Below are 144,179 nucleotides of genomic sequence, written 5' to 3'. Positions count from 1 at the left end.
TTCTCCTCATGGAATTGCCGTCTTTTAACAAAGGATTCATAATTTCTGTTCATCTGTCAAACTTTAGTTTTATATTCCTCTTTGATCATTCTGTTGCCCTATGTAATAATTAAAAAAATAAACAGGCAATTATTCCCACTCCTATGATTTACCTACCAAACGGAAGGCTACAACATAGCAGCATCTTGGATGGCACAATGATTTGACATTGGGGTCCAACTAGTTCACCCCTAGCATTCCTATCGCCAGGGCCTTTCTCTTCTGCTTTACTTAGACTTACCACCACCACCTACAGTGCATTCTCTATATGCCCCAGGACCCTGGGAGGTTTTAACCCACTGAGCCACCCAGGCACCCCTCTATATGCCTCTTCTTATGTGGCTATTCCTTTGCTACAATTAAAGCAAATACAGTAATAGGCCAAAGATTGGGTTCTGACTTCTTCAAATATAACTAAAATATTGTTTGTGCCCTAGAAGCATGCTTATGATATAAATATGATAAAACTGTTTACAGGGTGTTTTAAGATATATCTTAGGTTGCAGATACACCTTAAAGTATACCTTTTAAAGATATAACGGAGAGTCGTCATATACCTCACATCCAGTTTCCTCTATTATAGTTATCTTAGAAAAATATGGGCATTTGCTATGATTAATGAGCTATATTAAAATATACTTTCTTCAGATTTCTTTCATTTTTACCTATTGTCTTTTCCTATTCCAGGATCTCAATCAAGATACCACATTACATTTAGTCATCATATCTCCTTGGGCTCCTTTTCACTATGACAGCTTTTCACACTTGTTTTGATATCATGGATGGTTTTGAAGAATATTTGTTAAGTATTTTTAGGGTTCTGTGTAACAGAATTTTGTTTCATGTTTTCCCTTTATTAGATAGGAATTATATATTTTGAGAGGAAAATAATAGAGGTAAAGTGCTGTCTTCATCATAAAATATCAAGAGTACATAATATCGACATGACATGCTACTGTTGATACTGATGTTTATCACTTAGCCGAGGTAGTTTGTCAGGTTTTTCGACTGTGTAGTTACTCTTTTTCCCTCCTCCATACTGTACTCTGGAAAGAGGTCACTATGCAAGAGAGGCAGGCACAGAGACAGAGGGGGTAGCAGGCTCCCTGCTGAGCAGAAAGCCGGATGTGGGGCTCAATCCCAGGACCCTGGGATCATCACCTGAGCCAAAGGCAGAGGCTTTAACCCACTGAGCCACCCAGGTGCCCCAGATGGGCACTTTCTTGTTCCTACATACATACGGCATTTCCTTGGTGTGTGCACTGAGTGAGAAACATCTCACTTTCTTCCTCGTATTATAAAACCATCAATTCAATTAGGGTTCTACTTGTGTTATTTCATTAACCTAATTACCTCCTAAAGGGTCTGTCCTCACCCATGGATAAGGCTTTAATATATGAGTTGGGGAGGGGCAAGTCAATCCATAGTATTGCTTATTTATTCAATACATTATGCTTATATGGACATGGATATTTATTTTATACTTCACCTTATAATCCAATAATACTTCACTTAGTTGTTCAGATTTGACCAGTGGGGGCTTATTTGCTTGGCTCATGTGTAACTAATATTATCTAATGTTAACATTTATTTTAATTACTCCTAACTGAAGAATTGGTAAAAAAAAGTTTATCTCTATGAAAATAATACAACAATATCTTATTTTTTTAAAGATTTTATTTATTTATTTGACAGAGAGAGATCACAAGTAGGCATAGAGGCAGGCAGAGAGAGAGAGAGAGGAGGAAGCAGGCTCCCTGCCGAGCAGAGAGCCCGATGCGGGACTCGATCCCAGGACCTTGAGATCATGACCTGAGCCGAAGGTAGCGGCTTAACCCACTGAGCAACCCAGGTGCCCAACAATATCTTATTTAATATGGTAGATTTTCTAGGTAATGTTAATTCTGTCTATATTTTGTCCCATGATTTCCTTATTTCAGTCATTACAGTACAGTTTCCCTCTTTATATGTGGTTATTTCTTATTGTGATATTGTTACTGTTCTTATTTTTTGTTATTATTATATTATTCCCCTCCTCATCCTCTTCTTCCTTATTCTGCTTTCTCATCTTCTTTCCACATTTTTCTAGGTTTTCTGTCTTTACTGTTACCAGACAGATGAGATTACTGGTTTCTTTTAATTCTTATCTCCCTGTCCAATATAGGAATATAACTGGATTTTGGCAGTTGCTTAAGGTTATCCATGTGTATATAAAATATATCTAATTTCATGACTACTTACTTAATAAACATTCTACCAAACAGCTCTTATATTATCAACCCTTTCCTAAGACAATAAAGTTTTGAAATTTCATGCTCTTTTATATAATGTTTTACCATCATATCAAACTAAAAAAAGAAACATGTTTGTTATAGGGATGCCTGGGTGACTCAGTCACTTACGTGTCTGCCTTCAACTCAGGTCATGATCCCAGGGTCCTGGGATCAAGTTCCACATCAGGCTTCCTGCTCAGTGGGGAAACTGCTTCTCCCTCTGTCTGCCACTTCCCCTGCTTGTTCATGTTCTCCCTCTCTCGCTGACAAATAAATAAAATCTTAAAAAAAAAGAAGAAACGTGTTATAAAAATGATGTTTAAGCATCATGTTTTCTATCCAAGCCATTTTCAACATATATAGGTGAACACAGAATGTTTGACTTGTGAAAGAACTTAAAGAAGGATGAAGAGTTGGCACCTTTATTTTTAAACAATTTAATATGTTGGTCATATAAGCTTACTATATGTATGAATTTTGAGCTTGTAGTGAAGCTTGTATTGAAGTTATATTTTGCCTTAAAATAGTTTTCTGTGTTTGAAGTTGTGTGCAATTTTAATGGGAGATAATTACAAGAAGAAGGTATGAAAAATTAACAAATCTGGTACAGAAAAAAAGAAAAAATAATGATTATTATTTTCTGTTACATTATAATATGTAAAAATTTAAATCACACACGTACCAATTACCATTTACCTCTTAGATGCAATTATTTCAGTATTTTTAAATGTATACTTTTTTAACGTAAATTTTTATCTTTGAAAATTATTTTTGTATCTTGGGTAGGAATGAAATCAATCATAATTTTTTTCAAAATTATTAATAGGACCAAAGGAGCTTTGATAAACAATGACAATAATGACCACTTTAATCTGAAAATTTCTATACATCTTTCAAAAGCAATACACTTATTTATAATAAGATTTTATTTATATATTTGACAGACAGATATCACAAATAGGCAAAGAGGCAGGCAGAGAGAGAGAGAGGGGAGGAAGAAGCAGGCTCCCCACTGAGCAGAGAGCCCAATGTGGGGCTCGATCCCAGGACCCGGAGATCACGACCTGAGCCAAAGGCAGAGGCTTTAACCCACTGAGCCACCCAGGTGTCCCAGCAATACACTTGAATAGAAAATAAGATGCATGTGTACATACAGACATGTAGGCACACATATAGACACCTTCACACACAGACCTGCTCTCCATAAAGCCAGATGATAGAGATGACAGAGCATTTCAAATACTTATATTTAAACATCTCACAAACCGTAGTACAGCATAGTACTGGAAAAAATAGCTAAAAGAGAGAAAACAGAATTAGCAAGGAGTCTAACTGTGACTTAAAATCACTTACGGAGAGAAAATGCTGATACTAAGTTTAGAAATACTTGAAAAGAATTTTGGTGTATCAGTGGAGTGACCATAGGGAAGTAAGTTTAAAACGCGCATGATTTTGATATCATCTTTTCAAAGCTATTGCTCTGGGAAAAAAGAATGTGAAAAGGAAGGACTGGTACTCCTTGATAGAACAAAGTAAAAGCAAGTGGGGCAAATTTATGTTGTGCAAAACAGAAAGAACAACAGTAAGAGAAACTAAAGCCACATAATCCTCCCCCAGAGATTAAAGGCATCCATTAAAGAAATTATTCTTTACTACACTAGAAATAAAGTCGCTTTTGAACTAGGAATCTGCTCTAAATTTGTATAGTGTATATACATGAAACAAATAGAAAATAAAGGCCTAAATGTTTATAAAAACTCTATTTAAAAAAACAGAAAAATGGGAATAAAAACACAAGCTGATAAAATGCCCCTTATGAACAAACAAAAATAGCACAATGAAGAAAACAAACAAAAATCCCTGATTGAATTAAATATTTTCCATAAAACATCTGGATATAGGTAAAATCATGTTGAATGATAAATATGAAAACTGAATGCAGAAATTATTAAAATAAAATAGAATGAAAAGATCATTAAGTTCAGAAAGGTAATGGAAAAATAAAAGCCATAATAGAATTGAACACTAAATTATAATTATCTTAAGGGAAGCAAGAATCAAATAGAAATTTAACAATGGCTATTGAAGGAAGGTAGTAAAAACAATACAATATAAATTCAAAACGCAATATAAATACAAAATAAAGTAAATATAATATAAAGTAAATAATAAAAAAAAGAAATAGGGGCGCCTCTGTGGCTCAGTTGGTTAAGCGACTGCCTTCGGCTCAGGTCATGATCCTGGAGTCCAGGTATCGAGTCCCACATCGGACTCCCTGCTCAGCAGGGAGTCTGCTTCTCCCGCTGATTTCTCTCCTCTCATGCTCTCTCTCTCTCTCTCTCTCTCAATAAATAAAATCATTTAATAAATAAATAAATAAATAAATAAAAGAGGTGCCAGAGAAGTGGTCGAAGTGACAGTAAGGCAAAAGGACTCTAGTATATATAACTGGAAACTCTGAAGAGAAAACGAAACAAAACAAAAAACTGAACAAAGCTAATATTTAAAATCAAAAATGTAAAAATCTAGATATAAAATAACCTAAATCTCAATATTGGATGACTTTGAACATATCTAAGAAAGCTGGTTTAAAAAGCAACTTTAAGACATATCTTTATAAACAATAACATTAATAAATAAAGAAAAAATCCACAGGTTCTCCATGTGAATAAAATCCAAATTACCTGCAAATACCTGAGAATTAGACTTGCATCAAACGTCTCATGAGCCATGTACATAGAAAGGCAAAAATGCAGAAGCAGTTTCAAGAAAATTAAGGGACTAAACTACGAACAAAAAATTATATACCTCTCTAAGCTGTTTTTACATGCAAGAAAGCAGCTAATATTATATTTCTTGAGGATTAAAGAAGTGGGTGGACTTTATTAAAGCAAGAAAAAATATTGGCAAAATGAAGAATAAATAATATTTAAAATACTTATTTGTAGATATAAGTTCTAGTGAAGCTGAGAGTGAGGATATAATAATGGTCCTTTACAAGTGATATTTACTGACAAAGTAAAAATGATAACTAAAATATGAGAAGACACGAGGTAATAGAAGAAAGAACCCTAAGTGTATTGATTATGATAGAGACAGTAGAATAAGGCAAAGTATATCAATAAAAACTGAGAAAGATTAATAAAAATATTAATAAAACAGATGATGCCAGGCATTAAAATGGTATACATTCACATTCACAATCAACTAATATACTGAAATTACTAGCATTTATAGGTTTAAAGGACATTTTAGCAGAAGGAAAAATTGTATCATGTTAAGAAGAAAACAGTGAATACAGTATTAGAAGCAAAATATTGCATCAAGAAGTGATTTGGCAGATGTGAAATATATAAGCCTTGTGAATAAACATGAAGATTAAACCACGTGTTTAAAAAATTCAGATTGTCTCACAAAGAGGGAACCAACTAACTGCTACTTCTAAGAGATTTACTTAAAACAAGGTATTTTTAAAGTGAATAAATAAAGACAAGAGAAGTAAAAACAGGAAGAAAATAGGCATTGCTATTTAAATATCAGCAAATAGATTACAATAAAACAGGATTAAATATACAAAGAGGTATGCTTTTTAATGTTAAAAGCCACAGTCCACAATGTAAGCAACACATATATGATACATATGCACCAAGTAATACTGCAGTGGACATAATAAAGCAGAAAGAGGAAACAAAAAGAGAGAGCAACACAAAAATATCAGAAAGGTGTAACACTCTACTCTTGGTGAAGTAGACAAAGTAGACAAATAAGAATATAGAAGAAACTTAAAATGTAATTGATAATTAGACCTATGGAGACATGTAAAACTTTGCCACCTGATAGTAGAGAATATACTTTGTTAAAAGACCAAATGACATATTAACAAAAATTATCAAATTAGATCACAAAAAAAATCACATTAGTTCATTAAAGTAGAAACTCTTCCAACAACCTTCTCTGATCGTAATTATTACATCTATAAAGTAATGCAAAAAATATTTTTATAAAGCTCCATTTTATTAATTTTTTAATTAAGCAACTCAAGGATGAAAAGTGAAAAACACAATTTCTAAAAAAAATAGACTACATTAAATTTTATCTTATAAGATATATTTATAGTGATAATTAGGGGGAAATTAATAATCTTGGATCTATAAAATTGTAAGAAGGAAGTAAAATTAATTACTTCCAATTAATTGAAATAATTTTCAATGATCTAAAAATGAAAACAAAAAAAAACATACTAATCAACATTTTACAAGCCTAAATGCCAAACCTTTAATAATCATAGAGCCCCTTAATTGTTTTAGAACACTAAAAAAGGAAGGAACTTCCAAAGTTTTCCTATAAAATAGGTATGACAATAGCTTTACTGATAGCATTATCAATAGCACATGGATAAGAAAATTACAAATCAGTATTTCTAATGAATGTTTTTGGAAAATTCCTTAATATAATATAAACAATGATATATAGTAGAAAATGATACATGATAAAGGGTAAAAATTATTTTAGGGATATAAGTTTCAATTTTCAGAAAATTATTACTATAATTTACTGTATTAATTGGCTAATTGTGAAAAATTTATCTGTGCGAAAATGAAATTCTATTGAAAACTTCATATCAGTTCATGATTCGAAAAAAAGAAAATGTTGGTTGATGGATACTTTTGTATTACAATCACAGCCTATATTTTTAGTATGAAAACTTGTGTCCTCCAGTGGAATTATGGATCTAAATATTACACACACACACACACACACACACACACACAAAGAAAAAAATGAGTAAATTCGTTATGCTAATCTGAATGGATGGAGACATTTTTAATAGTATAAAATCTAGAAGACATAAAATAAAATATTAATAACTTCAAATTAGATTTTAAAATTTGGAGCATGGAAAAAATGCAGCAAGAAGTCAAAAGGCAAATGATAGTGAATACACAATATAAATATACAATGTTAGTCATAAACAGTGTGCTTGGGTAAATGGGAAGACAAAAAATTTACCAAAAAATGGGAAGATATAAACAGTAATTAACCAAAAAAGGTATGAAAATCACCTGTGAATCTTTCCTATGGAAGATTTTCAATTTTGCACATTACTAGTGAAATAAAAATTAGAAGAATCCTGAGCAACTCTTTCTCATCAATCATAATGACCAAAAATAAAAGCTTGATAATATGTTAAGATGGGAACCAGACACTCTCTCGTACTGTGCTTTGGAAATTCAAAATGTTTTAACCTAATGAATATGAATTTAACCACACTTAATAAAATTGTATGTGCTTTACCTTTCAATCCAGTCATTTCCAACAATAGGAAAATATATCTGCACAAGGTTATTCAATATTATTTGTAAAATAGCACAAAAAAGAGCATAGAGAATGTGCTCTATTTTACATTGAAAGATGGAGGAAATAAGAAAACATTCATTTGTCCACATACTTCGGCAAAAATAAATACAGAAAAGATAAACCAGAAACCAGGGGTAATTGGGGACAAGGTTGAAAAAATCAAGGGTGAGGTACACCCCTAAAAATAGTTCTTTTACTACATAATTTAAAATTATATATGAATGTCTTAATAATAAAAATAGTATAAAGTAAAATACAAAACAAATAAAACTCTAACATGGACAGATGTGATATTTAAAAATGGTGTTGCTCTAGTATGCAAACTCCAAGTAAAATTCATCTCTATAGGATGCTGGCTTTCATTTCAAGGTTTGTTATTTCATGTTGTATAATTCTTCATGTTTTACACTGCCTAAATCTTGAGGTACTGGCTATATTTATAATATGTAATGTCTGTGATGGCTCAATTGAAGAGAATTCTGGAATTATTTGACCCACTAGTACCCTAGTGTTCCCATCATGGCTGACTAAAAGTAACACTTGGCACATTTCATTGAAACTCTCCTTTCAAGTGTATAAATACAAGCACAGTACATATAACAATAGATTTCACAGCTCTATTAAAACTGCTCTGTACAATAAGTTGCTTACCACAATGACTCTGTAAAACCTTAAAGTCTGAGTTCAGATTCTAAAAATATGCACAAACTTTTATTATTATGCCTATCTGCATAAATGTGTACTGTTCTCATTTTTCCACTATGAGGATAGAGGGTGCATAAATTCAGTTATATTTGCAAACCTCAAGTCAACATTAAAAATGATAAACAATATTTCTGTATTTGAAAATGGCCTTGTTGAGGCTGAGAAAGAACCAGAGGCAATTAAATGCTTTTTATTTTTGTCACTTCTTAATATAAGGCTTTATTTTTCATCTCTGTGTATAATATGGGAATAAAAATAAAGCGAGATGAACTGATATTAATGAAGCCAGTAAGTAAGTAGTTAAAGGTGAAAAGTTCAACAATCAATAGAAAGCTCGATATCAAGGGAAAGGGAATATATGGCAGTGAATGGTTATCTACATATTAACTCAGAGGAGTAGAATACATTAATAATACCAAGAGCTGGTTCAGTTTTCACATGAGTTTTCCTTTAGATAATACCAAGAAGCTCCATTTTATCATCTTGGATCTTTCCAATATGTATGTTTTGTTTTGTTTTGTTTTTAAGTCAGGCAGGCAATTGTGTGAGAGCAAATTAACATTTATTTGAATGTTAAATTAATGTTCAAATTAACATTTATTTGAACCTATCAAACTCAACCTTCTGTTCTCAATGTCTAGATACAGCAGGGCAATGGTAAAATACCTTTTTCATTTCACAGAACTTAGAAGGTAGCGTAAGTAAAAACACCAAGGTGCCAGAGCTGAGGAGCACACTTTAGCCCTGTACTTTAGAAAATGCTTAGCGGATGTCAGTTTTCAGCTTTGCTAAAATCTGGAAGCAATTGTTTCTGCCAAGAAAAGATTTTGATTGCATACACCTATCCTTTACTTAACGGCTTTAATTTGTGTAAACTGTCTCTGAAAAACCTGCAACTCAGGAAAAAAAAATTAAATTAAGTACAAGTTTTCATATTTCCATATTTCCATAGTTACAGACAAGATGCACAACAGAACAAAAATATGTTTATCCTTTATTCATATTAACATTTTGCTCATTTGCTTATCTATAGCTCCCTCCCCAACACACATTTTTTTTCTGAATCACATAATAGAAATGTAGATCCATAATCTAGAAATACTTTAGTATATTTTATGCTAATGTTTAATGCAATCATAGGGCTAACCAGAATCAATTTGAGAACGTAGCATGCAACAGTGTAAATACTGAGAGATATGTTTCATGGTAGCTAAAGTAACAGTCAACCACATTAATGTAATACTTCTCACATAAATCTGGTCACTTTGAAAGGTGACAGTTACACATAGTAACATTTCTTTTTTTTTCAAGATATTTTTGGTTTGTAGTGAAATTTGAATGTTCTGTAAACTTAAACAGGCCTAAGAACCTTACAAGATTGTAGATAACTCCCAATTCTGTCCCCATTATTAACATTATTAAAACTGAAATCCTCCTGTGGAATTCTTACCTCTGGTGCACTCATTTTTTTCTTTGTGATTTTCTGACCCAGTATTGTTTTCAGATCTGATGAAGCCGCAAACTCAACCTGTATAATTTTTGTACTCCAGTTACTCACAGTCAGCCTTATTTTCAAACAGAGTTCTCTTACCTACATCCCAGTGGACTCATGGATTCCGATTGAATTTAATGAGTTAGAATCCAGTCCCATTATTATTTTGATGCTCAGAATGTTCCATATTTAGTCCATGGCAAAGTTTTAGACTGACTTTTCTGACTTTTGTTATGGTCCAATCACTCTCTGAGTTCTTATTTTCTAGTACAAAATATATCCCAGTCTCCCCTTATATTTCCCAACTTACCACTGCAACCTAAAATTTCTTCAAAGAATTCTGGTTTCTGGAAAACAATTTTTGGAAACTAAGATCTAGACCTTCATGTGCTCATTGTTATTTTAATGTTGCCTTACCCACATGCTTAGGTGGATGAAATGAGATTCTTGCAAGAATGCACGCATGCGTGCGCGCGCACACACACACACACACACACACACACAACTATCTATTTAGCAACATCTGTCAAAATCAGTGAGCATACTGGGGCACCTGGGTGGCTCATTTAGGCATCCAACTCTTGATTTTGGCTCAGGTCATGTTCTCAGGGTTATAAGATTGAGCCCCATATCTGGCTCTTCATGGGGAATGGAGTCTGCCTCTCTCCCTCTCCCTCAGTCCCCCTTACCTCCTGGCACACTGTCGCTCTCACTCTCTCTCTGCCTCAAATTAAAAAAATAATAATAGGGGCGCCTGGGTGGCTCAGTGGGTTAAAGCCTCTGCCTTCGGCTCCCAGGGTCCTGGGATCGAGCCCCGCATCAGGCTGTCCGCTCCGCGGAGAGCCTGCTTCCTCCTCTCTCTCTCTCTCTCTCTGCCTGCCTTTCTGCCTACTTGTGATCTCTGTCTGTCAAATAAATAAATAAAATCTAAAATAATAATAATAATAATAATAATTTTAATACAAGTGAGCACACTAATTTCTCTAATTCCATATTTGTAACTGCCTCCCTTTTTCAGGCAAGGAAAATATCAGTCTCTCCTTTTTCTCAATATGTTTACTTGTTTGATCTGTTTTGCAATATGTAACCGAGCACTGGCACAGTGTATAGACACTATACTGGACTCTGACAGCCCCCCAGTGAGTCACCACTTCCATCATGCAAAAGTCTCTCCCCATCAATTCCAGATTGGAAAAAATGCATGGATGCCTTCCTCCTCAAACTTAGTGAACACCAACACCCCACTCCTGAGCTTGTACGCCTAACCTCCATGTGGAATCACCAGCTCAGTACTAGACTCCATGCCAGTTTGTGCCCCTGAACACTGCCACCTATCCCTGTATGGATGCCCTACTATTCACAAGAGTCCAATACCCGTAATGCTTAATAATTATTAAACCACATACTTTAGTTTCAGAAATCATATTTCCTTTGAAATTTAAATTGATTGATGACTCTAACACTCTTTACAATTAAATTATAATACTTCAGATTTACTTAAACATTTTTAGAATTTTTAAACACTTAAAAGAAAAACAATAAAACTACTATTAAAAACTGATTAGTACTTGGGTTGCTTCCATAATTTGGCTGAAATAAATAATGTTGCAATAAACATAGGGGTACAAATACCTTTTCAAATCAGTGTTTTCATATTCTTTGGGTTAAAAACCCAGGAGTCGAATTACTGGATCATATGGTAATTCTATTTTAAATTTTTTGAAGAACTGCCATACTGTTTTCCACAGTGGAAGCACCAGTTTGCATTCTTACCAACAGCACAGAAGGGTTTCTTTTTCTCCACAACCCAAGTGTCCAGTGATAGATGAATGGATGAAGAAGATGTGATAATTGTGTGTGTGTACACAACACACACTCGCAATGGAATATTACTTAGCCATAAAAATGAAATCTTGACATTTGAAAAACATGGATGGATCTAGAGGGTATAACGTTAAGGGAAATAAGTGAGTTAGAGAAAGACAGATACCATATTAATTCACTTATAAAGAAACAAAACGATTAAATAAACAAAAGAAGAGACAACAACAAAATCTCTTAAGTATAGAGAACAAACTGATGGTTACCAGAGGAGAGCCAGGTCAGGAGATGGGTGAAATAGGTGAAGGAGATTAAGAGTATGCTTACTGTGATGAGCACTGAGTAATGCATTACTGATTATTGATTAATACTGATTATTGATTATCCCTGATTACTGAAACACTATAATGTAAACCTGAAACGAATATAACACTATATATTAATTATATTGGAATTAAAATTGAAAAAAAAAAAAAAACCTGAACATTTATGGGAAAAAAGACCAACAACCCAATTGAAAAAAAAAAAAAAGGAAGGAAGAAAACCTATTAGCACTTTGAGATTAGTTACAAATGTTCTAATACAAATGGATATACTTTTTTTTTAAATAAGTCCTGGTTACATAGAATTATCACAATCTTCTGTTCACTTTATAATCTTGTTTAAATACTTAAAAATCATCTTGTATTTATTTATTTACATTAGTTATCTTGTTTTCATGATTTAATAAGTACCAGTGAACTTGCTGGGAAATTTGACCTATCTGATCCATTGCATTTCTCCTGGGAAAACATTCTGATTATCATAATCATTGTTTTATAGTTTTCATGTATTCATATGTTATTAAAAAGGACAAAAGCACACACATACCAGCACACACACATAATTTCTTTTTCTTAGAAAGTGGGTGTCATGTTCTGCACATTCCTGGCACTTAATTTTTTTTCTGTTACTACTACATTTTAAGGTTTGTCTGTATTATTGTATTTGTCCTAATTCAGTCATTTTACAGCCTTATAATATTTCTGTTTTGCTCATACACCCAATTCTCTGCCATGAAATCAAGTTTTAGTCTGAAATTTGTTACTATGGGAGGTACTGCTATGAACATTCTTGGCAAAGTATCCAAGAATACATATGGTCAAGTCTTCCCTTGGTATATACCGGAAAATAGAATTTCTAGGTTGTAGGGTATATAATGTTAGCCTTCAGAAATAGAACCCACTTAACAATCCCAACAGTAATATATCATCTGTGGTTGCATCCCAACACTCAGGTCTATCAGGTTGATTTTTATATAAATGGATGTAAATATCCAAAGGATGTAATATCCAAAGAGGAGTTAAAAAAATATCCTTGTGGGGATGGTAGTTCAGAGTAGGGAATCAATATACAAGTGGAGGTAATAAGAAAATCTACCACTGAATTTTAAAGCCCTAAAGAAGTATGAGACTGAGATGTGAGTGGCAAGTGGGTAGAAATGGAGAAAACTAGAATAAGCCCTGTGCTGTTGGATTCAAATTAGAGATATCATTGTAAACTCAGAACTTTCAATGTACCTAAATAAATGTGACAATAAATGCAAATTTGTGTTATGCATATGTATATATGTACGTTCCTGGCTCTGCCGGCTGCAGTGTTCCTTTGAGCAGAGACACACCAATAGCAATGAGCACCCCTAGCAGCAAAATCCTCCTTTCTAAACTTTGTTTTCCATTAAAACAATCCAAGAACCTTTAGAGAAGGAATTCGCTCCAGGAGTGGAAGAAAGAAAGTACAAAAATGTGACCTGAGGTATTTTTCTAGGCCAGAAAACAAAGAAGATTCGAAGAGTGATGAGTACATGCCAAAGAATACAGAAGTCATTGTAAAAAGATCCTCACTGTGAAAATTTGAATACCAAGAGGATGTCATTAATAGATTATGCCCCATTAAATAAAAAGAGTTCATGAGTTTATTCTAATATAAATTAGTGAACAGCTTGATGAAGTTTCAGAATAGTTCTATCCCAAGTACTTACATATACCAAAAAAAAAAAAAAAAAAAAAGGAGGCAAAAGTAACTTTAGCATGGGTGATACTAACATGTGTCATCTTAATCAGGTGTTCAAAATCAAACTCCATAAACAAGTAATGAGACAAATTGAAATGGTGTGCCCTTATAGGCTTGGACGGGAAGGACACAGCATCACTCGTTTGTTATACCTGCCAAAGATGCTTAATCTGAATCTAATTATGATGAAATATCTGAGAATCCCAAATTGAAGGGCATTATACAAAACAACTGGCTTTTAATATCCCATGTGTCAAGATCATGAAAGTCAAGGATAAACTGGGAACTATTCCAGATTGAATGAAACTACAATGGCACAACACATTAATGTAATTCTAGAGTATCTCCCTTTCTTATAATTGATATTACTAAAATAATTGACGAAATTTCAATGGTCTCAGGGTAGTTGGTTGTATTATGTTAATATCAGTCCTTGATGTTTATGTTTACATTATGGTTTTCTAGAAAGTGATAGTAAGAAATATACATAAAAATGTTTGTGAGTGATTGAACATCATCTCAGCAATTTACTCTAAGGGGATTCAGAAAAGAAAGAGCTCTTTTTAATGACTTGCCCCTTTTACTAACTCTGAGTTTGTTTCAAGTTTTTTTCTAAATGTAAAAATATTATTGAGTCACATATACACACAAATTGCTGGCTATGTTTTACAAATGCTGTACATAATGGTATTTATTTTGCTACTGCAAGATAGAAATTGTCTCTCTAGATTCAATTTACAAGAAGGATAGAAAAACATTTTCCCCAAAACACATGTGTTTAGTTCAGTTAATATTTGGTTTATAATTACTTGGTGTTTGATTATAGAATAAATAATTCATAGAGGCACACTCCAATTTGATAAATTTTTTCCATCTTTCAGTGTTCCCCAAAATTAAAAAACCTTATACTGTTATGAGAGATTTTAGAAAATATGTTGATTCAGGATTTAATCATAACCATTAAATAGCATAAAATATGTAATAGTTAAAATAAAATCAGATAAAGAAAAGCATTTTGTAATTTAATGCCTTTGAAAATTAGGCTTTTAGCATTTTATATTTTCTTATAGAGGAAACCTTTGATATAACTCTAAGAGAAAAAACTGTAAGTTCGTAACTTATTTTCCATGAACAGAAGGGCATCATTCATTAAAATAATCTATCAGTAGTTGGTACAGATTACTGGCAATATTAATTTCAACATCATTATATTCCTAATTTCCCACTACTCATTAGTACTAGAAGTAGAATTAATGATAACAATAATAGTTTTACTTAGTGATGCTATTTCATGGTATATAGTGGTTTCTCATTTATTTACTCAAAGAATCACAACCCCTGTATATGATGGATTGTTATCCCCATTTCATATGCAAAGATACTAATTTTCAGAATGTGTTCAGAGGTTGCCCAGGGTCATGCAACAAAGTGGAGGATCTTGAATTTGATAGCTCACTGGACTAGCCTTAAAAAGCCTTGAAACATTTCAACTATTGCATTGTTTCATTACTTTCCTCTAGTGTAGTATATTTTCCTGTGTAGTATTGTGAACGGATATTTTTTGTGTTGAAGTGCTGTCAAGGGCAGTTTCTAGTAGTCACTTAACTGATTATCTGTGATCCTCTCCCTCTCTTTTGAATTTCTGTTGAATTGTGGGAATTGGTCATACATTTTTAGGAATCAACCTCCATTGATCTGGTACCTCTATATCTTCTCCCATCCGAATATTGAAAATACAACTTAAAAAGATCTTGGGTTATTAAAAAAAAAAAAAAAACAAGTCACAACCTGTTATTTTGTAAACATTTAATATAACTACATATCAAAATAGTGGGTATAAATAGATTATTACCCCCTGAGAAATAGTTTCTTTGCCCCTTCAATGGTTAGAATTATTTACAGATTCTCAGATCAGTTTCAGTAAATTTAAATGTTTGATGAAGGTCAAAGTTAACTGTCATGACCAATGCCTCCTAGTATTCTAACTTATTATTTTGATTTCATGTACTATTTAGACTGCAGCAAAAAACCTCAGCACAGTCCTGTATTTTCCTTTTCTTACTGCACTATGTTTAGCAGGACATAGTAGATTTGGATATTTTTATTAGTTCTTAAACAACCCCATACTTTATTAATAAACATGCAATACCCAGGAATAGTTCATTTTAAAGCATTCAATCCTTTGGAGAATTTACTTCAAGTAATTTTTGAATTAGACATTATATTGTATTTGTCATGTAACAAATGTCCTTCTAAATTCAGGAAGACTACACAGTCGTCTTATGTTGCCACTGGGAGAAGGGAAAATATATGTATCCTTACATTGTGTATCCTTAAAATTTCTTTATAAATGTAATTTCATATATGGATTATTGTTCTTGCTTACATGGGATACAGGTTGAAAAGGTCAGTTTTTTTTAAAATAATATAAAATCTGTAAATAGAAGTCACTAATCATAATAATTACTCATTTAAATTAGTTAATAAAAAATATAAATTAAATGCCTAACAAGTACTAGATATCTGTTCACATATTTCAACAGATATACATGCTTTATTCCATAAAGCAGCTAATGTCACAGTAGAGGAGAAACATGTATTATAACTTATTGGGAATTTTGTGAATTATTAAATGCACATTAGATTATCTCTAAATGTATTTACATCCCCTTCCAATAATTTGTCTTTTGTAAGGGAAACAAAATGTGCCTTTTGTTCATTTTCTTTTTATTTTATTTTATTTTAATGATTCATTTATTTATTTGAGAGAGAGAAAATGAGTGAGAGACACAGAGGAAGAGGGAGAGAGAATCCTAAACAGACGCCAGAGTGACTGCAGAGCCCAGTGTGGGGGGCTCAATCTCAGGACCCTAAGATTACAACCTGAGCCTAAGCCAAGAGTCAGATGCTTAACCCACTGTGCCATCCAGGCACCTCTCATTTTACTTTTTTATCTTTAAATACCCAAACTAATTCTGTCATTTTTGCTACAAATTTGTGGTATAACAAATTATGTGGCAGAACAAATTTTTAAAAATTATAGAAAAGATACTACTCTAAAATATATCCTCTGCTAGGACAAATTTTTCAAGTCCATTACAGTGTGTCTTAAGCATACATTATAGTATGACAACAGTTTGAAGGAATTTTAGTTTGTGCTCCATTCAGTAGTTTGATCAAGATACATCTCCATTTTCATCTCAGCATGTAGGCGGAAATAAAACCATAGCTATATTACATGTTTGTCATTTCTGAGTTTAGCTCAAATCCTTGAAGTTGTTTTTACATTTTGATTCTCTTTTACAAAAATGCTTTCCTTTCCATGTTTTTACAAAGTCAAAATATCTTTCTCCAGTGTTTTCAAGATGAAATTGTTGAATGTTTTAATAGGAAAGTTAATGTAAATAAAAGGAATGGTGACACTGAGTTTTTCACATATGGCAAAAATGAGGAATGTAAATTAATTCTCAAGAATTATCTTTTAGGCTTATGTCATTAATGTTCTACCAAAGAACATAGTAAAGCTATATTTTAGTCAATAGCATTGTTTAAGATATGTATGTACAGTATATAATAGTTACCATCAGTAGTTATTCTCTTTCACTCCAAGAAGATATTGCCTTTTCTTTCTAGGTAACCAATAAAAATAATAATAATAAAACTTATTTATGAGCCATGATTGACACTATATAAAATTATTAACCATTACCCAGAGTGAAAGTTCAAAAACCTCAGAAACTTTTGCTTGTTGAAAACTTACAGGCACTGTGTAGCAAATATGCAGGAATTGACAAAAGATTATAATTTATTTTAATCAAATGTAGCATAGAGTTATGCTTTTCATTCTCCTGAGCATATATAAATATGAACAATTTACCTTCAAGTCAAGAAAGGATGTAACATAAAAAATTATACAAGATGTACTCAGAGCAGCAGCAGGCATCTGAGCCATAAATAATTCTATGAGTAATATTTAAATAGAAAGTTTTAATGTCATTGTCTATTAATTAAAAATACACACACACACAGTGTGTGTGTAGAAAGAGACAGGGGATTGTAATGTTGATTCAGACAACTCATTTAAAATTTATGATCTTTGGAAAATTGAATATATAGAACTTGAAAAGAAACATATATATGTGTATATATATATATGTGTGCATATACATATACAATTTCTTAAATATATGACTTAGAAAATTAGATCAATATAACCAAAATGAAGCAAAATATTGGTATTAAATTATTTAAACAAGAAAGTAATAAAAATTCAGAATAATTTTTTAAATATTCAAATAGATAATCTATGTGTTAGATTTTGCATTCAGCTGTCCAAGATGCCAAAAGGAAAGAAGACCAAGGGAGGGGCACCTGGGTGGCTCAGTCGTTAAGCATCGGCCTTCAGCTTAGGTCATGATCCAGGGTCCTGGGACCAAGTCCTGTATCCAGCTCCCTGTTAGGCAGGAAGCCTGCTTCTCCCTCTCCCACTCTCCCTGCTTGTGCTTCCTCTCTTACTGTGTCTCTCTCTCTGTCAAATAAATAGATAAAGTCTTAAAAAACAAACAAACAAACAAACAGAAGACCAAGGGGAAGAAGGTGGCACTCGTACCTGCTGTTAGGAAGAAACTGGAGGCCAAGATAGTAAATCTGCTGTTTGAGAAAAGACCCAAGAATTTTGTCCTCAGACAGGACATCCAGCCCTAAAGCGCCTCATTGGTTTGCCAATGGTTCCCCTCCATCCAGTTGCGGCAGCAAAGGCCGATCTTCTGGAACAGCTCAAAGGGCTTCCCAAGATCAGTCAGTTCACCCAGGCCTTGGAACACCAAACAACTACTCAACTGCTTAAGCTGACCCATAAGTACAGACCCAAGATAAAGCAAGAGAAAAAGCAGACAGAGGTGGGACATTTTGAATATTTTCATTATTTCCTAAACAACTTAGTATTTTTTTAACAAACATGCAATATCCATAAATAATTTATTTTGGAGCATTCCGTCCTTCAGAGTTTTTACTTCATAATATCTAGAATTAGCCATCATGCAGTATTTATCATTGTAACAAATGTCCTCCTAAATTCAGAAAGTCTACGTAATTGTTTGATAGTTCCCCTGAGAGAAGGGAAGATATATATATCTCCTTAACAGGCTTATAGACACATTGTGCCTATAGATTAAAGTTGTATTTTACCTATAGTTAACAGAAGAGTATTGTATACTTAAAAATTGTTAAAAAGTGTAGATTCTATGTTAAGCGTTTTTAATTACAAAAAAAAATTGAGATACATAAAAGAAAACCTCCACATTGCATAATCACATGAAATTTTGAGATTGACATATAATCAATATATATATATATATATTTTTAATTAAAATAGGGATGCCTGGGTGGCTTAGTCAGTTAGGCATCTGCCTTTGGCTCAGGTCATGATCCCAGGGTCCAGGAATCGAGTCCTGCATCTGGCTCCTTGCTCAGCGGGGAGCCTACCTCTCCCTCTGCCTGCTGCTCTCCTGCTTGTACTCTCTCTCTCTCTCTCTCTCTGACAAATTAATAAGTAAAGTCTTTTAAAAATTTTTAAATAATTTGGTTTCATTTTACCTGTGTATTGTGTATTCTGCTGTACTTCCTGATAAAGCCAGGCGGCTTAATATTGAAGTCAAAAGATAAAAAACCATATAATATGGGTTTATTTTTGGGTTCTCTATTCTGTTCCATTGATCTGTATGTCTGGGTTTGACTACTACAGCTTTGGTAGTATATCTTGCAATCTGGAACTGTAGTGCCTCTTTCTCAAGATCACTTTGGTTATTTGGAGTCTCTCATGGTTCCATACAAATTTCAGGATTATGTGTTCGAGGTGTGTGAAAAATACTGTTGATATTTTGATAGAAATTGTGTTGAATTTGTGCATTGCTGTGAGTACTTTGGAGATTTTCAACAATGTTAATTCTTCCAACCCATAAACATTGGTTATCTTTCCAATGTTTGTGTCATCTTCAATTTCTTTCATCGGCATTCTATAGTTTTTGAAATGTAAGTCTTTTACCTCCTTGGCTAAGTTTATTTCTAAGTATTTTATTATTTTTGGTAAAATTGTAAATGAGGTTGTTTTCTTAATTTCTCTTTCTGATACTTCATTATTAGTATATAGAAAAGTTACCAATTTCCAGGTATTAATTTTATATCCTGCAAACTTTACTGAATTTGTTTATTACTTCCAATAGTTTTTGATGTAGTCTTTAGGGTTTTCTATATATAGTATCATGTCTTCTGCAAATAGTGATGTTTAACTTCATCCTTACCAATATGGATGTCTCTTATTTCTTTTTCTTGTCCCATTGCTACAGCTAGGACTTCCATTATAATGTTGAATAAAAGTGGCAAGAGTGGATATCCTTTCCTTTTCCTGATCTTAGAGGAAATACTCAGTTTCTCACCATAAAGTGTGATGTTAGTTTCGAGTTTTTTATATATGGCCTTTATTATGTTATGTTCCTTTTAAACCCACTTTATTGAGAGTTTTATTATGAACAGATGTTGAATAATCACTTCTTGAATCTTGAGACCTTTGATTTACCTTGAGTCTTAATTCTTATTTTCTTAATTATTGTTGGAAGTCAGCCAGAGGAATAATAATTTTCTAAATTATTTTACCTTTAATTAGAACCATAGGATTTTCATATATATTGAAATTAGACTGAACTAAGGCTATGGTCTAGAGAAAGTTGAAAGCCTTGGAAACTGTAGCATTACAAAAGGAACCAAAGGGGAAGCTGATAGTAATCTCAATAAGCTCACATAGAGGATGCTCTTCTCTGGAGTCCAGGACTACTTATGCCTCCTAAGAAAGGAGTCTTCAGGTTAGTAACCACACTTTTTTCCTTGGCAAGACTAAGTTTCCCAATTGCTGCAGGAGATTTAGGCATTTTCTCCTAAAACATGATAAATTTTAGCGCATATTTAAGAGTGTCCCATGTCATCTCAACTGGTTTTGATAGTGATGGAGTGTGAACAGGAAAGGCACTGTCTCTGAGCCATGCAGTACAGGAAAAAAACCAAAATCCCTAAAATGTAGTTATTTTACAGAGCTTCAAATTAGGTACTTCAGACTATCTATTTACTAATATATCGGGAAGTAGAAGTCTGTTATAAGCAATTTTAGCAAAATTTAGTTTGTGGTTTAATTTGTGGGATTATTTGAAAGATAACTCTTTCATAGGAAAACTTCTGAGATTTGAATCCCTAAAAGCTGTCAGGTATGATTCAAATTAACATGTCCTGATGCTTACATTCATATCGTAAAAGTGAATGAAGGGGATTAACTACAGCTATAGCCCTTATTAAAAATCCTGATTCCATTTTGCTGCATCCTCAGGCAAATTATTTGTTAATTTCTCATTTTATATAAAGACATATTCATGCTTCCCAAGAATTATTTCAAATTAAAAATAAGTGTACTTTGGAATCCTGAAAATTGGAAGAAAAAACTTCCTTTTTTTTTCTTAATAATTTATGTCAAAAATTCTGAAAGTTTGGTGATCTTGTCCAGTAGGAAATATAAACTTTATATAGTGTTTCTTCTTTGACATATTACATTTTTCCCAGTCATGGACATACTAAATGAAAATATGCAACAGATCTTCCAATTTATCAGATAAAATTTAAAAATGTACAAAATGTAAAGAAAAAAACATGTTATAAATAAATGGGGCATTTCATGTTAATTAATGTCTCTGATATCCATTACTCTATTTGTATTTAAATAGATTGATAATCATTAGTGTTTTTTTTTAAAGATTTTATTTATTTATTTGATAGACAGAGATCACAAGTAGGCAGAGAGTGGGGGGGAAGCAGGCAACCTGCTGAGCAGAGAGCCCAATGCAGGGCTCAATCCCAGGACCTTGGGATCATGACCTGAGCCGAAGGCAGAGGCTTTAACCCACTGAGCCACCCGGGTACCCCATCATTGGTGTTTAAATTCCTAAGTTACATTCATTCATTTTTCAGACTCTGTTTCATCTTTGAAGAAACATCCAGCTTAGAGTTTTAGAATTTTCTAAATCTTCAGTTTAATTTTAAAAAAATCATGTTTCTAAATATTTAAGTATATTTATAAGACATTCACTGAAGTCCTTCCCTCCACTGCCAAGTTTCTAAGATTAAAAGCTTTATTATATAGTATAGCTATGTGTTATTTTTATATTGTGGATACTACAATAGGAGTCAGATAGAGAAGATTTAATGGTATCAGCATGGATTTACAAAAACATTTCAGATATATGTAGAATAATAAACCATTAATTTGGAAAGACAGGGGAGAGATAATTTTTAAAATAATTATATAAGCTCTTTAATACTATGCATGATATAAAATATTAATACATTCTGATAACATATTCACTTAACTCGTTCTCTTCACTGCAAGTTGAGCCCTGCTATAGTTATATGGAACATGGAATAAAAGAAAGGAGAAATGAAAGGAATGAAAACATTACATAAATGTATATATACATAGACGCATACTTAAAATCAATAACATGTAGAACTTGAAAAATAGTTACCACATCATATTCAGAAGTTTCTAAGAAATAACAGAGTATATTTAATCTATTAAATATTACCTGAAATAGTTTCCAAACATTTTATAGCAGCAGAATTTGTTTCAGTAGTTGTACATGGAAATTCAATATTTGCAAAAAAAATTAAAAGAGAATATCCCTTGGAGGAGGTTAATTAAATTAATTAACTACGGATACATAACACTATATTTTTTTTCTTTTTTTTTTCCAATTGTAAATTTAACACAGGTTTCCTACGAATAAAATAGGAAATGACAGACAATATCGTTGTCTTGCACTATAATCCCAAAGTGATAACTATCTCTATTACTTGAGCATCCATTTTACCTGATATTTCCCATATAAATGCAAATGTGCAGATAATAATGGTAATGGTAATTATCACGATACTTTAGTACAGAAAGGAAAACATGTTGGTTATCTTTCCATATCAGTCATATGTTTGATCTTGGTCATTTCTATGGAGATGTACAGATATGTAGGTTTTTTTAGGAAAACTATAACTTCAAAAATAGGTGAACCAATTCAACGTTAATATAATTTACAGACTTGGGATACTTTAGTATAATTGTTCATCTACTTCATGGAGAATATTTTAAGTCAAATTAGTTTCATTGTTAAGACAAAATAATGAATTATTGTACATAAAAATTGATGTGGTTGAAGCATGTTTCTTCAGATAATATATATTTTAAAAGTTACATTATGCAAATTGAAAATGCCTAATTTGTGTCTTTATTAGACAAATACGTTGTATAATTTAAATTTATTTCACCAACTTGTGTCTGGAATGAGCTATGCAATAATGGTAAAATAATGCTCTAGATGCATTAAGAAAGTAGCTTTATCCAATATGGCATAGCTTTACTTTTTTTATGTTTTTGGTCATACATTATTTCTAGGCTGAAGTTTCAGCTTTAAGTTAAAATTTTTAATGTTTTCTCAATGTTTTAAATTAAAACATTGAGAAAACATGAAAAAATATTGTCATTTTACTAGACAATTGAGTATCTTGAAAAATTTATTCTTATGACTGGCTCAAAGATAAGATTTTGATCTTAAATGTGAAATATTGTCTGGCAGTAGCACTAAGTTTAAGAAGGAGGGGAAATTATATATTTTGAGGCAAAAATATAGACTTCCAGTTTTTAGGAAAATCTGTATGAATAACCTAATAAATATTAAGGATTCTTTTTTTTATGTGTTTTAATAATTTTTGGTAGCATAATATTGAATTTTAATTTACTATGATATAGTTTAGTAATAACAGAGAGAAGATGTTAGACCTAGTACTTTTACACATTCTACTGAAGTTTCTGAGAGGAAGAATGTTTGTACAAGGCTTCTCTGTTACATTTATAAGACAAAAATATAACTACACAAAAAGGTAGATATAAACTGTGAAAAATGTGGATTAAGGCAGGCAGGGAATGTTAAAGACAGAGATAATATGTTGAATGCACATTGCACACTTGGAATATTTCCTTAACTTCTCCAAAACTTGTGTGTCACTGTGGTTAAATCTAGTTTTATTGTACTGGGTCATAACATTCCTGACAATAAAATATAGTGTAATGAACTAGTTTGGAAATGAGGGATTGTGTGGGTAGTATTAGGCAGAAGTATTTCATGTCTTCTGGGTTTTTAAGTTCTGTTTTCTTTTATTGATTTATAGCATCAATTCTCTGCATGATCTGATCATTTTGAATTCTGAAGGGTTTGGAAACAGCAAGCAACCTTGTAAGAGTGATTTAAAAACCTTCAAAAGTTCCTAGTTTTATTTCTCATAAATGTCAAAACTCCACAAGCTACATACAGTCTTCACAAAGAGAATAATGCTACATCTTTATTTTGCTCTGATGGCAAACAATTCTCATTTCTCTCCGATTTGAGTGAAAAACTGTATCAGAAAACTATGTCTGTTGGTCATGGGCATGTTTATCACTTGATGTATGAATCACATGGTCAGTAGCAAAATTGAAGACCACCAGTGACAATTCACTTTTATGTCCCTGTATGGTAATAGCCTCAGCATCACAATAAAAGCCTACAGTAGGTACAGAGGATAGGAGACAATTATGTCTCTTGTGTTTAATTTGAATATTGCCATGGATATGAATGAAAATTAAATGAGCATCCAAATTAAAAAACTACTGGGCTTTTGTTTCTATAAACACTCCTAAGTTAAGGCTATACCCCAGTAATATTTTTGAATCAAATATAATTTACCTTCTGATGTATTTTGTACTTCTATAGTAAATCAGACATTAGGCAGGAAAGACAATGAGTGTGACAGGAACAAGAAATATATACTTTAATGACTTATGAGCTAATAGAAAGCAAAAACATAACTGAGGTGAATTTTAGTATTCATGAGTTTCTTGAAACCTCTCATTTAGTGATATAGGAAGATGGATAAGAATATTTGTTATTTCTCTTTTTAGTCCTTAAAAACTTGCTTTATAGAAAAAATAATGATGGGTAAAAACCATTACTTTAAGCACTTTTTCCCTCATAGCATCAGAAATATTTGAAGCAAATTTTAATTTTTCTATAATTTTACTTGGTAAGCTCAAAACTGAGCAATATTTAACTGAGGAATTATTTTACCCATAAAATATATATTTATGCAGTTCATCTCAGAATACAGGCAGAAAATGAATGTGTACAAACTGATTTTTTATAATTTAGCCTTAAACTTTAAGGCATCAAATTTTATAAATCAATATTGGAAAGTACAAGACATGATCAACCTGCTAATAATTCTGCCATGATACTAATACTTTAGTAATGCCACTAGCAGTGGAAATTGCCATAATTCTGTCATTCATCTAGTCAGCATCTAAGTTTTAAAACTTATTTGTTTGATTAAAGCATTTTATAATTTTTAAAAATGTAAAAAAAAATTAAAGATGTTGATATCTGGAAAATTGTGTTTTTCTCTTACAAATTTGGGTGTGTGAACCAGAAAGACAATTTTCAGTAAAGTTTTATTTATTTTTTTTACTTTGTTTATGTTATTTGTGGAAAATATAATTTCATTTAAAACAACAAGAAGAAATTAGCCTATTGCTGACTAAGCTAAAGAAAGTGAAAGAATGTTAATATATCCTGATTTGTAAACTAATGTGGCAGAAGAAGAAGCAAGAGTTCTTGATAAAGAAAAAGATATGCATCAAATTCACCTGGAAAGCTTATTAAAACATGATTGGTGACACAATTCAGAATTTCTGATTCTGTAGGTCTAGAGTAATGCAGTGCTAACCAGTTTCTAACTAATGGTGATATTGCTGGTCTGGCACCACACTTTGAGAACCACTTCATCAGGGCTATATGCTATTCCATTATTGCTTTGATGTCTATACTAGGCAGTTTTTTTTTTTTTTTCTAGAAATTTGTTCTAAAAAGTGCAACTTCCATTTTTAATGAAAAATGAAATATATACTGTTGATCCATAAATAATGCAGGAGTTAGAGATACTGATCTCCTCCCCCTGCACACACACGGAGTTGAAAATCTGAGTGTAACTTTTGACTTCTCTAAAACTTAACAACTAATTACTGTTGTTGACCAGAAGCCTTACCAATAACAAAAAACAGTTGATTAACATATATTTTGTATGTTATATGTATTTTGCTGTGTTCTTATAATAAAGTAAGCTAGAAAAAAATTAAGAAAATCATAAGGAAGAGAAAATACAGTCATAACACTGTACTGTATTTATCAAAAAATTCCATGTGCAAGTGGACCAACACAGTTCAAACCCTGTGTTGTTCAAAGGTCAAATATATCTGAATATTATATATTGACATTCAGTCCCAATGAAATGTAATATATTATCAATGGAGAAATTTTAGCTTAAAAAGTAATTTAAGAGAAACAGATCAATATTGGGAGGAGAACTTTGATTCTACCATCTTAAATTTGAATGATTGGGCACCTGGGAGTTAACTCTGACAAAAGACCAAATTACAGAAGAAAAGACAAAGTATTTTCATATGTAAAAGAAGACAAACAAAAGATAGAGTTATGGGTTTAGGTACCCACTTTGTAAGAGAAATGAGCTTAAAAGAAAACACATGGAAGGTGGGAATTTGTGGTGATATTTGTTTATGAAATTCTCATTGGATCTCTGTCCTTTTGGGGTGTGGAAGTTCCCCAGAAAGAGGATTTCATCCCCTATATGATTTCACTCATGTGTGGAACTTAAGAAACAAAACAAAAGAACATAGGGGGACCAAAAAATAAGAAAACGAAGAAATACACTCAGGGAACACATTGATGGTTAACAGAAGGGAGGTGGGTGGGAGGAATGGATAGGTTAGGTAGGTGATGGCTATGGGGCAGGGCACTTGTAATGAGCACTGGATGTTGTATCTAAGAGATGAATCACTAAATTCTACTCTTGAAACGAATATTACATTGTATGCTAACTACATGGAATTTAAATAAAAATTGGGGGGACTCCTGGGTGCCTAGGTTAAGTGTCCAACTCTTGATTTCAGCTCAGGTCATGATCTCATGGTCCTGAGATGGAGCCCCATGTTGGGCTCTGTGCTCATTGTGGAATTTGCTTGAGATTCTCTCTTTTCCTCGCCTTCTTCCCCTCCCCCCTGCACTCATGTGTGTGCTTTCTCTCTCTTTCTAAAATAAACAAATCTTAAAAAATAAATAAATAAAAACCTGGAAGAAAAATAAAATCACCAGTCATGTACATTATGTTCTTTGCATACTTCTCTTCAATTAATAAAGTATTTTACTAGGTTCATATTCGTTACATTTATGTACTATACCAGAAGTTGACTTTCAATTTTGAGCAACTGAAAAATCCTAACTTTTACTCCTGGTGTGGCACAAATTTATAAGTTAAGGTTTGCTATGTGAGAATCCACTAAATGGAAATTTGGTCAGTGGAAACAATAGTTAAATCCATTAAAAAAATTCAGTTACCTACTTGCTGCTCTTACATCATGACTATTCAAACAATGGAACAATGACAGACAAAGAACATGTTTGAAACATGTATAATTTTTCTTATTACCTTGGGCAAAGCAAAAGTCAAAAAAAAGGAAAAAATAAAGGAAAGAAAAGAGAGCTTGTCAGAGAGTAGATGGACATGATAGTGATGGAGAAAGAAATCAGTCTTCCTAACTTCCTGGTGTCAGGGTAAATTTTCAGGAGAAAAGTTAGCAGTTTTCTTCAACTAATGGAGATTTAGTTCTTTAATAAAGAGAATGACTATTTTATGAAGTTACAAGTACTTTAAGGTCAGATATCATATTTCATTCTTCTATGGCTCTGCATCATTTATAAAATTTCATAGGATCATGTACACTTATTATAAATGAAAGTTGTTTAAACCATTTTAGATCAACAAACACATGGTCTCTCTCTCTCCCTCTCTCTCTCTCCACACACACACACTATTCATCACAGAGCCCTACATTCCACTTACAGAGAAAAGCAGAACAGAGTCTATCTCTGAGCTAATTCTTCTAGCGGAAATAGCACTAAGCAAACTATTGGGCTTATGGAAGGTATCATGCTGAACCATCAGCATTGGATTTTCCCTTACTGGCAATATATGACTTGAATATCAATTATCCAAGAATGTATGTATAAACCTACTATAAAAAAAATGGAACTTCCACTGCAATGAATTGAGGTATGATCAGCAGCTTCTCCCTGTTCTGAAACAGAAATGATGTTTGGAAATTGAAAACTGAAAATTATGAAAAAGCTGGAAAACCACAATGGAGATGAGCTATAACAACAAAAATAAATGTGTGTGTGTTTGGGGGGGGGGTGTTGTCCCAGGCACTGGTTGTCCCAGGCACTGAGTTCCTAAAACGAGTATCTTCTACTTATTAAGAGTGTCTTTTGTATGCTAATGAGATGACTATTGCCTCTGGGCCCCTTTGATAGCCTCCAGTTGGATGCTGGTCACTGGAAAGACTAAGCCATAATTAAAGGATTGAAACTTTAAGTAGCTCCCCGCCCCCACCCCACACACCCCACCATACACACACACACACACACACACACATACACACAAACACACACACACCCCTCCTGGGAGAGGAGAGAGGTTGGAGATAGAGTTTAATAATCAACGGCTAATAATTTAATGAAGTATACATATGTAATGAAACTTCCTTAAAATCATAAAACAATGAAGTTGAAGAGCTTCTGGGTTCCTGAACATATGGAAGTTCTGGGAGAGTGTCCCAAGAGAACATGGAAGCTCTGTGCCTCTCTCCCTCCATACCTTGTCCTATGCAACTCTTCTACTTGGCTGTCCCTAGGTTGCATCCTTTATAATAAACCAGTAATAGTAAAGTATGTTCCCCGTTTCTATGAATCTTTCTAGTCAATTATCAAACCTAGGAAGGTGTTGTGGGAATCCCTGAATTTATACCTAAGTGTGACAAAAGTGCAGGCATCCTGGACACCTAATTGCAGCTGGTGTCTGAAGTGGAGACAGACTTGTGGGCTTGAGACCTCATCTGCTAGAGACAACACTAACTCTAGTTGTCAGTCTCAGAATTGAATTCAATTGAATTTCCTGACCCAGCTGGTGTCAGAGAATTGGAGAAATTGATGTTGGAAATTACAACCATGTATTTAGTGTTAGGAAAAAAATCATGGAGTAAATGGCTATCCCTGCTCATAAGAATGTAATCAGGAATTCCAATGAAGGAGAATTCTAATTTAACTAAAATGCTGTTAATAGTAATAAGTAAAAATCTAAAATTACAAATTTTTATTTCTATTTCAGTTAAATTCATAAGGTATGTTTTTGCAAAATTAATTAGATTGTCATATCAAAGACATTCTATGGACATCTCTTATAGGTTCATATAGGTTATGTATATATATAACCTCAAAAAACCCAGTGTTACTGCATCTAAATATTACATTGGATATTTTAAATTAATAAACCTCTACAGATTTCAAAATACACATTATGTGAACTTTTTTATGCAGACTTTTAAAATGATAAATTATTGCAATAACAAAATGTCACATGCATTATAAAAAACTATGAATAATTCATGAGAAGAGAAACAATAGGGAAATTAAACTGGGAGGCAGGATATGCCAAAAATTTTCATTTAATTGCATGCATTTCTCTGTAATAGCCAATGAATCCAACAATTGTAACTAATTATCTAATACCAAGTTATTGTCTTGCCTTGTTTTAAGATAATTGATTAAATCATTTTTCAGTGCCCCTTTTTTGCTCCATGTGCTTTATTTATAATACCGGCATTTTTTTTTTTTTTTTTTTGAGATAGTATTTGGATGAAGTCATTTCTGGCACCAACTCTCTTTAAAATGAGAAATCAGAGGCGCCTTCACTCAGTAGGTGAAGTGTCTGCCTTTGGATCAGGTCAGGATCCCAGGGTCCTGGGATTGAGCCCCTTGTAAGGGCTCCCTGCTCTGCAGAGGAGTCTGCTTCTCCCTCTCCCTCTGCCTCTTCCCTTCCCTCCTCCTGCCTGTGCTACTGCCCCTTCTCCCTCTCTTCAAATAAATAAAATCTTCCAAAAAAATAAAAATAAAATGAGAAACAATGTGATATAAGCAGTGTGACCATTCCTGAACAGAGTACTTCTGCATGTTCTAGTTTGGATCTGCAACACCGGACATGAGCAAGTCACTTTTAGTAATGAGTTACACATCATGAAATCCTTAGTTTCTTGTAGATTTAGAGTGCTGTGAACCAAATGCTAAAATTCTCTTAAATAAACTAGTTTTAATGGTGTATCATGCATTAAAAATTATGTCTATAGCCATACTAACAAAAAATTTAAAAAATTAAAAAAGGATATAAAACTAGATATGCCTAGCCACTTCTTACTGAAATGAAAAGGGGAAAATGAGTTAGTTTTCTATTGTTCCTGTAACAAATTACCTCAAATTTAGTGGTTTTAAACAACACAAATATGAGGTCAGAAGGTTTCACATGGTTATCACCTGGCAAAAATCAAGGTGTTGCGAGGTCTGTGTTCCTTTCTGGAGTGTAAGGAGGAACTTCTAGAGACTACACACATTCCCTGCCTCTTGGCTCTTCTACTCATTTTTCAAAATCATCAATATTGCATCATTCTGACCCTTCTTTCTCATCTTTGTGATCTCAGGAAAGTGCCTCGGATTTAGTGTCTAATGTGATTTGATTTGTTTTACTTGGATAAAGGAAAGCAATCTCCCTATCTCAAGATCCTTAATCATATCTGCAAGGTACTTTCTGTTTTGTGTTTGTAAACGTAGTCAGTGGCCCATAGCCATTAGAACATGGACATCTTGTGTTGGGGGGTTACTATGTCTGAGAGAAAGAAAGAGGGAGGGAAGGTGGGAGAGAAGGAGAGGGAGAAAGAGAGACATGAAAGAGGGGAGAAAAGGAGGAGGAGGGAGAAGAGGAGGAGGGGGAGGAAGAGAAAAAATATTTATTATGGGGTTAAACTAAATATTTTGAAGAAGAGTTCCTAGAAGCACATACATACAAAAATCTAATTCATACATTCATATATAAATTCCTTAATAATGAAAATAATATATAGTATTCTAGATTTAAACAAAAGACTTTAATCTCTGTTGGCAGAAATAAGTACTACCTGTTCACACAGAGTTTAATAGAGAATAATGATAAAATATTGGTTTAAAGATTTTTCTAATCCACCTTTATTTTTGGTATTTATATATTAATAATGTGAGGCTAATGAAGAAATCCAATTCAAATTAAAATAATAGTTTCTATAATAAAAGTCAGAAAAAAAGGTCAGAAAACATGATTGGGTGTGGAGTTCCTGGATGCAGTTTCATGTATTTTCTAAGTAAGTGAAAGTACTTGAAATTTTTGGTCAAACCTCATTTGCATTTTATGCTACATGTTTCCATAAAAAATAAGGGACCTTAAAGTCAGTATTTCAAATGATAAAATTCACATTAAAGTATTTAATATGCTACCTCTTAATTAGCTTTTCTTGAGATCCGGTTCAGTGGCCAATGCCATCTGCAAGGGACCCAAAATAGTTAAGACTTTATTTGTTAAATACATGAAATACTTTTGTGCCATCATTATAATAATAATTTCTTGAGACACACACATACAATTGATAGTTTTTGAAATACCTTTTCTAGATAGTTAATGCACATAGTCATTCAATTAAAATGACTTGTTTTATTTTGAGTTTCTTACAACACTTAAAAAGGTGAAAATTTAGTTAATTTATAAACTGAAATCAAAGCATGATAAAAATATTTTTCAATTAACTCCTTAGGTAAAAAGTGCTATAAATGACTTATTACCAACAATGAACAGTTACCTAAGACAGAACTTGATACAGAGCAGCTAATTAGTAAGTAATTTTGAATAAATGTAAAAGGATACAAGTAGACTACTTCTTCAACTTACTTACCTGCCAGAATCTATCCTGGATTTTCTAACGTATATTTATTTTCCCTTAACCAAAGTATTTCTGCTATAATACATGATCACTAAAGATCCATATTTCTCTGCATGTTTTTAAATCAAGGTTTACAGAAATAATTACAAACATTGGTGATTTATTTTTTATCAATTTATAATTCTTAGATCTAAACTGTTTCTGAAATATTAAAATTAAAATTCTTAAATATATTCTTCTTTCTTCACTACCACTATTATATAGATGTAACTGCATTATTTATTAAGAATATTTGGCCAGTGGCAGTCTAATATTATTATCTGCTACTGCCTAAATTTCCTATCATCATCACCATTTTTAGGCTGAACAGACATTTCTTCATTGTTTGAATGATAACTCTTTTGCAAAATACTCTTTTATTTCTTGACAGACAGTGCCTCATCTTAATCTAATGCAACACGAAGAACTTATTTCTGTCAAAGTTTTAGAGCAGGGATGGCAAACTCCAATATCTAGTTAGTTATCTCTATTGTTAAAGACAAGAAAATTTGCTTTACTCTGATTTGTAAGATTGTGTAGGACATTCTGTTTATCGTTTGAATAGAATAATTTTCCTTTAGGAGCACCTGGGTGGCCCAGTGGGTTAGGCCTCTCCCTTCGGCTCAGATCATGATCTCAGGGTCCTGGGAATTAGATCCACATTGAGCTCTCTGCTCAGCAGGGAGCCTGCTTCCCCCTCTCTCTCTCTCTGCCTGCCTCTTTGCCTACTTGTGATCTCTCTCTCTCGGTCAAATAAATAAAATAAGAATCTTAAAAAAAAAAAAAAAGGAGGGGGTGGATAATTTTTCTTTAATTATTTCTTAGGAATACCTCCAGCAGGGTTCTCCTGCTATCCTCAGCAAGTGAAGAGCTCAACTTCCCAGCCAGATAGAATATCTGTGGATAGATATGCTTTCCAGGGACAGTGCTTGGTTCAGAGACACACTGGTTGCTCAGGTGATACTCTTAGCTTTTAAATTTCTCTTTGAATGAGCTTTCAATAGTACTTGTTTTTCTTTTTCAGACTTAATGGAATACAATTGGGCTTTTCTCCTTTCTCTCCTTTTAACGTCCTTGATATATTTTCATTAAATATATTTACTTCTATTTCAACTATACCTTGATTTGTATCTTTCTGATTAACTAGCTCTAAATAACAATAGAATATTTTCTACTTTGATTTCCACACATCTAAGACATACAAAATAGATCATATCAGAAATATTGATATGAAATATATCACAAAATATACAAAAATGAAACTTGTCTTCCATATCTTCTATTGCACTCTTATTGAAATGATCAGTGAAACATAATTTTAATTCCCAACATATGTTTTCGCTATTTTCGTGTGAAAGTCAGCAAAACATGTGTTTTAACATCCCCTCTCAAAAGAACTAGCACATGGAATCATCATAAAAATAATCTGAGTCATGCTTAAGAAACATGTAGTTTTTCATGATTAGAAAAATATGTATTCTCTAAGAGATGAATGAAGAAATCTCCTCCTTCAGTACATGTGAAGCACTTAGCTTAGTGTCTGTGCCATACTGAATTCTTGATGAACTTTAGTTCTCTCTCTATGTATGTCTCTTAGGATTGAGCTCCTACTCAGTAATAGAAGAAAACCAATATCCTTTAACCAGTATCCTGCAAACTGCCATCACTTTTGTGTCATTATCGCTCCTTTTTTGCACAGCTGGCTACTATCTCTGTCATCTCTATACCCTGAAACTAATTTCTAGTTGCATAGCTATTCACACATCTGAAACTACAAAACTACAGATGCACATGGTATAATGCAGAGAATTTTTGTTTTGGAAATAGAAGATCTAGGTTTTTAAGCCACATTTCATCACATAAAAAATATGTGATTTGAAACCTATTTCTTCTCATTTACTATTGTAGGAATTAATATATCAAAGAGGAAAAAAAAAACATAGTTCTAGTATCAGGAGTTATGTGACCCTGAGTAATTACTTAACATTGTCAAATACTTAGTTTTCTTATTTATAAAGTAGAAATAAAAGTACATATCTAATAAAACTTCTGGGAGTGTGTTTTTATGTTTGTGTATATGCATGACCCATAAGCATGATACATTTTTGTATCATGATGCACTTCCTCAACAAATGATAGCTTCCCTCTGCAACTGGAGGAAGAATTTAAATATGTCACAATCTATTTTGCTACTAGGGTAACCACGTTTATGTAATATTTGATGAAATAAAAGAATATATGCAAGTATGTAACTGTGTGCAGCAGGTATTTTTAATGACCCTATAAAGTTAGGTTGGATAAAGCTTCAATTCCAAGGACAATAAATAAAAAACACCCTCATAATTTCAATATTGATGCAAGGAGCACCCTTAGATTCCTTAGTATGACTGGTCATACAGCTGTTCGATTAGAAATATCTATTACTCATCTCCAGTTGCATATAAACAGCTTAAAATTTATATGAGAGAATATTTTAAAGGAAAATTATGGAATTGAGAACGCTGCATCAATGTCCTCATTTTCTGTGGGGGACTCCTCCTCCTCCTCCCCCCAAAAATCAAAGTATCCTTCTGTTGTGTCCCCAGGAGTTTGAGGCAGAGAAGTATTTTCTTTACCCTTGCCTTACTTAAGATGTGACATTTAGAACCTCTCTTCTATGTAAAAGGATCTCTAACACCACAAAAACAAGACAAAATTTTAAAGATATTAATGGTATTTTTACAGAATTCCCTATCAGCTCAATGAATAGAATTATAGTCTCAGAAAGAATTATAGATATAGCTTTTGATTTCTGAAGTAAAATATAGTACAGGAAGCTCATGACTTTTTTTTTAAGGTATTCTAACATCTTGAACTAAAAGATACAGAGACAGTATAATATAAAAAGTAGGCTTTGGACTTGCCACATACTACAAACAGAAGTAGACCAAATAGTCCACCTGCAAACTTAGGCTACTTCTTATGGAAAAATAATGGATGATTCATAAGGAAGAAACAAGACCCAGAGGATCAAGCCAAGGCCTGAAGAGAATCTTTCTCTACTGGAAGGAGTAAGCCCTAACCAAGGAATGGACAAAATATGTCCAGCTGGATTTCAGCTTTACAATCCACCAATGACTGCTAATTGCCTAACATCCCCTAGCCCAGGGCTTTGTTAATGGAAGTATCTATTATAATTTTCCCATGACTGACTCACCATTGTGTGCTGAGTATATGAAAGATAGATTTCTTTAGTTCTTTAGTCTCTTTACTTCACAGGTTTAGATGGGCAGAAACCATACAACATAGAAGATCCACACTTAGACTTGATTTGGATGTAATTTCCTGAAGTAGGAGAAGATGATATACTAAAGGGAGACTTTGTAGGCATGGAGAGGGTGAAACTCTGAGGAATCTGTGACCTGCCAACAGGCAGTGTCGGATTAAAAATAACCACAGATTGTCTAGCTTTCCCCCATTGGGATGTTTATTTAATTCTACCCTCTGTCCATCTGTGCTGGCCTGTTGAGTGTGGAAGAAGTGATATTACAAGAGTTTCTATCTTGGTTTTCAGGAAAAATGCCAACTCCTGCATTAGTTTTATTTTTGGAGCCCTCACTTGCCATGTGAGAATCCTAAGTGCCCATCTAGAGAGGCCACACTGAGAAACTCAGAGACTCCAGGAGCGGGAGAAGGGTCTGGACATTCCCCGTCTTCCAACTAATCTGGCAAAGTTACATACATGTGAGTGGAGCCATCATGAACACCCCCAGGCCAGCTTGGCTTTGAGCTGAACATCACCAATTTACATCAGTCAACACCAAATAAAGCTCAAAAATTGTCCAGCTGAGCCTTGCCTGGAACATAGCCCTCCGCTATTTACTGACCCACAGAATTATGAGACATAATCAAATATTTGTTGTTTTAAGACACTAATTTTTGAGGAAGTTTGCTCTGTAATAATATAAAGTTGAATAACTGCTAAATATTTTAGGAAAATATAGCACCAAGTATAGTAAGTATAGCACTTGAGTCAATACAGTAATATACTATAGTATCCTCATATAGTCACTCAATGATTATGTTTTTGAATTAATGTAATTTAATCTTTGTAACATTCTCTTAAATTTATACTTGAAGAATTTGAAGCTCTAAGAAAATGGTTCAACAAACTATAGCCTCTTTGCCACTGTGGCCTGCAAAAACTAAGACATTTGCTATATTGTCTTTTATATAAAAAGGTGCCAACACCCAAATCTGAGATTAACTGGACCAGGGCTGCATACTGTTATATTGAAAGACAGAATCATGGTCTTTCCATCCCCGTTCACTTTTTCTTCACTAAAATAATTTCTCTCACGTGTGAAATGAATAGTTAAATCCAGTTTAATTATATGACAACCTACTAAAGGATCTGGGTATAAATTTCCTAAAGCTTAACCTCACTACTCAGAAAACACAGTCAGTGCAATATTCCTTATTGACAATATAACTTAATTTTAGGCCTTTGAAAAAGAGGATCATATAGGGTAAGAATCTAAAAAGCTGAAAACATAAAGTATCAAGAAAGGTCATTGTCACTGAATTCATTACAAGTTTAAAAACAAAAAAAAATCCTTTATGAGTCTAAAAATTGTTTCTTATAAATGTTATGGCTTTGTAAGAAGTTACAAGTCATCTATATTGCAATGTCATGGGAATTACAGTAATAGTGAATTTTTAAAGGTCCAAACCATTGTATATGGACTTAAATCTTTTAGATCAAATTATACAAAATGTGCCATTTTCCATAGTTACTGTGCCAAATATATTAAAACTAAAACATATAGCACTTAAACACTCTCCTCTACAACTCATTATTTATAGCCTAATAATTAGCACTGTTACATTGAATAATATCCCAATTCTCACCTGTTCTGTCCTCAGTTGCTAAACCAAATGTCCTACCTCTACTAGCCAAAATAGATCACTCTACATAATCCCTCCTTATAAACGGCTTCTATGGTTAGTTATATTGGCAAATTAGAACCTTGTCTCACTGTGCCAGAGTTATCCCCACTGATTTATAAATAAGTATTTTATTGATATATTTCATATATATCATATATATTTATAAGTCATAAATATATATATACACATATACATGTATACACACACACACATATATATAAATATATATTTATTTATTTATCATGGAACCTATTAATTCTGTTTCTCTATTCTTTCTCTCTTTATCTGAACACTTACACACATATATCTATTTTAAGAACAATAGATGGTCCTCCATGATATGTTACATTGTTAATTATGTTACATTGAATAATGTATGTTAATTATGTTACATTGAATAATTTCACAATTCTCACCTGTTCTGTCCTCAGTTGCTAAACCAAATGCCCCATCTCTAATTGCCAAAATAGATCACTCTACATAATCACTCCTTATGAACTCCTTCTATGGTTAGTTATACTGGCAATTTAGAATCTTGTCTCACTGTGCAGGGTTATCACCACTGATTTATAAATATATATACAAATGTATATTTTTATATATATCACATATATTATATATATATCAATAAAATACTTGTTTATAAATCATAAATATATACACACATACATGTATATATACACATATATATTTATATATATGTTTATAATATTTGTCACAGAACCTATTGACTCTGTTTCTCTATTCTTTCTCTCTATATCTAAACACTTACACACATACATCTATTTTAAGAACAGCAGATGATCCTCCATGATATGGGAAGGACTCATCCAATCAGTTGAAGGTCTTAAGAGTGTAAACTGAGGTTTCCTGTAGAAGATAGGAATTCTATCTGAAGATTAACATAGGAATCCTGTCTGAATTTCCAGTCTTCTGCCTTGGCCTATAAATTTCAGACAAGCATGTGAGTCAACTCCTCAAAATAAATCATATATATATGTATGATTTATTTACATAAATCACAAATCATATATATAAATTTATGTACATAAATCTATATGATTTATATATCATATATGATACATATAGTCATATATATGGTTTATAATATATATATGATATAATCATATGATATGATTATATCATATGATTATATGATAGGATATAGATATGATAGGATATATATCCTATCATATATATCATATGTCATATGATATCATATGGTATCATATCATATCATATATCATATATCATTTATATCCTATCACATATATCCTATCATATAATCATATGATAATCATTGAATATTAATGGTTATAAGGATATTAATCCCATCTGCAAGATACCTTCACCACTCTAGACTAGTATTTGACCAAACAACTAGATACCATGGGCTATCCACCTTGACACATAAAATTATCCATGATGGGAATCAAAGTTTAATTTACTTATCAACATCTTAAAGAAGATGTACCTGACCACAACCCTATGGAGAGTGAAGTTTCCTGTATTTTGTACCTCAGAGCTGTATTAAGACTCACTTTATGTCCTTATCATTTGCATTCTACAGTGACACCAACTTCTTGAAAGTAAATGCTTAATATTGTCATTTTTATAATTTCCAGTGCATAAGCTAAGGCCATACACTACTTAATCCACAAATATCCATTGAATGAATGACACAATTTTTATGATATGTTATGTTGGGACTGAAAGTGTGTTCGTTTTTTTACATACATGAAATCATAAAAGAACAAAATTAGAATTTAAAGAGGAAAAAAATGCTTTGAAAGTTTAATCTTAAGCATAATTTCCAAGTGGAATATTTATAATATTCAATATTGAAATGTCCAAGTTTTAAGAGCCACCCTGCATATGTGTATGACATGTCATTAATTACCAGTATTGCTTACTGTAAGCATCTTCTAGTTGTAATTTATATAGCAGTGGCAGATTCTACCACATCAGTGCAAACAGATGGTAATTACAAAAAGAATGAAGCAGATTGTTACTACACCACCATGTAAATTAACAATATCTGTTATCTCATGAAATTAATTATCTAATGACTCCAATGAATTGTATCCACATTTGCAATTAAGATGTCTGAATCAATATTTTAGAAGAAAAAGGGTCATACAGTTGGAAATACTTGATTAGTAAGACATTATCTCCTCTCAGTGGTGCTAGATAAAAAATATTTACCATAAGCAAGCTGACAAAAGAAATCTCGACAAACCTTACACAGGTCAAAAACAGAGGAACCACAAATTTTCTACTCTTATAAGGCAGAATGAAAAGTGGTCACTTTGTCATTGTGTGTATGTGTATCTGTGTATGATTCTTACACCAAATTGTTATAATGGCTTAATTCATAAAATCAGGTTATTTATAAATTTGTTTTAACTCTCAAGGAATCTCATATATTTTTTAAAATATCAGCAGATTTTATTCCATATCACTCATAAATGTTAAAAATCAGTTGAGGAAGTTAAACTCATTACCTTCTTTGAATTTTGTGTTTCATTACCTTCTTCAGTACTATACTTAAAGTGACATGTTAAAATCAAATCCCTATATATCTTGTAATTTTTTTTCCCCCAAGTTGGGCGTACTCAGCATGAATTCACTTTCAAAAATAAAAATTTACCAAAGTGTGATGTATACAAATATATGTGATTTAGATGTAGGAGAGTATATGGATTAACAAGGCATTTGCATTATACTAAAATGTTATAGTTCTTTATATCACATTCACTGTTCATCTTTTAATAGCTCTGTTCTTTTCCTGTGATGTTATTAGTGAGTAAGAAATAAACAATGGGCGGGGTATAATTTAGTGGAACATATGTCTGTTTATTGATACAAGTGAGACAGTTTCAAACCACTAGGATCAGCCCCTATTCCTATTTCTATGCACAATTGTACATTACCACATTTAGCTACCTATTAAAAGCTAGAACATTTAATTTTTGCTTTTTAGGTATACTTTTTAATGCACAAATTTTTTTTTTAAGTTCCATAATAATTACATTGTGCTTTTATGTTAAGTATTCCCCAAAATCTAGCAACAAGTTTAATATAAGAAGAAAACAAATACTTTCTCAAATAAATGCTTTTTAAATTAAATTCAAGCAAACTGGATTCTAGACATTTGCTTACAGAGTATCAGTGATCCAAAATAATTGACCAAGTAATATTACTGAATTTGTAGTAATTTAATTTTTTAAAAAGAGAGTATGTCTTAATTGTCAGAAATCTTATATGTTTGGAAACCCAGAACCCTTCATCTCAATATCCCTTTAACATTTGTAAAAACAGTTCTCTGGGAGTACATGCAGCTTTAAAATTGAACTAACAAACCCTATCTTCAAATATGTGATAACTGTGCCTTTTAAATAGCATAATCATTAGTATCAAAGTTCTGTAGAACATGAGGGATTTGATCATCATACTAAACTTTTCATATAAGGGTATCCATTTGAAGTATTGTTGTTAATTCAGGATAGTAAAGCAACATCTTCACCCATAGTTAAGGAAAATTTTTAGTTACCTCAGTTCTTACCAGTTTCTGATGACAAATTTGTCTATTATTTTGTATTATCTATTTATTTATGTAACAATAAAGCTAAAACTCTTTCTTATTGAAACAGTTTTGCAAGAAAGGCAAGGGTAAAAATGCAGCTTCAATAAGAATACCAAGCCTGATTATCTGATTAAGGAAGCAGCCATAATTTGGAGTCCGAAAATAAATCATGGCTAAAAACAGGAAATACATAGACCCTTAAAACATATCATCAGAAACACCTGGGTGGCTCGATTGGTTAAGCTTCTAACTCTTGATTTCAGCTCCCGTCATGATCTCAGCATTGTGAGATTGAGCCCTGAGTCAGTCAGCCTCCTCACTGGGCATGAAGCCTGCTTGGGATTCTCTTTCTCTCTCTCTCAAAAAAGTACCTATCACACAATACAAAGGAAAATTAGGAACCTAAAAAAAACAGAATCATGTTTTAGCAATATCAGGAATCAGACAAATCTAGCCATTAAGTTAGAGCAATGTCATTCAGTCATACAGGCTGGAGAATAATAAAGTCTACAAATCAAATTCAAATCACCCCTCAGAGGAGATGAACTAAATGTCTTAAATACCTAAATAGTTCTGCCGTGGCTCTCTCCTTCTCCATCTGTTAGTAGCTTTTAGAGTAATCCCTGGATACTCAGACCACCTGTTTTCCATAAGACTCCCTTCCTCTGAACACTATAATTGCACATAATGCGCTAGGGAAATGATCTCCAATAGTACTCTCTTACTCTCCTCCTATCAATATATTGATAACTTTTGGGGCTTTTAGATAAAGAGAAAAAATGAAATTGTTTGAATAAAGCAGAGTATTCAGGTATTTTACTATGACTAACTTAGAATTTGTAGGTTTTACCTGGCATCTTCCTTTCAAAATAGCTATCTGTATAAAGAGGAGGATCAATATATTTTTGAAATATATATATATATATATATATACACACACACATATATATATATAATTTTAACATATAATGTATTATTTGTTTCAGGGTACAGGTCTGTGAATCATCAGTCCTATACAATTTACAGTGTTCACCATAGCACATACCCTCCCCAATGTCTATTACCCAACCACCCTATCCCCTCCCCTTCCCCAGCAGCCCTCAGTTTGTTTCCTGAGATTAAGAGTCTCTTATGGTTTGTCTCTCTCCCCAGTCCCATCTTGTCTCATTTTTCCCTCCCTTCCCCCCACAAACCCCCACCCTGCCTCTCAAACTCCTCATATCAGAGAGACCATATGATAATTGTCTTTCTCTGATTGGCTTATTTTGCTTAGCATAGTATCCTGTAGTTCTGTCCATGTCATTGCAAATGGCAAGATTTCATGGTTTTTTGATGGCTGCATAGTTTTCCATTATATATATATATATATATATATATATATATATATATATATATCTCACACACACACACACACACATATATATATATATATCTTCTTTATGGAAAAGGAGCAATATTTTTAAGCACATATGAAATGTTTAAAAATATAAAAACTATCTATAATGAGACATTTTTAATAGATATGGGAATATATTAGATATATTAAAATTTTGAAAATACAAAATAAACGTGCATTTAATTAAAAACAGAGTTGGGTTATTAAGAGTGCTATGGCAAAAACTAGGTGAACATTCATCAATAATAACACCTCATCTTCCTTGGAACACTACTAGATTATATATTCCAGCGCACTTGCCTCAATGGGGAGTCACATGCCTGATTTTCACCAGGGGAATGTGAGTAAAAATGATACACATCCCCTCCAGCTTGAAGTGGCTAACAGTGTATGTGTCTTCTGCATGGACAATGTCTTTCTCATGGTCATTACAGATGATGCAGATGACACAGCTTCAAAATCCCAAATATTTGAGTACTAAGGTTGATAGAATGTGTTTTGTCCTTGAAACATAGCTTGGAGCAAAGATCCTCACTTCCTTTACCACTTGTCCCACCTAGAATGTGATTTGAGGGAAAAATAAACTTCATTCTATAAAAGTCCTTGATCCATTTATTCTTCTCCTACCCCCTTAACCCCCCATGTTGTGTATCCACTTCCTCATATCAGGGAGATCATAGGATAGTTGTCGTTCTCTGATTGACTTATTTTGCTAAGCATGATACCCTCTAGTTCCATCCACGTCATCACAAATGTCAAGATTTCATTTCTTTTGATGGCTGCATAGTATTCCATTGTGTATATATACCACATCTTCTTTATCCATTCATCTGTTGATGGACATCTAGGTTCTTTCCATAGTTTGGCTATTGTAGACATTGCTGCTATAAACGATTTTGTATTTGATTGTCACTACATTTACCCTAACTTAATAATATGATAAATAAAATTTGGTTGTTGTCAAACAAACACAGCAAAATATATGCCATTCACTTGGTAGTTGTTTAACAGTTGGAGAGGCTGACGTCAGAGGCTAGAAAGCAGATAAGTCTTATAAAAGAAGCAAGTTCCAACACACTTGCTTATTTTGCTACTAGCAGTGCTTTTTAAGCTAATGAGAAAGCCTGGGATAGCCTCCTGGGTAGATAATGAGACATATTTAGCCATTGTTCCAGTTGACACAGAGTTAATCACAAGATATATGAATCAAGTTTTTCTTTTATCCAATAAACTTGGTTAACCCCTAGAAAGTTGAATGAAAACACTTGAGACTAGACTCAGCTGAACCTGACCATATCAGCAAAATCTGCCCTGTGAAGCCATAGCGCTGTAAGAATACATAATTATTATTTTAAGCCAGTACGTTTTAAGATGATTTGCCATGAAGCAAGATCAAACTGGCACAGAATTGCATATGAATAAAAATTGAAACCCCCTGGCATTGACCCAACCACACCCAGGCTGGAAATGTGGCAAGGTAACAGCAAAGGTCAGGAAGATGATGCTGAAAATTTTAATAGTGATAGAAAAACAGTGGAAAACATATTTGGAGAAACTCAACTATTAGAGTAGTGAAAAAAACAATTAGCAAAATTATTGTCTGCAGTAATGCGGGAGATACAAAATACATTTAATGGAGTTGAGCACTGACTAATGTCATCAAATGAAAAGCTGTAAATGCCAGTTGGATGGCTCTAGTAATCTGTGATAAGGGAAGAGGGACATGATGACCTAAGGAAGAAATTGTTTGGTTTGCAAACAGGATTTAGAGGAAACAGGGAAGACCCAGGTATTGCTGAGTAATCATCTTCAGTCTTCTCTGTTGATAAAGATTCACAAACTAAAATGAGTTCTGGCATTAAAAATCAAATCAAGGTTTAGCTCATAAAGAATGAGCTAAAGATATAATGAATTCTCATTAAGACCTGTGAAAGCTTTGGGGCGCCTGGGTGGCTCAGTGGTTTGGGCTGCTGCCTTCGGCTCGGGTCATGATCTCAGGGTCCTGGGATCGAGCCCCGCATCGGGCTCCCTGCTCCGCAGGAAGCCTGCTTCCCTCTCTCTCTTTCTCTCTGCCTGCCTCTCTGCCTACTTGTGATCTCTGTCTGTCAAATGAATAAATAAAATCTTTAAAAAAAAAAAAAAAGACCTGTGAAAGCTTTAAAAGAAGTGCCTACTAGACATTCACAGCTTAACACAAAGGGCTTCTAAGAATTTTAAAAGTGTTGTCACCAGCCTGACATACAGATCTAAATAAGAAGATACATTATGGATATGGCTTTTAACACATGGAGAAAAACCACCACATCAGATGTTTAAGAAACCCATAGATTTTAAAGGAGGCTATTCTGGCAAAAGCACTACCCGCAAAGGGCAAAAAAATGAGAAGACAAATAAAAAAATTAAAAAGAAAAACACACAAACAAACAAAAAACATTGGGCTTCGAACTTTCTGTTGTTAGAACCAGGCTGGGAAATCAAATATGGACAGTTTCTTAAGAAAAGGGATTTTTTTTCTTAGTGGAAAGAACCTGGATCAAAGAAAATTTGGACAAATACAATACATGATGAACTTGGGAACTGCTCTCATGGAGCAAAACTAGGTCCTCATCAATGAATATTTTCACTCCCAAGGGGAGGAAAACCTGGCAACAATTCATTGCTTGCCTAAAATTCAGAATTACTGTGGACCAGTGATTCTCATGTTCTTTCAAATCTTTTTGATGGGCATCATTTTTGCAGTTATATTATTCCTATTTCAATGTTGTATGTTGTATAAATTTGTGGGGTGAATGACTTGACAATGTAGTGCACTATTATCTGTCAAGATGAAACCACAATCTGCCAAGATCACCAAGCTTATCGAGCCATTTCAGTTTACTTCCTATGTCGACACTGCTGCAAAATTTCCAGGCTTTTTTTGCACAAAAATTATTTCAAGATTCCTCTAGTTGGAAAGAAATTCAGCTTTTGTTATAATGATCTGTAGAAACGGAATTTGGGTCAATGGCTGGAAATAATGGTTCAGTCCCTTTTGGTTTAAACTAGCAAATGACACTTTAATATGTATACGTTTCCTAAAAGGAATGGTGTTGTCTCATCATGTAACAAGTTCTTCATTCCTGGAAGTTTTCAAACAGAAACAAGATTATATCCTCAGAGGTATATGTGACACAGAGAGCATTGGATGAAATACAGAATGAAAAATAAAGTTCATCCTGACTCCTAAGCATAATTCATTCAAAGTGGCTGCCTGCAGGTCTGTTGAGAAGCCTCAAGAAACCAAATCCATAATGTTCTCAGTAAGAGTGCTAGGATTAATAACTAAAAATGTTCTTGAGAAGAATAGTAGTGAGAGGACAACACATTTAAAAACTTTAGATCTAATTTAAATTCTGTATGTAGTAAGTAATCTTTTTTATATGGCCTCAAAATATTCAAAATGCTAATCCATCATAGGACAAATCATTAAAAGTTACTTATAATATTATTGCTCATTAAATATATTGTCATTTAAATAAGAGCAATAGACCTGAACAAATGTCCTGAAGAACTGCTAGGAGTTATCACAAAACCAAGTGAACTTTCTTGTTGACTGTTTAAATTAATCTAAATGCTATATTACATAACTGTGGTTATTGCATCAAGATGAACCCATAGTGGGCACCTGGGTGGCTCAGTGGGTTAAGCCTCTGCCTTCAGCTCAGGTCATGATCTCAGGGTCCTGGGATCGAGCCCCATATCGGGCTCCCTGCCCAGCAGGGAGTCTGCTTTCCCCCTCTCTCTGTCTGCCTCTCTTCCTAATTGTAATCCCTCCTGCTGTCAAATAAATAAATATATTAAAAAAAAAAAGATGAACCCATAGAGATTAGATTTAAAGCATGCAAAGTTGCATTTTCCTTTGAAACAAACAATGATAGCTTTAGTGCTAAATTCCCAACATATTTAGATATATAAGTGTATCTGCGCTGAAAGTTTTATTTTATTTTATTTTATTTTATTTTTAAGATTTTATTTATTTATTTGACAGAGAGAGACACAGCTAGAGAGGGTACCCAAGCAGGAGGAGTGGGAGAGGGAGAAGCAGGCTTCCCGCTGAGCAGGGAGCCCAATGTGGGGCTCCCTCCCAGGACCCTGGGATTATGACCTGAGCTGAAGGCAGACACTTAACTGAGCCACCCAGGTGCCCCTGAAAGTGTTATTTTAGAAGTGCTTCATTGCAATTTACAAATGTGTTTGACTTTCTCTTGTAAGTAGTAAATTTCACTTGGAATAAGGAGCTCTTCAGACAAAGTAAAATTTGCTAATAGTAATGTTCTTCAAGCAGTAAATACCCTAGGGAATTCTTAGTAGAAAAGACTGCTGAAAAAAATCTATTGACTTTCAAGAGAACTTGGTAATTAACCTCCTGGCAGTTTTCTCCAGGCTATTCTGTAGTCTCAGCACAACAATGGTAACTTAATTCTACAAACAGAAATTAAATAGGCTTTGGACCAAGATCCTTTGAAATAATAAACTTAATATTCTACTTTTACTAAATGTACCTATTAGGACAGACATGAAATGAGATTTCATTCTCTGCCCTTTCACCTTATAGTAGATTTGATGGCTGAAAAAATCAGAGGAAAAAATGGTTTCCTCTTACATATTGAAAGTAGTTAAAAGAATAAGAATTATTGAAAGGAAGACATAAATGATTTTGTGGGCTTCCCTTAATATTTAATATGCTATAAATATCTTAGTATTTATTTCATAGTATTAACTTGAAAAACAGATTAGAGAACACTATGTAGTATGAACCATAATTATAAAACAAATAGCATAGATAGTATTCAGAGTGTTAATTAAGACATTAGTCTGAGAAAGGTATTGCACTAAGAATAAAAATCATCAACATTAATTCTCAAATTAATCCTTGAGGTAAAATCATTATTATTATTTCAATTATGCAAATAAAATGAAGCTCAGAGCATTTGAGTAAACTATCTAGCATAGCAATTTAGGTAGAGAAAGAGACTGAGAGTAAAGTCCAGGCAGGCTAATTCTAAAACCTATCTGCTCTCTACTGTAGACCAATGGCTTTTTATACATGAGAAGCTCTATAGCATTACAGTTCTTTGGAAGACTTCCTTAGTTTCTGGTACTTAGGGATTTTCCAGATGCATCTTGCTAGGGCTTCGCATCTCAAAGAGGAAGCAAAGAAATATGTACATAATAGCCTGTGGATGTACACATATCTATAAATATTCCTATGTGCAACAATTTATTCTTTTATTATGGTAACCAAGAGTTCTTACAACTGTTTCCAGTTCTTAGAACTGTAACAAACTGTTTCCACTTTCCTCAATTTGCTTATTTGTAAACTATTTCAAGAGCCCAAAATTTGGAAATTGTTATACATAAACTTAACTATTCAATTTCAGTATTGATGTATAACAGTAATAGCACTGTTAACATATAAGAAACTTTATAAACTGTAACAGGTGTTTTTTTTTTTTTCTTTTAGTCTTCTAAACTCCGTACTTTTCCAAAGTTACTTAGGTCATTTTCTCCTAGCCAAACCAGGGAGATAGAGTAAGATATTTTTAATGCAGTTAGCTTTTGTTACCACATGTGGCATAACATTCTGGGATCCCAGATTCATCTGGATAATTTTATTTGTGTACATTAATATCTACTCTTTGTGCCTTAAAGTTCTGTAGATTTTGATAAGTACATACTCTTATGTTTCCAGACTTCTGGTTTCATCCAGAATAGTTTCAATACTCCAAAATATTCTATGCCTCACCAACTTACTTCCCCATTCTTCCTTGAAAAATATTGATCTTTGTAACTGTTATGCCCCAATAATGGGTCTGTGATTAAAGGAGCGAGACTGATACAAAGCAAAGGTCAAGCAAAGCTTTATTTCGCGCGAAGCATCAAGAATCTAACTGAACGTTCGGGCTTGCACCTGTTACAAGAGAGGGCGACCCTTCTCTGTTTCATAGGCTAGCTTTTAAGGGCAAAGGCCATGCGGTCGGGCCTGGCCATGCACAGGTGGCCAATGAGATTGTAACACACACAGGAAACTCCACAGTGATACTAGGTGACCAATCGAGTTACAATTTACCCTAGTAGACATTTGTACCAGCCTATTACACCTTGACTGGGATTGGCGCCAAAAGGGCTCCCAAAGGGCGGGGCCCATACTCCTTGGTAACCAGGGAGACAGAATGTATGCCCCCCACTGATCGGATGTCTCCACCTGGCCTGACCCACCTTTGTATCTGGGCTTTGTTACCTGTAAATCCCCTGGGGGAAGGGCAGCAGGGACAATTTCTAAATAGGTCCTCACAGTAACATCTCTGTAGTGTTGCCTTTCTAGAATGTTTTATAATTGGACATACTATATACAGTCTTTTTAGACTGCTTTCAGTTAACAATATATATTTAATACATATTTTTGTGTGTATGTGTGTGTAGTTTGATAGTTCATTTCTTCTTATTACAGAATAATATTCTTCTGTATGAAATAGCCATACTGAAGGTTAATGCTTCAACCTATGAATTCTGGGAAAAGACATTCAATCCATAATATTCTGCCCCTGGTGCCCTGAAACTCATGTTCTCACATGAAAAATGCATTAATTCCATCTCAAGAGCCCCAAAAGTCTTAACTCATTCCAGCATCAACTATCAGGTCTAAAGATCAAAATCTACCTAAAAATCACAGATGGGTAAGACTTAGGGTACAATTCATCATGAGGCAAAACTCCTCTCCAGCTGTGAACCTGTGAAAGTAGACAAGTTAAGTGCTTTCAAAATACAATGATGGGGCAGGCGTTGACTAGATATCCTCTTTCCAAATGGGAGAAACTGGGAGATGAAGGAGATGAAGAGTTTCAAGCAAGGCTAGAATCTAACAAGGCAAATTTCAGTAACTCTTAAGGCTTAAGGATAATCTTCTTGGCTTGGTGTCTCACCTTCCTTACCCACTGGAGTTTCTAGCCCAGGATATTGTTTCAAATAAGCATATCTTAGCTGTGACTCTCTGGATTCATCTGTGTCTGTGGATTTTGTGGTAGTGGTTGACTCTGAGACTTTACTCCTCTAATGGGTCCAAGGAGAATCACTAATATTCAGTGTGTTCAACATCCTTTTTCTTGTTATTTAAGAATGTGAGTGACCATTTCCAACCTCTTTCCCTGTCAGAGGTGACATCTAAGTCATATATATATTTTTTAATTTAGAAAAAAATGAGAATAAAATAAAAAAAAATTTAAATATATATTTTCTGTTTCCATGGATGAGAAATATTAATATTTATCAAATGTTAAGCAAGTTGAAGTATAGGGAGTGTAAAGATCCTATGATGGCATAGTCACAAATTTTACTAATTTCTTTCTTCATTCCATTATATCAGTAGTTCTTAAATTTCTATAAATGTAAACCTATATATGTTTAAAAATACACATACACATCTTCTTTATGTACTTGACTAACTCTTTGTCCTCAGTTTTATTCAACAGTAACTTTATAGATGAAGACTTGACTTCCACTTGGGAAATGATACTGAATCCTGTTTCTCCATATCCCACTCTCAGGCCACATGTAATCTATTAAAAGAGCAGTGTTTGTTTGATTTTTAATGGAATAAGCCAAGACCAAATAGTTGTGTTTTTCAAAAATAAAATATCTCTGTGTCTCTCTTATCTATCATCTGTCTATCTCTATCTCTATTTCTGTATCTAGCAGCCTATCTCTATTTATTGGCTGCAATTCTGAATACTTAAGACTATAATTATATAATGATCACATACCCAGATATATTACAGCTTACAAAGCTTCCCTCCTCTCACTTTGGAGGAGAATAATTTTTGTTTTCTGAAATAGAAAACTTCATTTCCACTAACATAGTTTAAAGTTTTTACCACCAACCCTCCAAATCTAGCACTGGCAGACTAGTATAAAATATCTGGAATATGCTATATGAAAAAAAATTTAAAAGAACATTGAGTCTCTAATGAAATAGCATGAGAAAATGACCAATGAATGTTAAGAACTCCAGATAAAAACATAATAGGAAAAGAGATTAAAAAAAAAAAAAAAAGATCTATCTCATTTGACCTCTCACTCCAAGCCATTCAAAATATCAAATCATTTTCTTTAAAATGCTTTACGATGGGCGCCTGGGTAGTTCAGTGGGTCAAGCCTCTGACTTCGGCCCAGGTCATGATCTCAGGGTCCTGGGATCAAGTCCCGCATCAGGCTCTTTGCTTGGCAGGGAGCCTGTTTCCTCCTCTCTCTCTCTCTCTCTGCCTGCCTCTCTGCCTACTTGTGATTTCTGTCAAATAAATAAATTTAAAAAATAAATTAAAAATTGGGGCACCTGGATGGCTCAGTGGGTTAAAGCCTCTGCCTTTGGCTCAGGTCATGATCCCAGGGTCCTGGGATAGAGCCCCACATCAGGCCCTCTGCTCGGTAGGGAACCTGCTTCCTCCTCTCTGCCCGCCTCTCTACCTACTTGTGATCTCTGTCTGTCAAATAAATAAATAAAATCTTTTAAAAAAATAAAAATAAAAAATAAAAAAATAAAATGCTTTATGGTATATGATGACAGCTGACAAATTTATCAACTATTTAGATATTTTGTTTCAAGATCTCACAATGTAGTAGAATTAAATATGAAACATAATTCAGAACTTCATGCATACTGTACCCAGTTACAGGAACACAGTCACTCTCCAATTATTTCAGTATAAAACATTTGCTGATTCTGTAAATGGAAAGGGAAGTTTTTCTAGATTTTTCCAAGATTTGGGGATAAATAATGTGCCAAAAGTGAAGGAAAGTTAGGAAAAAAAGATGTAAAATGTGGTTAAGATCACATTTTAGAAAGTACATTTATGAGATTAGTGAGAATATATGTCCCCTTGAGTCTTTAATCTGTTCCCTATTTCCTCTATTAGATTTGCAAAGGCATAATTTATTCCAAATGAGTGACAGGATTTGTGTAAAGTTCTGGTTCAGGTGAGAGGATGATGGCATTGAAGCTCCTCTGTAATTTTTATGAGTCTTTAAGCATTTAAGGTCATCATTGTTTTCCTCATAATATTAATCAGATATTCAAATTTTACAATATTATCCCACACATCACTTTAAAAATACAGTTCAAATATTTGAATGAAATATTTACTTAAAATAGACTTGGATTCCACATGGATTTTAGGGAGTTAGACACAGCTAAGATTTACAGAAGCTCTTCCTGGATTATCTGGTAAAGCATAAAAGGTAATCCACTCTGAGATTGAAAAGTCACCGAGGATTAAATGAGATTGGAGTTGAAAAAAATCTCTTTCTTTACTTTTCTTCCACTTTGATACCATTTCTGTTCTCGTGTTCCTTTTCATAAATATATGTGAAAATTTTATTTAATAGGAACAGTAGGAAATTGTCATTTCAGAGCAATAAGAAGACAAAGTCTTATAGTCACACTGTTATTTTTTCAATCTTTCAGCAGAGTTCCATTTTCAGCCATAACTGGAATATAAGTATGTTGAGTGAAGACATTATCCTCCCTTTCAGTGCCTCTTTGATTCTCCCATGAGTTGACATTCATCTTTGGATACCACAGAGCCAGTGTATACCACATTAAAGATGACATTTTGCACTGTCAGACATTTTCACAGGTCTGAGTCAAAAATGAATTTATTTACTAGGTTTCTTTCTTTTTTTTTTCCTCTTTCCTTCTTTCTTTGATGGCTTCAATATATGTATTCCAAGTCTATGTATACAGCATATTTACACACAGGCTGTGCAATTTCATTTACATTCTTATTGAGTTCAGAAAGAAAATGCTAGGTGTGCACCAAAATGTATTTAGAGCTCTCTATTTTACTGTCAGTACAAAGATTTATAAGCATATCTCCTCACAAATATGCACATGCATAACTCCATGTAGGGCAATAAGTTAGGTATTAGAAATGCTTAAAGCAGTCTTTGTGCAATATGATTTTCCCCTCTAGTATTCTTTCATTTTCCTACATGCAGGATATCCAAAAACAAAAGAAGTAATTTTCACAAAGGGATATTGAGTGTAAAAATTATATGCTTCAAAATCTTCCATAAATTCTTTGCAATCAGGCCTCAATCTGTATTTTAACAGAAAAATCTGTTCAGCATTTACTTAATGCAAATCATCATGATAGTGAGGATTTGGTCTCAGCACTGGTAGAAAATTAGTAGGACCCATATCTTGTTATAAGAATCATTTAATCCATTTGAAACCAGATATAGTAACCATTTCATTGATTATAAGAATATATAATTTAAATAATTCATATTTAAATGGTACTTAATGGGTTAAAAAATAATTTTGATAGAGGAAAACCAAACATGGCATTAAGTAAGTGACTCTTATTCTGGGCCTTGAAGAATAGATAGAAGTTAGGGATACAGAAAAGGAGCACAGCAGACTAAGGCCCAGATGAAAGAAATTATGGCATTAAGCTGTGCTATTATGTATTCTGATTATATTCTGTCTGAATATATATGTATTCTGATTATATTCTGATTCTGATATATGTATTATATCAGAATATTATATTATATATACTATATAATTATATCATGTTGAAGTTATATATATTTACATATAAATTATATATAATTCTATCATATTGAAGAACATATATTATATAATTATATCAGAATATTATATTCTGATTATATATTTGTATTCTGATTATATTCTGATTATATTCTGTCAACTGTGGCTACCTGTGAGATGCATGAGGAATTATGCAGCATCAGTGAATAGATAAATAAGAAACACTTTTGGCAGGCAGCATCCAATGCATTTATTTAATGTAAACAGAAATCTACTCTAGGCTCATACCATTACAAATCTCCATAGCATTAAAAAAATAAGTACACACACCACACGGAGCTAAAATATTAACGTGCATGCTCTCTCTCTCATACACACACATACGCACACACCCACACACACAAATCCACAGATGCCTTTTTCCTAAGTGTTTATCATTTGCTAAGCACTCAGTTAAGTTGTATACATTGTTTTCAAGTTTGTGCAGGTTCTGGAAGTTTACATAACTTGCTCCAACTGTATAAGAGTGGATAGAATCAAGATTTATTCCTATATGAGTCCAGAGCTGTATTCTGCTTTACACTGAATCAGAACAAGAGATGCCCTAGAATTTAAAACCAAACAACAGCTCAAAAACTTGAATAAGTATACTGTTTCCTTCTACCCCACTGCTTTATGTACGGCTAAGATCATTCTGGAATCAAAGTGCCTCTGACTCTATCGTATATTAGCTATTTGAGCCTAGAAGATAATTCTTATGCTCTCTGATGCAATTTATTCCTAAATAGAATGGAGGAAATAACTATTTTACTTAACCTGAAAGTTCTATAAGATGTTAACATGCTTAAACTATTTCCTCATGTGTAATAGGTACTCCACAAATGCCAAATACTTTATTGTAATTGTTGTCATTATTATGATATATTAATGTGAATCTAAATACATTGCTATATCTGCTGACCAGTTGACATTTTTGGTAAATATAATTATTCTGACATCATAAAATAGCAAAATAATATTAAAAACAAACAAACAAACAAACAAACAAACCAGGATGTGGAATGTTTAATGGAGCATCCTCTTACCTAATCTTGGTTCTGAAGAATTGTTGATAATGATAAAACATAGACATATAGATGCCACAAAAAGACCTCCACAAACTTTATCTCCCAACTAAATTTAAGGGAAATTACCAAATTCCCCTCTTAGGAGAGAAACATCACCTCCCCACCTATAAACTTACAAATTCTAGCCAGTCTTCAAGCTTCAGTCTATTTCCACTTTCATTCATCTATAGCAAAAATAGCTTTCTTGAGTGTCACTGGGATGGTACTATATCTATTACAGAAATGTAATACTTAGAAACTCAGGTTGTGGCTTTCATTTACTTCCTCTTTCAAAATTGTGTCCAGTGGATATCAGCTGCCTAAAGCTGTGAACCTTGGTAGAGCAAAGAAGTGCTGGCCAAAAATTTTAAAGAAAGATCTAGGAAATGAGATGTTCATCAGGGACTTTGTAGAGCTCTGAAATACTACAGGAGACCTAAAGGCTTTAAAAATGCAAAGATGTGTTCAAAACGCCAAAGATGGAAGAAAGCCCAAACTCTCACTTCTTGATGACCTTGAGGTCTTGTGTGAGCAGGCATTGGAAGGATAAAGCAAAATTATAAACTACATGATCCTTAAAGTCATGTCCAAACATAGACACAGTCCTTCTGGCAATAGGCAGAGAACTTATGGTTCAAGATGTTAAAAAAAAAAAAAAAATCTAACAAATCATTAGCAGCCCTGGAAGCTAACTGAGCAGGGTTATCAGTGCTCATACATGGCAATAAATACAGACTTCAAAGAATTAGTAACCGAAAGACAAAACTATGGAGACAATAAATAAGTTCACCCTTGGTAATATCTCTACCAATATTCTGATGAATGGGAAAGGATATGTATGTTGTGGGGCAAGGTATTTTATAGGAAATCTTTGTACCTTCCTCTTAATTTTATTGTAAACTTAAAACTGCTCTGAAAAGAAAAGCTCAGGCAAATGACCAAAAGTTACTCCTGAAAATTCATTCAGCAGACAAATAGCAGCAAAAACAATGCAACAACAACAGAAGAACAGGAAGGGATAGCGATACAGTCACTTGGAACATCATGCTGTAATGTATCACATAGAAGTTGTGCCATATTTAACTAAGCCAAAAGACTGAGATTTCTTTATTTTTTTATTTTTTATTTTAAAAGATTTTATTTATTTGACAGAGAGAGACACAGTGAAAGAGTGAACACAAGCAGGGGGGACAGGGGAGGGAGGAGCAGGCTTCCCACTGAGCAGGAAGCCCAATGTGGGGCTCCATTCCAGGATCCTGGGGTCATGACAGATCATGGCAGAAGCTTAATGGCACCTCAAGTTGGAGGTTTCTTTAGGAGAAAAGTAGCATATTAATAAAAGACCAGAGTGACATGAAAAGAAAAGTGGAATCTTGAAGGCCAGGACAGACTAATATAAATTGTAGAAAGCCATATTTTAACTTGTCTAACAGAAGATATTAGAAATGAACTAGATATTTTACTTGTCATTAGATCTTAACAACTGATAGAGGCACAAAGAATTTTAACAGGAAGAGAAGGACAAGACATTGGAAAATTATTGAATAAACCTATGTGTGGACCAAAAACAAATGATTGAAGGGGAAGAGATACATTAATTCAAATTAGCAAGTGTTGGTAGGCTTACACGGTGTACAGAATAAAAAGGATCTACTTAAGTTGTATGTTGAACTCTCACAAATTAGGTTAAGGCTCCAGAAAGGAGTAAGTAACAGCAAGTGAAAATGGATACTACAAGCATATTTTACTGTGGAAGGAATAGATGAAACCAAAATAACGATAACTCAATGTTTGGGACAATTTGAGACTTAGGGAATGAAATGGGCACTGTGAGAAACCCTGTGCACAGATTTAGTCATCTCCAAGAATCTATAGTCTGAAATTCAGAAATACTAACAAAAGCTTCAGTTCAGAAATATCCCGAGGATAACTACTCCTCTTCTCCTCCTCCTGCTCCTCCTTCTTCCCTTCCTCCCTCTTTCTCCTCCTGCTTCTACTTCTTTTTCTGACAGATTGAAAAATAAATAAAAAATAAAATTGCAAGAAAAGAGAAAGCTTCCTTAAGAGAGAAATTAAGAGATTCACGACAAAGGAAGCCAATGTGGCCAAGTATCAGAGCCTGCCATAAAAGCCTGCAGATTGGAGATCACTAGTGAGTAATAATTCAGAATTTCAATACCAGAAACAACTCACTCAAGGCTAAATCTAAATTAAGAGGAATTAATATGCCCAATATGGAAAACACAAATTTTAATTTTATTAAAAGTGCCACTCCTTGGGAAAGTATTCACTGTGAAATGTCTCCCTGCATAGTAAATCTAATTACTTAATTAGCTGTATATTGAAGAATTTATTTCAGTGTTATGTAAAGCCCTGGTTTTGGGCTATGTTCCCATAGAATGACTAGGAAAACGGAACCCAAGATTTATGGATCTTCTCAAATGTATCTGAACTTCCTACAGCTTTGTGTACTGTCGATATCGTTTTTCTTGGTGTAACTTCTCTAGATGCAAGGCATTTTGTATTTTCTAAGTTTTGGAATGTGCACATACAAGTGCATCTGTGGGTGTATGTTTGGGGGTAGTCAAGGTAAGTGTTGTGTATATCTTGTGTGTGCTTTTTATTTATTTGGACTTTTTCAATGAATTACACAGAAAAATTCTCTTTAAAAAAACCCGAGGACACTACTTTCATTCTAGTATAAGATAGCATACTTTGTAGCAGTCCAAAAAATCATACTGTTATTAAGTTATTGGGGGAAATATCTGTCTTATTAAAGTCAGAATAAAAAATTGGGACATGTGAATTCTAGGTTTTAATTACTTTGAATCTTAACTCATTAGTGCAGTAGAAATTGATTTTTATTATAATTCCTCAGGATTTTAATTTGCAGAGACTTGAACTTGCAAACAGATTTAATATTTAAGCTTCAATATCTATTAAAATTTTTAATATATGAAAAGCACTTTATTCAAGTTTATGGCATTTCTGTGTTATCACAGTTATATTATTGGTGTTAGTTTACAATGCTGTTTAATTTTGCTGAAGTACTTCTGATGGGTTTGATGAGATAAAATCAGGGGGGCAATTTTCCTTTAGAATGTAAAATGGCAAGTTAATTTTTGTCTTAGATATAGAAAGGTTGTTAAGTTAGCTGAAACAGTGAACTCTTATGGCCCATTTTGAAATATTGTAGGCACAAAAGGAAACTGACCCATTGGTCATTCTATAAAAGCAGCCAAGAAAGCTCTCAGAATTGGAAGCTGTGAGAGGAAAATTAAGTAAGAGGAAGCAAGACTGTTACCATGAATTGATAATCTCTTCCTCATAGATTTCGGTTTTAAAGCTAAACACAAGGGGGAAAAAAAGATGGAGATTTGTGACAGAGAGCACTGAAACTTCTTACCTCAGTCAGCCATGTGTAAGACTTGCCTTAAAGAAGTACCTCTGACAGAATCTCTGTTTGTCGTTTCTTCTGTTTCTTCCGTTCGGCTGGAGGAGTTAGTTATCTCACCGCGTAGGTGGGGAGAAAGAGCTCAGGTGTTAGGTCAGCCTTTGCCAGCGGTCCTCCTTGCCTAAGGGAGGCTTGACTCTGTGGCCAGAGAAGAGACACTGGGTTGAGGGGAAATGGTTACATTCAGAGGGTTATTAGCAAACTCGCTCTGGCACAGAATAAGGTCGCATCCTCCAGATAGCTTTATCAGAAATATAAATGATATATTGATTTGCATCTGCTTGACTCTTAGATCTCTCTCGATTATTCAACTCAGATGGGGAAAGGGGACACTTAGTTATTGATTTCCTAAAACCCCAGTTGCTTGATAGGTTTTTATCTAATAAGGAACATAATTTGTTCAATGAATGAGATGATTATATTTAGATAATGTCACCATAAAAATCACATTATGCCTTAGAGCTGTGGTTTTAAAAATGTTTGGATCATTGACAATGTTGAAAGACTGATGAATATTTTGTAGTTTTTTCCAGAAAATATGTACTTCTGAGTAAAATTAAACATACAACTTCAGAGATTCATGGGCTCCAAATTAATAACCAGTCCTTAGAAAATATTAAAATTGGGGACGCCTGAGTGGCTCAGTTGGTTAAGCAGCTGCCTTCGGCTCAGGTCATGATCCCAGCGTCCTGGGATCGAGTCCCACGTTGGGCTCCTTGCTCAGCGGGGAGCCTGCTTCTCCCTCTGCCTCTGCCTGCCATTCTGTCTGCCTGTGCTCGCTCTCTCTCTCTCTGATAAATAAATAAAATCTTTAAAAAAAAAAAAAGAAAATATTAAAATTGAAGTTTAAGTCAACCTACAGGTTAATTTATATATGATAGTCAGCATTCATTATGCCTTTTACATTTAAAAGTGCATTAAGTCTATGAGTTACTTTATAATTCAGTAGAAAGTAAGTGACTAGAAAAATTAAATATTAAGCAAATGTTATAGCTGAATAAAATTGGCATATTAAGACCAGAGGTAGGAAAATGAGTCATTTTCATTATTATTCCACATATATTACTTTAATTAATAAAGTGCCATGTACTAAAAAATTACCTATACCCTAGTATTACTGTATATTTTTCATTAATGGAATATCTATGTTTTTAAAAAATGGAGAATATATATATATATGGTGCAAAGTGTCTAAACAGTTTTATTTTCAAAGTTCATTATTTTGATTCTAATTCAGTTTGGAGAAAAATAATCTAAGATACAAACTGAATTTTAAATATAAAATCAAATGCACAGATAATTTGATATTAGAAATTGTTAATTCAAAACTTTAAATTCAATAAATGCCATTTTTCTTAGTTCCTTACATGCTGTATTCTAAAATGTTTTATCACCGTGTGCAAAGTCATCAAAGTACTTTAAAAAATAGTGTTATACAAAATGCAATATACAGTATAATGAAAAACTTCAGTAAGTAGCAAATAAATCTCAATAACTATGTTAGTTAGGTTAATAACAGCTCCAAAATTTATATCTATGTCCTAATCCATAGAACCTATATATATTACCTCATTTGGAAGAAAATAATCTGTGCAGATATGATTAAGGTAAGGGCCTTGGAATAAGTATATCATTCTGGATTATATGGGAGAACTTTAAATGTCATCACAAATATCTTCAGAAAAGAGGCAGAGGGAGATTAAATCACTGCTGCACATCCAAAAGAGAAGCAACATGGAAAGAAGCAGAGAGAGATGTGTCCCTGTGCTCAGGAACCCTTACAGCCACCAGGAGTTTAAAGAAGCAAGGAATAGGTTTTCTCCTATGATCTCCAGAAGGAAAGTGGCTCTGCTGATGACTTGTTTTCAAACGTCTGAACTCTAGAACTCTAAGATAGTAAATGTCTGTTGTTTTAAGCCACAGATTTGTGGGCATTTGTTATGGCAGCTAATAGAAACTAACTCAATGGATAAAATCAATTGAACACTTTCTCTTTTCTAGGCATTCCTTTAGGGCTTTCTTTTCTTTTGTTCAGTCGTTCAGTCTTTGTAAGATTAGGGAATAATTTATATTTATAACATAACATAACTTAACCTAAAGCGGGTATCGTTCTAAGCATTTCACATGGATAAACTCACATAATCTTCAAAATAAGTGTATGAGATAATTTTAAAACTGTTCTTTTACAATTTTACAAAGTTCAAAACTGATGCAGGGAAGGTCAATTACTTTTTCCCAAAGCTAAACAACTGATAAACTGCAGTATTGTGACTTGAATCCAAATTATTTGGTTCTAGATTCTATACTCTTAACTACAATATCATGATACCCTTCTGAAATCTTAGGATTTGAACACTGGAAGTGTTTCTTCCTCCCATATTTCTTCCTCCCATATTTCAGACAATGAAAAGAAAACTAAGAAGATTAAGTAAAGCCCCTCTTGTCATACAGTTAGGGATATACAGGTAGGATTTGAATTCATGCAGCTTGGTAAGACAGGCTGAGCTTTCAACCATTATGCTATCCTATTTCTCAGATCATTTTCTTAGATTGAGTCTGTTTTTCCATGATATAATCTCCATGGGACCAAATGATCTGGTATGTCTATGAATTATGGCCAAACTGAAAAATAGTACAGGTACTCAGTAAATATAGGAAATTTATCTTAAAAGCTTGCTCTATAATTTGCAAATATAACTCACAGTCATGGATTTTACTAAATATAAATGGGTATTATTACAACCTCTATACAAATCTGAATTTCATAATCAATTTTGAGTCTTTCTATAATGAGAGATGGCAAAAAAATAGTCTGAATAGTAAAGGGCATATAAATTCCAAGTACCCTCCTCCCCAAACAGAATCTATTGTATTTAGATGTCTCTTTAACAAAATTCAACAACTTATTAGGGAATACCACTTCAGTTAAACTTCTTGTAAATCTTGGAATATATGCACTATTGTGGAATAAGATGTTTGGAATTCATTATGTAAATAATTAAAAGTTTTCAGTTACTATTTTTTCACAGTGACTCAGCAAATAGCTGAGACCTACTTTCCATATTCTCTTTCTTTATATATGGTTAACATACCCCCTCATTAACATCCTACATACATGCCATGCACACCTACACGTACTCACACACATAATAATTTTAGATATTTAGGGAAAATACAAAAGTAAAATATCTACTATACTTTTTAAATTTTAAAATAATCCTATAAAAGCATTTTAAGAACCATGGTAACATAATCTAAAAAACATTAATCATATAGATATATGGAATGCATATATGTATTTTTAATTCAAAGATTCATATGATAACTTCACATACAATCTATTTTTAGAGTCAAAAAAGCTGTAGGCGGTGGTGTAAACTATGAATAATTAGTTATATTAGGGCAGCTAAAATAAGCTCTTATTTGGTTAGGCTAGTGAAACAAATTTAAATCTTTTGGGACATTTTGTATTCATTAAATATTTTGAAAATAAAATACTTTATCTGAGTCACTTCACATTACAAATGTGAAATTTTATGCATTTAATTATATTACCAATAATGGTTTTTAATAGAAGTGTTGAGATGGAAGCTTTATGTCTTCCTTAACTATAGCAGTTTACTCTTCTATGTATTTTTGTTTGGTTGGTTGGTTGATTCTTTTTTTCTTTTCTATTTATTTTCAATTATGTAGTTACTCCTTGTTCTTCTACAACCTACAGTGAAGACAACCTTTCTAAGGCTAACTTTTAGTTTCGTATTTGACAGAGAAGCCGTTGAATGTTGCATATGCTTTGGCATGCTGTCCCTTTTTTGATATCTAATATTTCAGGCTAAATTTATGTTTCCTCTTTTAGATTTATGAATTCCTCCATTGATTCTCTTAAAGGTTTGGTTCTTCATACTAGTGGGTTTATTTTATTTTCAATTTTTGTTTATATGCCTTGTCTGTCTTGTATTATTAAACATGTAACCACTATTTATGCAGTGAATACCTCCCCAAATATCCCCGCATGCTGGCATGCTAGTGCTTAAAGCCATCATACCCCCAAGTCCTTACAAGAACTCACCTACCCATACACACAAATGAGGTGGGCCTTGTCACCCAATCTGTCTCATTTCAAAGCTTTAAACCTCTTGTTGCTTTATATTTACAGGTATCCTTATTTTCCAGGTATCTTTAGGGGAAATTCCAGTTCATCTGAGTTCTCTTTTAATGTACCTTCTGGGGTAGGTAAAGGAACCCTGCTGAATGGAAGTTGGTTTAGGTCAATTGTGGTAAAGCATAGAAGCCTGCCAACATCCTTAGATTTGCCAGATGACATTAGGGATGCTCAATTAAATTTGAATTTTAGATAAACAATATATATATTTTGATATACATTCCAACTATTGCACAGGATATACTTATACTAAAAAATATTTTTGTAAATCTGAAATTCAGAATTAAGTGCTTTCCTGTATTTTTAGTTTTCTAAATCTGGTGGACTCAGGGTGCATAGAAGAATACTGCCCTTTGTGGATCTAATTTATGAACTGAAACTTCAGCTGGGCTATTCCAGTGGTGCAGGATGCAAAAATTATATTTGATGCCACGATGTGGTTTGGAAATATGGGTCTTTATTCAAAAGCAAAAAGGCATGTGGATTGTGAAATTTGATCCATTCTTTATGATCTTCTATAAAAAAATTAAAGCATTACATACAGTGAATAATATGGCTCTAAGAATCAGTTCCTGTCTGGAGTCAGTGACTGAGACTGCTCAGTCTACCTCCACAGCCTGAAATTTTTCAGAATGGTTCTTTAAAGGAAGGGCATTTCCCAGTATCCTACTTAGTTTACTGTAAGATAGGCCTGAGTTCAAAATATTACAGTTCTTTGCCCCTGAGCTCTTTCAGGGAACAAAAAATCACTTCCAGCATTAAAGCAGGTGTGTGTGTGTGTGTGTGTGTGTGTGTGTGTGTGTGTGTGTGATATTTGTTATTTAATCCTCACAATACCCTGTGAGTTGGTATAATTATTATTGTTATTGATGAGGAAGCAGAAGCACAAAGAGGTAAAATAATTGGAGCAATGTTTATTTAGATAGTATGTGTTAGACCTAGGGTTTGAACCAGATAGATAGTCTGGCTGTAGTAGTCATTGTTTGAACCAGCAGGCTTTACTGTTTGTCTCCCTCTCAGTACCATGGGATTCTTCAAGGCTAGTATAAAATCATGTATTAAATAAATGTTTTACCCTTTTCCTAATCACCCAAATGGGAAACATCCAGTTCACTCCCTACTCTTTCTCATATGCACTAGTTTTACTGGCTTTATGGAAAAAAAAAAAAAATCCACCCTCAGAAGTATCATTGTCTTTTCTTATTCCTACTCTCCTCGACTTTTTTAAAACCCTAAATTCCTGTTTGGAATTTGAGAGCCAAAAAATATTTTTTCTCCTGACACTGGACTCTTTCCCATTTCATTTCAGTCTTCATAATGCCTCCAGGGAACTTATCTAAAACATGAATCTGATTGTGCTGTTTCCCACAACCTTGAAAAGCTGATAACCTACGTGGTAGTAAGTTCAGCCATAGGTTCTTCAGAAGCTAACCATGGACTTGGAAAGACAGTGGATTGTTGTTTTTAAAACGTTAAAAAAAAAAATCATGTCACCTTGAATTGTATTCTTAGTTATCTGTCAATCTAGAATAGAACACAGATAGAAAATTGGGAAGAATTACTAAAACAAACACTAAAAATATTTAGAAAGAAGAAAAATAATTTCAGAAGGTAGCTCTGAGGTACAAGGAAGAAACTTAAAATATAGAATTAGTACAATTATAAGTGAATATGAGTTCCACTTGCCTTTATAAAATATATGAAATCAGGAAATGGATATAGACGATATTGAAGATTTTCTAGAATTTGTAAAGGAAAAGAAGGGATTCAGAATGCTTAAATTCATTGTTGAGATAAGTCTTAAATCTAAAGCATAACTTTACATGCTATCTGGTTTAAAATCTGGAGGATTAAAATTCAATTACTTCAGAGTCTTAAGAAAAGCGGAATTAAAAATTACCATAATCAATTCAAAGTTATTTAAAAAAAAAAAGAAATGAGGACATAGGTAAGGACACATAGCATAAGACAAAAACGGGTAAGAGATTGTATTACTGTAAGAAAAGCCCTCAGCTACAAGTTGTTTAAAAGAGGCTTGTGTTAGGGGCACCTGGGTGGCTCAGTGGGTTAAAGCCTCTCCTTCAGCTCAGGTCATGGTCCCAGGGTCCTGGGATTGAGCCCCTCATTGGGCTCTCTAGTCAGCAGGGAGCCTGCTTTCCCCTCTCTCTCTGCCTACTTGTGATCTCTCTCTCTGTCAAATAAATAAATAAAATCTTTTAAAAAAAAAAAAGAGGCTTGTGTTAAACTAATACATAGGGAACTTGATAGTAAAGTAATGGAAAGAAAAAAAATGCCAAGAAAAAATTAACAACAGCAAAAATACTGCCAGCCTATTAATAGTCATAAAGAGAAATTTATTGGGAGAATATATTCTTAGAAGGAAAAAGGAAAAAGATGATTAGATTTGATTTTGGAAAAAAAAATCAAATAGCAAGTGAGAGCTTGGAAATATGAGAAGGAAGAACAGAGTCAGAGGAAAGAAAAAGGAAGGTTAGTAAAAGCAAAATCCAGAGAACCAATGGGAATGTGTTCTTCCCGTAGATGGAAGAATTAACATTGGAGAAAAACAGTTAAAAGGATTAATCTGCAACAAGATTCAAAGGGGAAAATTAAGTCGTTAAAACATGGGAAGGCTATTGAAAAAAAGGCATTTTAGTTTTTCTTTGGTGATTATCCTCTCTTTGCTCCAGTGCTTAGGAAGCTCCTGCTCTTATGTTAAATAAATTTCATTTAAAAAATAAAACAGAAGAGGGTGCCTGGGTGGCTCAGTGGGTTAAGCCGCTGCCTTCGGCTCAGGTCATGATCTTAGGGTCCTGGGATTGAGTCCAGCATTGGGCTCTCTGCTCAGCAGGGAGTCTGCTTCCCTCTCTCTCTCTCTCTCTCTCTCTCTCTGCCTGTTTCTCTGTGATCTCTCTCTGTCAAATAAATAAATAAAAGCTTTATAACTTTTTTTTAAAGATTTTATTTATTTATTTGAGAGAGAGACAGTGAGAGAGAACATGAGCGAGGAGAAGGTCAGAGAGAGAAGCAGACTCCCCGTGGAGCTGGGAGCCCGATGCGGGACTCGATCCCAGGACTCCGGGATCATGACCTGAGCCGAAGGCAGTCGTCCAACCAACTGAGCCACCCAGGCGTCCCAAAAAATAAAATCTTTAAAAAAAGTAAAAATAAAATAAAACAGAAGATAACTTCAACAGTTTCTGAAGTTTCTGACAAATGCTACCTTAGTTACAACAGGTTTGGTTCTTAGAATCCAGGTGCAAATCACCATCTCCAAACGAATCCCCTCTGTCTTGACAGGAAAACCAGGGCTCTTGAAAGTCAATTTCTGGATTTCATTTTTCTAAATGATGAAAGGAGTTTGTATTCCAGGTCTCTGTTACATTGTTAACATGGAAAGTAATTAACAAACCACTCCATAGTTCAGCAACTTAAGTTAACAATTACAAGTCATAATAATAAAAGCATGTATATGCTGTCATTTGTTATCTCTTCACCCTTGGATTTATCTTCAGGTTTTTAAGACCTGTAATGTCCAGTGAGATGTACTATAATGAATAGTGGGAAATGAATTTATCTTTGTTACTGTTTACTATCAGAGGCATAAAGTCTAGTCAATATTGTAAATTCCTAAGGAATATGAATTATTCATTATCCTTAATTTTTTATAGATCTTTAACTTGGGGATTATAGCTTGAAATTATGTTTTAATGATGTTCATACTGGCACAATCCATAGAACTTCCATTATTGTTTCTTGTGCATACTATTTCATCATAATAGCAAGTATCATCCATCTACATTAGGGATCCAGGTTTTGCAGCCTTTAGAAATTCATCAAAGCATTCATTTATAGTCAGGAATAAATACTGAAATTACCAACATCCACCTTTTGGGATACTAAGGCATTAAAAAAAAAAAAGTATGGAAAAAAAAAGTACTAGGAAAGAATAAAAGAAGACAAGTTGGAATACCAGGATCAAGTGCCTCATCTTGTATTATTAAAAGTCATCCTGGTATCTGCAAATTCCATATCAGATAAAGGGCTAGTATCCAAAATCTATAAAGGGCTTATCAAACTCAACATCCAAAGAACAAATAATCCAATCAAGAAATGGGCAGAAGGCATGAACACACATTCCTGCAAAGAAGACATCCAAATGGCCAAAAGACACATGAAAATGTGCTCAACATCACTCAGCATAAGGGAAATACAAATCAGAACCTCAATGAGATACCACCTCACAGCAGTCAAAATGGCTAAAATTAACGAATCAGGAAATGACAGATGTTGGCGAGGATGCAGAGAAAGGGGAACCTTCCTACACTGTTGGTGGGAATGCCAGCTGGTGCAGCAACTCTGGAAAACAGTATGGAAGTTCCTCAAAAGTTGAAAATAGAGCTGCCCAATGACCCAGCAATCATACTACTGGGTATTTACCCAAAGATAGAAATGTAGTGATCTGAAGGGGCTCCTGTACCCCAATGTTTATAGCAGCAATGTCCAAAGTAGCCAAACTATGGAAAGAGCCTAGATGTCCATCAATAGATGAATGGGTGTGTGTGTGTGTGTGTGTGTGTGTGTGTGTGTGTGTGTGTGTGTTTGATTGAGTATTATGCACCCATCAAAAAGTTGAGATCTTGCCATTTTCAATGCCATGGATGGAACTAGAGGCTATTATGCCAAACCAAATAAGTCAGAGAAAGACAATTATCATATCTCAATGATATGAGGAATTTGAGAAACAAGACAGAGGATTATAGGATAAGGGAGGAGAAAATGAAACAAGACAAAACCAGAGAGGGAGACAAACCATAAGAGACTCTTAATCTCAGCAAAAAAACTGAGGGTTGCTGGAGGGAATGTGGGGTGAGAGGAATAGGGTGGCTGGGTGATGGACATTGGGGAGGGTTTTTGCTATGGTGAGCACTGTTAATTGTGTAAGACTGATGATTCACAGACCTGTACGCCTGAAGCAATTAATACATTTTATGTTAATAAATAAATAAAAATCATCGTGGTGCCAAAACTTTGCTTTCTAAATTAAATTCATAAAGTTGAACACAATTGCTTAAAACACTTAAATCTTTATTTTATTGGGGATCAAACATTTACTTTTTGTTCCTAAGTTTTATATTTTTCAACAGCATTAATGTTTGCATATCGAAATAGATTAAGCATAGTTACTCTAAATTCATATCTGTGTTGGAATTCACATTTATTTGCTAGTTTGAATTTTTTATTTCTATTTTTTCATGAAAAGTCATGGGGCTCAATAGATTTTAATGATATTCTAACAAAAGATTATGGGGAAAGTTTTAATTAATATGAAAATCCACTGAGTTTTTGAGCGTACTATTAATAGATACTATTCTTTAAGTCAGAGGATTATATGAAGAATCAGGTAATTTAAATGTCCACTCTATGCTCATAGACATTCCTGAATATTGAAAACCAGAAGTTAAATATGAAGCAGTATTAGAATTGTAATATCTTAAATTCCCTGAAGTATGGCACTGATGAATATTAGCTAGGAAACCATTATCTAAAAAGTCATAATTGTTCATGGGTCAAGTGCTCACTAACCCTCTAATTGCATGCTTCTTTAAATGGTAGCTCTTAGTTGAGTTTTCTTTCATTTAATTCCTTCTCTTCCTTTTGATCTGTTGGCAGAAGTTAACATTGACTCTTTTTCTACCTCAGTTCTAAAAGCCCTTCTTACTTATCAAACCCTTCCCCATCATATGCCAGATTGTTATTTCTAATGATGTAATTACATCTAATGATGTAATAATAGTTAAAATGCCATTTCCTTTTTGATTTCTCTAATGTGTTCCAAATACTTCACAGTGGCTTGCTATTTTTTGCTTTCTAAACTAAAAATCCAATGAATTATATGTGGGTAAATATTGCACATGAATCATCCAAGGTGTTGTAGTAGTGATAACAATAATAACAAAATAATAATAATTGAAAGTAGTGTGTTATCCTGTTTTCCATCCCGAAAACTCTGGATATTATTGATTTTGTTTTGAAAATACGAGAACTAAGATGTGAAAAGTTTTGTGTCTTTTCATAGATGACACATCTAGAAATTGGCAGAGTTTAAAATTGAATCTAGTCTTTCTGGCTCTGTTCGTTTTCTTTCTACATAACTACAGCTGCTAGTCCAGAAAACACTCCAAGGAAAACAGCCTTTAAATGGAATATATCCATTTTATTTATGTAGGTTTCCAAACACCTGTACTCACCACGTTGCAGCCTTCCATGAGGTTTTCTCATTGCATTTCTCCCTCAATAACCACATTTTCTGTCCAGGCTTCCTTTCTATTTTCCCAAACTCACTGAACAAAATTATTTTCCCAGACACACTAGCAAGTTGTTTAAACTTTCTCTGAAAGCAGAGAACTATAGATACTAGTGCCTTTTTTAGGAATTTATGTATACGAGGTGAATCTAATAAATAGCAACATTAGTTGGGAATAGGGACATTAGCATTAATCTTTTCACTTAGAGAATATTTCTCTATACATTTCTTTAAAAGAGCTCTTATTTTGATGTAATGTAGTATTTTCAGATGTATTTTTTCATGTCATGTAGTATTTTGATTAAGTGAAATTTCAGCTGTGGCCTTAGGGAGTGATAGGAATTACACAAGTTACACAGAGCATTAGTAAAGATTTTGGAAGGAAGATAGCTTGTGTGTTTCTTAGAACTTAGTTCTACTTTAGAAAATAATAGGCATGAGTGTGCACTTTCTAAGGGAGCTACGTATTAAGAAAAGAACTGGGGAAGATTTTGTTTTTACTTTAATAAAGATAACTAGTCTGATCTTCTAGCAGGAGATAGGGATGTAGACATTAAGTATTTTTTGAATACTCAAAACTGATGGTAATTCAACCAGGTTTAAACCAGGTTTAAACAGTATTATATTAGATTTTACCTTTCTTTCCGCCACCAAATTATCAATATTTATTTCTCTCCTTTCTTAGCAATAAATTATACTTTTTTAAACTTTTATTAGTGTTGGCCTAAAGTTGGAAATATGTATTTTCAATTAACCCAAGTCCACTTCAGATAGCACTGTGCCGGGCTCCTGGGTGGCTCAGTGGGTTAAGCCGCTGCCTTCAGCTCAGGTCATGATCTCAGGGTCCTGGGATCGAGTCCTGCATCGGGCTCTCTGCTTCCTCCTCTCGGCAGAGAGCCGGCAGAGAGCCTGCTTCCTCCTCTCTCTCTCTCTGCCTGCCTCTCTGCCTACTTGTGATCTCTCTCTGTCAAATAAATAAATAAAATCTTTAAAAGAAAAAATAGCACTGTGCCACTCAATGAGTAATACACATACCTATGACAAAATATTTTTAATTCCTCCCTCCCATGCCTCATATCATTGTTGTCACTCATTTCATTCATACATAAGTGTATATAACATAATACATAAATATATACCTAACCATGCATAACTGAATACACTGTTGCTGTTTTATTTTAAACTGTTACCTGTTAGGTCAATTAAGAAAAAACTAAAAGTGTTTGTTTTGTTTTCACTTAGTCATTATTGAGTGCTCTTTTTTTCCAGCTTTATAGAGATACAATTCACATATAACATTCCATACATTTAACATAAAACATGTAACATTCCATACATTTAAGATGTAGAACACAGTGACTTTAAATATGTATGTACCATAAATGATCACCACAATAAAGTTAGCTAACATATCTATCACCCTATATAATTCAAAATTTGTGTGTGTGTGTGTGGTGATAACTTCTAAAATCTACTCTCTTAGCAGCTTTCAATTAAGTCTTTAGATACACTTAAAAAAAAAACTACATTTAACAAAAAATCACCTCAGTTTCTGGACTAGTAATTGAAGTACACCAGAGAATTTTTGTATATCAGTTATGTGTTTGAAGTAAACCCACAACATAATATAGAATTCTGAGTTACTTATTACAGTATAATATATTTACAATATGAAGTCTGGGAAAGCACTTTTCCCATGAAATAAAATCATAAAATATTTTATCTAATATATATGAAGAAATTTGCATAAAAATTTGCAGAAAATATCATAAAATGAAGCTTTTGTCCTCAAAAGTTAGCAAAGTTGTATTATATACACTATATATATATATATATATATGTATTTGCTAATATACATATTAGCAAAGTAATAATTTGTTGGTCTCAACAGATAAAAGACTTAAGCAACTAAGCTGGATAAATGTTAGTCATGTATATGTCTTCATCTCTTGATACCTGGTAAGTAAATAGTAGATTTCTGGGAAACCTGGGTGGCTCAGTCAGTTAAGAATCCAACTCCTGATTTCAGTTCAGGTCATGATCTCAGGGTTGTGAGATTGAGCCCTGCAGTCTATATCAGGCTTTTACTGGCGTGGAGCGTGCTGAAGATTCTCTCCCTCGCCCACTGCCCCTCCCCCAACTCACACTTGCACTCTCTAAATAAATACATAAAATATTAAAAAAATAGATAATATATTTCTTTAATGTGTAAGTTTTTTATATTATCTTTTGAGTATACATAAATATAATTTATGAGAAATGAATGTTTTTGCTCAATAGGGGCTTAGGCAAAAAAACAAAACAAAACAAAAACAAAAACACATTCAAGAGAAACATTTGACCCACAAAAAAAATTGTTCTAAACTCCACCTTGGTGGAAAGGACACTTCTTTTTGTAACTAGTGAATTCACTTTTAGTATAAGAAACAAATAAGAGGGAGGAAAAGAAAATAAAATACTTAGAGGTGACAACTTATCCATGTGGAGCACACATTTCTGAGATGACGAGGGTGCTTCAAGTACTTTGGTAGATTTTCTAACCTTTTGAGGAAAGTGACATAGCATTTAGAAGAACCAAGTAAATAATTTTTGAAAGAACTAAGACTGATAAAGAACTCTTGAGATGCACACACACACACACACAGTATGCCAGAAAAAGAATCTTAGTCATTAATCTCTTTAGAACAAATTTCACTCCCTCTTCCACATTCTTTCCCTCAGGACTAAAGAAAGGAATACTCTAATTTTGATTAATTATCTCCTGTAGATTAAATGTAAAATGTAAAATGAATCTCTTATAGATAAAACCTTATTCATGAATTTTTATTGTGAATTTTGAGCCTGGGTGGATATTCCCATGGTTTAAGATAACTATAATATGGAATAAAGGCAATATTTAAAGTACTTTGAAAGTTGTCTGATACTTAGTAGTTATGCAAAAAGTAAAAGGAAGAACATCACAAACTATAGCCCTTATTGGACTCAGAAAAAAAAAAAAACATGAAAAGAAAAGAAGCATACCATCACCCTTTTTAGTATCAAAAAACAAGAAGTCAAACCTTGCACATCATAAAAAATAATAATAATAAAGTACGGAGCCTGAGGAAATGAGTTAATACATATAATACAGATGATATTTAAAATTGATAATATATCTGACAAAGAAATCAATTATATTTTTCCTTATTCTTCCTAACGGAGAATCTACTTGGGCTTGGATTTTATTTTATTTTTATTTTCCCCAGTGTTATTGGGGTTATGATTAACAAATAAGATCGAACTATTTGAGGTATACAATATGATGATTGATATATACATAGATTGTGAAATGATGAATGTAATCAATTTAATTAAATATCTATTACCTCACACAGTCATCTTTTTTTATTTGTGGAAAAAAGTTTTAAGATATACTGTCTTAGCAAATGGAAGTTTAATAATACATAGTAATACATAGTCACCATGCTGTATGTTAGATCCCAGAAATTATTCATTTTATAAATGAATTTGTACCTTTGACTATCATCTACCTACTTCCCCCCATCCCAGCCCCTGGTAACCCATTCTACTTTTTGTAAGTTTGATGTAATCCCACTTACTTATTTTTGCTTTTGTTGTCTATGCTTTTAATGGCATATTCAAAAAATCATTGCCAAGACCAATGTAAAAGGGCTTTTCCCCTATGTTTTCTTCTAGGAGTTTTATAGTTTCAGGTCTTACATTTAAGTCTTTCATTTATTTTGAGTTAATTTTTTTAGTGGTGTGTGACAGAAATCAGTTTCCTTCTTTTGTATGTATATGCAGCGATACATTTTTTGCATGTATTCAGTTTTCCCAACACTGTTTATAGAAGAGACTAGCCATTTCACATTGTGTGCATTTGGTGCCCTTGCCAAAGATTAGCTGACTGAATATGCATGGTTTTATTTCTGAGCTCCCTATTTTATTATGTTGGTTTATGTGCTAAGTTTTATGTTAGTACCATATTGTTTCTTATATTCTTATATTGTTTTTATAATCATATGATATAGTTTGGAATCAGGAAATATGATGCCTCCAGCTTTTCTTCCTCAAGATTACTTTGGGTATTTGGAGTCTTTTGTGGTTCCACATAAATTTGTGTGTGTATGTGTGTGTGTGTGTGTTTCTATTTCTCTGAAGAATATCATTGGACTTTTGATAGGGATTTCTATCTATAGATTCCTTTGGCAGTATGGACATTTTAACAATATGAATTCTTCCATCCATAAACATGCCCTATCCTTCCATTTATTTGTGTCTTTTTCAATTTCTATCATCAGTGTCATAATTTTCAGTGTACAGGTCTTTTCATACTTATTTAAATTCATTTCTAAATATTTTATTTTGTGGTACTTTTGTAAATTAATTTGTTCTACTATTTTTTGTTTTAGATAATTTCTTTTTAACGTATAGAAAAACAACTGATTTTGTATGCTGATTTTGTATCCTGCAACTTTACTGAATTTGTTTATTCTTATAGTTTTTGGTTGAGTCTTCAGGGTTTTCAATATCTAAGATCATGTTATTTACAATGAGAGACCATTTTACTTCTTTCTGATTATGATTCAGTTTTAACATCTCCTCATTGATTTTTGTGTCTGGATGATTATTAAAGTGGAGTATTAAAGTCCCCTACTATTACTGCGTTACTGTCTGTTTCTCCCGTCAGTTCTGTTAATCCTTGCTTACTATTATTTAGGTGCCCCAATGTTGGGTGCTTAGATGTTAGTTGTTGTCATATCCTTATGATAAATTGACTCTTATAAATATATGACCTTCTTCATGTCTTGTTAGAATTTTTTACTTAAACTGAATTTTGTCTGATGTAAATATGACTACTTCTGCTCGGTTTTGGTTTCTATTTGCATGAAGTTCTTTTTCTGTCCCTTCACTCTGAGCCTCTGTGTATATATATATTTTTAAGATTTTATTTATTTATTCAACAGAGAGAGAGACAGAAGAGGGAACACAAGCAGAGGGAGTGAGAGAGGGAGAACAGGCTTCCCGCTGAGCAGGGAGCCCTTACAAGGGGGCTAAATCCCAGAACCTAGGGATCATGACCAGAGCCTAAGGGAAATGCTTAAGGACTGAGCCACCCAGGCACCCTACCTATGTGTGTCTTTAAAGCTAAAGTAAGTCTCTTGTTGGGTGCTTATAGTTGGATTTTGTTTTTCTATGCATTCATGAGTTAGGATTTTAATTGGTCTACAGAGACCTTTGATAGTGACTCCAAATTTATTTTCCTAATCAAATGACTTACTCATAATTTATATATCCTAGAGACCATTGGCTTATTTTGTACAGAATTTTATAAATAAATCTTAGTAATTATACTGTTTATGTAACTGTGCTTTTGAATATTATTCTATTAAAGATTTTTACCTTTTCTCTTAAATATGTTATACATAAAATAAACAGACTTACAAAAATATATTAAAAGTGAAATATAAGACAATGATATAAAACATCACCAGATATGTATAAAGAATTATTACTTAAATGTCATGGATAATTTATGTGATATTAAAATTATTAATCTATTCCAAGATATTTATTAGTCCATTACTTTGTATCAGGAGCAATTCTAGGCATTGCCAGTATATCAGTGGGTATGATTCAGCTTGCTCAGTGTTATGCTAGAGCTAACACGATTTATGTACATGTTGTTTTTGAAGTAACCCAGGACATATGGATGATCTTAGGAAATAATTTGTCATCATGCTATTTTTGATGGTTTTGATAATTTACAAAATGACTAGAAGGAATTCTGTGAACCGCTCACATAAGCAAAAATAATAAATATTCTCTGTAAACCACAATCCTATCTCAATATCTCAAACAGAAAAGACACGCAACTGGAAAGCCATGACATTGTTGCAGTTAGGATGTAGAATCTTGCACCTGTAAAAATGAGACCAGATTTAATCAGTCGTAAAAGATCGCCCAAGATCACCCTCATGAAAGATATATTGACAGTTGAACGACGTGGAGATGACCCAGGCAGAATTATCCTTAATCTTCTTAATTAGAGGGCAGAAAGTGGCAATTAAAGGCATTTAGACAAACCCTGCTATAGAGAACTGTTGTATTCTCATGTACTGACTAATCGTTACACAAAACTGGAGGCCAGCAACAACAACAACACACAGGTACATATCTTTTAACAGAAATATGTCTGGAATACTCACCTGCATTTACCAGCATTGAAGACAGTTGAAACCGCAAGCAGCATTCAGAATGTATGTATCATAGCTAGAGTTGTGCATGTAAAAGTTGAAGTTAAAAAAAATGAAATAAGAATACTACAAAAATGGAGGCATTAAAACCCAGATGACTATAAAGTTTTCATTTGTCATATCCTTCTGGGGAAAGTGTTAGGACAAAATAATTCTATAAATTTTTTAAAAGTGCCTAATCCCTGGGTGGTACTTCTCCTCGAAGGTCACCAACTGTTACAGTCATGCTCTAGCAACTGTGTTCACACAGACTATTGCATAACCAGTTATTTTAGTCTTTCTTTATAAATCTTAATATTTCATTTGATCAGTTTATCATCATTATGTTTGTTATTTGACCTTATAAAGATCCCTCAGATGTAATTATTGTTTTACTTGATATTCATCTTTTCACCTTTCTGTAGGCTTTACATTTGTGTCCATCTAGTATATATTCCATGCTCTGTAAATCGATGTTTTCCATGGCAACAGTATCAATCTTCATGCTTGCTAAGCGAAGTTTATGTTGAAGTCTCAAATTAATTCAATTAATCTTCTTTCTGCCTCTACTAAAGATAGAAGATAATTTCACAAATTTGAAGAATGAAGTAACAATAAGTTCAGGGTCTCTAGCTTCATTTGCACTTTACTCATTAGCTGCAAATCATTTTTTTTTTTCAAATCAGCAGCTCATCCCATCACAATTTCTTTTCTAAACCTTCTCTGTGCTCCGTAAGACTTCCTTAGAGCATCACATCACATTTCCTACTACATGGCAAACATAGAGGTTATCAGAGGGATCCTTTCATTTACACGTTATTTTGTTTCTTACATCATTTAAATAAAATCTAGTATTTCCTATTTCTTTTAAGGTTTTTCCTACACCCTAATCCTGTTTCAGTTTCCTTTTCCTTTTCCTTTCTTCATGCAGGGGCGAGGGGTGGGTGTTGATGCTCTTGTTTATCCTTTCAAATACTTGAAAAATAGAGAACATACACTGGACGTGGACAATGATCAGGTATTATACCTGATTTGGGTAGTTTTATTGCACAAGTTGGTGGAGCTTCCTACCATATTAATAGATAAAGTTTCTGACTGATCATCTTTGAAACAGAGCTCTATCTTGTTTTGTAATGAGTGTCAGATGCCAAAATAAAAATTACCTAAATTATGTGGTCTTCTTAAAACAAAAAGATCCAAATTAAAAAACAAATAAGGCATATACCTCCAAATATTAAATTTCCAGAGAATATACACCAATTGATTTTCTAATGGGAAATTAAAAAAAACACAGTAATTATTTACTATCAAGTTGTTATCTCCTACTAGAAATAGCACTGCTACAGTATAATAACCATAGTTTAACCAAAAGAGCCACTTTTCAAATGTGTCTAATATTGCCAGATTTAACAAATAAAGATATAAAAGACCAACCAGGTAAATTTGAATTTCAGATAAACAGCAAAATTACTTTTAGTATAAAAATTGCAATTGCCCTGGGGATAAAAATATATGTTTATAAAAAATAAAAATAAAAAATAATAATAATAGTAATAATAATAATAAATAATATTTCAGATAAAAAAATTGCAATTGCCTGAGACATATTTATATTAAAAATTATTTGTTGTTTATCTGATATTTAAATATTACTGGATTTCAAAAAAAAATTTACTTGGGATGCAGCCATATATGTGTCCTACTTTACAAAAACAAAACAAACAAACAAAAAATCAAACTCACAGAACCACATTTGACAAAGTTTAAAAGAAAAAAAAAATCATGAGACAAACTTACCTATATAATATATTCTACACAAGCAGATTGCCAATATTTATGGTGGTGTTCCCAAGTAAATTTCAAGAAAAGAAATGAAAAAAATTGTCTTCATTTTTTAAACATACAAACATTTTAATTTTGTTGAGGTTTACGTCTTATAACGTAAGCTTAAGAAACAGCAGTAGCTTAGGAGGATATGTCTTAATCTATCCAGGCTACTATAACAAAATACCATAGACTGTCTAGCTAATAAGCAACGAAACATTTCTAGAAACTTCTGGAGTCTGGAAGTTCAAGATCAGAGTGCCAGTATGGTTGGGTTCTGGAAAGGCCCTGTTCCATTTGTAGACTGATGACTTCCTGCTCTGTCCTCACATGGTGAAGGAGCAAGGATGCTCTCTAGAGCCTTCTTTGTGAGGCATTACTCTCTAGTACTTCTCAAAGTCCCCACTTCCCTATACTCTCACATTGGGCCTTAAGATTTTAACATGTGAATTTTGAGAGGACACACACATTCAAAATAGCAAATGGGTAATTGTGGCATTATAATTCCCATATTTTGAAAGGGAAGAAAATGCCTATGGATGCTAAGTCATCATATGAAAGGAGCCTGCTATCTTGGAAACTGGAGGAAATTTCAATATCAGCAATCCCAGGTTCCATATTTTCTTGGGGAGTAAGTTTTTCATCTCAATGTCTTTAATACATGTTTCATATATTTAATTTTATTTCTCATTTTGACAGTTGTGTCCAAGTCTCCTACATACTGAATATAGTGAGGGACCTACCTAGTTAAAAGTACACTGAGCTCTATGTTTTAGAGTAAATATTTGGAGTAAAATACATGGATTATGCTTATGTTTACTTTTTCTAAGATCCTAACCTATGTTTCTATTTGGTTTCTCCATCCCCAGAAAAGTTCCAAGAGAATGACAATTTACTCTTGTCACTCTTTATTGTTTCCCTCGCTCTGGTAATCTTTGGCATGTAAAATTCTTACTGCAGTAACAGTCCTTCCTTGCCCTAACATTTGGTTCACTTGGAAAATCCCCCTCAAGATTCTTGTAGTGAATTAACTGATGATGCTTCCAGACCCACCATAGACCCTCTACAGACACATTTACAACTTTTCTTATTAGCCTCAAAACCCTTGACTTTTCTCAGGCTTTGAATTTTACCAGACAAATAAATCATGCTCTTTTAGTGGAAGAAGAAAAAATATGATTTCTAATATTTTTTTTACCAAAGAAAATATATTTAATATTACTTTGCTTTATGTAGTCATATCTGTTTTTAAATATGTATATTTAACTTAATAATAAATACATACAGAGTACATTTAAAATTATCTACCTTTATGATCACCTATAACGCAGTTACTTACTCATAGTAGATCTCTTTCCTAATCCATTTTCAGACAAGATTCTACACTTTTTAATAGATTGGCTGATTGATTGATTTCAGACAGAGAGCTAGAGAGAGCACAAGCCCAGGGGAGGGACAGAGGGAAAAACAAACTCCCTGCTCAACATGCAGCCTGATAGTGACAACATAGGGTTTGATCCCAGGACCCTGGGATCATGATATGAACCTGAGTGGAAGGCAGACACTAAACTGACTGAGCCTCCCAAGCATCCCAGATTCTACATTTCTTAATATATTCCTTCAATTTAGGCATATGTAGTCCCCATGTCAGATACATGAAGCCAATAACTTCTGGTATACTAAAAATACTTATTTTTTAAAAAGTGCATACACAATGTGCTCACCTTCACCACCTTATATAAGATAATTCTATTATAAAATGCCAAAAATATCACACTAAAAAAGTCACTTCTATTCAACAGCTAATCTCACATTTGTATACAATCTTACACTTTTCACCATGATCTGCTTTTGTCATGCTTTTCTATCTTTTTTTTTTTTTTAAAGATTTTATTTATTTATTTGACAGAGAGAGAGATCACAAGTAGGCAGAGAGGCAGGCAGAGAGAGGAGGAAGCAGGCTCCCTGCTGAGCAGAGAGCCCGATGTGGGACTCGATCCCAGGACCTTGAGATCATGACCTGAGCCGAAGGCAGCGGCTTAACCCACTGAGCCACCCAGGCGCCCATGCTTTTCTATCTTTACTATGAAGCTCATCCTCATGATATTTTCCTTTACATACCTAACTCTGTAAATCGACAGATATTTTAACTCAGGAAATGTGATATATATCTTGTTATCTATAATTACTGTGCTATTGTTATTCAGAAGCTAGAATCTTAAAAAGCCTATGCTGATTTTCAATGTCTGTGTTTCTGCTTCTTTTTCTTCTTTTTTTATTGTTATGTAGTCACCATACAATACATCATTAGTTTTTGAGGTTTGTCTGTAACAGCCAGTGCTCCATGCAATACATGCCCTCCTTAATACCCATCACCAGGTTAGCCCATCCCCCATTCCCCTGCCCTCTAAGACCCTCAGTTCTTTCCCAGAGTCTGCAGTCTCTCATGGTTCATCTCCTTCTTTGATTTCTCCCCCTTCATTTTTCCCATTCTTCTCCTAATGTTCTTCTCCAATCTCCTAATGTCTCCTATCTCCATGTTATTCCTTATGTTACACAAATAAGTGAAACTATACGATAATTGAATTTCTTTTCTTGACTTATCTCACTTAGAGAAATATCCTCCAGTTCCATTCATGTTGATGCAAATGTTGGGTATTCATCCTTTCTGATGGCTGAGTAATATTCCATTGTATATATAGACCACATCTTCTTTACCCATTCATCTGTTGAAGGGCATCTTCGCTCTTTCCACAGTTTGGCTATTGTGGATATTGCTGCCATGAACATTGGGTTGCACGTGGCCCTTCTTTTTACTAAATCTGTAAGTTTGGGGTAAATACCCAGTAGTGTAATTGCTGGGTCATGGAGTAGCTCTATTTTAAACTTTTTGAGGAACCTCCACAATGTTTTCCAAAGTGGCTGTACCAACTTGCATTCTGATCAACAGTGTAAGAGGGTTCCCCATTCTCCACAACCTGTCCAATGTTTGTTGTTTCTTGTCTTGTCAATATTTGCCATTCTAACTGGTGTAGGGTGGTACCTCAATGTGGTTTTGATTTGAAAATCCCTGATGGCTGATGATGATGAACATTTTTTCATGTATCTTCTGGTCATTTGTATGTCTTTTTTGAAGAAGTGTCTGTTCATGTCTTCTGCCTATTTTTTGCCCAATTATTTTGTTTTTGGGTGTTGAGTTTGAGAAGTTCTTTATAGATCTTAGACATCAGCTCTTTATCTGTAGTGTCATTTGTAAGTATCTTATCCCATTCTGTGGGTTGCCTCTTTGTTGTGTTGACTATTTTCTTTGCTGTGCAGAAGTTTTTTTTATCTTCATGAAGTCCTAACAATCATTTTTGCTTTTGTTTCTCTTGCCTTTGGAGATGTGTCTTGAAATAAGTTTTTGTGGCTGATGCCAAAGAGGTTACTGCCTATGTTCTCCTCTAGGATTTTGATGGATTCCTGTCTCACATTGAAGTCATTCATCCACAAAGAGTTTATCTTTGTATATGAGTATGTAAGAGAATGGTTGAGTTTCATTCTTCTGTATATAGCTCTCCAGTTTTCCCAGCACCATTTATTGATGAGACTCTTTTTTTCCATTGAATATTTTCTTCCTGCTTTGTTGCAGATTATATGACTATAGAGTTGAGGGTCCATATCTGGACTCTACTCTGTTCCATTGATCTCTGAGTCTGTTTTTGTGCCAGTACCATGCTGTTTTGGTGATCATAGCTTTGTAATATAGCTTGAAATCAGCAGTGTGATGCCCCAGCTTTGTTTTTCTTTCTCAACTTTTCCTTCATGATTTGGGGTTATTTCTGGTTCCATACAAATTTTAGGATTGTTTGTTCTAGCAGTTTGAAAAATGCCATTGGTATTTTGATTGCGATGGCATTGAAAGCATAGATTCCTCTGGGCAGCATAGACAATTTAACAATGTTAATTCTTCATATCCATGAGCATGAAATGTTTTTTTCATCTTTTCATGATTTCTTCAATTTCTTTCATAAGTATTCTGTATTTCTAGAGTATAGATCATTCACCTCTTTGGTTAGGTCTATTCCAAGGTATCTTACAGTTTTTAATGCTATTGTAAATGGAATTGATTCCCTAATTTCTCTTTTTACAGTTACATTGTTAGCATATAGGAAAGCAACTGATTTCTGTGCATTGATTTTGTATCCTGCCACATTACTGAATTGCTGTATGAGTTCTAGTAATTTGGGGGTGGAGTCTTTTGGGTTTTCCACATTAAGTAACCTGTCATCGGCAAAGAGAGAGTTTGACTTCTTTGTCAATTTGAATAACTTTTATTTCTTTTTGTTGTCTGATTGTTGTTGCTAGAACTTCTAGTACTGTGTTGAACAATAGTGGTGAGAGTGGGCAACCTTGTCATGTTCCTAATCTTAAGGGAAAGTCTCTCAGCTTTTCACTATTGGGGATGATATTTGCTGTGGTTTTGCATAGATGGTTTTTATGAAATTGAGGAATGTTCCCTCTATCCCTACACTCTGAAGAGTTTTAGTCAGGAAAGAATGCTGTATTTTGTCAAATAATTTTTCTGTATCAATTAAGAGGACCCTATGGTTTTTCTCTCTCCTCTTATTAATATGTTTTATCACATTGATTGATTTGTGGTTGTTGAACCACCCTTGCATCCCAGGGATAAATCCTATCTGGTTATGATGGATAATCCTTCTAATGTACTGTTGGATACTATTAGCTAGAATCTTGTTGAAAATTTTGGCATCCATATTCATCCGGGATAGTGGTCTGAAATTCTCCTTTTTAGTGAGGTCTTTGCTTGGTTTGGGGATCAAGGTAAAGCTGGCTTCATAGAATGAGTCTGGAAGTTTTCTTTTTGTTTCTATTTTTTTGAAACAGCTTCAGGAGAATAGGTATTATTTCTTCTTTGAATGTTTGGCAGAACTCCCAGGGAATCCATCAGGTCCTGGACTCTTGTTTTTGGGAGGTTTTTGATCACTACTTCAATCTTGCTACTGGTTATTGGTCTATTCAAGTTGTTAATTTCTTCCTATTTTGGTCTTGGTAGTTTATAGGTTTCCAGGAATGCATCCATTTCTTCCAGGTTGTTTAAGATATTGTATATAGTTTTTGATAATAATTTCTGATAATTGTTTCTATTTCCTTGGTATTAGTCATGATCTGTCTCCTTTCATTCATAATTGTATTAATTTGGGTCTTTTCTCTTTTCTTTTGGATAAGTCTGGCCAGTGGTTTATCGATCTTATTAATTCTTTCAAAGAACCAGCTGAAGTTTCATTGATCTGCTCTACTGTATTTCTGGTTTCTAATTCATTGATCTCTGCTCTCATCTTAATTATTTCTCTTCTTGTGCATGGCTTAGGGTTCATTTGTTGTTTTTTTCTCTAGTTCTTTAAGGTATAAAGTTAGTTGGTGAAGTCGTGATTTTTCTATTTTTTTGAGTGAAGCTTGAATGTATTTCCCCCTTAGGATTGCCTTTGCAGTATCCCATAGGTTTTGCACCTATGTGTTTTTGTTTTCACAGGTTTCCATGAATTGTTTAATTTCTTCTTTGATTTTCTGGTTGACCCAAACATTCTTAAGCAGGATGGTTCTTAGCTTCCAAGTGTTTGAATTTCTTCTAAATTTTTTCTTGTGATTGAGTTCCAGTTTAATAGCATTGTGGCCTGAGAATATATTGCAAAGAATAATCTGTCTTTTGGTATCTGTTGAGACCTGATTTGTGACCCAGTATGTGGTCTATTCAGGAGAAAGTTCCATGTGCACTCAAAAAGAATGAGTATTCTGTTTTTTAGGGTGGCATGTTCTGTATACATCTATGAGGTCCATCTAGTCCAGTGTGTCATTCAAAGCTCTTGTTTCTTGGTTGATTTTCTGCTTAGATGATCTGTCTGTTGCTGAAAGTGGCGTGTTAAGTTATCCTACTATTTACATATTATTATCAATATGTCTCTTTATTTTAACACTTGGCTTATGTAGTTGGCTGCTTCCATTTTGAAGGCATAGATATTTACAACTGTTAGATCCTCTTGTTGGATAGACACTTTAAGAATGATATAGTACCCTTCTGTATCTCTAACTACAGTCTTTAGCTTAAAATCTGATTTGTCTGAGATAAGAATTGCTACCCAGCTTTCTTTTGAAGTCTGTTGGCATGAAAAATCGTTCTTTATCCCTTCACTTTTAGTCTGGATGTATCGTTAGGTTCAAAATGCGTCTCTTGTAGGCAACATATAGATGAGTCTTGTCTTTTTATCCAATCTGCAACTCTGCCATTTCATGGGAGCATTTAGGCCATTCACATTGAGAGTGACTATTGAAAGATATTATTTTATTGTCATCATATTGCCTGTGAAGTTTTTGTTTTTATAGCTTGTCTCTATAAATTTCTGTTCTATATCACTCTTGTGGTCTTTCTCCTTTTATAGAGCCCCCCTCAGTACTTTTTTGTAGGGCTGGCTTAGGGGTCACATATTCTTTCAGTTTCTGTCAGTCCTGGAAGCTCTTTATCTCTCCACCCTTTCTGAAGGACAGATTTGCCAGATAAAGTACTATTGACTACATGTTCTTCTCATTTAGTACCCTGAATATGTCTTGCCAGTGCTTTCTGGCTTGCTAGGTCTCTGTGGACAGATCTGATGTTATTTCGATGTTCCTCCCTCTTTATGTAAGGAATCTCTGGAATCTCTTCCCCCCTAACTGTCCTTAGGATGGTTTCCTTTTTTCTAAGATTTATGAGTTTTACTATTACAAGCTGGAACATTGATCTGTTCTCCTTGATCTTGGGAGGGGTCGTCTCTTACCTCTAGGACACAAGTGCTTGTTTCATTCCCCATGTTGGGGAAGTTTTCAGCTACGACATGCTCAAATATATCTTCTAGTCCTCTATCTCTCTTCACCCACTCAGGGATCCCAATAATTCTGACATTGTAGATTTCATGGCGTCATTTATTTCTCTAATTCTGTTTTCATGGATTTTAAGGTGTTTGTTCCATGCATCCTCCTATTCCTTCCCTTCTATCAGGTTGCCTTCTAGATCACTAATACGTTCTTCTGCCTGGTGTAGCCTAGCTGTTAGAGTATCTAGTTTACACTTCATCTCATTTATAGCTCTCATTTCTGCCCTTAGAGAATCTATGTTGCCATTAATGGTTTTCTCCAGCCTAGCTACTATCTTCATAGCTGTTACCCTGAAGTCTATTTCTGACATCTTGCTTATATCCATATTCACTGGGTGTGTGGCAGAGGCCATTATCTCTGGTTCTTTTCTTTGTTGGTAGTTCCTCCTTCTAGCCATTCTGTTTAGTTTAGGGGATGTACAGTCGAAAATATCAACCACAATCCAGGCACGGTCCACCATGGGGATGTTTGGAGCAACAGGAAGCCACCACCAAAAAAAAACCCAGCCAAAATGAAACCCAAGAATAATATTTATAAAGTACAAAAACAAAACAAACACAAACAAACCAAACACACACACACACACACACACACACACAAAGTTGGGGGGTGAAGGGAGGGAAGGGACCTTTAATCCCTCGATGTGGTCCAGGCAGGGTGTTTCAGTTCTTCCTGGGTATATTTTGTTTTCTTTGTTAGAGAACACTACTTACCAGAGATATAGGCAAATTAAAACTAGGAGATATATAAAGGTAGTATTGAATAGGGAAAAAAGATAGATATTGAAGCTTATATCTATATATATATATATATAAACAAAAAGGAAAAAAATTATATGTGTGAAAAAGTTCAAGTTAAAAAGTTATCATGAATTATATTATATTAAACATCTACTTGAAATGATAAGTAGGTAAAAACAAACACAAACAACAACAACAAAAACAGAAGAAATATGAGAAAGAATTAAAAAAAAAAAAGAAAAAGAAAAATTGTATCTAAGAAATACACAGACCATGAGGCACCACCAGGAGCTTAATATGCTGTTTTCCCCTGGTGTTGAGGTTTTACAGTTTCATGGGGACCCTGGAGTTTTGTCCTCTTGTCCTTCCAGCTTGTTTTCTGGGGGAGGAACCTGCCCTGTTGTTTCTCAGTCAGTCCTGCTTGGGTGGAGTTGCCCTGCCTCCTATCAAGGGGCTGGACTCCATGGAAATCAGTTTTTTGGGTTTTTGTTCTCTGGCACTTTGTGTTCTCTGGTGGCTTTTTTAGTCTTTTCTGAGGGTCAGAGCAAAGGAAAATGTCTGCACCCAGTCTCCATCCCAGAGGAGAGAAGTCACAGTCTGCTTCTCTCTGAATCCTCCATAACACACAGTCTTCCCCTCCATAAACCCCACTGAAAACCACAGCCTCCTACAGGCTGTGCATGCCCTCAGTGATCCTCTCAGTGGTGGACTCTGGCCCCAACTTGTTTCTGTTCACTCTGCCTCCAAGACCAAGATGGATGGGCACAACCCAGCTGCAGTGGCAGCCAGCTCCCAGGTCCGCAGGCATAGGTCCCCCACGAACACCCCCTACGACTCCTTTGGGACATGGGTGGTGGTGGTGGCCACCAGACCAAGGTCTACGAGCTCACGTCTGTGCCAGGTCCACTCTGGCATGGCCCAGGTGGCACTGGCCAGCCCTAGCTCCATGGGCTCAGGTCCGTGCTGCAGCTACCCAGTACCAGCATTTGCCCCTTAAGCTCCTGTGTTCCCTTTGAGCACTGTTATCAGTCCCTTCCCCTCCGACCTTCCACTCCCCCACCCCCACCACCACTGCTCTCCAAGCTATCACTGGTCCCCAGGCACAGGATGCTTTTGCACTGGGGTATTACTTTCCAGTGGCTAGCTTTTGGTGGTCCCCTCTCCCTTCTGTTTATCCTCGGACATCTGTCCACACAATCACAACTCCATCCTTCATAACTCTTGATTGATAGTCCTCTGCCCCCACAGAAATCTAGATGTATAATCTTATATCTCAGGCTGATTTTGTGGGTGTTCATAGTGGCTTACTAGATATCTAGCTAAATTCAGGGGACTGGCTCCTCTGTCATCTTGCCCTGACCTCAATGCCTGTGTTTCTTTATCAAGAAAGCTATGTAATTTGTAGTCAAAACCTAATGTAGCTTAGCTGTTAAAAATGTTATTCCTAAACGTTTTATTATTATTGACCATTTTCCAATTTAAAAGTGAAACTATCAATAATTTATTGACTCTAGTCACTCTCTTTAGAGATGAGTTATGATTTTTGTTTTTTTCTGTTTTAAGTACCACCTGTCTGTCATATCCCATAAATTATTTGGACATTTTGAGGTTTACATCTTTCATTCAGATTAATAGAAAAAGAATTTTTAAATGCATATTATACATATAAATTTCTGACTTAAAATTTGGTAAGTGTTTCTAATCTTATTTTGAACACTTTATTTTGAACACTTGGAGAAATATTTTATTTCAGCAATGGATTATGTGTGTGATATTTCTACACATGCATTGGAAGGGATATTTTTAGCATTCAATGTGATGTATATAAAATAGTTATTTATAGTTATAGTGTTGTTAATAGTGGGGTATATACACTTTTTAGGTATGTGTTCTCTAAAACCACAAGTAGTCATCTGTTTTTGTTCCTCCATGTTATTTGATACACATCATGAAGTATGAAAATAAAATTAATATATGGCTATAACCTCAATGATCTTTTCTCAGTAACAGAATTCACAGGGACACCTGAGTCAAATTTTAAACAGTTATGAGAAGGAGGTTTTGGATGTAAAGAAAAACCCAGCAAAAATATACATGTAAGAAATATAAACTGGAGTTAAGGGGTTATGGAAGTGAATTAGTTGTAGGTAGATTTGGGTGCCACAATAAAAGGATTCTTAAATGATAGATCAAAATAATGTTTTCAGATTTTAGAGTACCTCAAGAAAAAATGAAACCTTAGTTTAAAATAAAAGATCACCAGGAACCAATCTCAGAGATTTTGATTTATTGCAGCTGTGTTTTAATCTGCTGCTGAGGTGATTTTCATGACGCTTGTGCATAGCCCTTTCATTTGAAACAGTACCTTTTTTTGAAGTTAAACTTGAAAACAGTGGTATTTTGGTTAAGAACAAAGCCTCTGAAGTTGAACTATGTGGTTTTACAACTTTCTGTTGTTTTCTTGCCAGATAAAATTAATACCTACTCTACTGGATTTTTGTAGGAATTAAATGAATTAATATCCCTAACTCACTTTAGAATAGTGCCTAGCCACCACCATCAATAAACTCTCAGTAAATGTTATTATTATTACTTCATGGGTAATGGTGCTACTTAATATACCATATATGAATTAGAAATGGCTTATTATCATTGAAGCATGTGAGAAGCAGAAAGCTATTTTAAAAATCTGAAAGTTTGTTTTCAAAATAGTTTAGAAAGAGACTCGACTTCTCAAACACCCTTATTAAAAAACACCCTTATAATGATTTACATGTGATTTGATTGTATAATATTTGGAAAGAATAGGATTTATTTTGACATCCTATATTTTCATAGTGTATACTAGGTGCTGTTGCAATTCCTCATTTCAAAGATCCACACTGAATGTAAGATCCTATTAAATACTCTATTTTTTAATATTTCATCATTGGGCGCCTGGGTGGCTCAGTGGGTTAAGCCGCTGCCTTCGGCTCAGGTCATGATCTCAGGGTCCTGGGATCGAGTCCCGCATCGGGTTCTCTGCTCCGCGGGGAGCCTGCTTCCTCCTCTCTCTCTCTCTGCCTGCCTCTCTGCCTACTTGTGATCTCTCTGTGTCAAATGAATAAATAAAATCTTTAAAAAAAAAAAAAAAAAAAAAAAAAAAAAATATTTCATCATAATATTATACCATCTCAGCTCTCATAGACTCCAATAGCATACTAGTTTCAGTATGCATTCAAAAACATCTTTATGTGAAAATTCATTTTTATATCCATCAGTGCCTTTTTTCAATAAGGAGATCTCAAGGCATGTTACTTATTTTTTAAAAATTCATAATGGACCTTTTACAAAGATGGTGCTGAAAGCTAAGAAGGAAGCTCCTGCCCTTCCCAAAGCCAAAGCCAAAGCCAAAGCAAAGTCTTTGAAGGCCAAGAAAGTGGCACTGAAAGGCATCCACAGTCACACACACAAAAAAATAAAAGAAGAAGAAGAAGAAGATCCACACATCACCTACATTCTGAGGACCCAAGACTGCGTCTCCAAAGGCAGCCCAAATATCCTCAAAAGAGCACTCCCATGGGAAACAAGCTTGATCACTATGACATCATCAAATTCCCCCTGGCTACTGAATCAGCCATGAAGAAAATAGAACAACAAATGCTTATTTTCATTGTGGATGTCGAGGCCAACAAGCACCAGATCAAACAGGCCATGAAGAAACTCTACCACATTGATGTGGCCAAGGTCAACACCTTGATCAGGCCAGATAGAGAGAAGAAGGCATATGTTTGACTGGCCCCTGACTCTGATGCTTTGGATGTTGCCAACAAAATTGCCAACAAAATCTAAACTGAGTTCAGCTGGCTAAATCTAAATACAGGGAGGGATGGATGGATGGGTGGATGGATAGATAAGAGAAGGAAAAAAGAAAGAAAGAAAGAAAGGGAGGGAGGGTGGGAAGGAAGGAAGAAAGAAGAGAGAAAGAAAAGAAAAAAACCAAACAGTAGATAGATATTCTACATTTTTATAACTTACTTGTCAAATTTTGCCTTTATAAACATTTTTTTTAAAGATTTTTAAAATTTATTTGTTTGACAGACAGAGATCACAGGTAGGCAGAGAGAGAGAGAGAGAGAGAGAGAGAGGAGGAAGCAGGTTTCCTGCTGAGCAGAGAGCCCAATGTGGGGCTCGATCCTGGGATTCTGGGATCATGACCTGAGCCGAAGGCAGAGGCTTTAACCCAGGCGCCCACAGCCTTTATAAACATTGTATTGACAGCAGAAGAAAAACAAAGCATCTGATATTTCCCGGATTCCTTCCGAAATTAATAATAATAATGGATGCTACCATATCATAACATATATTTGAACAAGCAATTAGGTAAATTATCAGGGTAGAACATTTTAAAATGCATCTAAAGAACAAGAATACAAGACTACTTTATCTAAGATGTGGTTATCATTATTTTAATAAAGAAATAAGAAACAATACTTATAGAAATATTACTGTATATAGGAATTGTTAATTATACCAAAGATATTAAAGTGCTAAAGTCACTCATACAAGAGGGATATATTAGCACTGAAGTGATAATTGTGTCCTTGAGAATATTCTTTAATTTATCTTGTGTATCTATAGTTAACAATAATTGGAAAGATCTCACATAGAAAGGTATTAACTGTCCTGGCAGGAACTGCAGGAAACAATATGGAAAATCTCCAAATGAAGTACTTCTGATAAAGTAAACTATGCATACACTAAGTTCCCAAACACTTCAGATCGTTAAGGATAATTATATCTTAAAATGTATGTATTTGAACCTCAGTAATAGAGATAGGATTGATACTATTTTTTAAAATATTCAACATTATTTGGAGGCTAGGGATCAAAAAGAATTCCCTCAACTACATTTCAAGTATAGTTTGATTTGGTGATATTACTAACAAATATCTATCTATTCAAATAATTAAATATGACACTTTTATTAGATAAATAAATATAGATCTTCTCTGAAGAGAATACACAGAAACCGTTTAATCTTAAAATTCCCTATCTGTTCAACTTAACAGGCTATCAAGTAAAAAGGGTTTTATTACTAATGTATTCATAAGTCTTTGAAGTTTTTTTGGGGGGGGTTGAGGGGTCTTATTATTTTATATGTTGTACATTTGTTTATTTAATTTTTGTTCTTCCATAATAAAAAGATCAGGCAATGAGACCACAAAGTCTTTTGAAGTTCACCCATTGTTCATTGTAGTTCCCTAACCAGCATGCTCTGCACTTGATCCATTGAAGATGCTAAAGAATCTGTTTAAGTACAGGTTTAATGAGCACCACATAGAAGTTTTATTTGTGATTTCTCACTGGGAAATCTCTGAAATAATTACTGCCACTGAAGCATCGTGGAACAGGATCAGACCTCTAGTTGCATTATGAATTAGAAATGAGAGTATTAAGATATTCAAAAAGAGAATAAAACATTAATAAATCCCTAGGACATTTTTACTTATCTCCAATTAGTCCCTGTAGAACATTCTTTGGTACTCAGGTATAAACAGAGCTACTGCCTGTAGCAGTACCAGGCTTCTTCTCTTGTGCCTACTGCTCCTACAATCTCTTTCTTCCTTTAGTTATCATAAATGTCTGTGTCTTTTTTTTTTTTTCTGCTGCTTATAAATTTTTTGCATTATGCTGGCATTTCCCTCTAGGTGCCTATCACTAGTGTTCCTCTCCTTTTGAAACTAGAAAGAAGCTGTTTACGTTTCTTATAGCCAGCTCTTTGGGGAGATGATTACAACAGAGATAGTGTCCTAAAAACACAGGATTTTTTGGTTTTGTTTTGTTTTGCTTTTATCACTTATTTTGGAGGAGAGGGGAGGGTGAATATTGAAGATGCCCAGCTGTGTCAATACAGACTTAAGTATATCATTGCTGTTACAATGTTACAATGGCTAATCAAAATATATCATTTCTCCCATCTCTCTAGCTCAGCTGTATTTAGGAGAAATCTCTTCAGACCCTTTAGTCATTAAACACAAAAGGAAAATCAAAAGTAGTTGGGGTTTTCAAAATCAAAATAGGTAATGTAATAAACCAAATGCATTTTTCATGGTGTAATTTCTTGTCCTAGTTTTCCTTTAGTTAAGCAGGATTTTTTCTTTTTTTAAGATTTTATTTATTTATTTGACACAGAGAGAGAAAACATGAGAGCACAAGCTGGGGGAGTGGGAAAGGGAGAAGCACACTCCCCACTGAGCATGGGGCCAGATGGGGAGCTCCATTCAGGCACTCCAGGATCATAACCTAAACCTAAGGCGGACACTTAACCCACTGAGCCACCCAGGTGCCCTGTTAAACTGGATCTTAGTCTCCCAAACCGAATATTTAAGCTTTGACAGAATTTGTAAACTTCTAGTTCCACTCGTTAAGAAATAACCACATACTCTGAAGTAAAAGTTAGCTGTAATAATTCCTATGATGATAATGTTTCAGAATCTTTCCCTTTATCTGAGAAAATTGAAGCAGAACACTCAGTTTTATAAAACCCAGGCAATTATGATTGTGCCCGTGTAAGTGTGTGTGTGCACACCACAATAAGATATGTCTTATTAAAATGCCAAATAAGTTGATTATTGCAATATCTGATTTCTGGTTCCAAAGATAATAGTTTATGGAAAGTAAGAGATGGCCACCTCTCAGAAGACAAGAAAACCTACTAATCAAACAAAACTAAGTGTATTAGGTCTACTATGATAAAGAAGAATAAATCTTATATACTTAGATTATCTCAAAATCAGTGAAAGATATTTATCAAGTTTTAGAGCTCGGATATTTATTAAACAATAGCTTTGTATTTGTGAGCAGAGTGAGTCTCATAAGCTTTGATGAGAAAACAGTAATTTTGATACAAAACAATTTTACTTAACTCACAGACTTATTTTCCAGAAGCACATATTTTTATTACATCTAACTAAATTATTAGTGTTCATTGTTGGTATTATTTGACAAATTTTGGGCCCCAGAAATTTTAACAAAATAACAGAAAAGTTTATTTTAACAAAATAACAGGAAAGTTTAATTTCTTTATATTTGTTATCATAGAGGTAGAACAAACAGCTGTTTTGGAGAAAGACAATTATCGTATGATCTCCCTGATATGAGGAAGTGGTGATGCAACATGGGGGGTTAAGTGGGTAGGAGAAGAATCAATGAAACAAGATGGGATTGGGAGGGAGACAAACCATAAGTGACTCTTAATCTCACAAAACAAACTGAGGGTTGCTGGGGGGAGGGGGTTTGGGAGAAGGGGGTGGGGTTATGGACATTGGGGAGGGTATGTGCTTTGCTGAGTGCTGTGAAGTGTGTAAACCTGGTGATTCACAGACCTGTACCCCTGGGGATAAAAATATATATTTATAAAAAATTAAAAATTAAAAAAAATATTGATATTGGTCACATACACAAATTTTCTGGGAAATGCCTAAAATGAAGAACTATGGAACATGGTTTATAGCTCATCTGAGAGTTAATTTTAGAAATAAAAGTATTTAAAACAACAACAACAACAACAACAAAAATAAAAACAAAACAAAACAACAAACAAAATAAAACAAAGCTACCAAAAACACTGTGACAAAATTTTTTTAAAAAATCAGTTCTTATTGGGGTAGTGTATGTGTGTGTTTATGTGTGTGTTGTTAGGGGTAGTGTTTGTGTGTGTGTGTGTGTGTGTTAATGTGTGTGTTGTTAGCTCTTAAAATCTTTACTTCAAAAAATAATGCATGTCCTTTTTTTAAAAATTGTGGTAAAAATACATAACATAAAATTTGCCATTTTATAATGCATGTTTTTTGTCTTAAACTCTTTTAATTGTCTGACATATTGTTAAATATTTTAATAAAAGTTAGTTAAGAAACTAACCTTTTCTATTACCACTGAATGAGGAATTGCAATACTTTGGCAACTACTAATGTACCATTTTTATCCTAAGGATAGAGATAAAACTTGTCTCACTTGCTACTGAATCCTTAGTAAATACCAGAATGCCAGATACACAGAAGGAGCTCAACAGTTTTTAACTAAATAGATGAGTATTTAAGTACTATCATCTGGTCCTGGATTTATAGATGATTCTTTTTTTTTTTTTTTTAAGATTTTATTTATTTATTTGACAGACAGAGATCACAAGTAGGCAGAGAGGCAGGCACAGAGAGAGGAGGAAGCAGGCTCCCCGCCAAGCAGAGAGCCCGATGTGGGGCTTGATCCCAGGACACTGAAATCATGACCTGAGCCGAAGGCTTAACCCACTGAGCCACCCAGGCGCCCCTTATAGATAATTCTTAACTCAGAAGTAATACTTCCAAATCACTCCACACACTGATCTCACAACCTTGTATGCAGCAAGATCTGGCTGATTCATCTTAGCTCCAACATGGTAGAAATGGTCACTTCTCATAGTTGTAAACATATTCTCACTCTGTATTTCCTATATAGGTCAAGACCTTGAGGAATCTTTGTAATTCATCCTAAATTATTTCATTAAAGTATGCAATTTATAATAATAGAAATGTCTGGTAATTCATATAGCCTTTCCCCCTTTAACTCACTCCCTAGAAATTAAAAAGAGGAGAAAATCTTTAGAGTTCTCATTTATGCCAGTAAACTCTCATGGAATAAAGAACAATTTTGGATTCATAAATATTTCTCAAGTCTATCACACACACACACACACACACACACACACACAGAGTTTTCTTTACAACTGTAAATGTGACTGGAGATAGTTGTTCCCAGTCATTTCCAGTTGATTCTACTTGATTCTAAATTCTCATAGCCACACTCAAAATTATTCCTATTATTTATACATTCTTTTCAAGATTGCTTTATTTCTTTGTCTCCTTACCTCTCTTTTGCTTAAATGTGCATACTTTGAAGACATCTGGGATAAATAAGATTGTGGGAAAATACTGCATTGAAACACATCTTTTCTACACAGGAAAAAAACAAAACAAAACAAAACTTTATTTAATTGATAAGACTTAAAATAATAGGATTTTTGCTCAAAGCCTTTTTTTTTTAATTTTTTATTTTTTATAAACATATATTTTTAGTCCCCAGGGGTACAGGTCTGTGAATCACCAGGTTTACACACTTAACAGCACTCACCAAAGCACATACCCTCCCCAATGTCCATAATCCCACCCCCTTCTCCCAAACCCCCTCCCCCCCAGCAACCCTCAGTTTGTTTTGTGAGATTAAGAGTCACTTACGGTTTGTCTCCCTCCCATTCCCATCTTGTTTCATTTATTCTTCTCCTACCCACTTAAGCCCCCATGTTGCATCACCACTTTCTCATATCAGGGAGATCATATGATAGTTGTCTTTCTCTGCTGCCTTTTTTTTTTTTTTTTTTTTTAAGTTTTATTTTCTGACTTTTAGTTTTCAAAGTATATAGCTTTGTCAAACCTCTGGGGCTACAAATTTGGACTCTTCTTTTTTTTTTTTTAACTTTCATTGCTGTCATAGGAAAGTCAGTTTTTACTTTAGTCATCTCTTTCATACTGCTCTTCCAAATCAAAAGTGGTGACCAACACACATTAATACTCTGTTTTCAACTTCTAGAGTTACTGACAAGTTGCCCCTTTCCTGCCCTCCAGGTTTTTTTTCAGAAGTAAACATGTTACTACATATTTCACCATATTACATGTGGTGTAATACACATTACATTCATTTTTCAACTTCATTAATCTATTTCTTCATTCTCTGCTTTAAACTGTCAAAGCAATGTCACATATTTTATTACTACAAATGCAGCATCCCACATTAAAAAGCAAGATTCTGTATTACTTAGAATAGAAATGACTGTATAACAAACACAAATGTGTATATGGACTATGGCACAATGGAGATATATCCTCATTCATATATTAATCTGAGGCATACACTCTTCCTACATGTAGTAATTTAATATCTTAAGCTCCGTTTGCAGGGAGTCGGCCTTCTTGTGACAGTTCATGCACAGTAAACTTCTTACTATCTTGTTACTCTTTCACCCAGAGAGTAAAAATATTACCTTCAGTTAGGTATTTTAAGGGGAAAAGGAGCATGCAAAAATACCTTCCTTTTCTTAAGAAAGTCTTGTGTACACAGTAGTATACCTTCTTATCATCTCATTGTTCACTGAGTGCCATTCAGTCATATGGAGCACTTAGTTATAGGAAAAAACTGGGACATACATTCTAGCTGGGAACTAGTGTACTAGTCAGCTTCTAAAATACCTCCCGGTCTCTGCTTTCTGGTATTTACATCGTACATAATCCACTCCCCTGGGTTTTAGCCGGACCTAGTGACTTGCTCCTAATGAAAGTGACCAGATAACATTTTGGAGATGAGTTTACAAAAGACTCTCTTTTGTCTTGCTTACTCTCCTCTTACCCTTCCACCTTCCTTTCCTTGTTGAAGCAAGCTACAGTTTTCTGAGATGCCCCACAGAGGGTTTTTCTTGGTGAGTAAATGAAGGTGTCCTCTGGCCAACATCCCAGGAGGAAATGAATCCTGTAAATAGCCACAAGAATGAGCTAAAAAGCAAATTCTTGCCCTGTCTAGCCTAGGAAGACTGATGCAACAATCCATTGCTAGTTAATTTTGGGGTAAATTGTTATTCATCAGGAAAGGTAGGGAAGAGGTACGTGGTGAAGATCAAATAGTGTCTGCCACTGGCAGAGAGAATTTAGAACACAGACGAAAGCATTTTGAAAAATTTCTTAGTACTGCTACTAGTTAGGATAATATGTCTATATAAGTTGTATTTTATTTTATTCATGCTCTACTATGATGAAAAAAGTATGTCTATATAAATTCTATTTGATTTTATTCGTGCTCTACTGTGAAGAAAGAAATTTTACAACTGAGAAATAACGACAATAATTTTTCTTTGTAAGCATATATTTCTTATTGTTTCTTTCACTTAAATAATGCATTAGGTTTTTCTTACTATGCTATTACATGATGAAACAATGTTGCTTTATTTCACTAAGATCACTTATGTATTTACCCCTAAATTGCATTAATTAGATCTGTTACTCTTTAGCTTCATATGAATGAAATCATGCTGAATGATTTCATAGTCCATTGCTAATATTGCATTTGAAAGTTGTTCATAACTTGCTGCATTTAATCTATTTGCCATCATAGAATTTTTTATTGTATTATTCTACAAGTGATATAACCATTCTACTATCAATGTGAATTTAGGTTGTTCTTATTTTAAGATGCAATGGATAATTCTTGTTTGAACATTCTTGTATATATATACATAATACATAGAAGTACAATTTATTTTGGTATACAAAACTAGGAATGGAATACTGGGTATATACCTAAATACTGGATAATGCTAAACTATTTTCCAAAGTGGTAAGGCCAATGTGCATTTTTACCAGTCATCTCTGAGTTTTGGTGTTCCACATTTTGTAAATACTTCATATTCTGGTTATCTCCTGCCATATATAGTAGCTCAAACAAAAGAGTAGCTGTGCATAGATCCCAGAACATAGTAGCTAAAACAAAAAAGCATTTTATTATGTAAGACAGTTCTTGGGTGGACAGGTCTTAGCTAGTATTTCTCATGTGAGTTATCCCAACTAGAGGAGTCAGACTGTGACAGAGAAGTCATATTGAGGGTTGGTGTCTTATTTCATTTGGGGTGATATTAAAAAAAAAAAATTCCCTGGGCTGGGTAATTTATAAACAATAGAATTTTATTTCTCACAGTTCTGGAGGCCGGGAAGTCCATGATTAGGTTGCTGCCAGATTCAGTGACTAGTAAGGACCCATTTCCTGCTTCATATATAGCTGTCTTTTCACCATGTCTTCACCTGCCAGAAGGTGTGAAGGATACCTCTGTGTATTTTTTTTTTTGGAATGGTACTAATCTCATTCATAAAGTATTTACCCTCATAACATAGTCACCTCCCACAGGCCCACCTCCAGGGATCATTACATTAAGGATTAGGTTTCAACATGAATGTGGGGAGACACACACATTCAGTCTGTACCACTTCCTCAGTGAAATATCTGTAGCCGATGTTGAATTTCTGCTGGGTTTATAATCTGGGACTGTCACACAGAACACATACAATGGCCTCTAAATATTCCCTGGATTTCCTTGCAATATGCTACTTGGGTCTTAAATGGGAGTACCGCATGAAGACAAGACAGAAAATACAAAGTAGCTTTGGAAATCACAGGACATACTATTCATGATAATCTTAGCCCGACACATATTCAAGGACAGGGAACACATGTCCACTTCTCAATGATGGAAATATCGCATCATGCTATAGGACAGACTTGCAGTATGGTAAATCTTGTTGTAGTCATTTTGAAAAGCTCAACCACCCAGGTTTTTGCTTTTTGTAAAGGATTTTCAACACTTTTTTTTTTTTTAAAGGATTTACTTATTTGACAGACAAAGAGACAGGGAGAGAGGGAACACAAGCAGGGGGAGTGGGAGAGGGAGGAAGCAGGCTTCCTGCTGAGCAGAGAGCCAGATGCCAGCCTTGATCCCTGGACCCAGAGATGATACCTGAGCTGAAGGCAGGTTCATGAAGCATGAAGGCAGGTTAATGACTGAGCCACCCAGGTGCCCCAAGAATTTTCAATATTTGTATGTTTGTGTGGTAATATCTTACTTTGTTTTTAATTTGGATTATCTGGATAACATTATATTAGAAATACATACATATATATTTCTAGTTGAAGAAATGTTTTTAGCAACTATTTGCAAAAACCAGAATCTTCCTCGAGGTCATAAGGATATTTCCCTGTAACATACCTTTAAAAAAACTTTAGAACAGGTGTTTCTTTTCTTTTCTTTCTTTTTTTTTTTTTTTTGCAGAAGAACTGCAAATTCAATACAAAATATGTTTTTACGATGAACAATTTGAGAGTAAGTTATCACATGAAGTACTACCATTCCTCAATAATTAAGAACAAAAGGGATTTTTCTGGATAACCTAAATACTTTGATCATGTAATAACATTGATACGTCATTGACATCTGTTAATCAGAGCTCATTCAAGAGCTCTGAAAAAAATGTGTATAGACATATATGTATATATACATATATGTACATATATACATATACATACATACACACACATACATACATACATTTTATCAACAACTGGCCAAATTCTGCCAAAATAATTCAGATTTTGAGACTGATTTCATGTATCAATTTTGGGAAAAGTGTCAGTGTACCACAGCTAGCCTCTAATCCATATCCCTAAGAGTTTGTCCTCTAACCCACTGATGACAACGAAGTTGTTATTCATTTTTTACCAAAATATCCTTGTTTTTACATTTACATCTACAATGCGTCGGGTATGAGCGTGGAATGTCTTTCCATTTCTTTTTTTTTTTTTAAATAATCTTTTTTTTTTTTTAAAGATTTTATTTATTTATTTGTCAGAGAGAGAGCGAGTGAGAGCGAGCACAGGCAGACAGAGTCAGAGGGAGAAGCAAGCTCCCTACGGAGCAAGGAGTCCGATATGGGACTCCATCCCAGGACGCTGGGATCATGACCTGAGCCGAAGGCAGCCGCCCAACCAACTGAGCCACCCAGGCGTCCCTGTCTTTCCATTTCTTTGTGCCATCTTCAGTTTCTTTCATCAATGTTTATAGTGTCAGAGTACAGGTCTTTCAACTCTTTGGTTAAGTTTTTCTTAGATATTTTGTCATTTTTGGTGCAATTATAAATGGAACTGGTTTCTTAATTGCGCTTTCTACTGCTTCATTATTAATGTATATAAATGTAACAGTTTTCTGTACATTAATTTTGTAACTTGCAACTTGCCTTACCAACTGGATGCCTTTTATTTCTTTATGCTGTCTAATAGCTGTGGCTAGGACTTCCAGTACTATGTTGAATAAAAGTGGCAAAGAGTGGACATCCTTGTCTTATTGCTGAACTTAGGGGGAAAGCTCTAAGTTTTTATAACTGTGTATGATATTGACTGTCAGTTTTTCATACAAAGCTTTTATTATGTTAAGTTCCCTCTAAACCTACTTGTAGTGGGTTTTTACCATGACCGAATGTTTTACTTTGTCAGATGCTTTTGTTGCATCTATTCAAATGATCATATGGTTTTTATTCCTTCTCTTATTGATGAGAGAAATCATGTTGATTGATTTGTAAATGCTGAAACACACTTGCACCCAGGAATTACTTCCACTTGATTGTGGGATATAATTTTCTAATGTATTTCTGAATTCAGTTTGCTAATATTTTGTTGAGGATTTGTGAATTTATATTCATGAGAGATTTTAGACTACATTTCTTTTTTTATAATGGCTTCATCTGGTTTTGTTATCAGGTGATACTGGACTCATAGAATGAACTTGAGAGTTTTCCTTCCTTTTGTATTTTTTTTAAAGATAGTTTAAGAAAAATAGGTATTAACTCTTCATTAAATATTTGATAGAATTTGCCTGTGATACTGTCAGGTCCTGGACTTTCATTTTTGTTGTTGTTGGTGGTGGTGGTTTTTTTTTTTTCTTTTTTGATTACTGATTCAATTTCATTGCTGGTAATTGGTCTGTTCAAAATCTTGATTTCTTCTTGCTTAAGTTTTAATAGGTTATATGTTTCTAGGAAATTATCCATTTTTTCTAAGTTGTCCAATTTGATGGCTTATAAGTTTGCATAATAAATATTTCATAATGTAGGTATTCATAATATTACAATTGTTTGATTTCTGTGGTATTGGTTGCTATTTCTCCTCTTTCATTGGTGATTTTATTTGGATCCCCTTTCTCTGTTTTTTCCTTTTCTTTTCTTTTTTAATGAGTCTGGCTAAAGATTTATGCAACTAATATTTTTATATACTGCTGTTGGTATGTAAGTTGACACAATACATGTACATAAAATATTTGGGGGTTTCTAGTAAGGCTAAAAATATCCTATTACCAATAATTTCACTCTTAGGTGTGTATCTCCCAAAATATGTCTGTAAGTTTGCTAAAAGTAGTATATAAAAATATTAATAGCATCACCACTTGTCATAGGCCCAAACTGGATGCCAACCAAATAACCTTCAATATTAGATTAGGTAAATAAATTTGGGGGTAATATATAGCCATAGCATTGGGAATGACCAAAGTACTATTGTAAGTGATAACATAAATCGATTTCATAAGCTTGACATTTAGCAAAAGAATATTGATACAAAATTATTGCATTATAGGTTTCTGCTTTTTAAAAAGGCAGAATCTATGCTGTTAGAAGAATTGATAGTAATGTTACCTACAAATGACATTAATCACTTGAAGGAAATATGGGAGACTCTTAGAGATCTACTAATTTCAAATTTCTTGGTTTCATATTGTTTAGTAAAGAGCATTCATCTTATGATACTTTAAGCTATATACACTAGGTATTTTATTCTTCAATAAAATTTTAAAAAATAGGGTACAAATACTAACCAATATGTAAAATTATTCTATTTATAAAAATTAAAATACATTAAAATATATTTAAAATAATAACATAAAGAAAAATTGTAAGATATATGTGGATTGGCAGAAGCAATACATAAAAAAATCAGTTTTCCCTAAATTTATCTAAAAATATTAGTTATATCTTAATAAAATTCTCAACAGGCAATTTCATTTGTTTTTGATTCTTACGAAGTTTGAAAAAGCAAAACTATAATATACAGAATTGAAAAATGAAAGCCTAGATAGTCTTAAGAAAAGAGAAAAAGTCAGGAGGGCTTGCTCTAGAAGATATAATGATGTTTTATAAAACGTTAGTAATTAAGCAAATGCACAATTATAGACCGTAGAGCAATATGGCAAATTAAAAAAGGTCAGAAACGATCTTACACTTAGAGTGTTGGAAAATAGAAATAAAACCTAAGTCTCCTCCCCAGAAGATCTCTTCACAAAAGTAGAAGAGAAAGAAAACAATTTCATTTTTAAATAAACATTAAGCCAGAATTTGATATCCACTAAGAAATTATAAAGACCAAAAAAAAGTTATTATTTTAATAGCCAAACAGAAAGCAACCTACTTGTGATAATTATTTTTATATATCAACTTGATTGGGCCACAGGGTGCCCAACTATTTGCTCAAATATTATTCTGGGTGTGGCTGTGAGGGTGTTTCTGGGTGCGTTAACATTTGAATTGGTAGACTGAGTAGAGTAGATTGCCCCCTCTAATGTGGGTGGACCCATCTAAAGCGTTGAGGATCTGGATAGAACAAAAAAATCTGACCATCCTGTTAGAAACAATTTGTCTTGCCTGAATGCTTTTGAGCTAGTGCATCATTTTTTGGTTTTGGTTTTGGTTTTTCCTGTCTTTGGCAGAAGGGAAAAATTAGCCCTTCCTGGGTTTAGTGCCTAATAGCCTTCAGACTGAGACTATCAGCTCTCCTGGTTCTCTTGCTTTGAGACTAAGGCTGTAACTATACCATCAACTCTCCTTTGTCTCCAGCTTTAGGACTGCATATCTTGGGACTTGTCAGTCTCCATGATTGCATAAGCCAGTTCCTTATAATAAATCTCTTTATGCATTGGTTTTTGTTTCTCTGGGGAACCCTAATACATTATTACATAAATGTTCTCAAGATAAACAATAACTAGTGTTAGATTTAGAGCATTTGACAGCATTTGTCATATATAGTTCCTTCTGAATTCACTTAGTAGTTGGGCTGACCATCTGTGTTTGTGTACTGGCTTTATCCAAAGGAAAATAATCTTCTCATATGTTTTATGACAAGATCATAGTTTTCAAACTTGGAGTAAGATGTCAGTCCATCAGCTAAACTCAGCCTCTTACCCTTTCACAGAACTGGAGATAAGGGTGCTTTTTAACTTAATAATTACATATGAAAGAGATGATTCTTAGGCTCCTGAGAAAGCCAACCCTGGGTCTTAAAGCTGACAAGAGGCTCCTTTAGGTTTTGAAATGATTTACATATATTTTACAGAAACAGAGAAAGAACTACACATTTTCTAAAATAAATTCTCTGAGTGCTTGGGTGGCACAGTTGGTTAGGCATCCAACTCTTAGTTTTGGCTCATTGTGATCTCAGGGTCATGAGATCAAGCCCCATATCAGGCTCTAAATGAGTATGGAGTCTGCTTGAGGTTCTCTCCCCTTCTTCTACCTCTCCCTTTGTCCTCTCTCTTTCCAAAATAAATAAATAAATCTTTAAAAAATAAAATAAATACTTCAAGAAAAGGGAGGGGTAAGTCTTTTCCCGTATTTTTAAGGAGAACTTGGGCTCTTATTTTTTATTTATATTTGTCCTTACAATCTCCTACCCGTGTTATAATATTTTTAACAATTTTCTAGTTGTTTTTTCTTTTCTTTGGACAAGTTGCAGATGTCTAAATATCCAGCAAGTTCAGAGTAAAATAAAAGCAAACCCACTATCAGAATAATGATGGAATAGCTCAATTACTGATTCTTTTTTAAAAATCAGCATATCATCTGCCTTTGAGGAGTAGCCTTTGAATATGCCATAACCACTGATAAATGGTTGAATCAGATCTTTTTTTTTTTTTTAAAGATCTTATTTATTTGACAGAGAGAGATCACAAATAGGCAGAGAGGCAGGCAGAGACAGAGGGAGAAGCAGGCTCTCCGCTGAGCAGAGAGCCTGATGTGTGGCTCTATCTCAGGACCCTGAGATCATGACCTGAGCTGAAGGCAGAGGCTTAAACCACTGAGGCACCCAGGCACCCCTGAATCAGATTCTTGATTCAAAATGTACAAAAATATTTCTTGGTGATCCATTTATTTTACAAATTGTTGTGATGGTTTTATTGCTTTCAAGTCTAAATGATTAAAAATCTATTATTTAGTAGTTCCTTATGAAGGCATACCCAATCCAAGCCTAAGGAATAGCTTAGGTCTGGAGCCTGATAATCTAAATTTTTAATTAAGAGTTTTCCTTGAAAAGCCCAGTAAATATCTCTTGAGTTTCAGTCAATCCCATGCCATCACCCTTATATGACTTTTATTTTAAGTTCTTTATTACATGACTTTTATTAATCCATTTAGTAATGGTTCTATTTTTCCAAATAATTTTCTCCAGATATGAAATGCAAAGACATCCATGGCCATCAACTGTTATCATACTTTTATAATAAGGTACCCGTTGAAAGGTACAGAGTAAACTTCCAGTCTTTAATGTATATGGTTCAAATGGTTTTAAGCCCTTATGGACTTAATTTTTTTGCATTGGGGCTAAATCAGTTATTATACTATGATAGCAAAATCTCCATGAATAGCAGCCATTCACCTTTGTTTGTTTATTTATATTGTATCCAAAGTTAATTGAGTGATAGTAGATCTCTCTTTTGCAGACTCCATCTGCAGTTGTTGGATTTCTGTTTGTCTATTACTTAAATGGTTTTCTTTTCTTTTTCTTTTTTTATTTTTTAATTAATATATAATGTATTATTTGCTTCAGGGGTACAGGTCTGTGATTTACTTCTACACTATCCTTCCAATCAAACTAACTACCTAAACAATTTTGTGTCGAGTTTGGAGCCTAGGTACCCAGGTGCATATTCATTACTTTTACTTTTGTTATTATCAGCAATTACTGATAAAAATGGTCTGTCTTCTGCACTGTCAGTAACCAAATTGTGGGACCTCTAAATCGAGGTGTCCTTTAACTGGAATTACAATTTAGAGAGAATTAGAAATAAGATCGTGGGACCATTACTGAAAGGATAGAAAGAAAATAATGAAACAAATGATATGTTCGTTTTCTAATAAAATGTGATTCTTCAATAAAGTAATTGAAATAAACCAACTGTGAATAGGACACCAAGGCAGTCTATGGCATTTGTAATCTGCTGGAATTCCTCCTTCTATTTTAGTAGTTAAGAGTTCTTTACTAACTAGTAGTTAGTTTACTACTGGTATTGTTACTCATCTATCTTAGCTGCTAAATCAAGAAACAAAATGGGTGGGCTCTGGTACAGTGCCTTGGCCAACTGCTCTGTCCCAGGGAACCCTGAGGGGTCTGAACAAATCTAAAGCATGACTCCTAGCTGGGTTTGACAACACTTTTGCCAAACTAACTCAGATAAACTCATCTCAAGAGAAGCCAATAACTCAAGAGATGAGTTGAAAGGGAGAAATTTATTTTGGGTGCCAGCAGCCAGGGGGGTTGGCAGGCTCAAGTCTTAATAACTAACTTCTTTCTGCTGGCAAGATGGACAGCTAGTTTTATAGAGAGAGATTCGAAACAGTAAGTGTAAGACAGGAGGCAAAAAGCGCATATCATGAGTGGGGGTCAATTTGTGTTCAGTGGTGACCATAAGCATGAAATGGGATGCGTGTGGGGTGTGGTTTTGTAGGCATTCCTGTTGCTATCAGGGCTTTTTTGGTCTGACTGTTGGAATGTTCTGGTCCTTGCAAAACACCTTCCTCAATGCTTCAAGAAAATGTGGTAAGAAAGAAGGATAATGGGTTTCAGTTAGAGTATGAATTAAGCGGGTCTTATCCATTACTGTTTTAACTGTTGGGTTCAAAAATTGGGCAAGAGGGCCGGCTGAGAGTGTCAGTCTAGAAATCTCAAGTTCTTTGTAGGAAACAGAGACCAGTCCTCTTGAGGTGCTGGCTTCACATAGTAAGTGTGAATCCAGTTTTGATTTATTTTTTATTCTTTTTTTTTTCTTTACTTTGCTAGCCAGATGCATAATCAGCAACACTTGACAAGGTTTCTACAATGAGAAAAGCTCTTTTAAGTATAGAACATGATTATAAGAGGATTCACTTAAGTCAGGTATAGGACATGGGCTCAGACCCAAATGTATAGGTCTGCCAAACACAAATTTAAAGGAAGAAATCCAGTGCTTACTTCCAGTGCCCTCTAATTTTAACAAGGCCAGTGGTAAAGCTCTAGGACATCTTAACATAGTAGGCTGCAGAATTTTAACTCATGTATAGTTAGAATTTGATTCACTTGCTCTACTTGTCCAGAGTCCTGAAGCTTCTAGGAATCTGAAACATTTGCATACTTCTTATTAGAGCAGAAATAAAGTGACTTCCTCGGCCCCACTCAATGTGCTCTGGTATCCCAAAAGTGGGATTTATGTGTATTGATGTTGCAGGATTTCTTTTCCTTTGGTGCTCACTGTTCTTGATCACATCACTTTGAAGAATGAAGAGGTCTATAGACCAGACAGTGTGGTGGGCAGCAAAGCCAAGTTTATTGAGCCATAGAAAAGTGATAACACAAAGCACCCAAAAAAGGAGGGGACCCGAAGGACTGCCACCAGAGTTTCTAACTGTAGGGGTTTTTATGGGCTTGTTGGCGGGCTGTTTCAATCTGATTAAGCTCCCTGCTCCTGTCATCCAGTCAGGTTTTCTCATCTATCTATCACATTGGAAAGGGTGATGAGCTCCTTCCAGGGTGGTATAAAATCCTTTTAAGGGTGGTTTCCTTTTAGAGTGGGAAGGATGCCTTGTCCCTCCCTGCCTTTCTTCCAAATATCCTTCATCAGTAAGAAAAACTTTTTTACTGGCTGCATATGAGCTTTTGACAAGGTGAGACTTCAGACTATCACATATATATACTATATCTAGACAAAAATCTTACTTTTACCTTTATCTTTTATAATTAGCGTTATGAAATCCAACTTCTTCTATTAGGTTCCTAATAACTTTGGTCAGGGAGACTTTGTATTCTACCTCGGAAGGGACCTGCAAGGAATTCTGCTGGCAAACAGCACATCCTTCTAATACACTTTGAATTATTTCATCTTTTCTGTAGGCATAGTAAGAAGCTGTTGTCTTTAAAATCTCCCTTTTAGGGGCAGCTGGTTGGCTGAGATGGTTAAGAGTCTGACTCTTGGTTTCAGCTGAGGTCATGATCTCAGGATCGTGAGATTATAGCCCACGTAGGGTTCCAGGCTCGTGGGCATGGGCCTGCTTGATATTCTCTCTCTCCCTTTCCTTCTACCCTTCCCACCCCCTCAGCTCACACCCCACATACACTCTCTTTCTCAAAAAATAAAATAAACTTTCTTTTATACAATGATTTTGTTGATTACACAACACTAACCAATCAAATAGGTGGGAGAGGAGATGTGTTCGATATTTCCCATAGCCCAGTCAAATTTCTATTAGCCTTTTTCATAATCCATGTGTCCATTTTCTTTTGTGAAGCAGAGTTTTAAAGATGAATAAAAGTTTCTTTTTATTGTATTAAGAGTGAAGCCTCTATATTTGTAGTCTGTCATGTTTTCACAGCAGCCTTTGCAGTTCTGTCAGCAAAATTATTGCCTTAGAAACTTCATGCTTGCACCCTGTGTGAGCTCTACAATGAATTGCTGGTATCTAAGCCGGCAGCTGTAAAACTGACAAACCAGCTCTCAATTCTTCACGAGATTTTTTTGTTGTTGTTCTCATTCAAATAAAAATTTCTCTATTAAAAAAAAATGCTTTGTTGCATGAAAGACACCAATCATATACTTATTATTATTGTTATTATCACCAGAGAGAGAGAAAGAAGAGAAAGAAAGGGAAAGAGAGAAGTCAGAATTTCTAATCCCAAGAAATCCAATTATAACATTATGCTTATGGGGGAAAAAAGATATTTTCACTTATATTTTCTTCTTGATGTTTCTTTTTGATTGAGCTTAAAAGTTTTTGAAATCCCCTCTCAAATCCCAATATAAGTTCTATTTCTTACTAATACTTCATATTATTCTGATTTTATATCTGGCTATTACTGATAGTTGCATAATAATTCTCAGATAATACTACATGATTGAATTATAACTTACTTAGGCCAATTTATTGAAAATCATGAGATATTTAATGTTCTGTTAAATTTGATCACCCAGAGGTATAAAGTGACCACTAAATGCAGATCACCTTAATAGACAAAGGACATGTGGAAAAATGAAATGATACTAAAAACAAAATGAAACGACCTGGATTCTGCCATTCAATTGGTAATTTATCACCTGACTGGTTCTGCACAAGTTATAGAGTCTTTTGAACTTAATTCTAATCTTAAAAACAGAGAAAATGGTATCTATTTATATTCTCTGAGTTGTAGTAAGATAATAAAGAAGATAGAAAAGAAAGCCTAGAGCCTGGGGATCTGACTTGGACAACAAAGTACACGGCTACATGATACTCAAGTGACATTCTAAATATAGGCTTTAAGAACATGTTTGTGATAAATGACTGTACAACATAGTAACAATTCTCCCAAGTACTTTTCTTGTTTCTCTTTTACCATTAACATTTTAACCAATTCTTATTAATCTCAATTTCATTTTATGCAGGAGACATGACTGAAATCTAAGTATTCTTTGAACTTTAATGCTTAGAGTTTTCTAAATCTGTGGGGTTTATCCCAAATTAGGCCAAATATATTTATTTTAGGATTTTAATTAACCTCTACTATGGAGTCTATTTTTCATTAGCAACATTGTCATTTTCTTTATTAATCCCTCCCAAATCACTCTTCCTTGGCATTTTCTACAAACTGCCACCAGCAAGGACAAGAAAACAGTATTCTAAACAGATTCCATTAAAATAGGCCAGTATTCTTTACCTATTTAACTTTTAGCATAACTTTGCATATAACCATGCAATTATTAAACATAGGTAATTGAAGGGCATTTATATATATATGATTGCGTCACTAAATATTTTAATGATAAACAACTATAACAAATTTTTAAATATATATATTTTGTAATTATAGAAATGGGTATTAAACAGGCCCTATGCCTTGTAGCATTCAATATTATAAATTGAGAAAGTCATGTATGATTTAGTGAGAAAATCACTATTGGCTGAAATAACATAAACTAGGTCTAAATGTTCTTGATGTAAGCCATAGAAACACTTTACAGTTACTACTGAGATTTTCTGCTATAATGAATTAATATCATCTGTGGATAATAAGAATATCTGCCTAAAACAAAAAATATATATATCTCTACTATTCACATGCACTTTGCATTTATGGATGTAATGGAAAGTAAAAATGAAAAAAAAATTATCAGTCATCATGTATAAGTTTTACAATTTAAGGGACTTAAAATAAATTCTTTTTTTTTTTTTTAAGATTTTATTTATTTATTTATTGGACAGAGAGAAATCACAAGTAGATGGAGAGGCAGGCAGAGAGAGACAGAGGGAAGCAGGCTCCCCGGTGAGCAGAGAGCCCGATGCGGGACTCGATCCCAGCACCCTGAGATCATGACCTGAGCCGAAGGCAGCGGCTTAACCCACTGAGCCACCCAGGCGCCCCTAAAATAAATTCTTAAAAGTCTCGATGTCAACATCCTTTTTGAAATTTCTAAAAGTCTAGATGTTAGCATCCTTTTTAAATATTTAAAAAATTAAAACATTAAATAAATGAGATGATATTATGGCAGATTTCTATAATGTTAGCAAAGAAATATAAATTATATAAGTAAGTCCTTTACCATTTCTTCGTCTATTTATGACAATGCTCTAAACAACAGTAATAGATTTGGGATATGTAGATACTGAGTCATTTTTGTCCTACAACATGATTCCTAACTTACTCAAGTTTACTTATCAAGATGTAATAAAGTTCACTTTCCAGGTAATAACAAATATAATGTCCCTTTCTACTGGTATTTTTAAAGATTATTTTATTGCAGTGAATGCTATCAGGACAAAATATAGCACCTAAAATGCATATATTTTTAAAAATTTTCTATTTGTAATGTTTGTTTCTATTTGAGTGTTTGTATCTATTGTAATGTTTGTTTCTATTTGAGTGTTTGTTTCTGTTAACAGTTATAAAAGTGTTTCTTATTTGTTCAAATTCAAATTGTATTCGATACATCATAAACTGTTTTTTGATTGCAGTGAGTAATGCAGTCACACTGAAATTTTCTGCTATATCATATAGGCAATATTCTAAGAAATAGTTTCCAACTGACATATGTGGTTATTGTTAAAGCATAATTTTTCAAAAAGTAAAACCATGAATTTCATGCAAATACAAAAAGAACCTGTGTCATAGATTTTATTAATCTCATTGATTAATGAGGATGCCAATAATATATTAAAACTGGCTTAGATCAGAAATGGGCTCAGATATATATTTTCTGTAAGAAAAAAATTGATTTACAAAACTGTGAACAGGGATTCTTTGTACTGCAATGGTCAGGAAACATTTGCATAACTTTAATTTTCTATAAATTTATTTCTCCCTGAGCAGAGTTGTAAAGTAGCCTAGTTAATAAGAAAGATAATCAGTTGTTCACATCTATACTAAATCATATAATCCTAGAGAGTCAGTAAGATAACTCCCAGAAATCCACTGACTGAAAGGATACACAGTAATCTTGGTTTTAATCCTTTCTAAACCTTGGAAGAATTTTTTTGTACAGTATTCATTTTTTGGATAGAGATATTATAGATTCACAGTTTAAATTTGTGTCTTATAAAATTCTGTGAAGTACATGGAGTCATAAAATTTTCCATACACACACATTAAAAATCATTTACGTGTGTGTGTGTGTGTGTGTGTGTGTGTGTGTGTGTGTATGTATGTACAGGTATATATTTATGTGATATAATAAATTTTCAGTGCTACTAATTGAGGAAAAGCAAGGGAACACTAAGCATAAAAATACTTATTTTCGAACTAGTATTTTTAGCCAGTGTAATTTGTAACTGTGTTTTACAATAGGAAGATACCACTCAGACATATGAGAGTTAAGGAACTTTCTTGAGATTTACTCAGGTAAAACAAGGGATTGATTAAACAAAAATGTAGATATGTGATTTTGGAAAAATGGCTCCAGTACGTTTGTAAGAAATAAATTCTAGCTTTCACAGCTTGGATTGGCAAAGAAATTTATATCCCTATAATTATTTAAATCATTTTTAATGTTTTATACATTTAAAAAAATCATATGAAAACTTTATGGAGAATCCGTTGTGGTAAAAAAAAAAATAAAAACTAAATTACAACTTTGGAAAATCCAAATTGACCTATGGCTACCACTGAAACTGGAGCATAGAAAAAAGCTTAAAAGTGTGAAGGAAAATGTTGGTGCACTCCTAAGAGTTGAAATAATTATACTGAGAAGAGTTTACTGTAATAATATTTTAAGTGAAATAAATTCTCATAAGAGAAATTCACATTAGAATTACCCTGAAATACCATTTTTCAGTTTGAAACAATCTAATGGTTTAATAATATATTTTGTTTTGCAGCTGTGCGGAAACAGATAATTCCGTTATTGTTATGGTTGATGGAAATGCAACTTTCATGGAAGAGGGTATGGCAAAAAACCAAAACAACCCACAGACATTTTTCTTTTCATCTAGTAGTCCCCATTTTAAGAATCTACCCTAAACATTCATTGAAAGAATATAAAATTAACACATAAAACTTTTATTGAAGTACAATTCACAATAACAAAAATAAAATATAATTAATAACTGGACACATTGGGATATTGGTTAAATAAACTGTGATAAACCGACAAAAGGGACTCAACAAAATGGAGAAATGCATAGATGTAAAAAGGAAAGAAAGCATTTTAAAAAATAAATTACTAATAAATAATCTTTAGGAAATTTGCACAGTATTCCTAGTTTAATCTAAGAAAATGCAGGTACACTTATACCTACTACATGGATACAAACATATGTACTTATGTATATGTTTGTAGTTTTTAAATGGTTATCTCTGAAGGAAAGCAGAGAATGGAAAAGTCATGGATATAAATTAGTCTTTCTTTAGATATGCTTTGCTTTGACTTTATATTAATAGAAATGTATATGCCAGTTTAAAATAAAATGAAAGAAACATCCTTAAAAATATAAAGTAAATAATACAAATAAATTTCAACTTTTAGCTATCCCAAGTGACTTTAATGCACAGTAATTGACTATCCATCTCTAATGAGATATACTATATAGACAAAAGCACAATTATGACCATATACATGTATGTATATAAATTATTTAGTAATCAAATTGTTAATAGTAATTTTAGTAGTACTGATACTGTTTTGCTTTTTTTTTTTTTTAAAGATTTATTTATTTATTTATTTGAGAGAAAGAGATCACAAGCAGGCAGAGAGAGAGAAAGGGGAAAGCAGGCTCCCGCCGAGCAGAGAGTCCAATGTGGGGCTCGATCCCAGGACCCTGAGACCATGACCCGAACGGAAGGCAGAGGCTTAACCCACTGAGCCACCCAGGTGCCCCTGGTTTGCTTGTTTTAACTGTGGATGTATGGTGGTTATGAATACATGATAATGCATTCACCGCTTTGATCCACCACTTTGGCTTGTGCCAAGCTGCAACAATCTTACTTTACATAATTTACACATTATATGTGTAAATGACAACCCAAGGTAAAGGGCAAATAATGTTCTGGTGTTATATAGATATATTTTGATCTTGCTGTATAGGACTGCAAATGGTATGACATTTTGCTCATACTTGAAAACTAAAACATTAGTCTGCTAAACTAAAAACTTAAAATGCTTGCAGAAAACAGAAGAAACCTGTTAAAACAGAAGAAACCTTTAAAAACAAACAAAAAAAGGAGTTTATTATTACTTGTGGCCATAGCAGTAGCTAGAATATTATCACTCTAACTTTGGTTCCCTGAGACCAAGTCCCGTAGCGTGGTGTAAAGAAGCTTAAACAAACTACCACAGTTCAATAATACCTTTATTTCTCTCCCCGAGGAATTGTAAAATAGCCTAGTCAGTAACAAAGCTGATCAACAGTACTCACATATACAAAATCATGTCATCGCAAAGGGTATGTCAGACAATACCCAGCACCCCCCACACAGAGGATTATATTAAAGGAGAAAGATCCGGAGTTCAAGGAGCCAGTAACTTTCATAATGGAAAGTAAACATGTCTGACTTGCTCCAGAGAAAACATGATCTTCATTATACTGCAAAGTGAGCAAACCCATCTCCCACAGAGACAGGTTCTGTCTCAGCAGAACGAAATCCAAAACCCAAGGGAAAGAGGTTGAGGTGATCCAGTCTGTGGCCTCCGTGGTTAAGGATACAAGCAGAGCAGTGAGGAACGGAGACTAGATGGATTTTGGGAGAGAGCCATCAGCATATTTAAGTTTTTCAGTTCATTAGTTTTACTTCAAAGTGATTGAAATCTCATGTGTTTAATTTTCTCTGTGAGCTCTGGATCCCCAGGCAAAATTTATCAGCAGGTGATAACCCTAGGACAGGGATAATGCCAAGACAATAGATCATGCTTCTGCAGATGTTTCTAGAGAAGTACAAGAAACGAGTTCATGAAGGGGATCTGCTAATGTTATGCTCTCTGTATTTACCCTGGTGATGCTCTTTAAAGAGCTAAGTTTTTATCTATTAATCCTCAAGGATAGATACTGAGAGACTGTCTATGATCACTGTTCATTGTAAATGCCCTACGCACTCCCTACCAAAATTAATTGGGCTATATTCTCATGCAGACCAATCTTCCTAAAGCTGCATTGGACTTACTGCTTTCCTGACTATAGTACAATACAGTAAGGCATTGTGTAAATCACAGTTTTCAGTAATAAAAAGTATGGACATAAAAATCTCTCCTGTTGCTTTTACAATCCTACCTGTAGAGCTCTCCTGCTCTTCCCCAAGTATGGTAATTTTCTGCAATCCTTTCTTGTTCAGAGAAGACGTGACATATACTCTATAGTTAGATGTCAGCATTTTCTCTTTTACAGAGCCTTTGCAAAAAACGAGTTGGAATAGAAATCACAACCAAAGATTAGATTGTGTGCCTTCTCTCGCAGGCTTCTACTGTGCTTGGGTTCGAGAACCCAGAGCACCTTTTGTTACATTTTTCATAAAATAAATTATCTGTATTCCATCTGGCAGAGGACAAAGGGCAATTGCTGCTTTCAACAGCCCACTGGTTTTTAGCTATGTGCATTATTTTCAGTTTAAATTCTGAGAATCTCAAGAACGATATGAAGTAATTATTTCTCATCAGGTCTATATAAAAATGTCAACTCTCCCTGTTCAATTCCCTGCATCCACAATAGTTGTTTAAAGCTTTCTTCTGATGATGTTTTCCCCTCAATTGCCTTTTGTATTTATTTTAGCTATTTTACTTCATTTCACTCAGTGTAGGGAAAGAAGAGAAAGAAGCATGGACAATCACCATGTCTAAATAGAAATAACCCCCTTCCAAGCCTTACTTCTGTGTCACCAGATTGGAGACTTTGAGATTCTAATGCACAGCCAGTAACAATGAGCCTCTTTCTACAGATAAAACACACAACGTTTAAAGTCCTGTCTCTTAATATAATTATAGAGCTCAGATTTTGTTTTCTATAACAGCATCCTTTTAACCTAAAAGTTGTAAGACTAATTCTTCTATTCACAGATGCAAGTGTCCTTAATAGACTCGTTTAAGGAACACCATGACCTAGAAAATTTCTTTATGATGCACTCTTCAGAGCAAAGAAAATTAGGGTAATATTTCAACTTAAATATTTTAGATTCTAATTATATAAGTGTGTTCTAATCACATTGCATGAATATATATACAAATACAATAGAAGAATACACACCCACAACATAAGAAAGTTATATTCTCATAGCATACTTAGCAAATATTTTCTATTAGATTTTTTCCCTATTGTTCCACTGTCATGAAAAGAATTGAGCGAAAGAGGCTCTTAGAAAATAAGAAAGCTCTTCAATGTCAAACCAAAGGTCAAGAGAATTTTTCATAAGAACATCAGATAAAATTTCCAAATTCTGTGCTCAGTAATTTAGAGTTTCTTTGAAAAGACTTGACTTTTGAAGTGCAGTTTTAATCATAATTTTAGAAATAAGAGTATTATGTCATAAAAGATCTTCAGTACAGATAATAGGAAACTCTTCTGTTTCATTCCTCTTTCAAATGTCAATGTGAATTTAATATATTTTATATATTATCGGTATCAGAATAGTATCTCAATATAAGTCAGTTCTGAGGATTCCTTCAAGACTTCTGCAATACATTATCTCAGAAGTACTTTGTCTTCGAGAAATGTTCTTTAATTAGTACTCTTTTCCAAAGGAACCACCTCTAAATGATATACTGGTGTCACAAAGAATGAATATGACCTTTCGTTGACCTAATTGAGAAAGTAAACTTTATTTATAAGAGGTAAAATTATATAAAATATGCTTATCACAGCAGAGGTAAATAAGCATATTATAAATCTATCTAAATAACTAGTATTTCAACATATATTTTTGGTACTTTTCTATGTAGTGTATTGAACTTGGTGTAATGTTGTTAGGAAAGTGCTAAAAGCCTTCAGAAACTTTTAAACAAAACAGTTGTTGGATTAGGAGCCTTTTTTTTTTTTTAAGATTGTATTTATTTGAGAGAGTGAGGGTGAGAGAGAACACGAGAGAGCGGGGTGAGGGGAAATAGGGTGAGGGGCAGAGGGAGAAGCAGAGTCCCCTCTGAGCAGGGCAGCCGATGTGGGACTCAATCAGGGACTCCGGGGTTCATGACCTGAGCTAAAGGCAGACACTTAACTGACTGTGCCACTCCCGTGTCCCAATTTAGAAGTCTTAGTAAAATGAAGGCATACTATTTCACTTATTTAAATGGCAAGACCATCATAGGATTTGTAGTATACCCACTTATCTAAGGCAACTTACTTAACCCTGTAATCAGGAAAGAACTAGATGGCAACTGTAGAATCACTAAGGCACATCCAGGAATAATTCAGCTGTAAATTAAAACTTAATTCTCCATTTTTGATAATGAATGCTAATAATGTATTTAGATTTTATCCATAGGTTGAATTTTAGAAACACATGAGCAAAGGGGACAAAAAGGGAAGAGGGATAAACCAAGAAACAGACTTTTAGTTATAGAGAACAAACTGAAAATTACCAGGGGGAGATAGATGGGAGGGTGGGTGAAATAGGTGATGGGTATCAAGGAGTGCCATTGTTGTGATGAGCATGGGGTATTGTATGGACGTGTTGAATCACTATATTGTACACTTGAAACTAATAAAACACTGTTTAAATGAATGAATAGCTATACAAACAAACTGGGTAAATTGCCAGGAAGAGGAAAATCCATAGGGAAACAGTATTTCCACCTACTACCATTTCCTTAATTTAGACATTGTAGGAAAAAAAACAGAAGAAAAGTTAGTAAAAGTACCTAAACTTTGGACATCATCATTAAAGAGTATGAGCTAATAGACACATGTAGAACTCTGCTCCTCGCTCCTGAATAATATACTTCCACTTCAAGTTATAACAAAAAATATACTGGGCTATAAATCAAATATCAACAACAACAAAAAGGACTGAAATTGTGAAGGGGATATTGTTTGGGCATAATGTAATTAAGCTAGACATTATAAACAAATAGATAAACATGAAATTCTCCCTGTGTTTGGGAAATACAAAGCATATCTCAAAATAAACTTTATGTGAAAGAAAAAAAAATAGAAGCCCCATGGATAAAGAAAAGAAGAAAGAGAAAGAGTAGTAGAAGAACAAAATAAAAATAGAGAGAAAATAAAGAAATGGAATGAAAAGAGCAAGGTATAGCAGAATAGCATTAAAAAAATCTGTGATCCCTGGTATTACAGGATTCTTTGTGATATATGTATTACAGAAATAAGATCTATGGATTGGACCTGGAAAGTGAAAAATAGTAAATTCTTATTGTGTAATATGACCTATCTATGCCAAAACAAAACACAGTAAATTCTTACTGTGTAATATGACCTATCTTTGCCAAAACCATGAGAGAAAGAATGCTGTCCTTCAAAACTCATTCTAGATATTGGGTCACAAATACAGAAAACAAAGTCTGTGTTGAGGAAGAGGGAAGGACACTAAGAGGGCTGGAGGTGGGGATTAAAATTGCCTAAAATACTTAGCAAATTATGAATCTTTTAAAGATTATAGAGTAAGTAAGCAGATGTTCAGAGGAGCAGATAGAAGAAGAGTCAATGGCACTTTAGGAGTTGGATAAGTACTGATTATAAAATCTAAATTTAGCAAGCAGGTGTAGGAAGATATATTTGGAATATTAATCTGTGATGGGCTGATTACTTGAAAAATCAAGCTATGTCTACATACTTCTCCCACTGTCATTCTTTCAGACTACCCCATCTATATGTCACATTATGGGATTTCCATTTCTTCCTGGGGACAGTTGAGCAGGAACCCCATTTAGGTTCCAAATTAAGATCATTTACAATTCTGAATGGGAGATAATGTAACTTATTTAAACACTGGTGCAATTTGAAGTAAGTTGTTAAAATCAATTGCTCACTTACCCGCCTCCACCTATCTGTGGAAAGTAAAATAGTCCTTTGAATATAGAAGTGGAGTCTGAGTGAGTGAAGGAGTGTTGACAACAGTGACGCCTTCTCTGGCCCTTCATTTTGTTCATGTTCCCTAAATGGCCTCTCTTGGGGCTACATGTTTCAGGTCTCCTCAGGATGAATATACATACCTCAGAATTGCCCACCAAGACCAGCATGGGGCAGGCTTGCTCTGGCCTCCCACGAAATCTGTTAGAGATAACATATTATAAGGTTTTTTTTTTTTTAGATTCCTGTTAACATATTGTGTAATATTAGCTTCAAGTGTACGATGTAGGGATTCAGCACTTCCATACAACATTTGGTGCTCATCACACGTGCACTTCTTAATGCCCATCACCCATTTAACCCATCCCTCTACCCCTACCATCAGTTTGTTGTCAACTCTTTAAAGTCTGTTTCTTGGTTTGCCTTTCTTTTCTTTCTCTCCTTTGCTCATTTGTTTTGTTTCTTAAGTTACACAAATGAGTAAAAACGGTGACATTTTAACAGCTGAATTTAACTTTTGTGAGGTCCTTCTCTCCCTAGTGCAGGCAATTTAATCTTACTCAGTTATTTTCTCCCTGTCCATTCCAATGAATGTTTTCACTGACTTAGATTTATTAAAATTGTGATAGTCAAATTCAAAACTCTTTGAGACTTTCTTCCACTATGTTTATGAGTTAAACACTTTGAAAACTTCAAGTACTGTTGCCTGCTGGAGAAAATATGTTTTATTTTAAGATTTATTCATGGGGAGGGGGGTTTGCAAAGGGAGAGAGAGTCCCAAGCAAACTCTTGAGTTCAGCATGGAGCCCCATGCAAGGCTAGATCTCACAACCCTGAGATCTCAACCTAAGCTGAAACCAAGAGTCAGTTGCCCAAATGACTGTGCCACCTAGGCACCTCTGGAAAAAAATATTTTTAATTGAAAGTCTGACTGTTTCAGTGTTGGGGTGGCTTTTCATTTTTTAGGACCTGTGTTTCATGCAAAAAAGATATCTGCTACAGACTATCATGTGACTTCATTTCCTAGACAGTTAATTTTCATATACAGGTCTATAGAGAAAGAGCATTTCCATCTACCACCATGTCCTTAATTTATATTCCCTTTTTCTAGCTTGTATATTATTGGGCTCATTAATGTTGTCATTAGTGGATGAGGAGTTTACTTCCATGTTGCTCCTCAGTGTTTGTATCATTTAGAACTTAGGATAAGTCAATGTTAAAATTTATGACTAAACTTATCAATCCACCTCAAATCTAAGAGTATAACATATATTTAGGTGATTGCTTCACTGAAACTCCAACTGGAAGATAGTAAGGCAGTCTTTTCTATCACTGACCTTCCCAAAATTCACACAGGGCCATCTCATTAACCACATACTTTCTTAGCTTTTCTTCTGAGACTTTGCTTAGGAAGTCCAAACAGTAATCTAGTACTTGACATGGCTTCTCACTTTCAGCACTTTACCTGTAAATCTTTCTGTTAGAAGATGGGGGAGAGATAATAAAGTATTCCCCAAACTTTGCAGGCTCTTTGAGACTGAAAATGAAGCAGGCAACTCCGCACAGTTCACACAGTTTCACTCAGGGTAACTTACTGACCAGGGGAACAAGGCACAGGATGATAGATGCAGTTGCACAGTCTCCACAGAGTCTGGACCTTAATCCACAGATTTTAGATAGTGAAGGGAAATGCACTGTAATGAGATCAGAGTCTGCATGCACCTCAAAGGGTTTGCGTGTACTCAATGGACAGCTAATCTTTCATTAGATCTTAGGATGTCACCTGTGCATCAGGGAGAGCAAACCCTCCTCCCCATGAATAAATCTTAAAATAAAACATATTTTCTCCAGCAGGCAACAGTACTTGAAGTTTTCAAAGTGTTTAACTCATAAACATAGTGGAAGAAAGTCTCAAAGAGTTTTGAATTTGACTATCACAATTTTAATAAATCTAAGTCAGTGAAAACATTCATTGGAATGGACAGGGAGAAAATAACTGAGTAAGATTAAATTGCCTGCACTAGGGAGAGAAGGACCTCACAAAAGTTAAATTCAGCTGTTAAAATGTCACCGTTTTTACTCATTTGTGTAACTTAAGAAACAAAACAAATGAGCAAAGGAGAGAAAGAAAAGAAAGGCAAACCAAGAAACAGACTTTAAAGAGTTGACAACAAACTGATGGTAGGGGTAGAGGGATGGGTTAAATGGGTGATGGGCATTAAGAAGTGCACGTGTGATGAGCACCAAATGTTGTATGGAAGTGCTGAATCCCTACATCGTACACTTGAAACTAATATTACACAATATGTTAACAGGAATCTAAAAAAAAAAAACCTTATAAAAAGAAAAAAAAGTGTCATAGTTTTTATTTCAAACAATGGAGCCTTATACAGTATATTTCTATAGTATAAATATAGGTTTTAATTACTCCTCCAGAGAAGACATTATTTTACAGAGATAATGGATCAATATCTGGGTTATAGAACCCCTCAAAATGTGTAACTAAGTTATTTTTTTCCATAAGTGTCTAATTTAGAGCTCATGGGAATGGCCAAGGACAGAGTGATACAAATGGTTAGTTTTCAAAGCAAGTGGAGTGGACAGGTGAGTGGGAAAAAGAAAAGCAATAGGAATCCCTATGCTTGCTGAAATTCTAGATGCAAAAAAAAGACAACACTGAAGTAGAAGTCAACAGAAATAAAGAGTTCAGCAAGCCTAGGGATTTAAAGAGAGGTCTAAAGAGATCTAGAAACTTCACTAAAGGACTGAAATGAGGACAGAAGTTTGGAGATGTTAAGCAGATATACAACCTCATCCTAAAGAAACTGTACTATTTAATAACTATCATACTTCTAACTTAATATTTAGAGTAGAAGGAACAATCCCTTCTCATAATACACACTAGGGATTGGAGATGGAGAAACAGAGGCAGTATCTTCACTCTTTGCCCCCAGAGCGCTATACCTAGGACCTCCTCCCCTGTTAATTGTCTCTGAATCTTAAGGGGCATCCACATCAATGGTAGAAAGAAGATAATTTACTCTATAATCCCCAGTGATTGTTAGAAAGAAGATTTGTGCTGTCTTGTAATTTTTGTAACGAATCCAGAAGGATAACAGCATCACTTATAGTAATTTGAGGTCCAAGTTTTAAAAGCTACAACTATATTAACATGAGGGGGAAGCTGAATTCAAATGAAAAGTATTTCCCACATAAATTCACAAGTACAGCAACATAGTCATATAAATATTTTGTTCATTATCTCTGCTTAACATGGATTTATTACAAACAGATGGTGATTGATTAAAGTTTAATGTACCATAATATTTTTTTAAAAAATATTATTGTACAGTAAAGTACAGACCTAGTGAAATTGTTAAAATAATCTTTCAGGAAATGCTGTAGTCTCATTCCCTAGTAGATACCTAAATTCCAATGAAAATGGTAGTTTGAGGTTTTGGAGTATTTAGAAAAAGAGTGGTGTCTAACGTATACATTGAATCATATTATTGGATTTAAGTCACTTTTATATAACCTGCACTGAGATAAAATATTCTGGGTAAGGAGATGTGTGGAAGAAGGAGAACTTGGTAAGTCCTGATACATCCATCCAGTCAACACTTACACAGAGAGAACCAGGTAGTGCCAGGCATTGAGCAGGATATTACAAACAAAATGGTGACCGTGACAGAACCTCACATGTGATCAACCTAGGTTTAGTTAGATCCCAACACTTATTTGTTTGATGACTGAATGTGTTCAAAATATCTGAGTTTGATTTATGTCTCTATCAAGGGCATGTTAGTTTTGCCAGTCATAATTTACCTGATGTTTAATTTCTTCTCCCATAAAATAGATCAATGGCATTTACCTTCCAGGGTGGATATAAGGATTATAGATGAGATAATATATAAAGTGAAAAAGAGTGTGTTGTAAGTGTAATTAAATACTTAAAACGTGATTTTTTCCCTCATTGTTTCTTGGAGGATTAGAAAATTTGTGGCCAACTAAATGGGCTTTTTGGAATCCATCCAATAGTAACTTCACTTGATAAAGTTTCATTCTGTTTTTAAAATTTATTTCCAAGCTGTCTGTTTGATTGTTTAACTTGTTAATTATCATGTGGCCCGTTGTGCCTAAATATGTAGAGTTAGGATTATGAGAAACAATGAACTGAGAATTTGAAATATTCTACATAAATAGAATATAATCTGTATCACTTTATGACATGTATTATTTTACTGGCCGATAAACACAAAAAGCATAACATACTCACAACATCTTTATTATTTATTTCCAAACAATGCCAATAAAGGATTCAATGCAGAATGTAGAATATTATAAAATCACTAAATGATAGGGCCAGGTAGGAGAATGTGAAAGAAATGCAGGGTTATTTTCATATTCTTGCTATTTTTTGGTTTCTGCATTCTACTTCATATGGCTATAACTCATTGAGTCCAGTATGTAGGGTTCCATCTTTGTCTCAAGAAGACAGTTTTACATTTGTTACAGGGGAATTTAAGGATATCTTATCACTTTCTATTACCTACCACTATGAAATTTTGTTAGTATCCAGGTTTGGATTTTGTGTACTAGTTTGTATAACTGACTTTCTGTTTATCCCCATGTGGCTGAGAGTCTGTTTTTGTAATTTGTCTCATATATTAATATGACTAGGATAATGTCTCTGCTTTTTAGCAAACTTATTAATTGCTTTCAAGCATTAAGGTGCAAATAGTCCAAGTGTGAGCATTTCCTCATCTGTTTTCTCATTTAGATCATCTCTTATCCCATTCAAAATATATTCTATCAGTTGCTCTGTTAGATCACCGTTTTCTGCAAACTGAACTTCTTTGTGGCTTGTGACTCTGAGTCTGTTTTGATCTACCATCATCTCAGATTCTATAAGACAACTGAACCTGACCGCATATAATACTCTTCAGAGGACTGTAAATGCTTACAGCACCTTAGTTCTCGGTATTTCATCTCATTTAAAATTGTTTCTATTTTGACACATAACTGTTAGACCCTGAAATCCTTCTTATATGTGATTCTATTAACTTGGAATTTTTCTGTTATCTTTCCAGAATTTGAATTTTATTGGCTGTAATTTGCCTGCCTCTTTGACTATCTCAAGAGAGGAATCACAAATTTATTCAGCATTCTCAAAGCACAACCTCCTAACAGTAAGTTGACTAGCATCCTGTCCTGATCAACACTGGCATCATTTAGATTTAAAGAATCGGGCATTTACAATAATATCATTGTGTTCATCTTTATCTGTCCAATTTTGTTCATGTTAATTAGTCCACACTTGGTCTAATTGAATCAATTAATCTAAGTTACCCCATGTGTGGACATAGAGTCATTTGTAGTATTCCTTTATTATCCATTTGTCATCAATGAGATCATCACGAACACCCTTTCATTTTTTTTGTCATTTGCTTTTTCCCTATTTTCTTGATTAATGGATAAGGAGATTTATCAGTTTGATTAGTCTCTTCAAAAAGCAGGCTTTTTGAGTTCATTGATTTTTCTCTATTGTTTTCTCTTTTCAATTTTTCTGAGTTTTGCTCTAATTTATTTGTTTTCTTATGTATCCTTTAGATTTAAATTGTTCGTCTTTCTCTGGTTTCCTAATGCAAAAGCTTACATTATTGATTTCAGAAATTTCTTCATTTATAATATATACTCTTAATGTTATAAATTTTGATTTCAGCAAAGCTGTCATAGACCTAAAAATTTGACCGAGTTTATATTAACTTTTGTTTAGTTCAAAATATTTTTATCCTCTTGGCCTTTTCAAATAACTTAAAATGATCCTAAATAACCAATGTGTTATTTTGAAGTGTTTTTTTTTAATTTTTTGTATATTTGGAAATTTTCCAGTTACCCCTCTGATTTAATTCCATTCAAGTCAAGTTAAATTTTATATCTTAGGATATGGTTTACCTTGATGAATGTTCCATTTGGCCTCGAGAGGAATGTGTATTCTACTGGTTGGTGGTTGTAGGATTCCTTATATGACAGTATATCAAGTTCATTGACAATGCTGTTTGAGTCAACTATATCTTTAATGATTTTCTGCTGGTTTGATTTGTCAGTTACTGAAAGAGGAACATTGAAGTCCTAACTATAATAGTAGGCTTGTTTATTGCTTCTTCCATTTTTATTGGTCTTTGACTCAAGCTTCCTAATGGTCTCTTATAAGGCACAAACATGTTTGTTTTTTGAGAATAGATGTATTTATATTCATGTGATATCTCTTTTTGTCTCTTATAATTTTCTTTGTTCTGAAGTAGGCTTTGTGTGAAATGTAACTACTCTAGCCTTTTTTTTTCTTTATTTTTGCTTGGTGGTTTTATGATATTTTTTCTTCTATTCCTTTACTTTTATTTTACCTGTGTCTCTAAAGTGGGTTTCTTATGAGTGATAGAGTTGGATTTTTTGAAAAAAAGGTTTTATTTATTTGACAGACAGAGATCACAAGTAGGCAGAGAGGCAGGCAGAGAAGGGAGGTGGGGGAGGAAAGCAGGCTCCCTGCTGAGCAGAGAGCCAGATGGACTTGACCTGAGGACCTGAGGACCTGAGGCCTATGGGATCATGACCTGAGCTGAAGGCAGAGGCTCAACCCACTGAGCCACCCAGGCACCCCTATAGTTGGATTTTTAAAATCCTTTCTGACCACCACTTGTTTTTAGTTTTTATTTACTCTTTCTCATTTGAAGATGTTATTGATATATCAATATTGATGTGATATTGATTATCTAGCATGTTTGTAACTGTTTTATATAAGACTATTTCCCATTTTTCTTCTCTTCTATCCTCCTTTTCCTGCCTTCTTTGGTTTTAATGAACCATTTTTTATTATTGCAATCTGTCTCCTTTAGAATGTCAATTATGTTTCTCTAGAAATAATTTTACTGTTGCCCTAAAACTGACATTCTAACTATTCTTAAACCACCTTGAAATAACACTACTGCCTCATGTGTTGTGGAAGTACGCTAAGCTATTTGAGTTTGAATAAAGAGCTCATTGGAGTTCAAAAGATAAACCTTATTAAAATTAATAGTAATTGGCTAGTTTCTCTGATAACAACAATAAAAATGTGCCTAATAGGAAATAATTTTTTAAATGCAAGGTTGTTTCTAGTTTATTTAGAATACCCATAGAGAAACAAAATAAATAGAAAAAATACAATTATATATGGTACATTTAATATATTATTGTTGTCAGTTCTACCCAAATTTCATAGAGAATGGATGCTGTTTTGTTCAGAATCCTTAAAAAAAATGGATGGTGGGTGGGTGGGAAGAAATGTCTTTCTTAAACATAAATACTAATAATAAATGTAGAAGAAATGATGGAATTACAAAATCATTACTTTGCTGCCATTAACTTTGACTTAGTGAAGAGTTATCAATAATGCTAAATAGAGTGGGTAAATCTATATGATGGGCAAGACGATTTTATACTTAAAAACATTTCAAATTACTTTTTTTTTTAAAGATTTTATTTATTTATTTGACAGAGAGAGATCACAAGCAGATGGAGAAGCAGGCAGAGAGAGAGAGATAGAGGGAAGCAGGCTCCCCGCTGAGCAGAGAGCCGGATGTGGGACTCGATCCCAGGACCTCGAGATCATGACCTGAGCCGAAGGCAGCGGCTTAATCCACTGAGCCACCCAGGCGCCCCTCAAATTACTTTTTGTAAATATAAATTTAAAGAGGAGAAACCTGGCTGACAATATAGTATCGAAGGGACTAAATATTACATCATTAGTAATGCAACAAACTAAAATCATGTTTCTTCTGGTGCAATGCTCTAAGAATGACATAGTATCACTTTTGTTAGAGGATGAGGGATGCACAGCTACTATTTGCTTGTAAGGCAAAGCTTCAGAGGTATTCGGTGAATGTGTTAATGATACCAAGTACATCAAAGAGTACTCTTAAGTGTGGTTTATGATAATAAACAATGATGAGTGAGATTATAGGGGAGTATAGTAAATGATATAGGCTAAATTCAGGAGATCTCCCTGAGAAATATTACACATCAAGAATGTTTGAGTTGGCTCAGTGAAGGAAGTGTGGATTTAATGAGGCAGCAGAATATTCATTATCTCCTAGAATAATTTACCCCAAATTTGTAGATCAAAGAAAAATTTAATTTCAGAAGAAAACTGCTAACCCAGCTGAGTATTAGAAATCAGTGTTTTCAGAACAAAGGCTCTTCAAAAATTGTGTCAAAAGTTGAAGTTTTATTCACCAGTTTTCATTACCAAGAAAATAATAGACACTTGTTTAGTCCTTAAAACTTATGTAAAAATATTATATACATTTTAAATATATTTTATAAAATCAGATGTGAAATGCTGAATTAAGTTTCTTACATGTGCCATAAAGCAAAATAGTATCAGTGATCTTTAAAACATACTTAACAGGGCACCTGGGTGGCTCAGTCATTTAAGCATCTGGCTCTTGATTTCAGCTCAGGCCATGATCTCAGGGTTGTGAGATGGAGCCCTACATTGGGCTCCATGCTGGGTGGGGAGCCTGCTTACGACTCTCTTTCTCTCCTCCCAAAATAAAAATAAAATAAAAATAAAACAAAACAAAACAAAAAACAAATGAAATAAAATATACTTAATAAGTTGTTTGAACTGTATAAATTAAAGACAAGGTTTGTTTGCTCTATTCCTAAAAACATGAATTCTGTCATTAACTGTTAAAATACAATGGTATCAGGCCATTACCCTCCTAATAATAGCAGTATTGCTCAGATAAACATGACTATCCAATAAATCTAATACAAGTGGAATATTAGCCATATTAATAGTTAGAGTAGTGTCAGAACAATGTGAGGTATAGCCCTGGAAATGCAACTGTGAACAACATTGGAAAATACCCCCGATAAAAATAGAGGACAATTACTATGACTGAACTTTATCAAATGTGTTGGTGAGTGGTATACACCAATTTGCGTGTGTATGTGTGTGTATATTTATGTCCTTGGCTGTCTCTATTGACCACATCATGAATTTAGGTGGAAATACAAAAAGGCTGAAAAATCTCTCTTATTTTTTTCTGAGATAGAATAAAAGCCACTTTTACTGATGGAATATGTTTACAGTTAATCTGGGATAAAGAAAGTTACATCAGGAGTCCAGCGCGCAGAGCTTAAGTGTGCACATCTCCCCTCTCTCTCTCTCTCTCTCTCTCTCACACGCACACACACACACACACACACACACGTAAAATGATATTTCAGATGATACATTTGTTCACTGAGATAGATCATTCAAAAGTAATCATTTGAGGGGTGCCTGGGTGGTTCAGTCGGTTTCTGCTCAGGTCATGATCTCGGGGCCCTGGGATAGAGCCTGCCTTGGGCTCCTTGTTCAGCTGGGATTCTGTACCTCTCCTTCTGCCCCTTTCCCATTTGTGGTCTCTCTGTCTCTCTGTCTCTCTCTGTGTCTGTCTGTCTCTCTCAAATAAATAAAATCTTTTAAAAAATAATCATTTGTGGGCACCTGCACCTGGGTGGCTCAGTGGGTTAAAGCCTCTGCCTTCGGCTCAGGTCATGATCCCGGGGTCCCGGGATCGAGCCCCACATCGGGCTCTCTGCTCTGCAGAGAACCTGCTTCCTCCTCTCTCTGCCTGCCTCTCTGCCTACTTGTGATCTCTCTCTCTCTCTATCAAATAAATAAATAAATAAAATCGTTTAAAAAAATCATTTGAACTCATGTATTTCCTTTTGATTTGTTTATATTGGTAATAAACATGCTATATCACTGTATCACTGACAAATTATAAATACAGATAATATACATGTCTATATATTATATGACATTTCTGAGATAAATTTTACACACACACACACAATCACTTACAATCAGAAAGAAGATGGATTCTGATTATAACTTTCAATCCTTGGTAAAATAAAATTGTCATGCTTTTGCCTATAGTCACTTAAAAGAAAATATTCCTTTAAAAAATATATATTCCTGGCTCTTAAAATCCCAGATTTGGGACCATCAGCATTGGTAAGATATTTCTTTCCTTCAATAAGCTAAAATTTTAAAAAATAAATAAACTGAAATTACTAGTTCAGCTACAACTAATAAAAATATATAATTTAAATGTCATTGTGGTGAATATTATCGCAAAACATTTTAGTGCAATGATTTTGGTAATATTTTTATTTCTATTTTCCTATCAGGACTAGAATCCACATGTATCTATCATATTTACTACTGTATTCTTATTGATGATGATGAATGAAAGTGATAAATTTATTGTTATAAGAATGAATCAGCATACAAAATGAACCTTCCACAGGGCATCTGGCTAGCTCAGTCAGTAGAGCATGTGACTCTTAATCTCAAGGTTGTGAGGTTGAGCCTCATGTTGGGTGTAGACATTACTTAAAAGTAAAATTACACACACACACACACACACACACACACACACATAAAGAGAACCTTCCATGATATTTTTGTTCAAGGAAGACTGCATTAAGTATTATTTTTGTGCCAATATTGGCTTAAATTCCTTAAAATAATCATTATCTCCAACATTTCAGCAATAAGGTATTTAGAAATAATGGTGATTGATGCAGGCAAGGACTATGGAACCCATGAAACATTCCAGTTTAAGGAAGCAAGAAAGGCTTTCAGAAATATGTAAACTATTAGATATACATTTAAAAGCTAGAGGATTTCATCTACTGTGTGTAGTCAGATATGAATAGTGGTTTGGGAGTAGTCCAAGGGTGCTGGAGGGATAAGGAAGGAAAGTGTTTGTGGAGAAGGCAAAGAGGCAGAAATGCTCGTATTAGAAAGAAACTTGGTACAGTCTAGGAACAGAAAAAAAGTCCGTATGATATGTGAAAAGTGGCACACTAGCAGTCAAAATTGGGAATAAGCCGCAGAGAGGTCATAATATCTGTTTCAGGAATAGATTCCCTCAGTCACACATTCATAAACTTGAAAATATATTTGTCACAAATTATATAATACTGTCTTAATTATGATATCAAGCATCAGGGTTGGAATAATTTCCATAATTTGCTTTAATTTTCTTTGCTGTGACAATCAATTTTTATGGATTTTTAAAATGAAGATGTTATTGAAGTTACCACTCAATGTAAAAGCAAAAGCTGCCACTAGCTAAATTTTGTATATTTGACTTGGGTATTTAGTTGATATGACATGTAGATCAAATATTTGCTTCTTTATTAGAAACCCACATTAGAGGCTGATACATATTCAATTTCTTATGCATATAGGAGATGAACTGCATATAGAATTTCATTGCTGAACAAAATCTAGATTACCATAAATAATAAATAATAGACTACCTATCATCTATGCACTGTTTTATTTGGTTTATATTAGAGTTAGGTTTTCTCTGAATATTCCATTGTAGTATTCTAATGACTATTTAGAAAACTGAACGTACTATATTACACAATCATTTTGGTAAAATTTGATGATTATGCTACATACATACATTAAAGTTTAATTTGAAATTATAATTCATTTTTAGTACTTTTGGAGTTAATATAAATAGAGAACATATTTATCCCTATTTATCTCTTGCTTTAATTCTTATTTTAAGAAGTTTCTTCATAAAATTAATCATCCTAAAGAGAAATCACTCTGTCATTTAAGCATATTATTTTTTATTATTGAACAATAGTTGACATATAAAAAGCTGTATGTATTTAATGTATTCAACCTAATGTACTGGAACCATGTGAACCTATCATGACAATCTATTCATAATCCCTCCCATTCAACAGTTTCCTTCTGCCCTCTCTTATTTATTATTGTTTTGGTCTGGGGTGGATTAGAACATTTAACAGAGTATATACCCTCTTAGTATAATTTTATGTATACAATGCAGTGCTGATATCTATAGATACTCTGTTGTACAATAGCTCTCTGGGCTATTGTACAGTTGAAACTTCGCGTGCTTTGACTTTACTACTTCCCTCTTTTATGTGCCCTCATCCCCAGTGTTTGGCAACCACCATTCTAATCTGCACTTCCATAAGCTTGACTATTTTAGATTCCTCATGTAAGTAGCATCATGTAATATTTGTCCTATGTGTCTGATTTATTTTACTTAATATATTGTTCTCTAGGTTAACCCGAATTCACACAAATGGCAAGATTTACTCTTTATCAAGGCTTAGTAAGATTACGTTGTCTGTATGTACATTGTGTTGTATGTACATTGTAATGTATGTACCACGTTTTCTTTATCCAGTCACTTGTTGGTGTACATTTAGGTTGCCTCCATGTCTTGACAATTGTGAATTATAAATACTGCAGTGATCATGGGAATGCAGATACCTTTTGAAATCCTGAACTCAATTCCTCTGGCTATTATCCAGAAGTAGGGTTCCTGAATCATATGGTAGTTCTAGGATTAATTTTTTGAGGAACTCAATTTTTTTCCATGGTGGCTATATCAATTTAAATCCCCATCAACAGTGTTTAAGGGTTTCCTTTCTCTACAACCTCACAAACACATTTTATTTTGTTTTGTTTTGTTTTTAATAGTCATCTTAACAGGTGTGAAGAGATATCTCATGGTGGCTTTTAATTGCATTTTCCTAATGACTAATGATACTGAGTATTATTTCATATTCCTGTTGATGGTTTGCATTTCTTCTTTGGAGAAATATTTACTCAGTTCCTTTGCTCATTTTTAATTGGATTATTTGTTTCTCTTGGGTTTTTTTGCTCTTGATTGTGGAATTTCCTTATATATTTTGGACATTGACCCCTTATTAGACATATGGTTTGCAAATACTTGTTTCTATGGTGTAGTTTGCTTTTTGTTGTTGTTACTGATTGTTTCCTTTGCTATACAGAAGCTTTTTAGTTTGATTTAAACTTACTTGTCAATGCAACATAGTACATTAACAGAATAAAGGACAAATATCACATGATAATTTCAATAGATACAGAAAATGAATTTGACAAAATTCAACACCCTTTCATATTAAAAACTCTTAATAAATTAGGTATAGAAGAAACTTACCTCAACACAGTGTATATAAAGCTCACAGCTGACATCATACTTGATGGTATAGAACTGGAAGTTTTTTCCGTGAGTTTCAGAACAAGACAAGATGATTATTCTCACCACTTCTATTCAACATAGCAGTGGAAGTGCTAGACAAAATAATTAGGTAAGAAAAAGAAATAAAAGGCATCCAAATTGGAAAGGAAGAAGTGAAATTATCTCTGAAGATGACTGTTTATGTAGAAAATCCTAAAGACTACACACATACACACACACACACACACGACTTTTAGAACGAATCAACAAAATCTGTAAAGTTGCAGGATGCAAAATCAATATACAAAATTCAATCCCATTTCTATACAGTAACAACAAACTCTACAAAAGGGAAATCAAGAAACAGTCTTATTTACTTTAGCTTCTTCTTCTTCAAAAAAAAGTGCTTATGAAGAGCTTAACCAAAATGTTGAAAGATTATATACTGAAAACTACAAATCATGGATAAAAGAAATCAAAGAAGACACAAATAAATGGAAAGACATAACATATTCATAGATTGGAAAAATTAATGTTGTTAAAATGTTAATAAACACACACATACACAGATAGCCAGTCTTCAACAAAGATGCCGATAATGAGTGATGGTGAAAGGATAGTCTTTTCAATAAATGGATATCCACCTATAAAAGAATAAAACTGGATATCCACCTATAAAAGAATAAAACTGGTCCATTATTTTAACCCATTCACAAAAATCAAATGCTTTAAAGGCTTAAATGTAAGAACTAAAAACATAAAAACCCTAAATGAAAACATTGGGAAAGTCCTTTTGATACTGGCATTGACAATAACTTACTGCCTGTGACATTAAAGACACAGAAGAAAAGCAAAAACAAGTATGTGAGAGGAAATGATAAGAACAAAATATATTCCTAAAATTTTATATTACCTTATTTTAAAATTATTTCATATCAAATACTATTAATATACCTGAATGCAAAAGAACTAGAAATCTTATTCTAAATTTTTTTAATATTTTTATGTTAATAAATTCACAAGGAAAATGAAAATATAATAATGCCTATAATACAAAAAAGTGGAAAATAGAAATAAAGGTAATGTGATACAGTGAAAGGAAGCGAAAATATTGTTCATACAGAACAATTTCCAAATGTACCTCCATCATTATTTCACAATAGGCTCTAGGGGATACTTCCAGATCTGTCTCACTTACATGTCCTTTTCATGTATATTAAGATTCTTCCGGGGCACCTGGGTGGCTCAGCCATTGGGTGTCTGCCTTGGGCTCAGGTCACGATCCCAGAGTCCTAGTATTGAGCCCTGCATATGGCTCCCCGCTCCACAGGGAAGCCTGCTTCTCCCTCTCCACTACCCCTGTTTGTGTTTCTTCTCTCGCTGTGTCTCTGTCAAATAAATGCATAAAATCTTAAAAAAAAAAATTCAGTTTTTGTAACAGCAGACTCAATTATACTGATTAAAGTAAACAAAACATAAATTAAGGAAATTTAGTTTTCATGATTAAAAAGTCCAGTTAGTACTTAAGTTAGCTAAGGCTGTCTGCTAGCTAAAAAAAATTCACCAAAAACCTGCTTGAGAATGGTATCTCAGTTTCCCAATTGATTAAAGAAAAGAATAATAGACTCTGCCTTAGCAGTCATGATGAGGTCTAAATGAGGTTTAAGGAAGTTAGTTGTTTAGGAGATTGTCAGGAACATAAAAGTTCTGTGTGCTTGCTAATTGAGTAGTTACTGTATTATATGACTTCATACTTTTCACTTAAATAAATTTGCTGAACAATGTCATTTGATATAACATCCAAAACATGAAATACTTTAGAATAAATTTAATGAACTAGGCATCCACAGTAAGAACTGTAGCACATTGCTGATTGAAATATTAAAGACCCAACCAATTAAATGAAGAGATACATCGTATTCATGAATTTGAAATTAAAATATTGTTTAAATGATAATGTTCCTCAAATTTATTTATAAATTTAACTTAATCAAAAATCCATCAGACATTTTTATAGCAATTAGCAAACTGAGTGTGACATTTGTATTCAACAAAATTTTTCCTAAGTAGAAAAAAGCTGAAGGTTGTACACTGATTTCTAGACATATTCTAAATCTAAGCTAATCAAATCAGTGTGGCGTTTGCATGAGGTAGAAAAATGGAACAGCAGGGAGATTACATTAATTGATGGTGGGGGTGAGAGAATTTATAAATAAAGGAGGTCCAGGGAATTTTCTCAGATTATGAGTATCCACTGCATCATAAATATGGTGTTGGTTATATATGGTATATTTTGCCAAAAATCAGTGAACTATTTACTACAAGTTTTATCATATGAAATTTTTAGCTCAAAAAAGATGACTAAAATATTATGGTCTAAGAAAGAAAGTTAATTGAAAGTGTAGATAATTTCATATTTGCTAACCATAAAATACAACTTGAAAGAAGCTGACTGGAATTTTTATAAAAAATAAAAGATATTTATAAAAGAAAAATTTACCAAAAAATACCCTTCAGAAAAATAGCAACACTCATTAGAGACAAATATGACTAAGAAATTGATTAATGTATGTGCATGTGTTCCAAGAATAATTATTTTGTTTACCTGTTAATATTCAGGTACTCAGTATAAAAAGATTTTTTGTTGATGTTGTTCTCTAATAATGTATATATTTGTTTATACAAAAGGATGATTTATACATCCATCAATATAATCAAGCTGTTTTAATCTAATGAAATTTTAATTACTTTAGCATTTTTGCCACTCTAAAAGTTCCCAGACTTCAATAGTAAATAAAGCTGTCATTCTGTCTCTGAGTAGATCACATTAAATAATTCTCATAATCTACCATGTCTTTCACTTTTTGCAAACCTTCCCTCTCTTCAAAATCCTGTTGGTAGGTATCTGACATCATAACCCTCGTATTTATAGTCAGATGCTTGAACAATCTCAAAAACCCTATTTCTCATAATATTTTGAATAAGTACTAGTCAATCTCCAAAAAGAATCCGTGTATAGTTTCTTTATATTACATATAATACTTGTATAGCGAAGATCCGCATTATCTGTATTTTGGATAATTTAAATTTGGTCTTTACAAGTCTACCTGGCTTTAGCCACACATTATCATAGTTTGTAAACTTTTTTTTTTTTTGGTCTACATCACTCTATGAATGATATCTAATCCCACATCCAAGACATATAAAATTTTTTATTAAAGAAAAGCTACATTATAATTATTTAGAGGTTTGACAGCATTGTCAACATTCAGGAACACTGAGCTTCTTAGAAACTATGCCATTTTAAGAAAGCTTTTTAACTACTTGTTTGATTTAAGAATGTGAAAACTAGGGATTCCTGGGTGGCTCAGTTGGTTAAGCAGCTGCCTTCGGCTCAGGTCATGATCCCAGCATCCTGGGATCGAGTCCCACACAGAGCTCCTTGCTCTTCAGGGAGCCTGCTTCTCCTTCTGACTCTGCCTGCCACTCTGTCTGCCTGTGCTCGCTCTTTCTCTCTCTCTGACAAATAAATAAATAAACTCTTAAAAAAAAAAAAGTTTTAAAAAATGTGAAAACTACTGCTAAGAATAATTTTGGTAGAACTGTTGGGATAAAAGCCTTGGAGGTTTATAGATTGATTTAATATGTACACATTCCTAATATCTTACACTCTGAATTTGACTGGAAATGCAACATGAACAAACAAAAATACAAGTTGAGTAAGTAGACCATTAAAAGTAAAAGCAGGGGTACCTGAGTGACGCAGTTGGTTAAGCATCTGACTCTTGCTCTCAGCTCAGGTTTTGATCTTGGGGTCATAAGTTCAAGCCCCATACTGGGCTCCATGCTGGGTGTGGAACCTAATTTAAAAAACAGTGACTTTGTTTCAAAGATGTACTAGTATTAAGCCTTTATGTAGAAAGATCACATGGTAAACCAAAATTTGATATATTTGTGTTCATATTGATTTTGATGCCTTCATCAATGCATAGTATATGATTTAAGATTTTCAGGAAAAAAAACTATAAAAACTGATTTGCTGTACTTGCAAATCTCAATTAAAAATGAATATTCTTTACATTAATGTCTAAATTAAATTACTATTTCTATTTACAAGCCTTCCAGTAAGTCCATTAGAAACAAAAGATTTCTATTTTCTTATAGGAAATATAGCCTAGAAATGAAATTATCAGCTAGTCACTAAATATATAATCAAGACTAGACTAACATTAAATAAATGATCGAAAGCCAGTGATTTTCTTTTTAGTTTATTTTCCCTATTAGCAACATTTATATTTAGTCCTGGAATATAGGGTTTTTGAGAACCTAAAATATTTCTTTAAATTGCAGCACTGTAGTTAGTCCAAGTGACTATTTGAGATTTTTTTATATATAATTATATTACCAAGCTATTGTAAATAATATTTCCTACTTGGTATCCATAGTAACCCTAGATATCTGGAAAGATCTATATTCATTTAATGGAAAGCAAGCATATTGCCAGACTCTTGGAACTATACATATCTATTTTAATAGGACCTTAATAGCATATTTATCTTCTTCATGATAGGTTAAATTCAATAGATAGATAAAGATTTGAAATCCAAAGCAAAGACCTTTAAAATAAAGAATTTATGTTCAGAATAGATACAGAAAAATCTTACTTGCTGTTATTTCCCAACTCTTTATATTTCCAAAGAGAAACTGCTGCTGAATTCAATACTTTGAAATATGAGTATTTCTGAACATATAAATGCACCCAAAGAAAAGAAAACCAAATAAAACCCCAGCAATTTGACATGGAGACCATTAGATGTTATCTTCTTAAGTACAATAATATCAGAAAAATAGTTTTCAGAATTAAGTATTGTCTGATAGCAGACACAATTTCAAACAGTGAGTACACTGGAGTGGAAAACAAGACCGAAGACTTTACTGCTGTAATTATGGTTTTGTAACTTCTTTTCTGTGTGATATTTGTTTGAGGCTTTGGTAGGGTCATATCCAGTTTTATGTAGCATTCAAGTAGAACCAAGATCTTAGGTGAGATGATAGGACTGTAAACCACATAAAAATAAGACTGTAATTCTGATTATTTGTAATTCTTTTAATGAGAGAAACATTTTTAGGAAAATTAGATAGAATTCTTCAGTGACTGCTCAGTATAAACTCACATTTTAATTCCATTCTACCTTTCTAATCTCTTAATATATATTTTCTCAATTTATTGGTAAATAAAACAGAGGCATACAATCAGTGAAGAATTTTCTCATTCCTAAGTTTAATAAAATTGTAGGTAGGAATTAAAACATTTTAAAAAGAACACTGAAGCAGTAAGTTAGAAATTGGTTGTTAACCAATGCCTTCCTGGTGGGAGGAGAGGTTGGCACTTAAAAGGCTTAAAATAATAATAAATAAGCAATTATTGAGGATTTGCTATATAATAAGCCCCATGCTGGGTACTTAGATAAGCATTGCACATGCATTACCTGGTCATTTCTTAAAATTCTGTGACCCAGACAATATTTTATCCTCATTTCATGAAAGCATAGAGAAGTTGTTTAAATTGTCTACTATTACCATAGCTAATACATTATAGGAATTAACCTATCCAGCTAGATGTACTATAAGATATATGTATTAATAAAAGGAAGGATTTACATGAATCGTTACACTGATGGAGTATCTTAATTTTTTAATCCTTTGGACTGAGGAGGGAAAGAAGAGTCCAATGGACATGTACATTCCCCCACAAATAATTGTTCAACATAGGATCAATTCTAATATGAAAATGGGATTTTTTTGATTTTGTTATTTTCTGAATATCAATTATTAAAAGGTAGCCTTAAAAAGTTTTCTGTAATATTATATTGAGTACTTTTAATAAAGGAGGACAAAAATCTGTTTGGCACAATAATATTCTAAAGAGTTTAACTGAAAACAAACAAAAAAACCCAACAAAATAAACTGTATTAGCTTCATGCTAAAACTTGTGGCCTGAGGCTTCCACAATCTAATATGAAGATTACTGACAGAACTTGACATTGAATTATATTAGGATATCATCAATTCTCTGAATAGGTATTTTGTGTTTTTTATCTTTCTGTCTCCGTCTTTGTCTCTTGCTTTCTTTCTCTCTTCCTGGAACACACAATATTAATACGTATCCTAACTTTTACTATTTTTGTTTGTCATTCTACAGATTACAGTATCATTCTTGCTTGTCAAGGTTTGATGTCACTTGATATTGTACATGCTTCATAAAAAATGAAAGAAATTAGAATACTTTAATTTTATTCATCCGTTCTGATTTATGTTACTTTGACCTACATTTAATTCTACTGCATTGTGATTTACACAGTAATTTCCAATTAGATTTACTCTTTTCAGTGTTTTTATTTCTTCTCTCAGCATCTCCAAGTTTCAGAATTATACAATTTTCTATCTGAAAAATCACCTCAATAAAAATCAGGCCTACTAGACAAATTCTCTTCTTACTTACTCAACGATGTCTTTGTTTTGTATCATTTTAAATGATATTTTTACTTAACAGAGAATGTGAAGTTGGAATTATTTTCATGTAGGATTATAAAATATACTATTTTATTGATTTCTAGCCACCACTGGTTTCTGGAGAACTTTGAGAGTAAAGTAAGTCATTTCTATTGTTTTGCAAGACTCCTTAAGATTTTGTCATCTTTGCTTTCTAGCAATTTTATTATGATGCATCTGAGTAGGTGTCTTATTTGGAGTTTGGTTGCTCAATGTTTATAAGACTCTGAATTTGTGGGTGTATATCTTTATCAGTTCAGTAATATTATTAGTCATTATCTCTTCAGATATTTTGCCTCATCCCCACCTTTCTTTCTAGCACTTTAAATGCTATTTATAGTACTATGGCTCTTCAAAGAACTTATTTCATAAAGTGCACCTTATAATTTACTTGTGCTACCATATGATTCTGAACAAAATAATAATATAAAAAGTCCTATTCACGACCTGTTCGTGTTTAAATCATTTTTAAAGTTATCATTTTCCACAAATATATTTTAGAAAAACATTCCCCCCTGCAGTTACCCTTTTACGAAGCTAAAGTAACAAGGAAATGTTGAAAAGAGAATGATAAAAATACAAATATGGTCATTGAAATAGTAGATATTTTAGACACTGAAAATAATTCAGAAAATAAAATAGACACGTATTTTCAGAAAAAAGGTAAACATATGCCTATTTCACACTAAGCTATATTTTATTTCATCTTTTTTCATGAAACTAACAATCTGAAAACAATCAAGGATTTATTTACATTTGTATTTTTAAAGGAGAAAATTTTGCAGATTCAATACATTTGCTTAAGCGCCTGTCGTGCAGAAGCATTGCGCCAGGTGTTAACCATAATTTTTATATCTTTCACATTTCACTTCAGTTACTTTCCTGAGTCTCAGGGAAAACATAGGAAGTAAACTTTAAAAGGTTTCTTGTGCTCCCTATGCTATCGAAATAAATTATAACAGCAAGTATCAAGCCAATTTCTACCCTCCTGTTAAAGAGACAGCCACTCTTGCATATTCCTGTCCTCATAGCAAAGTCTCTCAGTCTCTCTTTCTGCAGGAACCAAGAGAGTTTGTTATTTATAGGTGTTTTTATCTAATTTTTCTTTTAGTTATATGATCAATGAAAGAAGAGCATAAGAAAAGCAAATAACAACTTACCTAATATCCTTCAATATGTCTCTATAATCCTCTCCTATTCTCTCTCTTGTTGTTCAATTCAGAAGCAATTTGTTATTTTTAATATTTTTTGTTTGGGGGAGGACTTAAACAATGATTGCATTACTACCAATTTGCTTATTATTCTCTGTAAATAGAGTACTTGGGATATGTGCCAATTAAATGATATCTTGAATAGACATTTCTCCAAAGAAGACATACAACTGGTAAATAGGTACATGGAAAAATGCTCAGCCTTACTAATAATCAAGGAAATGAAAATCAAAACCACCATGAGCTATGTTCTTACAACTGTTAGAATAACTATTATTAAAACACACACACACACACACACAGGGCGCGTGGGTGTCTCAATTGGTTAAGCAACTGCTTTCGGCTCAGGTCATGATTCCGGGGACCTGGGATCAAGTCCCGCATCAGGCTCCCAGCTCCACAGGGAGTCTGCTTCTCCCTCTGACCTTCTCCCCTTTCATGCTCTCTCTCACTGTCTCTCTCTCAAATAAATAAATAAAAATCTTAAAACACACACACACACACACACACACACACACACACACACACAGAAAAACTCCCAAACCCAACAACCCCCAAACAAGTGCTGGTAATGTTGTGAAGCAACTGGAGCCATCGTGCACTGCTGGTGACAACATAAATTGGTACCACCACATTGAAAACAGTATGAAGATTCCCCCAAAATTCAGGAAGGAAACTACTACATGATCCAGCAATTCTGTATCTAGGTATATATACAAAGGAACTAATATCAGATTCTAGAAGAATTATCTGCACCCCCATGTTTACTGCCGTATTATTCACAATAGCCAAGACATGGAAACAATCTAAGGGCCCATCAGCAGATGAATGCATAAAGAAGACATGAAATATATTTGATTTCAAAAATATTATATAGCCATAAAAAAGAAGGGAATCCTGCCACTTGCAACAAGATGGTTGGATCTGGGGAGTATTATGCTAAGTGAAAGAAGTCAGACAGGAAAAGGCAAATACCATTTGATCTCATTTATATGTGGAATCTAAAAAATACCACACTCATGGAAACAGAATTTGTGGTTGTCAGAGATGGGGAGTGGGGGGGTGGGGAAATGGGTGAAGGTTGTCAGAAGGAACAAACTCCCAGATATAAAGTAAGTTCGTTCTTAGGATATGATATATAGAAAGGTGACTATATTTAACAATACTGCATTATGTATTTGAAAGCTGTGAAGACAGTACATCTTAAAAGTCAGATCACAAGAAAATTTAACTAAGTGAAGTGATAGATGCAAACTAAGAATGTGGTGATCATTTTGTAATATATACATATATCTAATCATATGTTGTACACCTTAAACTAATACATATAATGAATGTTATCAGCTAGTTTAATCTCAACCAAATTGAAAAGAAACTGTGGTATGTATATGCAATGAAATATTATTCAACCTTAGAAGAGAGAGAAACAGAGAGAGAAAGAGATCCTGCCCTGTGCAATGACATTGTTAACATAGAAGACATTATACTAAGTGAAATAAGTCAGTCAGATATCATGTAGTTTCACTAATGTGAGGTATTTGAAATAGTAAAGCTCATAGAAACAGAATACAATGGTGGTTACCAGGGACTGGGGGGAGGGGGATGGGGAGTTGCAAGATGAACAAGTTCCAGAGATCTGCTGTACAACACTGTGCTTGTAGTTCATACTGTATTGTGCACTGAAAAATTTGTAAAGAAAGGGTAGATCTCATGTTCAATGTTCTTACTACAATAAAAAATGTAATATTTAATAAGATACATTTTAGTGATTTGTATTTTTCTGTATTACCTTGTTGGGTAATTGCCTTATGTGCAAGATACATTACCAGATGTAAATTAACATTTTAAAATATTTTTAGTGAAATGCTTGCTTTTTGGGAAAATAGAATATAGTTCTTTTTTCATGAAAATAATATTTTATTATTATTTTGCTATATATATTAGTGAATATACTAAACTGCATTTTCTCAAATGGCCAGTGAGACACAAGATAACATCTTTTCAATTCCTGAAAACCTCAATAACATGTATCTTTTGGAGAAGCTAGTTTCTTATGATATCTATGATACTGTCCATAGAGATATCAATGGTCCTTTTTGCTAAGTCGTTCTATCATGGGTCCTTGCTCAACATGTTCATTTTTTTTTCTTCTAATCTGGTTTGGAGCACTGATCAAGTGTTTCTTCATTATCATGCACCACATCTAGCCAAGGGATAGGTTTTGTATGTTTATATATAATATCCACAGGATGGTACCCTACTATCCTCTTGCCATCAGATATCAAAGCAAGCTCTATTTTGCAATTATAGTTATCTGGAAGAGAAGAATATGTAGATTTAAAACAAAGATAATATAAATCTCTGTCTTGAATTTGAAGTAAATGTTTCCAAGTAGTTCTGTTTGAGATACCAAACATTTTACTGCTGCTAATGCTATAGCGAAAGACAATGTTTATCAAACGGTGTGAAAGAATATGATTCAAAGAGAACTTCTTTAAAAATTTGTGTCTAAGCATATCTTTGTCCATCCCTTAACAGCTACTTACTGTGAGCCCGCCATCTTACTTCAATCAAGACGGGTATTTCTTGATGATTAATAATATGGTTTGGGCAACACTAAAGAAGCAAAACACTTCACTTAACTAAGTCAAAGCTAAAGTAAGGCATAATTTTTATCCATTTAGTGTTTGGGGTTTTGAAAAGAGAATGTAATTATTAAGAATTTATGCAAATGATTTGTATCTGGAATATTTGTGAAAATACGGAAGAAAAGTTTTTTGGGACATTAAGCTAAGCATTATCAGTAGTTATAGCTGTTATTTTTAATAGCTTAAGCATAATGAGACTTCTACTAATCAAAATATTCCATCTTGTATTTTGCATATTCCATTCAGAATTCTTTTGAAAGGATCCATGGAAACATTTCTCTGACCATTTAATGCATATTTTTCTAATAATTTATGAAATAAAAGAATTTCCATATATTAATATGGTAATTTGAACAGCTTTGGTAGCTGAAAAGGTAACTCAGGAAATAGAAACTGCAAAAGATAATATTGAATCAGAGAACTGAAATAATTTTCTTCTTATTTCTGCTCTTTTTTTCATAATTAACATAATTTTATAATATAATATAAATATTTGATCAACCTCATTTCTCCATATGCCTAAGAGTTTTCTCTATTCTAAGTAATAGTGTTTAAGCCCTATTTATAATCTTGGACTATCTTCTAGCCCCAGTGAAGGTTTCAAATATTCTCTTATTTGTGAATAAACCCAACCAAAATCTTGACTGCAAACTCTGATCCACACTGCTAGAATTACCCAGATAAACAGTTCCTCAATTGCTAACCCAGGGAAAATAAAAAGATAAATAAATAATGCTGTTGTTTCAAGTTGCTAAATTGAGAGATAATTGTTATATAGCAATAGATAACTAAGGTACTCCAAGATTATATGCCTTTGACATGTTATTTTCCAGCCACTTACGGCTATTCAAGCTAATTCTAGTCTAGTATATATCTTCAGTTATATAACACATTTAAAGTTTTCTTTAATCCAATGCAGATTAAATTTTGGCTCAAGAAATTGAGTTCCCTCTTCCATCTTCTGACACTAGTTCTTCTAGACACACATCTTTTTTTATTATAAGGCTTACGAGAATACAGCTTCCTTCTCATTTGTGGTTACTGCTTTCCTTGCTGATATTGGCTAGCTGAACATATTTTCTGAGTAATAATCATCTCAGTGTTGTCCTTCTTATGGGATGCGTATGTATATTGGTTCACAGTGGGTACCTGCAAGGCTACCCTGCTGCCCAGTTTGCTGATGTGGAAGACTCGGTGTTGACCCAGCCTCTTCTACCTCTCCTGCTTTCCAACCTCAGCTTCCACCACCAGTGGTCCTTATTCTTGGCCCCTTTTTGCTATGAATTCTCACCTGTTGAGAAGATTCTTTATTTAAAGTATTATAATACTACTCAACTACATCTACTCCCCACAGTGTTCATTTGATCTGCCACAAAATCATATACTTTCACTCACAATATGTGATATGAATGGTGGCAACTCCAGGGTCAATTTCTCTCATGATCTTCTCTCTGCAATTTCTTTTTTTTTTTTCTTTCTCTGAAGTGAACAAGAGCAACTTTAACATCTTTTATCCACACTGACATAAAACAGGAAAATAAATGTTTGCTTATGATTCTTAAGGGCACCCTTAGTTTTCCCAAATAATTTTCCTAGAAGATCCCTTCTATTTGTTGTCAGGAAGACAACAATGAAACACTCTCCTTACTGCTATATTGGGGGAGAGAATAACCTTTTAGAAAATGTAATACCCCTAAAATATTGATGACAATTTCTCCTCTGTCCTCCCCTTCTGAAATGGGTGGGGAATTATGTTCCTAAAAAAAATATGATCCTAGTGTGTGTGAAGTAATATCTCATTGTCATTTTGATTTCCATTTACTTAATGACTAATAAGATTGAGCATTTTTCCATATACTTGATCAACATTTGTACACCTTCTTTGGAGAAATGTCCATTCAACACATTTGCTCATTTCTAAATTGGTTTAATGAACATTTTTGTTGTTACGTTGTCAGAGTTTCTTGCACATTCTGGACACTACATTTCTCTCAGATATATGATTTTCAATTTTCTCTTTCATTTTACAGGTTTTTAATTTCTTAGCTAAAGTCCTTGATGCACAAGTCTTTCATATTGATGAATCCCACTTTTCTGTTTTTTTTTTTCTTTTTTTGCCTGTGTTTTGGATATCACATATAAAAATTTCATTGCCAGGGCGCCTGGGTGGCTCAGTGGGTTGGGCCGCTGCCTTCGGCTCGGGTCGTGATCTCAGAGTCCTGGGATCGAGTCCCGCGTCGGGCTCTCTGCTCAGCGGAGAGCCTGCTTCCCTCTCTCTCTGCCTGCCTCTCCATCTACTTGTGATTTCTCTCTGTCAAATAAATAAATAAAATCTTTAAAAAAAAAAAAAAAAAATTTCATTGCCAAATACAAGGTCATGAAGATTTGCTCCTATGTTTTCTCTAAGAAGTTTAGGACTTCTGGTATAACTTTGAGTAGTAGAGGTGAAATAACATTCTTTTTTTTTCTAAACTTTGTAAGATATCTTTCAGTCTTTAGCTATTGAATATGGTGTTAGTTGTAGGTTTTCCATAAAATAATGTCATCATCATTATCTTGACCATAAAATTGCATAATTTATGGACTTAATCTGTGGTTATAGTAAAGGGCAGAGGCAGGGACTAGGCTAGGGGACTCCGCTTAGCAATGGGTTGATCTCAGAAATGTCAAACACAATGTGTGACAAATTCATGTTCAATATGGATAACTGGAATACACTAAGGGATTCTATGTAATCATCTTGGAGATAAAACGTAAAAGAATAGATGTGTCTAAAGAGTCCTGATGTCACAGATTATGGCCATTGCCTTTACAATGTGGCTTTTTAAATTTGTCATCATGTCATAGACGCCTCAATAAATACAGTCTATCCCTTACTTGTGAATTCCATATTTGTGTTTTTGCCTACTCACTATAATATTTATTTGTAACCCCAAAATCAGTAATCATTGTAGTTTGGCAGTCATTTTCAGACATGCACAAAACATGAACAGTTTGTATCACTTGATGTAGATGTAGATGTTCCCAGTTTCTTCAGCTCTCACAGAGATGGCATCTGTTAGCAGGGTGGTATTAAGCAAGTCACTTACTTCGGAACCCCATTTTTCTTTTCTTAAAATGAAGAAAATGGACTCTGTGATGATGCATTGTTTTATGACTTAAGATTATAATGTTTGAGATGTGTATATATATTTATATATGTACATATATCCCAGAAACAATAGTTCGATATTCCCCAATTCACTGTTCATGGCGATTTTATAGAACCAAACTACCACAAATAACAAAAATCAATTGTCTTTGTTTAAGCATACTTAGTAAATGAATGGCTACTATACCTTTGGTTGGTATCCCTTTCAAAAAGGTTCTAATACTTAGGGCACTTGGGTCTCTCAGTCAGTTAAAGCATCTGATTCCTGATCTCATCTTAGGGTCATGAGTTCAAGCCCAGCATTGGGCTCCTTGCTTGGTGTAGAACCTACTTAACTCAAAAAAAAAAAAAAAAAAAAAAATCTGAAACTCAGTAAAATTTAAAGAAACTGTTAATATAAATGGGTTAAAATGCTATATTTAGCGTAGAAAACAAATGATGTGTGCACACAAGAAAATTAGAGAAAATAAAATATAAATTCTAGCTTTGGTGAATAATGGATATATATATTACCTTGATTATAGTGATAAATGTATAGTTTTATATGTATGTCAAAAATGTAAACTTATACATTATAAGTTATAGTTCAATAGCACTGTTGATTAAAAGCAATCACAAGGTGAAGAGAAAAGCAGAAGAATACGTAGCAAGATTGGGAACACCCTGGAAGCAAGATGGAATTAATTTCAAGTAACTGGTTGACAATAGAATTCAAAACCAAGACTATTTATAATGATATGTTATACTACTTTGTCTCATGTTTACGTAAAGACCTTCTACTTCACCTCCCAAGATGGAGCAATGCCATAGGAATATTTTTTTTGGCAACACTAACGACTGTGCTCATTCATAGACTCTTCACAGAATTGAAGTGACAGATCTGATTGATAAAAATATGATAGAAACTTGTCAACATTTCTACAATGAGTGTGCTCTTTTGAAAGACAATTGCACAACACTCTTCTTCTTAACCATCAGTGAGTTCTTAACTCACATCAGTGAGTTCTTAACCATCAGTGAGTTCTTCTTAACTCACATCAGTGAGTTCTTAACCATCAGTGAGTTCTTCTTAACTTACATAAGTGAGTTCTCTTACCAACTTGATCATTAACAATCCTTGTTGATGATGATGAAAATAAAGTGGCTTTCCTACTCATTTTCTTCCATCAGATAGTGAGATAACTTCAACAGGCTCTCCTCTTCCTCTTCCATTTCTATTTCTTTTCAAATATGCATGGCTAGGAAGTAAATGTCATTACGATTTCAACCCTAGTTTTTTGGTGAAAACATAGAAGACTATACTGTTTGCTCCAATTTAGAATTCAATAGGGGTAAAGAGATGACAAATTGGACAACAAATGTCACACTGAACCTCCATGAACTGTGAATGTACAATGTTTCCTCCACCATAAATGTAAATGGCAACTGGGGTAACTGGAAAACAGAGATCACTTAAACCAAAATAATACCTTGTTTTGTTTTGTTTTTTTAAACACAGAATTTATTTTTTTAATGACCCAGTGTAGTCTGGTTTCCTATTTATCCTTCTGTCTGTCCTTGCTGACATAGCTCTAGTTCTGTTTAAAAATTTCATCATTAATGACCATGTGTTCAGGGAATGACACCTCTATAGCTTAAAGGACACAAAATAATTTTTTTCAGCACAACAGTGATTATCTTATTCCCTTGCTATTTTTTTGTTTTTTCCAGCAGAAGTGGCCCAATTCTGGTTAATGAGAACTGAAAGGAAGTCTTCTGGGAAGTCACTAAGAAATTTCTTATTTCCTTGCTAATAAAAAATGTTACACACTAGAAATATTTCTCTTCTCTCCTTTTTGGGGGATATTTTCATATTTTTACTGTTTATGCATAGAATAGACATGCCAAAACACTAAAGACATAATCTATCAACATACTGAGAATTGCACAGCAAAGTAATGAAGAAATGAGTTCCAGAGATGTTGCTTCTCTTAATTATCCCACCTTGGACTGACCCTATTTCCATACAACTTTCATTTGAGATAATGACCATTTTTGAGGCAGGGGGAGTAACCTACTTTTTAGTTGGTTTTAATTAATTTTTAATCTTTACAATTATAACTGACATAACTATGGGTGACTGAATGAGTCTACTGATATGGTGGTGTTTAAGTATCTGCCGCTAAATAATCGATATCATCATCTATCTGAGAAGCATTTGATTTGTATCCAGGCATATATGCCCATTGACAAGAAATATAAAATGGTATCAAATGCAATTGAGCAATGTATAACTGAATTAGCATATAAAACATGCCGACTCATATGCCCAAAAAAAAACCCCAGAGAAATAGAACATTTAAGTAAAGTTTTAGTACTTCTTCAATCATAAATGATATCTAGGGCCTTTGGATGATGATTCATAAGCTAGTATCTTTACGAATTATCCAAACCTATGAAGTGGAATATGGAAACAATAATTTGAACCCGTTTTTGGAAAAACTCTAACTTGAAGAATTACATGAATTACTGAGGGAAAAAATGGGGTCTGATGAACTAATTGTTGTAGATATTGAGTAACCATATTTTCTAAATCAAAGTCAAAATACATTCATTAGTTTATTCACTTAAACTATAGATGGTATATCCTCAGTGTCTAATTCATCCTCTTTGCCGGGCCATTAAAAAAATAACACAGTGAGAGAACAAATTTTATTTTATACATATTTTTTTTTCAATTGAAATTTAAGAGGGCCTGACAATTTTTGTTTGTGCTGTGGGCACAGTAAAATCTCAAAGCTGAATATATAATTGAAGTCCTCAAATTTACAAACTAATAAGGAACATGGAGAAAAGATAGGGAAGAAAGACATATTTCTGCCTCAGGGAACTTAATTTTTAAATTATTTTTCTGGATATATTTGACTTAGGAATAGAATGTATAATCCTTTCCTCAAAATGTTCTAATCTTGTTTCTTTTTAAAGATCCCTGAATTTCATTCAAATGAATATTTGTTTCTATTAAAAAGATAAACTTTTTCTTCTCCTTTTTAAATGTTTGGCTATATAAGACATAAAGTTAATATTATTTGTAACTCAGATTACAAACTTTCTATGCAGGATCATTTTGACATTAAAAACATTTCACACATTGTATAATTTATTCTTCAGTGATATTTCTTAATTAGTTAAT

The sequence above is a fragment of the Mustela erminea genome, chromosome 15 (genome assembly GCF_009829155.1).
Source record: "Mustela erminea isolate mMusErm1 chromosome 15, mMusErm1.Pri, whole genome shotgun sequence".
Classification (NCBI taxonomy): domain Eukaryota; kingdom Metazoa; phylum Chordata; class Mammalia; order Carnivora; family Mustelidae; genus Mustela; species Mustela erminea.
Note: the sequence above shows the minus strand (reverse complement) of the source record.